This window comes from Balaenoptera acutorostrata, chromosome 17 (genome assembly GCF_949987535.1).
Source record: "Balaenoptera acutorostrata chromosome 17, mBalAcu1.1, whole genome shotgun sequence".
Classification (NCBI taxonomy): domain Eukaryota; kingdom Metazoa; phylum Chordata; class Mammalia; order Artiodactyla; family Balaenopteridae; genus Balaenoptera; species Balaenoptera acutorostrata.
Window position 1 is genome coordinate 65,852,828 of NC_080080.1, and position 144,179 is coordinate 65,997,006.

A 144,179-nucleotide genomic window follows, 5' to 3' on the forward strand; every position below is an offset into this window, starting at 1 on the left:
ATGCATTGCCAAACCTGGCAAGGTGCAGGTAAGGTCAAGGTTAAGTTCTCATAATCAAGTTTTGAATCACATTTTCAAAGGCAAACCTTGCAAATTCCTCTTCCATAATGAATGTCTTTGATATTCCCTCACCAGCACTATTGGTAGAACTGACTTTAAATGGTGATTTTCATAGCAGACATTTGGGATGAGATACAGGTCACATGGGATGATTTTGTAAAGAAATCTGTCATGACTGGGCAGTTGATACAGAGAGGCTGGGGCAATCTGAATACAAGAAAGTCCTATCCAGAGCTGCCATATAATTTTCTTCCATATAAACTCACCCTCCACTTCCTACACACTTACTATGATGAGAGAACCAGTTCTTACAATGGGATCACGAGTTTCATTTAAAAGCTTGATAAAAATTTTGACCATCTACTGGGTGCAATCATTGGAGAAGACAAAATCCTTGCTTTCAAGTAGCTGAGTGAGAAAACCAACCACTATAATTGCAAAAATAAGACATGCAAAAAGTCTGAGTAGGGTGATGTTGTCTAGCCTGGGAATTGAAAGAAGCCTTCTTAGAGGAAAGGCTGTCTGAGTTGCGCCTGAATAAGGAGAAAATAGCCAGGAAATGGGACATGTGTCTTGGGATGGGGATGGCAGACAAAAGTTCCAAGGGTGGGAGCCGAATGAATAAACCCTCAGAGGTTCAAAAAAAAAGAAGAGAAAGGCACTGAGGATTCCAGGGAGTTACAAGCAGTTGCAATCATGGCAGGGCAAAGCATGAGGCCAGACGGCTAAGAGTCAGGGCTGGTTAGCTGGTGGAGCAGGTCATGGAAACATTGCAAGACACAATGCAAGAGGCTTGGACTTGATCCTTAGGCGACTCGGGAGCCATCGGAGGGTGTTAAATGGAGAAGCTGTCTTTAAAAAGACATGGCTGTGTGGAGAAAGGATTTGAGGCAGACAAAATAAGGAAACCATTGAGAAGGCTGCTGCCCTGGGAGAGAGATGATGAAAGATTGAACAGGGCAGTAATCACAAAGATGGAGAAAAAGGAGATGGATTTGAGAATTATCAGGAGCTAAAATTAATAGAATGTGGTGATGGATTACATGGGAGACAGTGAAGGAGCTCCGTACCTGCCGTGGTAACTAATTGGCTGTAATATAGCCTATTCAAAGAGCCCACTTAGAAGAACGCAATTCAGTTTTGAGTATTTTGTTGGAGGCCCCCAAGTAGAGATATCCACTAGGCAGTTGGATATGTGCTAAGGGCCATAAGCCAGGTCAGGGCTGCTGATACAGATTAAAAAATCAACAGCAGAGAAATGGGAATTAAAGCCATGAGGTGAATGGGATAATTCGGGGAGAATGTGTAGAACACAGAGGTCAATGGGCAAAAGCAGCAAATGGATGGGAGGACCAAAGAGCAACAAAGAATCATCAGTATAAAGAGGTAGGAAGGCATGGGTTGGGGGTGCCAGTGGTGAGCTTTAGAAAGACCCAGAGGGATTCCTGGGCATATATCTGGAGACAACTCTAACTTGAAAAGGTACATGCACCCCAGTGTTCGTTGCAGCACTATTTACAATAGCCAAGACATGGAAGCAACCTAAATATCCACAGGTGAATGGATAAAGAAGATGTGGTACATTTATACAATGAAATATTACTCAGATATAAAAAAGAATGAAATAATGCCATTTGCAGCAACATGGATTGACCTAGAGATTATCATGCTAAGTGAAGTGAGTCAGACAGAGAAAGACAAATACCATATGATACCGCTTATATGTGGAGTCAAAAAAAAATGATACAAACGAATTCTTTACAAAACAGAAATAGACTCACAGACATAGAAAACAAACTTATGGTTACCAAAGGGGAAGCAGGGGGGAGGAATAAATTAGGAATTTGGGATTAATATATCTACACTGCTATATATAGAATAGATAACCAACAAGGACCTACTATATAGCACAGGGAACTGTACTCAATATTTTGTAATAACCTATAAGGGAAAAGAATCTGAAAAAGAATATATATCTCTGTATAACTGAATCACTGTGCTGTACCCCTGAAACTAACACAACATTGTGAATCAACTATACTTCAATTAAAAAAAAAATATTACAACAAAAAAAGTTTAATTCTGAGACGACATTTTCTGAGTAAATGCACTTAAAATAGTTGAGCAAGCTTTAACCTACAAAGTAACATTGATCAGTTGGATGTTAGGAGAAAAATTTTGACCCATTGACCAAGTTATTTGTACCATCTAGAACTAGAACTGCATTCTCCAGTATGGTAACTACTACCACAACTGGCTCTCTATGTTTACTTAATTCAAAGTAAATCCAATTAAAAATGGAGTCCCTCAGCAGCACTACCACACTTAGTAGTAGTGCTACGTGCTAGTAGTTCTAATTGCACTAGGACATCGAAGTGCCCATTAGCCACGTGTGGCTAGTGGCTACTGTTTTGGACAGCATAGGTATAACATTACCGCCATGGCAGAAAGTTCTACTGGATGGTACTGATCTAGAAATGACTACTTGGTCTCTTAATGCCCAAGGAAGGAGCCATGTGCTAATCAAAATGCCATTTACTAGTAGGAAAATTGCAGACGTGGTTACAGTGATTATGTAGTCCTTTGTTCACAATATAAAACATTATAGTATTAGGATTACAGACCTTTGAAGACTGAAATTACATGGAGCTAAATTTAGGAAAGTAGTATTTAGCAGTACTGAATAAGTGGAGGTGAATTCTTTTCCCTTTTGTGTTCCAATTCAATAAAATTTGGATATGCTGCCAGCATTTGGGTGATTAGGAAAACTGAACCAAGTCTAAGCAGTTGAAGTTGGCATTTCCTTTCTCAAAATCTGCCAAATGACGTAAAACAGTAGATGCCTTTTGTGTATCAAGGCTACTTTGCTTTTAGAAAAAAAAAAAAAATCTTTCACTATCCCTAATTCAAACCAATGACCTAAACTGTTTACATTGTTCAAAATTATAAAGTGAGAGGTCAGAGAGCCCCCAAATACTGTTCCACTTGGGGGGTGGGGGAAGTAGGTTAAAAATTAAAAATATCTTCTTCAATTTGTGTTTCTTTATAAATTATCCTTCGTATTGGAGAGTAGTAATGCTAGCTTCTGAGAAGCAAACATTAGTAATCACAATAAACAATTCAAATGAAATTAATATCTATTATGGTAATGGCTTAGAGGATGAAGGTAGGAATTCACTGAATAGCTTCTTTGCTATGGCATTGGTACTTCTTTTAATAATCAAACCATTACCCAGGAAATGTTGCCCAAGTTGAGGACGCTGGCTGGTCTGGATGACCCAAGCATGCGGCTGTGTGGTGCGCTGCCCATAGCGAGTTACTGCCTGATTAACAAACAGGGAACTATAAATATCTAATTGTGTTTTTGTGAGTGTGCGCGTGTGACTTTAAATAATGGGTCTTGCTGCTCAAGAAGTACAGAAGGAAAACACCGGGAAGAGCAGGCCGAAAAGCTGTTGTTCTGAAGGCGTCCAGCAGGTGGCAGCAGTGCTGCAGCTAAAGCGAGCATGCTCCTTATGACTCCGATTGAACCAGACTGATTTGTGATCAGCCTTAACTAACCATTTCTCTTTATGACACCAAGCCAGAAGCACAATCTAAATATCTATATCTTCAGAAGAAATCTGCTTTCATCCAGGGAGTGGCTGATTTTAAACATAATGCACAGAAAGCTTACATACAGCGCCAGCTTCAAAGGCTTGAGCACAGCGTAGGGGCACGGATGAATAAGCACCGTACAAACAGGAGATAAGTGGATGGACCACTTTCCACTCTAGGAGAGGCCGTCTGGGAAGAACAACTCTTTCTTTTCTAACTCCCCTTTTCCATCAGTTCCTTCTCCTCAGCATGTGAGAAGAGAAATATATTTCCGTTCCTAAAAAACAAAATCCTGTTGGAAACGCCTCATAGATTAACTGTGTGGTTTCCTTTACTCATAGAACTACCTGTTAGATCTGTGGGAAAGAACTACAAGACAGAGCTGCCAAGTAAACTATGAAAAACCTAACAAACTTTTTATCTTAGGTATTGGCATATCCCAATGATCTGTACTGTTCTAGGGTGTGATGGCTTAGGAGTGAATATGATTTGAACCTAATACATTTTTAGAGGGTGTCAAATTCAGAACCAGGCAGATCCATCGCCTGACCCTAAACATGGTCCTAAAGTAAATCGCTTGAGGAAATTGGATCCCAAAGATTACAGTTTATTACATTACAGGTTGCCTGGTTACTAAAGGAAGGGAGGCTGGCTTCAGAATTTTACATGAGCATCTCTGAAAATGGACCCTTACCTTTATATTTGTTATACAGGGCTGACTCACACGATAACTTCTTTTTGAAAGGGCTACTTTATCTTGAAGATTATGAGTTTGGAGGAACTAAGGTGATTGGCAGTGGAAAGAATCAGAACATGTGAAATTCCTTAAAAATTTACTGACTTAAATAACTTTGTGTTACACATAATTAAAAAAAACCCCTTACACTTTGTGCAGAAAAAAAAAAAAAAATCCTTCAAACCTTTTTGACCTTTGCTCCCACCAGCCACCATCCAATTTGCTTCTCTCCTTATAATCCCAAAACTTCTTGAAGCCACGATCAATACTTTCTAATCTCTAGAACCTGCTGTGTAGCACAGGGAACTCTACTCAGTACTCTGTAATAGCCTATATGGGAAAAGAATCTAATAAAAATAAAAAAGAGTAGATATATGTATAACTGATTCACTTTGTTGTACACAACATTGTAAATCAACTATACCCCAATAAAAATTTTTTTAACATCTTTATTGGAGTATAATTGCTTTACAATGGTGTGTTAGTTTCTGCTTTATAACAAAGTGAATCAGTTATACATATACATATGTTTCCATATCTTTTCCCTCCTGCATCTCCCTCCCTCCCACCCTCCCTATCCCACCCCTCTAGGTGGTCACAAAGCACTGAGCTGATCTCCCTGTGCTATGCGGCTGCTTCCCACTAGCTATCTATTTTACGTTTGGTAGTGTATATATGTCCATGCCACTCTCTCACCCAATAAAAATTTTTAAAAAATTTCTAATCTCTACTTTTTCGTCTCTCAGTCTCTCTTCAACTCCACCTCATCTGTTTCCCATGCTTGTGTCTCTCAAACACATCCTCCATACAGCCCGAAGGGAAATTTGCCCAACTTCAAATCTCCTTTGTGGTTAAACCTATTCACTTAGGATAGAGTTCAACTCCTGAGCAGGGCATCGGAGGGTTTCCTCTCTGCCTGACCTTATTTCTCACTAGCAGGTCCCAACGGCAGGCAATGGTTCCCAGCACACACAATGCCTTTTCTCATTTCTATGCTTTTGTTCCTTTTCTCTTCTCTCCCTGGAATGCCTTAACCCTTCCCCTTTCCCAGCTTTGCTTGAATTTCCTACACATTCTTTAGCACCAAGCTCAAATATCACTTTCCTCTAAGAGTGTTTCCCTGACTCCCCCAGTCCTAGATCTGAGTTTCTGTAATCCCCTCTGTATCTCTCTGGAACATACTTATTAGTGAATATGCTAATTATCCGTTATCTGTGTCATAGTTGTTTTTTTTTTTAAAGATTTATTGGTTGATTGATTGATTGATTGCTATGTTGGGTCTTCGTTTCTGTGCGAGGGCTTCCTCTAGCTGCGGCAAGCGGGGGCCACTCTTCATCGCGGTGCGCGGGCCTCTCACTGTCGCGGCCTCTCTTGTTGCGGAGCACAGGCTCCAGACGCGCAGGCTCAGTAGTTGTGGCTCACGGGCCCAGCTGGTCCGTGGCATGTGGGATCTTCCCAGACCAGGGCTCGAACCCTTGTCCCCTGCATTAGCAGGCAGATTCTCAACCACTGCGCCACCACGGAAGCTCTGTGTTATAGTTTTTTGTTTGTATGTCTCTCTTCCCTTTCAGACTGAGAATTGCTTTACAATAAAGAGGAGGTTTGAGAGTTTAATGATTCATTAGAGACTCCAAACAGAAACAATATTACGTAAAATACTTTGTCTTATACACATTATAGAAAACTTTCTTTAAACATCTGCTACTTATATAAATACAGACATTTATAGTTATTTCAGAAGAAGTACTGTAATGGAAAATTATGGGATTAATTAATCTAGGAGTCGAATATTTAGAAAATAATGAAATATGGTTCTTTGGGAGAAAAAGTAAACAAACTTTGGAAAATCTAACTAGAGGAGAAACAAATGGTAAAGCAAAGAGAACATGATAAATACATAAAGAAAGTTACTACTATTACAAAATACCAGGCCCAATGGTATGCAATACCAAACTGCTTCAGTATGAAGTATTTAATATGAATGGACTAATCACCAAGGATCAAATTTAAACACTTATCAAATAGTCTACATAAAATACTTCAGATTTTTACAAGTGAATTATTTAAATATTTCAAAGAAAATTTATGTACCATTAAATTGTTTCAGAATATAGCAAGTGGTATGATTCACAATTCAGCCTAACAAAGCAAACATAATACTTGAACCAAAAACCTATTCTTAGCCCCCAAACTAAAACCAAAACCAAAGACATATTTCAATTAAGAATGTACATATGGAAATCCCACGTAGAATATTGGCTAATAAATGCAACCATATATTTTAAATAATATGCCTTGATCACAAATGACTTATTTGAGAAAAACAGGGAAGATTCAATATCTGGAAAGTCATTAGTATGCAGTATCTCAAACTTGAAGGAAAAATTATACACATTTTTCAATTTTATAATAATGACGTTTGATTAAATTAAATGACCATTTGTAAGAAATTTTCTTTTAATAGAATAATGGCCCTTAAATATAATAAAAAGCTTCAAGTGTGGACTTTGATAAATTTATCATTTTTTCCATTTTTAGTGAAAGAGCCAACTGTTTCAACTTTGTATCCTGAAAAGAGAATGTGGTAAAATGTTTTGAAATCCAAGTTGTCTACAGTTATGTAGTAAAGACCCCATATGTGGCTTGCAGGATATTTATGCAAACAATTATTATGCCAGGTTGTGGTTCTTCCCCAGTAGGTCTAGATGAGTTCAAACTTTGTAATTCTTTTCCTGTAACCTATGTCTGTATGATTCTGGAACTAAGCAATATTTCTATAAAGGCATCCTTCTAAAATTTGGCAAATATTTTCCAGAACAGAAAAAAAAAAAGAAACTATATAAATACTGATGGAACAGAGTTTACTTAAAAATGATGAAAGAATTACAAATATGAATTTTCTTTTTGTCAGTTATCTCCCAGAAGTAATCCAAGAGCAGTTATGTTATCTTTGCTGCATGATACCATTAATAAAAGTTGAACTACTAAAATATCTTAGCAAAACCTGATGGGCAAACCCTCATCCTCCTACTGACCTTTATTCTTGGGGTTTGAGGGAGATAAATAAGCATTCCTGTATATGTGCCAGCCCCCCTGCCCCAAATCAAAGCCAACTGAGAAACAAAATGAACTAGTGGAGATGAAAAACATCAGTTTACATATTGATAAAGCTAGATGGGAGATGTAAGGCCGTATTAGGCTGCTGAATAATTTCCTCACAAGGTTGACTTTCCCTCGGTGACTATAATGTTCTCCTGCTATGGGCAGAGCCAACCACTGACCACTGGAGGAGCTGGGAGCAGCCTCTCCTGAAAAAGAGACCAATGAATGCTGTGTTCTTTCCCTAAACTCACCAGTAAGATCAGCTGTTTTCTTACCAAGGGAAAGAGTACGTGAGGTAGACCTCTCAATACTAGAGAAAAAAGGTATAAATTCCCAATTTGTAGAGTACAGTTGCTTTTACCAAATATAATATTTTCAGTAAGTTCTTTTTTTAAAAAATATTTTAATTTTACTGGATTACAGTTGATTTACAATGTTGAGTTCGTTTCAAGTGTACAGCAAAGTGCTTCAGTTATACATATACATATATTCACTCTTTTTTAGATTCTTTTTTCATGTAGGTTATCACAGAATATTAGGTGGAGTTCCCTATGCTATACAGTAGGTCCTTGTTGGTTATCTATCTTATATATAGTAGTGTGTGTGTGTGTGTTCATCCCAAGCTCCTGATTTATCCCTCCCCCCTACGATTCCCCTTTGGTAACCATCAGTTTGTTTCCTATGTCTCTGAGTCTGTTTCTGTTTCGTAAATAAGTTCATTTGTGTCATATTTTAAATTCCACATATAAGTGATATAGTATGATATTTGTCTTTCTCTTTCTACTTACTTCAGTTAACATGATAATCTCTAGGTCCATCCATGTGGCTGCAAATGGCATTATTTCATTCTTTTTTATGGCTGAATAATATTCCATTGTATATATGTAGCACATCTTCTTTATCCATTCATATCTCAATGGACATTTAGGTGGCTTCCATGTCTTGGCTATTGTAAATAGTGCTGCAAGGAACATTGGGGTGCATGTATCCTTTCAGATTATGGTTGGCTTTGGATATATGCCCAGGAGTGGGAGTGCTGGATCATATGGTAGTTCTATTTTTAGTTTTTTAAGGAACCCCCATACTGTTCTGCATAGTGACTGTACCCGTTAACATTCCCACCAACAGTGCAGGAGGGTTCCCTTTTCTCCACACCCTCTCCAGCATTTATTGTTTGTAGACTTTTTGATGATGGTCATTCTGACCAGTGTGAGGTGATACCTCATTGCAGTTTTGATTTGCATTTCTCTGATAATTAGTGATATTGAGCATCTTTTCATGTGCTTTTTGGCCATTGCTATATCTTCTTTGGAGAAATGTCTATTTAGATCTTCTGCCCATTTTATGATTGGGTTGTTTTTTTGACATAGAGCTGCATGAGCTGTTTGTATATTTTGGAGATTAATCTCTTGTTGGTTGCTCCATTGGCAAATATTTTCTCCCATTCTGAGGGTTGTCTTTGTGTTGTGTTTATGGTTTCCTTTGCTGTGCAAAAGCTTTTAAGTTTAATTAGATCCCGTTTGTTTATTTTTGTTTTTATTTTCATTACTCTAGGAGGTGGATCAAAAAAGATCTTGCTGCGATTTATGTCAGAGAGTGTTCTGCCTATGCTTTCCTCTAAGAGTTTAGTGTCCAGCCTTATATTTAGGTCATGGAAGCAACCAAAATGCCCATCAACAGAGGAATGGATAAAGAAGATGTGGTACATATATACCATGGAATATTACTCAGCCATAAAAAAGAACAAAATAATGCCATTTGCAGCAACATGGATGGACCTAGAGATTGTCATAGTGAGTGAAGTCAGACAGAGAAAGACAAATATCATATGATATTGCTTGTATTGGAATCTAAAAAAAAAAGGGTACAAATCAACTTATTTGCAAAACAGAAGTAGAGTCACAGATGTAGAAAACAAACTTATGGTTACAAGGGGATAAGGGGTGGGAGGGATAAATTGGGAGATTGGGACTGATATATACACACTACTATATATAAAATAGATAGCATAAGAACCTGCTGTATAGCACAGGGAACTCTATTCAATACTCGAATGGTCAGTTATATATATATAACTGACTCAGCTGTACACCTGAAACTAACACAACATTGTAAATCAACTATACTCCAATAAAAATTTTTAAAAACTCAGACTCTAATATGAGGTTTCATAAGAGCAGTTTTGGGTGATTTTAGTGACTTTTTAGTGTAGGGACAAATAGTCATATTTTTTGACAGAGTCTGTGGTAATGGCTATAACAAAATTCAGAACAAAAGTTTATTTTCATACTGATGAACATATTTTCAACAGAAGTTAAAGGTAAATAGCTTTTAAGGTAAGTAGCAAAACATAGATTTTAGTCAGGGAAAATATCATATCCAAAGGTTATTTATTTTCTGATTTATTTAAGCTTTACTGCTGATAGTGATAATGTTCAATCATCCAGAAATTCCACTCTTTAAATTGACTTCTCCCCCAAGGATTCTTGGTAACTAAAATTCTGCTGTTTAATGATTAACTTAGTGTGAGCTTAATAAATGCTATTATCTAAATGACTAATGAAAAATAAACTTCTATAATATCTAGCTAGTCTAACCTTTGGGGAAGAACATGAAATATGAGAAATTTTTAAAATTGTGACCGGGCCTTAAGTTGCATAGATAAAGGGAAACCCAATGACACTTTAACCTAGGTTTGTGAAATTTCCCAATTTCTCTATTTATCTTCATAATGACAAGCTGGCATTCCTGCTGTAGAGGGAATGAGAAACTTATTTTTGAATGTCTAAACCAAAGGGTAGTGCTCAACTTGGTGGTGTTATCAAACAGCATTCACGCAGAACGTGATAAAGTCCCCAGAGGCAGATCAGTGATGGTTCGCAGGATGCCTGTCAGATGTGTTTCTGGGCAGCGAAGGTGCCCTTCCAGTTCAATCTGGCAGTTACTTTCCTCCTGTGGCCACTGCCCACCACGACATCAGGCAGCAGAGCGGAGGACGACAGCAAGCAGGGCTCTCACACCTGACACTTAGCTGGTGGTGGACCCCCAGGCATCATGGCCGTCCTGGCTGAGCGGCACCCTCCTTCCCCCAGAGCCAGTGAAGGCTGCTCTTAAAACCTGGTCTTTGCCTGGCCCAAGAACTACCATTTGCAATAAAGTTTCTGATACAAAGTAGCAGCCATCCCAAGGCACTTTTACGCAAGACGAGACCAGTATGAGACAAACAGAGAAGGTCTAATGGGATCTGGGAAGCATAGGAAAGGTGAACAAAGACACTTTTCTTAAGCATCCCTGGTGTTATGGGTTGAATTGTGTTCCCCACCAAAAAGCCCCTCATATGTGGAAGTTCTGACCTCTAGTGCTTCAGAATGTGACCTTATTTGGAAATAGAGTCATTGCAGATGGAATTACATAGTTAAGATGAGGTCAGGCTAAAGTAGGGTGGGTCCCTAATTCAATGAGTGGTGTCCTTATCAAAAGAGGAAGTTTGGACCCAGAGGCAGATGCACACAGGGAGAACACCCTGTGACAAGGAAAGCAGAGATTGCGACAAGGCTTCAATAAGCCAAGGAACACCAAAGATCGCTAGCAAACCACCAGAAGCCAAGAGAGAAACATGGGACAATTCTCCCTCACAAACTTCAGAGGGAACCAACTCTGCCAAAAACTTAATCTTGGACTTCTAGCTTCCAGAATTGTGAGGCAATAAATTTCTGCTGTTTAAGTCACCTGTTTTGTGGCACTTTGTTATGGCAGCCCTAGCAAACTAATAGACCCATTGAGCCAGTTCCTTCGGAAGAATTAAAACTCACTACCAGAACACCACTGTATAGAATTTATAACGATTGTATTCCTAGAACAGATGGATAGATAGTTGGAGAGAAGGAAAAGGAATAGGTAGATAGGCTTTCATTAATTCTAATTGTTTTATTTCTACACACATATGCCTATCCATCTACCTAATCTCTCTCCATAATTTAGATAACTACATAGAAAACTGTCCATCAATCTTATTCCATGCATTGGGGTCAGTCACTCTCAGCTTCTTCTTGCTGTTGCTGTAGTATGTTCTAAACACTATTAGAGATATTTGCATTCAAGATTCTGTCGACTCAGGGGCTGGCCAATTAGATGGTGTGTCTCATGGAGAGACGCTTTAGCTACACTCCCGCTGGGGGTGCCACAGGTCAGAGCCAGGAAATTAAACAACTCTCTCTTGAGCAACTATTATGTACAAGGCTCAGTGAGAGGCATTTGGGGACAATACATACATTAATAATTAACTACTAAGCTTGACATTAACAGGAACACATATATCGTTTTTGAAGCTTTTCATTAATAATACGATGGATGGAAAAAAGACCCTGGATTGTAGAGCCAAATTACGGGACTCCTTTGAATTCAGGATGGGTTTTATGCCTCCAAGGTCTGGCAAAGCCCAACTACAGCACTTTAGTCCTCCTCCTCATAAAGAGGTCCATTCTCTAGGGTCCTTATTTCCTGGGCATTTGCACAGTGAAGCCCTGTCCCCTGGAAACCTAATGCACAATAAAGTCAAAGAAAATGTATTATTGTATGATTATAATAACTCATTTACCTATACCTCTTCCACTGATGAGGGGCAATTTCCTCAGAATCTCTAAAAGGTATACTACTTATCTCCATATGTATTGAGGAAGAATATTTATTCATGTATTTAGGGATAATTTTATTTTGAAATAGTCGATAATTTTTTTCCTATTTATTTGCTTCTGTTTTTTCAGTGACTTTCTGGAAGATGTTTTATGAAACACTTTGGATGCCATATCCACTCTCCTGGGTTCAGGAAGCACCCAGGTAATAAAACCTTCCTGTATGTCAGGGGTCCCCAACCCCTGGGTCTTGGACCGGTACCCGTTGGAGGCCTGTTAGGAACCGGGCCGCACAGCAGGAGGTGAGCGATGGTGAGCGAGCAAAGCTTCATCTGCCGCTTCCCATCGCTCGCATTACCTCCTGAACCATCCCCCACCCCCACCTCCCCACCCCGACCGTGGAAAAATTGTCTTCCACGAAACCGGTCCTTGGTGCCAGAAAGGTTGGGGACCGCTGCCATATGTGATACTTGGACCTTACCAGATGAAAGGGCTTCTCTCTCTGCCCCAGAACACATTATTTAACTACAGTTAGAAGGGGCTTCTGGACTTAAACGCCGGTGAAACTACTTCAGGAAATAATTTGCTTTATTGATGGGTAAGAAGAGATGCCAAATGCAATCACAGAGGCAGAGAGCAGATATTATTAAGATTCTGATGGAAAGAACATTATTCAGTTTGAATCCTTTCATTAGAATCCAGTATCTTGTTATGCATGGGTACCAAAAAATGTTTTCAAATTAACGAGAGCCCCCTTATTTGGATGTATCTGGAATCAGCTTTATAGAAACCGAACACATAACCTGTAGCACCCGGAAGTCCCAGTTCCACCTTTCTTAACAGGATCAAGCGAGTTTACTGGACATTCATGAAACGTGTTTGAGATGGACATGGAGTGGCTCATCTGAACACAGTGACTACTTGGGAGAAGGTAGAGAACCACTTGGAAACGTTTAAAATCATGAAAATGAGTGATGTTTAGCTGGTGAAGTTTTGGAAATAAAGTTTCATTATATTATCTACTTTGTTGGGAATACATTTTTACTGTATTATATGCTTTACTTCACTAATTTTCAAAAATTACATGGACCCTGGGACTTGAGTAGTTTCCCAGAAGCTATTTCATCTCTTTGTGTGTATTGCTTATGTTATAGGTTGAATTGTGTCCTCTTGAAAATGCATATGTTGAAGTCCTAACCCTCCCAACCCCCAGTACTTTATCATGTGAAAATAAGGTGGTTGCAGAAGTAACAAGATGAGGTCATACTGGTATAAGGTGGGCCCCTAAAATAATATGACTGGGGTCCTTATAAAAAGGGGACATTTGGACACAGGCATACACATAAGGAGGATGCCATGTAAAGACAAAGGCAGAGATCAGGAATGCCAAAGAGTGCCAGCAAACAACCAGAAAGAACCAACCCTGCCGACACATTGCTCTGGACTTCCAGCCTCCAGAACTATGAGACATTAAATTTCTGCTGTTTAAATCACCCAGTTTGTGGTACTTTGTTTCGGCAGACCTAGCAAATTAATATACTTACCCACTAAAGAGCTTTTAGGAGTAAATCCCATGTCCCAGCCAAGGCAACATTAATCATTCCCAGGGGTCTCAAAGGGTGTTGACAATCAAAATAAATGACCTGTTTGCATAGTCCCCCTGGACACTTTGGAGCAGAAGTGTCAAGTCATCTGGTTCTTTCCTTGTTATATGGTGTTACATAGATCTCCATAACTCTAGAGGCGCTAATACTAAAAAACAAACAAAAAAAAATTGTTCCCCACTTAAGATTTCCTTAATACTATAATCCATTTATTTCACTTCTTAAAAATTATGGTAATATACACATAACCTAATATTTACCATCTTAATCATTTTTAAGTTTACAGTTCAGTCCTGTTAAATACATTCACATTGCTGTGCAACCAATCTCCAGAACACGGTTCATCTTGCAAAACTGAAACTCTGTACCCATTAAAAATCAGGGCTTCCCTGGTGGCACAGTGATTAAGAATCCCCCTGCCAATGCAGGGGACACGGGTTAGAGCCCTGGTCGGGGAAGATCCCACATGCCACGGAGCCACTAAGCCCATCTGCCACAACTACTGAGGCTATGCCCTAGAGCCCGTGAGACACAACTACTGAGCCTGCGTGCCACAACTACTGAAGCCCTCATGCCTAGAACCTGTGCTCCACAACAAGAGAAGCCACTGCAATGAGAAGCCTGCGCACCGCAATGAAGAGTAGCCCCTGCTCTCTGCAACTAGAGAAAGCCCGTGCACAGCAACGAAGACCCAACGCAGCCAAAAATAAATAAATAAAATAAATAATTTTATTAAAAGAAAAATCAACTCCCCTCAGCCCCTGGCAATCACCTTTCTACTTTCTATCTTTATGAATTTGACGACTCTAGGTACCTGATAAATGTACAATTATACAGTATTTGTCTTTTTGTGACTGGCATATTTTACTTAGCATAGTGTCTTCAATGTTCCACCATATTGTTGCATGTGTCAGGATTTCTTTGCTTTCTAAGGTGGAATCATATTCCATTGTATGTGTACACCACATTTTTTTTATCCATTCATCCTTCGATGAACACTAGGGATGCTTCCACAATTTGGCTATTGTGGCTAATGCTGCTGTGAACAGGATCATGGGTGTACTATATAATCTTCATAAATCAGTGCTGCTTTTGTTCAGGCCCTTCCTCAAAGGTCTTCAAATTTCTTCCTGTTGGTGTTCTGTTGACATTTTCTCTCACTTCTCTGTTCTCTTCTCGCAATTTCTCTGTAGCCCTTCACTGTACTCATGGTCACAAGGAGGATAGCAAAGTCCACGAAGGCTCAGAAGTTAGCAGGTCAGCTAAGCCTCAAAGGGACTCATGTTCAGAGTAACCCAGGGTTCTCAGGATTAAGGGATTTGGTCCACAGAGATAAATTAAAATGATTTAAACTATTTCTTAGATACAGATTCATATGACCTATCCTAGAAACTTAACTACAACTCATATTAAATTTTCTGTAGGAATGTAGTGAATATATTTGGGGGATATAATTTGTATTGATCTGTATGCTAGGGCTACAACCTGTAAGTAATCTGTAAATTAGTGGCACTTATAGAAAAAGAAATTTAGAAATCGTTTTACCCATATAGTAACAAAATAATATGGGTGTAGAATTGAACACTGCCTACAGGTCTACAATTCAAGTCTATAAACATTTTTAAACAAATATGATATTTTAGACACTAGATATAATAAGAGCCCCTACCTGTTAACACATGCTTTAAATATTCTTCCATGCACAATAAAACTACGAGGTGAACATGATCACCCCAAATCCCCTGGTGGGGAGACCCTAAGCTTAGAGAAATTACGTAACCTACCAAAATCACAGATGATCTGTGTGAGAATCAAAACTGTCTGATTCTCATGTTGGTGCTCTGACTGCTGTGGTACAGAAGCAGAATTCAGCAAGAAGGCAAGAAAACTCTAGATGAAAAAAGGAGAGGTCTGGGCATTGCAGGACAGACAGGGAGCCTTTTCATAAAGGTTTTCATTTTAACCTTTGAGTTCATTAACTAGTATTAGAAAAATAAGTCTTTCAAAAAGAATCTTAAAATTCTTTCCGTGTGACAGCATCACCATAGTATAAGTTAGGTGTAGTCCATTTTCCAAGGGCGATAGAACACATTCCTGGTCTATGTGATGTATATCATTCCTTAGTTATTCAGCATGATGAAATGACCTCTTTATACAAGCAATAGTATAATATATGAAGATGAAAGATAATTGGAAGTCACAACAAAATATTTAATTCAGATTTTATAAAGATCCTTAATTACAACCTTTAAAATATAAACTTACCTCTTCAATTAAGATACTCATATTGTATTTGTCTTTTTCTGTCTGAATTATTTCACTTAGTATATTGCCTTCAAGGTTCATCTATTTTGTCCCAAATGGCAAGATTATCTTCATTATTCATGGCTGAATAATATTCCATTATACATATTACTGTTTCTTGATCCATTCATCTGTTGAAGGACACTTGGCTTCCATAGGTACACTATAGTGAATAGTGCTGCAAGAAACATGGGAGCCAGATATCTCTTCAAGATTCTGCTTTCATTTGGGGGATATATATATATATCCAGAAGTGGAATCTCTGAATCACAGGGTAGTTCTATTTTTAAGTTTTTGAAGAACTTCCATATTGTTTTTTCACATCAACTGTACAATTTACACTTCTGTCGACAATGTGCAAGGGTTCTACTTTCTCCAGTACATGTGATTACTTGTGTTCTTGATGATAGCTCTTCTAAGAGGTCTGAAGTAATATCTCATTGTGATTTTGATTTATATTTTCCTGATTAGTTATGGTGAGCATCTTTTCATGTATTCCTTGGCCATTTTGATGTCTTCTTTGGGAAAATGGCTATTCAGTTTCTCTGCCCCCTTTTAAAAAACTTGGATTCTTTGTTTTTTTATTAAGTTGTATGAGTTCTTGATATATTTCTAATATTAATCCCTTAGAGGCTGGGAGGTGGGGACATTGGGGATATGTTTTTAAGGATCCAAGCTTAGAACAAGTAGATAAAGAACACCTGGAGAGCTAATGCACAGCATAGTGATTATAGTCAACAATATTGTATTATAAACTACGAAGTTGGTAAGAGACTAGATTAATTGTTCCCATCACAAAAACAAAAAGAAGTGATAATTATGTGATGTGATAGATGTGTTAGCTAACACTATGGTGCTAGACTTTTTGAGATATATTAATGTATCAAATCAACACACTGTACACCTTAAACTTACACATTGTTATAAATCAATTATATTTCACTTGAAAATGTAAAATTAAAAAAAAAAGATACTCATAAATTCCAGATCCTGAAAATATATTTTTAACTTCTGCCCCCCCAAAAAACCTTTTATTCTCATTGCTTTCCAATATAACCTAATTTATGTGACTGAATGTCAAGATGAGGAGACTTTCCAACTAAAATTTGATAGAAATTGTACCTGAGAAAAGCTTAAATTGAGATTTCTGTAAAAAGTTGGACCTGAGATCAAGGTGGACTTAGAGAAAATTTTTTCTGATGGTTTAATTTCAGGAACTCAGCTGAGCTGATTCCCTTGTTACTGGGGCCACTCTCAGAGGAAAAGTGTGCAAATGATCGAATCCAAGGAAGCAGGGGGATGCTTTTGGAAAGCTAATGGGTTTTAAAAACCTTATCCGCACCAGAACCCTGATGGGTAGCATTAAGCCCTTTGAAGATGAAAAGTGCTCTCTGAGAGCATAGTTTTAATATTATTAAGCTTCTCACAGTGAATTGAAGTTTCTTGTTCAGAAAAGTGCTGAAGAAAACCTCAACCCTATTGACATGCTGAAGAGTAATAATGTAGAAACCTGGGGGGATGGGCCAGGGGAACAGCAACAGTAATTGGAAGCTGATGCAGCAGTGAAATATAAAGGGTTTTCCTCACAGAGTTCAACAGCAATGATGAAGGAGGAGAAGAGATTTCCCAAGGTCGGTTGAGATGAGAACAGATCCTCAGAAGTTATTTGATTCCGTTATACATATACATATACCCATTCTTTTTCAGATTATTTTCCTATATAGGTTATTGCAGAATATTGAGTAGAGTTCCCTGTGCTATACAGTAGGTCCTTGTTGATTACCTATTTTACATACAGTAGTGTGTGTATGTTAATCCCAACTTCCTAACTGAATCACTTGGCTGTACACCTGAAACTAACACAACTTTGTAAATCAGCTATACTCCAATATAAAATAAAAATTAAATTAAAAAAAGAAGTTATTTGGCAAATCCCAACTAATGGCAGTAATTGTGAGCCACTGTTGGTACATTTTGTCATTTGAGGCAAATCGAGTCTTGTAAGACACTAGAAGCAAAAGTCCCTTCTTGATATATTCAATCCTATTCCAATGCTTTAGAAGAAAGTATATTTACTTTTATAAAAAGCACTCCCAGTAAGTATTTTTAATGATGTAAGATGAAGACATTCCTTATCCAGATGACCTACAATTACCTTTGTAATCTGAAAATGCTAGAGCACCGGAGCATCTCTGTATGGGATGAGGCGGTCATAGGTACAGACCCCTCCTCCTAATCCCTGCTTTTTTAAACCCATCCCAAGAGAGCATCTCATGACTCCCAGGGTGGCCTGTGCTCTGCACCCTTAGTGATAACTCTCACGGATGGATGGATCCTTCAATGGTCCTGTGGCCAATCATTCATTAGGAAGATTTCTATTTTCCTAGTGTTGAATGAATCTTGCCTGTGGAATGTTTTCATGTCTGCCTCAAGGATGCTCATATGGGAATGGTGGACAGAGCTGGATTTCATAGAGCTTAAAGAATTTGTTATAATGAATGTCTATGGGTAGAATTTGGTCTGAGACTTTCTTGCATTATAAGTTGGTAAGAAGGTAGTGGAGGAGTGTCTACACCTTGGCAGTCTTTGTTATGACTACTGTTATCCACTGAAAAGGACCTAAGAGTCATGCAACACCAAACTGGCTTCAACCTGTCTGTAACATCACCTTGTTCTACCTTTGTATTTGCAATCCTAAGGAAGTTAAATAACTAGTTCAAGTAACTAGAAACCTTCATCTCACCTCTACTGACCTGTCAATCTGTTCCTCTAATCCAGCACTGCCTAATAGAAATATAATGAGAGCCACTGTTTGAAAAGTTAAAAGAAACGGGAAACATTTATTTTAATAATTCAATTTTTATTCCAACATATCCACAATATTATTGTCTCAACATATAATCAATGCAGTTAGTAAAAATACATTCTAATTAATTTTTTTCTAACTGAAACTTGTTGAAACTTGATTTTTTTTTACACTTATAGCACATTCAATTCAGATGGACACATTTCCAGTACTCCATAGCCCCATATGGTAATGGTATTGCATGGGCTGGTACAGCTCCAATCTTTCAAAGACAAACTTATTTGAACCCTCTCCAAAGCCTACAGCAATCTCTTCCTCCACCAAATTCCTGTAACAATACTTTAGTACCATTGCCCTGGGTTATTCGTTTCTTTTATTTACAAATCTTATTTCTTCAAATTGACTGTGAAATCCATAAGGTCAGGATTTGTCTTGAATAGTTCCAGGCTTTTCCTCAGTGAGTTTAGCAATGTGTTCTACATGATAAATAATTATGTATTTATTCACTTAACAATTATTTGCTGTTATTTGGAAGAGGCATTTGCATGATATTTTTAACAGGATAAATTATTTGTGCTGGAGTTGTAGTTGCACTGAAAGTGAATAATTATAAAAACTATGCAGGAAACTAGAAAGGGTTTCTGATACAGTTTTAAGTAAGAAAAACAGATACTATACTAAATTGAATCTATATTTCACTGCAATTATGTAAAAAAATATTGTTTAAGAACAAGCATGGAAAGGTAGGATTAAGGCAAATATATTTTGGATGACTTCATTCAATTCATTCAAACTCATTCATTCAATATTCTGGTGCAATCAATAAAAGTGAAAGAAAAGTTATAATAGTTAACATTTATTGACCATTTATCAGTATCTTTTTTTTTTTTAGAGTATTAGTCATTTTTTATTATTTATTTATTTATTTATGGCTGTGTTGGGTCTTCTTTTCTGTGCGAGGGCTTTCTCTAGTTGTGGCAAGCGGGGGTCACTCTTCATCGCGGTGCACGGGCCTCTCACTATCGCGGCCTCTCTTGCTGCGGAGCACAGGCTCCAGACTCACAGGCTCCAGACGCGTAGGCTCAGTAGTTGTGGCTCACGGGCCCAGTTACTCCGGGCATGTGGGATCTTCCCAGACCAGGGCTCGAACCCGTGTCCCCTGCATTGGCAGGCAGATTCTCAACCACTGCGCCACCAGGGAAGCCCCTTGACCGTTTATTATTTGAAGTACTAGGTTATCAGAAAGTTAATTTTCATTATAACGCAATGAGATAGGTACTATTATTTTATCCATTTTTTTCAGAAAGAGAACAGAATGATTAAGAAACTTGCCCACCATCCACAGCTAGGAAATGGCAGTTGTGGTTTATATCCAAGTATTTGGGCTTCAGAGACCACACTCATCACCTCTACACAATCTGCCTCACTATAATGCTATTCATCATATCATAGCGATGATGAAGATGAACTTAAGAAATTAATGTTCGGAGGAGGGAGAAGATGGCGGAAGAGTAAGACGCGGAGATCACCTTCCTTCCCACAGATACAGTAGAAATACATCTACACGTGGAACTGCTCCTACAGAACACCCACTGAACGCTGGCAGAAAACGTCCGACCTCCAAAAAGGCAAGAAACTCCCCCCGTACTTGGGTAGGGCAAAAGAAAAAAGAAATAACAGAGACAAAAGAATAGGGACGGCACCTGCACCAGTGGGAGGGAGCTGTGAAGGAGGAAAGGTTTCCACGCACTAGGAAGCCCCTTCGCGGGCGGAGACTGCGGGTGGTGGAGGGGGGAAGCTTTGGAGCCACGGAGGAGAGCGCAGCCACAGGGGTGCGGAGGGCAAAGCGGAGAGGTTCCCGCACGGAGGATCAGTGCCGACCAGCACTCACCAGCCTGAGAGGCTTGTCTGCTCACCCGCCGGGGCGGGCGGGGCTGGGAGCTGAGGCTCGGGCTTCGGTTGGATCGCAGGGAGAGGACTGGGACTGGCAGCGTGAACACAGCCTGAAGGGGTTAGCGCACCACAGCTAGCCGGGAGGGAGTCCGGGGAAAAAGTCTGCAGCTGCCGAAGAGGCAAGAGACTTTTTCTTCCCTCTGTGTTTCCTGGTGCGCGAGGAGAGGAGATTCAGAGCACCGCCTAAACGAACTCCAGAGACTGGCGCGAGCCGCAGCTATCAGCGCGGACCCCACAGCAACAGGGGCACAGAGGAAAAAACGGAGAGATTCCCGCACAGAGGCTCGGCGCCGAGTAGCACTCAGCAGCCCGAGAGGCTTGTCTGCTCACCCGCCGGGGCGGGCGGGGCTGGGAGCTGAGGCTCGGCTTCAGTCGGATCGCAGGGAGAGGACTGGGGCTGGCGGCGTGAACACAGCCTGAAGGGTTTAGTGCACCACAGGTAGCCGGGAGGGAGTCCGGGAAAAAGTCTGCAGCTGCCGAAGAGGCAAGAGACTTTTTCTTGCCTCTTTGTTTCGCGGCGGGCAAGGAGAGGGGATTCAGAGCGCCGCCTAAACGAACTCCAGAGAAGGGCACGAGCCGCGGCTATCAGCGCGGATCCCACAGCAACAGGGGCGCAGAGGGAAAAACGGAGAGACTCCCGCACAGAGGCTCCGCGCTGAGCAGCGCTCACCAGCCCGAGAGGCTTGTCTGCTCCCCCGCCGGGGCGGGCGGGGCTGGGAGCTGAGGCTCGGCTTCGGTCGGATCGCAGGGAGAGGACTGGGGCTGGCGGCGTGAACACAGCCTGAAGGGGTTGGCGCACCACGGCTAGCCGGGAGGGAGACCGGGAAAAGGTCTGCAGCTGCCGAAGACGCAAGAGACTTTTTCTTGCCTCTTTGTTTCACTGCGCGCAAGGAGAGGGGATTCAGAGCGCCGCCTAAACGAACTCCAGAGAAGCGCGCGAGCCGCGGCGATCAGTGCGGACCCCAGAGACGGGCGTGAGACGCTGGGGCTGCTGCTGCCGCCTCCAAAAAGCCTGTGTGTGAGCACAGGTCACTCTCCACACCGCCCCTCCCGGTGGCCTGTGCAGCCCGCCACTGCCAGGGTCCCGGGATCCGGGGACAACATCCCCGGGAGAACGCACTGCGCGCCTCAGGCTGGTGCAACGTCACGCCGGCCTCGGCCGCCGCAGGCTCGCCCCGCCTCCTCTGTACCCCTCCCTCCCCGCGGCCTGGGTGAGCCAGAGCCCCCGAGGCAGCTGCTCCTTTAACCCCGTCCTGTCTGGGTGGGGAACAGACGCCCTCAGGCGACCTACACACAGAGGCGGGTCCAAATCCAAAGCTGAACCCCGGGAGCTGTGCGAACAGGGAAGAGAAGGGGAAATCTCTCCCAGCAGCCTCAGAAGCAGCGGATTAAAACTCCACAAACAACTTGATGTACCTGCATCTGCTGAATACCTGAATAGACAACGAATCATCCCAAATTCAGGAGGTGGACTCTGGGAGCAGGAGATATTAATTTTTCCCCTTTTCCTTTTTTTTGTGAGTGTATATGTATATGCTTCTGGGTGAGATTTTGTCTGTATAGCTTTGCTTTACAATAGCTTTATTTTACTTCACTATATTATAGCCTCTTTCTTTCTTTCTTTCTATTTTTTCTCCCTTTTACTCTGAGCTGTGTGGACGAAAGGCTCTTGGTGCTCCAGCCAGGCATCAGGGCCGTGCCTCTGAGGTGGGAGAGCCAACTTCAGAACACTAGTCCACAAGAGACCTCCCAGCTCCACGTAATACCAAACGGCAAAAATCTCCCAGAGATCTCCATCTCAACATCAAGACCCAGCTTCACCCAACGACCAGCAAGCTACAGTCCTGGACACCCTATGCCAAACAACTAGCTAGACAGGAACACAACCCCATCCATTAGCAGAGAGGCTGCCTAAAATCATAATAAGGCCACAGACACCCCAAAATACACCACCAGACGTGGACGTGCCCACCAGAAAGACAAGATCTAGCCTCATCCACCAGAACTCAGGCACTAGTTCCCTCCACCAGGAAGCCTACACAACCCACTGAACCAACCTTAGCCACTGGGGACAGATACCAAAAACAACGGGAACTACGAACCTGCAGCCTGTGAAAAGGAGACCCCAAACACAGTAAGATAGGCAAAATGAGATGACAGAAAAACACACAGCAGATGAAGGAGCAGGCTCAAAACACACTGGACTTAACAAATGAAGAGGAAATAGGTAGTCTACCTGAAAAAGAATTCAGAATAATGATAGTAAGGATGATCCAAAATCTTGGAAATAGAATAGACAAAATGCAAGAAACATTTAACAAGGATGTAGAAGAACTAAAGAGGAACCAAGCAATGATGAAGAACACAATAAATGAAATTAAAAATACTCTAGATGGGATCAATAGTAGAATAACTGAGGCAGAAGAAAGGATAAGTGACCTGGAGTATAAAATGGTGGAAATAACTACTACAGAGCAGGATAAAGAAAAAAGAATGAAAAGAACTGAGGACAGTCTCAGGGACCTCTGGGACAACATTAAACGCTCCAACATTCGAATTATAGGGGTACCAGAGGAAGAAGAGAAAAAGAAAGGGACTGAGAAAATTTTTGAAGAGATTATAGTTGAAAACTTCCCTAATATGGGAAAGGAAGTAGTTAATCAAGTCCTGGAAGCACAGAGAGTCCCATACAGGATAAACCCAAGGAGGAACACGCCAAGACACATATTAATCAAACTGTCAAAAATTAAATATAAGGAAAACATATTAAAGGCAGCAAGGGAAAAAAAACAAATAACACACAAGGAAATCCCCATAAGGTTAACATCTGATCTATCAGCAGAAACTCTGCAAGCCAGAAGGGAGTGGCAGGATATACTTAAAGTCATGAAGGAGAAAAACCTACAACCAAGATTACTCTACCCAGCAAGGATCTCATTCAGATTCGATGGAGAAATTAAAACCTTTACAGACAAGCAAAAGCTGAGAGAGTTCAGCACCACCAAACCAGCTTTACAACAAATGCTAAAGGAACTTCTCTAGGCAAGAAACACAAGAGAAGGAAAACACCTACAATAACAAACCCAATACATTTAAGAAAATGGGAATAGGAACATACATATCAATAATTACCTTGAATGTAAATGGATTAAATGCTCCCACCAAAAGACACAGGCTGGCTGAATGGATACAAAAACAAGACCCATATATATGCTGTCTACAAGAGACCCACTTCAGACCTAGAGACACATACAGATTGAAAGTGAGGGGATGGAAAAAGGTATTCCATGCAAATGGAAATCAAAAGAAAGCTGGAGTAGCAATTCTCATATCAGACAAAATAGACTTTAAAATAAAGACTATTACAAGAGACAAAGAAGGACACTATATAATGATCAAGGGATCGATCCAAGAGGAAGCTATAACAATTGTAAATATTTATGCACCCAACATAGGAGCACCTCAATACATAAGGCAAATACTAACAGCCATAAAAGGGGAAATTGACAGCAACACAATCATAGTAGGGGACTTTAACACCCCACTTTCACCAATGGACAGATCATCCAAAATGAAAATAAATAAGGAAACACAATCTTTAAATGATACATTAAACAATATGGACTTAATTGATATTTATAGGACATTCCACCCAAAAACAACAGAATACACATTCTTCTCAAGTGCTCATGGAACATTCTCCAGGATAGATCATATCTTGGGTCACAAATCAAGCCTTGGTAAATTTAAGAAAATTGAAATCGTATCAAGTATCTTTTCCGACCACAACGCTATGAGACTAGATATCAATTAGAGGAAAAGATCTGTAAAAAATACAAACACATGGAGGCTACACAATACATTACTTAATAACGAAGTGATTACTGAAGAAATCAAAGGGGAAATCAAAAAATACCTAGAAACAAATGACAACGGAGACACGACGACCCAAAACCTATGGGACGCAGCAAAAGCAGTGCTAAGAGGGAAGTTTATAGCAATACAAGCCTACCTCAAGAAACAGGAAACATCTCGAATAAACAACCTAACCTTGCACCTAAAGCAATTAGAGAAAGAAGAACAAAAAAACCCCAAAGCCAGCAGAAGGAAAGAAATTATAAAGATCAGGTCAGAAATAAATGAAAAAGAAATGAAGGAAACAATAGCAAAAATCAATGAAACTAAAAGCTGGTTCTTTGAGAAGATAAACAAAATTGATAAACCATTAGCCAGACTCATCAAGAAAAAAAGGGAGAAGACTCAGATCAATAGAATTAGAAATGAAAAAGGAGAAGTAACCACTGACACTGCAGAAATACAAACGATCATGAGAGATTACTACAAGCAACTCTATGCCAATAAAATGGACAACCTGGAAGAAATGGACAGATTCTTAGAAATGCACAAACTGCCGAGACTGAACCAGGAAGAAATAGAAAATATGAACAGACCAATCACAAGCACTGAAATTGAAACTGTGATTAAAAACCTTCCAACAAACAAAAGCCCAGGACCAGATGGCTTCACAGGTGAATTCTATCAAACATTTAGAGAAGAGCTAACACCTATCCTTCTCAAACTCTTCCAAAATATTGCAGAGGGAGGAACACTCCCAAACTCATTCTACGAGGCCACCATCACCCTGATACCAAAACCAGACAAAGATGTCACAAAGAAAGAAAACTACAGGCCAATATCACTGATGAACATAGATGCAAAAATCCTCAACAAAATACTAGCAAACAGAATCCAACAGCACATTAAAAGGATCATACACCATGATCAAGTGGGGTTTATCCCAGGAATGCAAGGATTCTTCAATATACGCAAATCAATCAATGTGATACACCATATTAACAAATTGAAGGAGAAAAACCATATGATCATCTCAATAGATGCAGAGAAAGCTTTCGACAAAATTCAACACCCATTTATGATAAAAGCCCTGCAGAAAGTAGGCATAGAGGGAACTTTCCTCAACATAATAAAGGCCATATATGACAAACCCACAGCCAACATTGTCCTCAATGGTGAAAAACTGAAACCATTTCCACTAAGATCAGGAACAAGACAAGGTTGCCCACTCTCACCACTATTATTCAACATAGTTCTGGAAGTCCTAGCCACAGCAATCAGAGAAGACAAAGAAATAAAAGGAATCCAAATCGGAAAAGAAGAAGTAAAGCTGTCACTATTTGCAGATGACATGATACTATACATAGAGAATCCTAAAGATGCTACCAGAAAACTCCTAGAGCTAATCAATGAATTTGGTAAAGTAGCAGGATACAAAATTAATGCACAGAAATCTCTTGCATTTCTATACACTAATGACGAAAAATCTGAAAGTGAAATTAAGAAAACACTCCCATTTACCATTGCAACAAAAAGAATAAAATATCTAGGAATAAACCTACCTAAGGAGACAAAAGACCTGTATGCAGAAAATTATAAGACACTGATGAAAGAAATTAAAGATGATACAAATAGATGGAGAGATAGACCATGTTCCTGGATTGGAAGAATCAACATTGTGAAAATGACTCTACTTCCCAAAGCAATCTACAGATTCAATGCAATCCCTATCAAACTACCACTGGCATTTTTCACAGAACTAGAACAAAAAATTTCACAATTTGTATGGAAACACAAAAGACCCCGAATAGCCAAAGCCATCTTGAGAACGAAAAATGGAGCTGGGGGAATCAGGCTCCCTGACTTCAGACTATATTACAAAGCTTCAGTAATCAAGACAGTTTGGTACTGGCACAAAAACAGAAATATAGATCAATGGAACAGGATAGAAAGCCCAGAGATAAACCCACACACATATGGTCAACTTATCTTTGATAAAGGAGGCAAGCATATACAGTGGAGAAAAGACAGCCTCTTCAATAAGTGGTGCTGGGAAAATTGGACAGGAACATGTAAAAGTATGAAATTAGAACACTCCCTGACACCATGCTCAAAAATAAACTCAAAATGGATTAAAGACCTAAGTGTAAGGGCAGACACTATCAAACTCTTAGAGGAAAACATAGGCAGAACACTCTATGACATACATCACAGCAAGATTCTTTTTGACCCAGCTCTCAGAGAAATGGAAATAAGAACACAAATAAACAAATGGGACCTAATGAAACTGAAAAGCTTTTGCACAGCAAAGGAAACCATAAACAAGACCAAAAGACAACCCTCAGAATGGGAGAAAATATTTGCAAATGAAGCAACTGACAAAGGATTAATCTCCAAGATTTACAAGCAGCTCATGCAGCTCAATAACAAAAAAACGAACAACCCAATCCAAAAATGGGCAGAAGATCTAAATAGACATTTCTCCAAAGAAGATATACAGATGGCCTACAGACACATGAAAGAATGCTCAACATCATTAATCATTAGAGAAATGCAAATCAAAACTACAATGAGATATCATCTCACACCGGTCAGAATGGCCATCATCAAAAAATCTAGAAACAATAAATGCTGGAGAGGGTGTGGAGGAAAGGGAACACTCTTGCACTGTTGGTGGGAATGTAAATTGATACAGCCACTATGGAGAACAGTATGGAGGTTCCTTAAAAAACTACAAATAGAACTACCATACGACCCAGCAATCCCACTACTGGGCATATACCCTGAGAAAACCATAGGTCAAAAAGAGTCATGTACCAAAATGTTCATTGCAGCTCTATTTACAATAGCCAGGACATGGAAGCAACCTAAGTGTCCATCAACAGATGAATGGATGAAGAAGATGTGGCACATATATACAATGGAATATTACTCAGCCATAAAAAGAAACGAAATGGAGGTATTTGTAATGAGGTGGATGGAGTTAGAGTCTGTCATACAGAGTGAAGTAAGTCAGAAAGAGAAAAACAAATACAGTATGCTAACACATATATACGGAATCTAAGGGGAAAAAAAAAAAAAAAAGGCCATGAAGAACCTAGTGGCAAGACGGGAATAAAGACAAAGACCTACTAGAGAATGGACTTGAGGATATGGGGAGGAGGTGGGGTGAGATGTGACAGGGTAAGAGAGTGTCATGGACATATATACACTACCAAATGTAAAATAGATAACTAGTGGGAAGCAGCCGCACAGCACAGGGAGATCAGCTCGGTGCTTTGTGACCACCTAGAGGGGTGGGATGGGGAGGGTGGGAGGGAGGGAGATGCAAGAGGGAAGAGAAATGGGAACATATTGTATATGTATAACTGATTCACTTTGTTATAAAGCAGAAGCTAACACACTATTGTAAGGCAATTATACTTCAATAAAGATGTTTAAAAAAAAAAGAAAAGAAAAGAAATTAATGTTCTCAGAAACTGTAAGACCATGGACCAATGTCAAATGATTTCTCTGCCTCCTGTCTCTCTTCCTACTTCTTTTTTAAATGATGAAAATAATCATGGTAGGGGCACTGTCGTAATTGCATACCACTGTATCCCCAACATCCAGCAAAGCGCCTAACACAGAATTGACCCAAATGATGTTGGTTAAATGAATGAATGAATGATGATGGTATATTCTTTATACATTCCGTTATCTGTCCCCTCTAATTAAACTGCTCATAATTTTTCAAGAGCCATAGAGTAACAATTAGGTTGAAACAATTTGCCAAAGACAAGCAGTTGATTCAGTGACCAAGATAATAAAAATGAAATCTGTTCCCATTTTGTAAGATGCAGAAATAACTCAGATCAATAAAGATTCAGATTTTTTAAAAAAGCAAACTGATGTTTGTTTTAGGACACACTTGGATTGGAAGTGAAGCGGAACTAGAGAGTCAGTGGGATCCTGAGTCTCTTGGGAGATGAGAGACCCTCTTGCAACATCCTGGGCTGACCAGCAAGTTCTTACAATGTGCCTTGCGTCTCTCTCAGCATCTACTCCATTCTCTAGCACCCTGTGAGCAATGACACGTATGATACTTTTCTCTGTATTTCTCTTCTCCACCTCGATGGTATTCAATGTGTTCTTTGTAATGTCATACGTTTCCCTTGCTGCCCTGCGGGGGCTGCCATAGTGAGTTGGAAGCTGTTTAAAAAGGGTTTGAGGTCCCGTACCCTGGATTCAAGCAGTGTAGTTTTATCTTTCCCCACTGTGTAGACTGGGATTCTGGGCAAACTCTTCTTAGAAAGATGATTTTTGCTGGAAAAAAAAAAAAAAGTTTGAAAACATTTGAGCAGCCTCTGCTTATGCATAGTTTCTATTTTCTTATCTCTTTGTTTTTCAGTAGCCTCACTCAGCTAAATAAATCCTTTACCCATTGAGATGACCTCTCAGATTTCACCTCAGGATTTTACTGTAAACATATATTTGATTTAAAAATCCGCTGCTCAAAATCTCATGCTCTTGGTATTAATTCACATTTTGAAAGAACTAATGTGATGGGCACAGTCATTTTTCCCCTTTCAATGTATTATTTCATTGCTCTTAAATTTTTTTCTCTAGTCCCATAAGCTGTAATTGCAAAGGATATACACAGGGCAAACCTTGGCTTCCTTTCTTCCTCCCTCCCTCTCTCTCCCTTTCTTTTTCCTTTATTTCTTGAAGTATAGTTGATTCACAGTGTCGTGTTAGTTTCAGGTGTACAACAAAGTGATTCATTTATACATACATATATATCTAAAACGTTGGCTGTCTTGAAAGTGCCCCAGGTGTGGCAGACATCTTGATTTCTGTGTCATGTGTGTACTTTTAAAAGCTAAATCATAACTTTAATATGTGAGCAGTGTATTTGACAACTATTTTCTCCTAATGCAATACATTATATTTGGGGGGAAAAAGCAAAACAATGTGTACCAAAAAGTGTCTAACATGGTTAAAATAATAATATTACAGAAATGTTGGAAGGGGAGAGATTTTTTCATTCAGAAATCTTACTGATACACTCAAATGAGTGATGGTGCAACTATCAGCTGAGTTTCGTTATTTCCTAAGAGTGTTACAAGCTTTCTTATATTTATTTTTCTTGGAAACAATTAATAACTAAATAAAATCAGGCATTTTTAATTCTGAAAATTTTAGAATATTACCGCAGCTAGATAGTTTATACACTAATGTGAATGGGATGCATTCCTCCACATAGTAAAAATAGAATTGTTTTTAGAGAAAAAAAGATAATCTGAAGTCCCTAAGAGATAATTTAATACAACACATATTATTACAGGAATCAAAGATCCTGAATAAATTATTTGTGAAAGATCGTAGTTACCTCATTCCCGTTATTATACAACTTGAAGAGTTATGGCCCCATAGATTCATGAGACGATAGTGGATTTCAGGGAGTCTGGGAACCACCTAAAATGGTATGATTTATTCATGTATTTACATATAGTATTTTCCTAGGTAAATAGTGTGTAGTTTTTATCAGAATCGCAAGGGAGTCCATGACAGGTGAAATTCAAAATAACCACTTTAGCAATTGTACAGTTGTTTCTTTGGTATATTTTGAGGTGGACGTTTGTGATTGGCTTTCCCACCATCCACCTTCCCCGAAATTTTTCAGAAAGAGCCACAATTTTCATTTGAGGATTCATTTTCCACTATTCTTGGTCTATGCCTGAAACTGGTTTCACTTTGGCTCGAACCAATATACTGCCTTTTTAAGAGAATTTAGGTTGTAGTCTGTAACTTGCAATCAAGACCTTCCAAAGACTTACCATATATTCTTTTCCCTCAATTATTTGGCTTTGCTTTTTGCAGACAAGATCAAAGATTGGTTGCAGGCAAAACCAAAGCTTGACCAATAGAATTTGCTCTTTCATTTGCTGGAACAGATTATATATAGGGAAACACCAGTCTTGTGCTAGCATTAAGTCCCCATCAGTCGATTTTGTTATTACCAACATTTTGCCTTTTTTTGCTCCCTTTATAATGTTTCCTCAATGGCTGCAGTTGCTTACTTGCCATTGAGACTTAAAGTTACTTCTTCCTGGATAGTGAGAGATCACTTTTTGCCTTCCTTTTCTGGTGCATTCTTCTGGATACCATCAATTTTTTTCCCCTGGCTTCTTGCCCTAAGAAGGAAAGATTCTTAAACAAGGATTGTGAAATTCAACTTCTGTTCTACAGACTGATGCTTCATTAATGCTTTTAGGGAGAGACAGAGGTCATTGCGGGTAACCATATGGATGAAGCACTGAATATTACCCCTCAAACACATTATTTATTCCTTCTTGATGAGAACACTTCAATCCTGTAGGACTTAGCCCAACTGTTCTGTAAAGACTTTTTTCTTTCTACACTTCATTGTGGGAAATTTTATACGTTCTGAAAAGTAGCTGGAATAGGCATATGGTTAGCATGAAGTAACAGCAGACTAACCCTCCTACTGAAACAACTAGAAAAAGTCAGATGAAAAATGCAAACCAGATTTTGAAAGGTATCATTGAGCTGTGGAAGTAACATAGATAAAATCAATTGAAATTATGGAGAGATGAGACCCTTCCAAAGTATGCTGATGAGGGTCAGGTATTTTTCCCTCTGGGAGTATTTAAAAATTCTGAACATGGGCAGAAGGTAGAGGTTAGAATACCCAGAGGAGATTTATAGGAGGAAAGAGAGACCTGTAAGGCTTTTACTGGTTACATGGGGCTAGAGTAATACATTGGAGATGGAAGGGGTTCTACTGAATGGTAAATTTCCCCATGAGCCATTTTCTGAGTTCTAGGTCTATACAGGAGGCTGAGGAGAAATCCAAAAGCACTTCTAAAAGGCAGAGTGGGATCCTGGGTAGTTTCACTGTCTAAAAACAACAGCCAGTATTCTTCAAGATTCTTGACAAAATGTAAATCTGTGTGGGGTGAGGATCTAAAAAGATCACCTGAGAACCTCTGAAGGCAGAAATAAATCTCCTACAATGTTTCAAGACTAAGGAGGCAAGCACCAAAAAAAATCTCAATTAATATCCCAGAAAGGACATGCCTTTAAAATCGATGTGAATAAGAATGAGTCTTATTAAATGCAACCCAGGCCTGACTCAGCACAATCGTTGACTGAATTGAAATATTCATCTGTTCTCTCTCTTTTCCTGAGAAAGGAAATATGGAAATCTCTTTGATGGGAAAGTACTTCAACTAGAGCCTTTATGGTCTTTTAACATTAGAGCCTATATAGTTCTTTATTGTTCATTTTATCTCATACGTGATCAACAATTACTAGACAGAGAGCTGATCCATGATATTGGGCTTAACAGACAAGGATATTAAAATTCCATCAACAGTATTAAGACAAAATATTGTGCAAAAGTATAAGCATGTTGAATGGGAGGACTGAATAGAGAATCCAGAAATAAACCTATAGATATTTAGGCAGCTGCTTTATGGCAAAGCTGACCTAGCAGTGCACTAGACAAAAGCAGCTTTGAAATAACAGTGCTGGGTTCAGTTGTACCCTTTTTTTCAGATTCCACATATCTACAAAACAAAAAATAGAGTTACAGATGTAGAAAACAAACTTATGGTTACCAGGGGGTAAGGGGTAGGAGGGATAAATTGGGAGATTGGAATGGACATACAGACACTACTATATATAAAACAGATAACTAATAAGGACCTACTGTATAGCACAGGGAACTCTAATCAATACTCTCTAATGGCCTATATGGGAAAAGAATTTTAAAAAGAGTGGATATATGTATATGTATAACTGACTCACTTTGCTGTATACCTGAAACTAACACAACATTGGAAACCAATTAGACTCCAATGAAAATTTTAAAAAGACAAAAACTGTGCTGGGTTAATCAGATGTTTGTATGAGGGACCAGTGAACTTTGACTCCCATATCACACCATATATAAAAATCAAGTTCATATAGATTATTATAGATCTACATGTGACACGGAAAGTGTCAAACCTTTTAGAAAAAAGTCATCTTTGTGACTTGGATTGTTTAAAATAGTACACAAAAAGCATTAAAGATAAAGGAAAAAGTTGATCAAGTGGATTATGTTAAAATTAAGAACTTCTGTGTATCAAAAGACACCTCTAAGAGAGTATAACAACAGCCCACACAGTGGAGGACAATACTCTCTTACATATACCTGAAAAAAGACCTTTATCCACGACATACAAAGAACTCTTACCAATCAATAAGAAAAACATAGACATACCAAAAATATTGATAAAATATTTTAACATATACATCACAAATGAGGATATCCAAAGAGCCAGTAAACCTATAATAAAACGCTCAAGGAGCGTTTCAAGGAATCGCAAATTCAACCACAATGTATCACAATACTCCTGCCAGAAATAAAAAATGAAAAAGATAAAAAAATATCAAGTGTAGGCAAAGATGTGGATAAACTGGAACACTTAGACAATGCAGGTGTGAATATAAATTGGTATAAGCCCTTGGGAAGGTAGTTTAGTGTTATTTGTTACAACTGAACGATACGCACCCTATGACCCAATTATTCTCAACAACAACAAATATGCTCAACAACAAAAATATGAACATATGTTCATCAGAGGACATGAAATAGAATTATCATAGTGGCACTAATTTGTAACAGTAAAAAACCTGAAAATTCCAAATGTCAGTCAATAGTAGAATGGATCAGTAAATGGTGGTATATTCACACATTGGAATATATGTAGCAATGAGAGTGAATGATTTACAACTACCTAAACAATTCCCAAATATCTCATCCTAATATTGAATGAAAAACCAAGGCACACAGGAGTGTTCCATTTACATAAATTACATAAGTTAGCAAAGATATGCTGCAAGAAGCCAGGATAATGATCAGCCTTGGGAAAGTGGTGGTGGGGATTCATGTGGGGTCTTCTGAGGTTCTGGTAATATTGCCTTTCTTCATCTGGATGCCAGTTACTCAGGTGTGTTCACTTCATGGATATTGAGATTTCCCTTACAAATTTTTTAAAAAGTAGGCAAAACAGTAAAATGAGCCATCATGTATCCATGTAATCTTACTCAGCTACAATGATCAGCTTATGACTAATTTTGTTTCAAAGATACTCCCACTTCTCACTTCCCATATTGCTTTGAAGCAAATTCCAGACATTATATCATTCATTTCAGCTGTAAATATTTTAGTTAATATCTCTAGATCATAAGGATTCTTTTAAAAACATAGCTACAGTAACATTATCAGACTGAAAAATAGACAATAATTCCTTGATATTATAAAAAATACATCAGCATTCAAGTTTCCAAACAGAGCATATATACAGTTTTTTTGTTTGTTTTTTTTGTTTGTTTTTAATAGCTAGAGAAGTTCGTTCTACTTGAAATCATTCTTATTGAATGAAGTCCATTCCATGTGGGATCTGATTCCCACATGTTTTCCTGACATTTTTTTCATCTGTTAGTTCAACCGTACCAACATCTATACACATATAAGAAGGTTTAGTTTGTTACTAATGGTTTGTTTAATGAATAAATGACAATGTTTCCTGAATGTTAGACACACACACACACACACACACACACACACATTCAAACTCTATGTTTAAAATGACCCCCTTTCCTATGGCTCTCTAAGATAATAGTTTTCTAGTTTTGTTAAAAGTCTTTTACAATATTCTATTTTCAGAATGATGTGTGTGAACAAATATATTAGATGAAATTGCTTTTTAAAAATCAATATTTGACTTTACAATTATAAGAAGGCTCAGAAGATAATTAAGGCACAAAGTGGAAATTTTGCTTTCTATAGCAAATTATAGCTTTGTGGATTCAAGTGACATATAATAATACACAGGGCATGTTTATTGCTGTGCTTTGGACATTTGTATAAAGGAATTATGGTGCTTCTTGAGCACAGGATGTTTACACCAATGATACTCTCCTTTATATTACCATGACCTATATTTACTCAACATGTCTTGATGTTGGGATCCTTGAGTCATCATTAAGGAAGTTGGCCTAAGCCCTTGAAATACAATGATGTTTTCCTGAATAATTTTTCAATGAATAAACTTTTATGGTGACAAAAGCAGAGGAGTACTTTGGCAAAGTTATCAGTACTGATTCTTCCCTTACTGTAATTGGCTTCTGCAAAAGATAAGCAGGCCATGGAAGAAACTCCTGCTAGCAGATTTTGTTCTTCTTTTGTGTGTGTTTGTTTTTTTCTTTTTTTCAGCTGCGCCACGCGGCATGTAGGACCTTAGTTCCCCGACCAGAGATCAAACCCCTGCCCCCTGCATTGGGAGTGCAGTCTTAACCACTGGACCACCATGGAAGTCCCTAGTTGATTTTATTCTTGATAATATAGGTAACGAGTTCTCCAGCCCCCAATAAAAAGTAAAGCCAAAATTTTGGAGCTAATCTCTTTTTGATTTTAATTGGTTTCCTCTTCCAGCAACCAAGAGACATCTTCCAAATTTGTGCTATTTTTAATAAAGGGGAAAGGGTAATGATAAGGGCTTTTTGATGTTGTTTTGTTTTTAGAATGAGTAGTTTTAGAATGACTCTTCCTGTGTCATTAGTGAGAAATTGGGAGAGGCTATGTATTAGAAGGTGTGATATTGTGATTTATAATAAAAAATGTATATATTTGGTCTTTGTCCCCTTTTCTGGAACAGAGCTTCTAAAACCATTGGAATTTCCTAAATGGTGAGCGCTATAGAGGTATATTTTGTATTGTTAATGTGATTTCTGGAAAGCAGGTAGATAAGGATGGGGGTTGGTTGTCAGATCACCACGTCATTAGACGGTTAAAACTTTCAGTCCCACCCCACAACCCTCAGGGAGAGGAGAGGAGATTGGGGTCAATTGCCAATGGCCAATGATTTAATCTATCATGTTTATGTAATGGAGCCTCCATTAAAACCCAAAAGGAGAGGGTTTGGAGAGCTTCCAGGTTGGTGAACATGTGGAGATTTGTGGAAAGTCTGAAGAGGGCACAGAAGCTCCACACCCTTTCCCCATAACCTTGGCTTATGCATGCCTTCATCCAGATGTTCCTGAGTTATATCCTTTTATAATAAGTCAGTAATCTAGTAAGTAAAATGTATCTCTGAGTTCTGTGAGCTGCTCTAGCAAATTAATAGAACCCTAGGAGGGGGTAGTAGGAACCTCTGATTGATAGCCAGTTAGAAGTACAGGTAACAACCTGGACTTATGACTGTCATCTGAAGTCCAACAAGGGGGTCATTGGAACCTCCAATCCGTAGCCTGTGGGTCAGAAGCACAAGTGACAACCTGGGCTTGCTACTGGCATCTGAAATGGGGGGGGGCAGTATTGTGGGATTGAGCCCCTAACCTGTGGAATCTGATGCTATCTCCAGGTAGACAGTGACAAAATTGAGTTGAATTGTAGGACACCCTGGTGGTGTCTGGAGAATTGCTGGTGTGCAGAAACCTCTTCTGCCAAACACTGAAACTGGATCCAAGAATCTAAAGAGAAGTACTGTTGTTAACTTCAAAGAAAAAAGTCTTTATTGTTATATTAACAAAAAGTACAGAGTAGAGCAATTCCAAGATTGGTTCAGTAGCTCAATGATATTGTCACAGACACAGATTCTGTTCATCCTTTAGTACCATTCTTAGCATGCCAGTTTCCATTCTCATGCAGTTTGCCTCATGTCACAAAATAATTGCCACAGCTCCAACATTAAATCCTCATATGACAATGTCCAAAGCTAAAGAAAGGAGGGAGGCAGAAAGAAAAGTGCCTGTCATAGGGTCCTCTCCTTCAATCAAGGAGTTAAATTATTCTCAGAAGCCCACCACCCTCCCAGCCAACCTTCTCATGTCTCAAGTTCTAGTTGTTCATACCCAAACCAATCACTGGCAAAGTGGAATGGGATTACCACAATTAGTTTAGACATATTATGGTTTAGTCCCTGGGCTTATCAAATAAAACTCAGTATTATCAAAGAAAAAGATGGAGTGGAATTCATCTCTCCTGGGTTGCATCGTGGTTGTCTGCCATGCACCATTTTGAACAAAGTCCTCACGTGTGTTTTCCAACCTTGCATTCATCAACATGTGTTATATGCCAGATGTAAGACAACAGAAATCAACATGGAAAGCAAGAAAAACAAATAAAAACAACTTATTTATTAACACTTTTAGTGCACAGACATAACAATATACTCTATCTATCTATCTGTTTTGTGGAAGGCTCATAAGTCATGTCACTTTAGTAAACTTGTTCTAGATAAATGCATTAGTTGAGATAAGGATAACATTTGAGCAGACATTTTCAATCCTACAATACTACAAAGAATGGGTAGAAAGGAGTGCTAACAGTGCAATTTCATCACAACCATAAAAAATAATTAAAGTCATATTTACCTCTGATGATATTTCATCTTTATACACCAGTTCACCGAGTAATTTTCTGGAACTCTAAATAAAATAACTCTGTAAAAATGTAGCAAAGAACTCCAAAAGATAGCACGAAAGTCCACTGAAAGAAGGAAAAATCAACAAATGGAGACTTTATCGTGATGACTATTCTGGAACAAACACATCTGAGTTTATCTTCTCCCCAAATATTTACTTCATTTGCTAAGATAGCTTTCCTGATGTTTTAAACTTTTCATATGACTAGACACCCTTGTGACTAGGCAGCAACACTGTGAAATTGTGATGAGGCAACTTTAAGGATAATCGGGCAACATTTGGTAATATAAACGCCTGCTCTATTAATCCTAATGGAAGATTAACATCTGCACAGAAAGAAAATTAGCAGTTCAAACAGCGTTCACCAAAGTCTGAGGTGTGCAGTGCATCCTTGGTATCCTTGTACCTGAAGCTGGCCAAATTGGCCAGCATCTTCTGGAAGTGTGGTCTATAAGGGGAGCAGATTTTTACTGTTTGAACAGATGGTTGGAATTGGATCAGATTATTCCCATGAATGTGACTGGAATCCTCATTAAAGGATGCTCACCCAAGAGAAAAAACATAAATCTAGAAATGCAGGGTGCAGGAGAAAAAGTGAAAGGAAGATAGTGCTGGGAAGCAATAGGAGGATAAGAAGAGATAAACAGAGGATGCCAATGCATTTCTACTGCCCCCAATCATAGTCGTACCATCACCTGCCTGTTAGGACCACCTAACTGGTCCCCCATCTTTGGTTTTTGTGCCATCCAACCCATTCCTCACGTGAGCAGCTTGATTTTTCTAAGAAGCAAATTGGGTTGCTCCACCTTTTTGGTGTCTCACACAATCTACAAGGTGAGAGATAAAGCCCTTGACAATCTCACTGCTACTTACCTATGTAGACACTCACTGCTCAGTTTTATGCTCCAAGATCATTGAAAAACTTATATCTGACTTTCAGGTTCTCAAGCCTTTATCCATACTGTTTCTTTGCCCTCAAACAGCTTCTCCACCATCCGTTGACTTCTGTTAACACACCAACTGCTTTTCCCTCTAGGAGAAGGTCTTCAGGCCAGAAACCATGTCTTTCTTTCTTGTGTCTCCAGTATCTAGCCCAGAGGGTCTTTAGCAAATGTTAATTGAATGAATGCATCATTTAAAATGGGAGATTAATGTTTAGCCATATATTCATTCCAATACTTTATTTCAATTTGTACACTGAGATTTATTTTAAATGCTGTTAGATGTAAAAAGAAAACTGTGGTATTTATCTTGGTTTTTCCAATAGTAGTGAAGGGATTTTTTTTTTAATTGAAGTGTAGTTGATTTACAGTGTTGTATTAGTTTCTGGTGTACAGCAAAGTGATTCCATTACATATGGGTATTCTTTTCCAGATTCTTTTCCATTATGGGTTATTTTAAGATATTGAATATAGTTCCCTGTGCTATACAGTAGGATCTTGTTGTTTATCTATGAAGTGATGTTTAAGGAAAGAGGGTAATGATGTTCAGCTTGACTCTCAATTTGGCCTTTATTAGAGATTAACTGGTTATCTCCCTTGGATCTCTGCTTGGAATCTCCCAACGAGGGTGAGACACAATTTGTCCAATATTAACCCTAATTTGGATTGATTCTGTGCCTTCCTGAGCAAGAACGTAATTTTACTTTGTTTCTTTTTCTGAAACCACAACACAGGAAATTTATATCTGGAAGGGTTTGCTCTTGGGCAGGCAATTTGTCTGGAAGTATTTATTGAGCACAGTCAGGCTGAATCAGACTACCGAGTCTCAGCGTTTACAGATGAAAATAACAATTACATGAGTAGAGAGATGGAGGGAGTAGGTGAGGCAACTTGTTGATGTGTGGAGATTATTAAATGTTAGAGTTGGCAGCCAAAGATGTTAGGGAATCTTTATCCCTAACAGTCCTTAAAAGTCACATATGTTGACTTTGGGAAAGTCAGTCTACTACACTATGCCTAAGCTTCCTCATTTGTAAAAAGGGGAAAATCAAGGACCTACTTTCATAAACTGTCATGAGAATTCAATGAGATAATAAACCTAAAGCACTGAAATGAGATAATAAGTATGAAACTCTACTTCCACTCATCTCACCCTCAAATTGTCCTCCAGCTTCCATAGTGTCTATGTCCCAGAGGTCTAATAAATCCTAACCCCCTCTTTATTTCTACGGCCATGGTTCAGGGTTTCTTCCTCTCTGACTTTCTGACCACCACGCCATCCGTATCGATTTTATTGACCCCACTCTGGCTTGCTTGCTTCATCCCCTACAATATTGTTAGAGATATCCCCCCAAACACCTGGAGTTTAAAGCCCTACAATATGGACAACCCTATTACCAAAGCATCCATGGTCCTTCACGCTCTCCTTTCCTTCTACGCCCTCATGAGAACCCATGTGCTTGCAATGCCTTCATTTCACCATCCTTTCTCACTTCTGTGATTTGCACCTGCTCCTCCTTCTGTCCGCACTGATCTTGCTCCCATGCATCTTCCTTCCTCACCCCAATTTTCTCCTCGTTAGCCGCTACTCATCAAATAAGAAGGGCTTTGCTTCCTTCAGAGAGCCTTCCCTGAGCAACCTCCCACCCATAGCTGTGGTCCCACAGCACCTGCGGAAGGACTAACAGCAAGCACATTTCTTCCTCCTCTTAGGAACTACATCTCCCAGACTCCCTTGCAGTTATTATGGTCATGTGGCCACAATGGGTCTGGCCCAAAGCAGTGCCCTAGAGTTGGACCATGCTTTCTCTTCTTCCATGGCTTCATACAAATAAACAAGGCAACAAGGGAAGCCACTAGATGATTATAGCAGGATCCCTGGTCTGTGAACCACGACTTGAAGAGAAGTTTCTGGCTGATTGGGAATACCTGTTTTGGACTTTGCGTGATTGAGGTACCAACTCTGATTCCCGCAGTTAGCCTATGCTAAAACTGTACACTCTGGTGCAAATATCTACTTCTCTTTCTTTCACATTAAACTCGCAGCTCCTTAGGACATCCTAATATATTACCTAGTATATAATTACTGCTCAATAAATGTTTCTGAATTAATAATTGAATGAGTGAATAAAAATGTATTAGGGACAGAAAACAGAACACATCAAATGGAGCATCTCCAGTCAAGTTGTCATATTTGATGTCTGCAGCTAGCTTAACTTAAAAGACATTACAGCTCTCACAATTATCTTGTTAATTACTCTCTTTAGAAGTTTATTTTTCTTCAAATCATATCTATGGTAGACCCAGATATATGCTTATGGTTTGAGGCTTTTGTCGTTTTATTTTGGATAGTTTTCTCTTGGATAATTCAGTTTTGTCCCCAATTTACTGGTATATTACACATTTTAATAGGTAAATGACAATGTTGCAATCCTTTATATACTTTTCTTGGTGTTCTGTCTTTTATTCAGTAGAAGGATGGTAATTAGTTTCCCGCAGAAGCTAGATAATTCTCCTAAGGCTACCACTTTTAACTAATTTGATTTGTGATATTATAAGAGGCCATGGTAGGTGAGATAAACTTACAAGCAATAATTAAATTAGGTGACTCCTTTTCAGTGGGCAGAAATCAAATTTCAAAACTCAAATTATGAAAACTTAGTGTTCAGTCATCATTTATATAAGGTAATCTAATAAAAAGGCATAATATTGACTCCTAGAATGAACCACCCCTTGTATAATTATATGGGACTATAAAAGTGGGTGTAACCTATTGACTGTGTGGGAAAAGGAACAGCTCTCTACTTGGATGTCTAAGCCTGGGTAACATTAGAAACAGTATGTCAATTTCCATGAATAAAGGTAAGCATAATTTTTATTCAATATCTTGTAACTTTCATATTTTTAAAGGATAATGCATGTATTTCAGCTCTTAGGTGAGTCAAGGTTTCTGACATAAGAAATTAATATAATAATAATACTAATTATGTATCTGAAAGGCTAGTTTGTGTTTCAACTGTAAGGAATATAAGTTCTCATTTTATATTTGATGTTACTTAGTTCCAATTTGGCCTAGTTCCCATCATGAATTGGATGAAATTAAATCTTTATTTTTACATATAATTTTATTTGAATTGTTTGAGCTATGGTTGTCCAGAATTCACTGAGAGGTTTAATTAAGACCTGGAAACCTAAAAAGTTTTTCTCTTCACAGACTGGGATAAGTTAATACATCCTTGAAACAATAAAACAAGAATAACTCTATATACTGAAGACAGACTTGGAACTACAGATATTATTTGTGTTAACTACTTAAGATAAATTCAATAAAACATTTTCATATATTAATTTAAAATATCCTTGTGTTCAAAAGGTTCCGTATATAATAAAGTTATTAAGGTAAATAGTAGAGGTGCTTTCTTTTGTACTTTTACTGCCCCAGTCAACAATGATCTTGGTATAAATTAATTAGTGGATAGCAGGTAAAGTTGCACCATAGAAGCTTTTTATAATCAGCAGGGAGCTTCACTGTACTTTCAAATCCTATAAAGTATAATACTGCTACTACGAGAAATCCACCATTATCTCATTTTTTGGCAGATATCATGGAAATGTATTTTAAATTTTGACTGTTGCTTCAGGTTAAATAGTTAGAAATAAAAATTCACAACATAAAGATTAATTCCACCATCTGATAAAGTTATGGAATACAATTTATAGGAATAGAATACAAGTAAAATAAATTTATATATCTTGCTTTATTCTAAAATTTGAAATACTATTTGCCATGACACAAGGGACTCTTAGCAAGGTTTTCTTTGTCTAGGGAGCCAACTTAATTAGCTTTTTTTAATATCTCACATTTGAAATAATCTTATCGGATTCACATTTTTATTAATTGCTCCAATAATCTCTCTAGTCCACAGTTGCCAAGGGCCCTGGAATGGTGCTGGTTTGGATAATCTGTGTCTATCAGTTGGTCTTCTGGGAGGTATAGACAGGGCAGAATCTGCTTGGGTTTCTCTGTATCAAAGTAGACTGAATTTCTCTGATTCCTGGTAGAAAAGAACATTTCATAGGTGTCCACAGTAATATGCGTATATGTGTGTGTGTCTTTGTGCATGCATGCACGTGTGTGTATAACTTATCTATTTAACTGTATTAAGCAGAATTTTCCACCTGGGACTCCACTGTCACCAAACTAACAACATGGCCTAGGGAGTAGTAGAATCTCATGAACATTCATTTCTTCCCTTCCTCCCAGACCCAATTCCTTCTAATGTAACTTAATTATTTCAAGATGTGCTATACAAAAAAATTTCTCTTTTCCACACAAGTTGGCGTAAACAGGATAGAATTTTTTAAAATTACAGAGAAAATAAGAGAAAGCGATGGATTCAGATAGTTGTCTAAGCACACGTCTACCTTCTTTCCCAACTGAAAACCTATGAAATAACAACAATGTGTTTTTAATAAAGAGTAAATCCAAACCAAGGTAGGAAAACAAAAAAAAGAATGCATCCAACAATTTAGACATCTTAAAGAATTCTGGAAAGATGGGAGGGCAAAGGTATGTCATGAAATTTTGTAGAGCTGGTATAAAATTCAGTGATTGTACCGATGGTCATGAACTTGGAAGAGTGCAAGCCTTCAAATAATTAGAGGAATTTCTCTTTCTTGATTAGAAAAGAGATAGAAGGAAAGAGAAATACCTTTCATAACATTGATTCCCAGATCAATCTGTGTCTTACACTAGTACTACATTATCACAGGTCTTTTTAGTTCTATGAGCCAGTCAATTCCACTGTTGGTTCCAGTTTTGGTTGTGTCATTCTGCTTTCTGCCATGAAAAGATACCTAACCTTGTGGATATAAATGATGATATTGAATAAAATGGAAGACAATTTCGCAGAGCCAAAGAAAATCATTAGATTAGAAGTAACCACAGAGTTCAGAACAAGGCAAACAACAGAAATCCTTCACTGCGTTGCATATTGGTGAAATTTTCATAACACCTAGAATAAGATAAAAATCCTAAAAGGTTTTGGAGAGAAAATAAAATAAATTACCAAGAAATGAATGAGAAACAGATTGATATAATTTATCTGTAAAAATGGATGGTGAAAGGGAAAAATAAAGTCTTCAAATTTCAGAGGGAAAATGACTTTGAAAGAGTTTTATATCTATTTAAACTATCACCCAATAGGAAGCCAAAATAAGGACAGTTTTGGACACTCAACAGCCTAGAACTTTTTACCACCAACTTCTCTTCAACAAATTCTTCTTCTCTAGAAGAATTACTTATATATGGAATCCAGAAAATTCATATGACTCTAAGAAAAAGAATGATAAAGATTGTGAGAAACAGTAATATAAAATATAATAATACAATTCACAATTGTCTAAATATTTTTATAAAGTTTAATTTTTAAAAATCTGAAACTAAACACTGGATATATTAATATGGATGACAGGGACAATCAGGAAGAAATAAATGTAAGCATGCTAAGCTTATTATATTATAAATGGGAAGATATAGACAATCATTAACTTTTGAGGTTGACAAAAATCTCAAGTGAGGAACAACAATAAGATATTTTGATGATTTCCCATCAGAAACAATGGAGGTCAGAAGGCAGTGTAATAAAATTCAAAGTGCTTTAAAAACCTGTTGAATAAAAGTTCTACATCCAGCGAAAGCATCCCTTAATAATTTTTTTCAAGCAGAATTGCCTTACAAGAAATTCTTCAGATTGAAAGGAAATGATACCAGACAATAACTCAAATCTACAGGAAGAAATGAAGAGCACTGAATATGGTAAATATTATAACACTTTATTTTGAAGTGTATAACATACATAGATATAGTATATATCCATAAACGTATTACATATGACAGTGATAGTATGAAGGTGGGAGAGAAAATGGAGGTGTATTGGAGCAAAGTTGTTATAGTTTACTGGAATTAAATAAGTATTAACCTCAAGTAGATTGTGATAAGTTGAAGATGAACACTGTAATCACTACACAAAGAAAATAACTTATTAAAACAATCTACCAATGAATTAAAATGGTCTGCTAAAAGAATTGTTGAACACAAAAGAAGTCAGTAATGGAGGAATATAATGGGAGAAAAATATATGAGACATAGAAAACAAATATCAAAATGGCAGTACTATAGCAAAAATTACATTAAATGTCAATGATTAAGCATTGCAATTAAAAGGTAGAGACTGTGGAGTTGAATAAAAGAGCAAGATCTAACTCTATGCTATGTATAAGAAATACTTTAAAGATACACATAGGTTAGAAGTAAAAGGATGGAAAAAGAGCTACCATGTAGACAATAAACATAGGTGATCTGGAGTAGCTATCTCAGACAAAACAGACTTTAACACAAGAAATATTACTGAAGACAAAGAAAGAAATTTCATAATAATAAAAGGGAAAATATAACAAAATAGCAATAATTACAAATATGCATACATTTAAGAACACACAGCTACCCAAAATGAAGTAAATCCTGAACAAAACTGAGAGAATAAATCAACAATTTAACAGTTACAATTGGAGATTTTAATACTCTTCTCTTAGCAACTGATAGAAGAATAGACAGGAAATCACTAAGAATATAGAAGACTTGAACAACACTATTAACTAAATGGACTTTAAAACATTCAGAAACTTTACCAAATGACAGTGGAATACATATTCTTTTGAAGTGTACATGAAATAATTTCCAGGAGCAACCACATGCCATCCCTAAAACAAGACTCAGTAAGTCTACATTTGAATTTAGATGCATTGAAATCATACAAAGTATATTCTCTGACCACAACCAGATTGTCAAAAACAACAAAAAGAAATTTGGGGAAACCCCAAATACTTGGAAATTAAACACACACTTCCAAAAAAGAACTTGTGAATTAAAGAAGAAACCACAAATATAAACACAACAAAGCAAAGTTTATGGGACGCAGCTAACACAGTGCTTAGATTAGCTTTAAATAATCTTTAAATGCTTATATTAGAAAGACCTAAAATCAAAAACCTCAAGGTTACATATCAAGGAAGTAACAAATCAAATCCAAAGTGATTAGAAAGAAAGATAAATCAAAAGAAAAAATATTGAGAACAGTGAAACCAAAAGTAGTAAAACAATAGAGAAAAGTCAATAGAATCAAAAGTTGGTTTTTTGAAATGATCAAGAAAATTGATAAACTATTTGCTAGACAAGACAGATGACACAAATTACCAAAATCAGGAAGGAAAGAGGGGATGTTATTACAGACCCTGAAAGAATTAAAAGGACTGTAAGAGAATTTTATGAACAACTTTATGGCAAGAAATAGGCAACTTAGATGGACAAATTTCTCTAAAGACACAATTCACCAAAGTTTACTCAAGCAAAAATATTTTAAAAATCTATAAAAGATAATAAAAGTAAATTGGTAATTAAATATATTCCCAGAAAGAAAAGAGAAAACCCAGACAGACCCAAACAGCTTCAGAGGTGAATTCTATCAAACATGAAAGAAATAATACGAATATTATACAACCACTTAGAAAATAGAAGGGCACATTTCTGAACTCCTTCAGAGACGCCACTATTATACTGATACCAAAGCCACACAGAGACATCAGAAAATAAGAAAACTATACACCGATATTCTTTGTAAACATAAACAAAGAATCTTTAACAAAATATTAGCAAATTAAATCCAGCAACATATAAAAGTTTGATTTAATATTAAAAACTCAACTAATATAAGATAATAGAATAAGTAAGGAGAAGCACAGGATCATCTCCATAGTTATAGAGAAAGTATCAGACAAAATTTAACACTCATTAATGATAAAAATCTCTCTTAACAAAGTAAGCATAGAGGAGACGTTCCTCAACCTGATAATATGCAACTGTGAAAATCCTACTATTAACATCATACTCAGCGGTGGAAGAGAATATTTTCCCCCTAAGATTGGGAACAAGGCAAGGATGTCCACTCTCTGGACTTGCTATTCAACAATGTCCTGGAGCTTCTAACCAGTGCACTGAAATGGAAAAATAGAAGTTAAAGGCATACAGTTGGGAAAGGAAGAAGCAAACTGTCTTTATAGCTTAAGACATGATCATATACATATAGTTTTCTAAGGAATCTAGAAAAAAACTATTAAAGTTAGTGAGCAAGATTAGCAAGTTTGTGGGAATAAAAGCAATATGAAAAATCAATTGTATTTCTATATATTAACAACAGATAATCTGAAAGTGAAATTAATAAAACAATTCCGGTTCTGAAGAACCTAGGGTCAGGACAGTAATAAAGACGCAGCCATAGAGAATGGACTTGAGGACACAGGGAGGGGGAAGGGTAAGCTGGGACAAAGTGAGAGAGTGGCATGGACATATATACACTACCAAATGTAAAATAGATAGCTAGTGGGAAGCAGCCACATAGCACAGGGAGATCAGCTCGGTGCTTTGTGTCCACCTAGAGGGGTGGGATAGGGAGGGTGGGAGAGAGATGCAAGAGGGAGGAGATATGGGGATATATGTATACGTATACCTGATTCACTTTGTTATACAGCAGAAACTAACACACCATTGTAAAGAAATTATACTCCAATAAGGATGTTAAAAAAAAAACAATTCCATTCAAAGTATCTTTTTTTACATTTATTTATTATTTATTTAATTTTTTAAAAAATTTTTTGGCTGCATTGCGTCTTTGTTGTTGTGCGTGGGCTTTCTCTAGTTGCAGCGAGCGGGGGCTACTCTTCGCTGTGGTGTGCAGGATTCTCATTGTCGTGGCTTCTCTTGTTGTGGAGCACGGGCTCTAGGCACGCGGGCTTCAGTAGTTGTGGCACATGGGCTCTAGAGCGCACGCTCAGTAGTTGTGGTGCACAGGCTTAGTTGCTCTGTGGCATGTGGGATCTTCCTGGACCAGGGCTCGAACCTGTGTCCCCTGCATTGGCAGGCAGATTCTCAACCACTGCGCCACAAGGGAAGCCCCAAAATATCTTAAAACTAATAAAATCCTTAGGAGTACATTTAACAAGAAAGGTGTATGACCTGTACATGGAAAACTGTAAAACACTGCTGACAGTAATCAAGAAAGATTATGTAAATGGAGAAAAATACCATGTTTATGGATTAGAAGACAATATTAAGATGGCATGTCTCACCAAACTGATCTATAGACTCAGTGAAATTCCTGTCAAAATGCTAGCAAGCTTTTCCATGGAAATTGACAAGACGATCCTAAAATTTATAGTGCAAAGGACTTAGAATAGCCAAAACAATTTAGAAAAAAAAAGAACAAAATTTGGAGGACTTACACAATCTGAGTTCAAAATTGACCATGAAGCTAAAAAATCAAAACTGTATGGTACTGGCTTAAACACAAATATATCTATCAATGGAATAGAATAGGGAGTCCAGAAACAAACGCATATATTTATGGTCAATTAATTTTTGACAATGGTTACAAGGCAAATCTATGAAGAAAATACAGGTTTTTTCAACAAATGGAAATAATTGGATATCTGTGTGAAATAAAAAGAAACTCAGAACTCTACCTCTCACCATACACAAAAATTAACTCAAAATGAATCTTTGTAAAAGCGGAAACCATAAACCTTCTAGAAGAAAATACTGACGAGAATCTTTTTAATTTGGCAGGGAAAAATTTCTACATATGACAGAGCACAATCCATAAAATGGACAAATTAGATTTTAATCAAAATTTTATAAATTTGCTTTTCTAGTGACAGCATTAAGAAAATACAAAGTAGCCACAAAGTCTAAGACAATATTTGCAAATAACTTATCTGGTAAAAGTCTCGTATCCAGAATAAAGAACTCTATAGCTCAATAATAAGACAAACAATTCAATTAAAAAAGAGGCAAAGAATTTAATAAGCATTTCATTAAAAAGTCATATGACTGGCTAATAAGGCATGAAAACATAGACAATATCATTAACCAGTAGGGAAATGGTAATTAAAAGCACAATGAGATACCAACAAATACCCACTCGAATGACTGTAATCAAAAGATTGCTGATAGTAAGTTTTGGTGAGGATATGGGGAAACTGGAACTCTCATACAGTGTTGATGGGCATGTAAAATGGTACAGCCACTTTTGAAAACAGTTTGGAGGTTTCATACAAAGCTAAATACATGCTTACCACATGACTCAGCAATTTACTACTAAGTATTTAACCAAGAGAAATGAAAATATGTGTCCACAAAAAGATGTGTATGAAAAAGTTCATAGCTGCATTATTTACGATAGGCGAAAACTAGAAATCTGGGATTGGTTGAATCCAGGGATGCTGAACGCGTGGATATGGAGGGCTGTAAATTCATACAACAGAATACTGAGCAATAAAAAGGAATCAACTATTAATACACACTCCAACATGGATTATTCTCAAAGTGCATTATGCTAAGCAAAGGAAGCCAGATACAAAAGACTATACAGTGTATGACTCCATGTATCTTAAATTTCTAGAAAAGGCCAAACAACAAAGACAGAAAACAGATCAAAGGTTGTTTAGGGCGGAGGGTGGGAGAGGGGACTGACTGCTTTTAGGGCACAAGGAAATTTTTTGAATTGATGGAAGTAGTATAAAACTGGATTGTGGAAATAGTTGTAAAAGTGTATAAATACACTAAAAATCATCAAGCTGTACACTTAGCATGAGTGAATTTTATGAAAAGTTTTTAAAAAGATGCAAGACAACTTTTCTGTTCCTTAGTGGGTTTACTGGACCCCTTTTCATCATATTATTGAGTTAAGGCACTTAAGGTAAGGTAACCAAACAGTTTTACCTTTAGTTATAGGTTCTACTAATAATATATTTGGATTAATGATATTTTTTTAAAAATAAATAATTTTGTAATTAATTTGTGAACAAATAAACAGAAACAATTTTTAAATGTAAGGAAAAATGACTAAAGATAATTTTTGATAATCTAGATTGTTTTGTAAAAAGTTACTGAGCTGATATATGTATACAACTATATTTTCCCTGAGAATTTAAATAAATTCCTCTTTATTATAATTTTTCATTTTCTTAAAGTCCTGTGTAATATCAAAAAGTAATTTGATAATAAAAATTACCTCCTGGAAATTTCTACAAAAGTTTATTTTTTCTAATGACCATCCCTATTTTGAAATTAAAATTGGTGTAAAAATATTGCATTTCATTACTAAACAACAGTAATTAAACTTCAAAGGGAATGAGATCTTAATTGTAAGTGGCTAGATACCATCTTGTTCCTGTCTACATTATGCATTTTAAAACCACGATTTGTAAAATCTTTAAAAAGGAAGCCCTGCCTGAGAAAAGGATGTTATTGTTGGGGAGGAAATAATTTAACTATTATTAAGAAACACTGATGGGAATGAGAGGTCTTGAGAGGACACTGCCTAAAAAGTGCCTGAAATGAACAAGTCCGGCCAAAGATAAAAGGAAAAATTAAATAATATTTCAATCTTTGTTTTCACAAGCAGAAAGCAGGGAGAAAAAATCAGATCTCTTAACACCAGCCATCTTTATTTTTCAGTGTTAAAACACTAGAGGACTAATTAAAAGAATACATGATTTGGGGGATAAAAATGGGGCACAGAAGCAAGAATGCAGAGATGCTGAGCTGGCAGCTTAAGCCAGTGACTTTTTTTTTTTTTTTTTTTAATATGGAGCTCAAATACCTCTGGAATCCCATTTTATCTTCCTGTATGGTTGGCTGGGGCGATTTCAGTGTCCCTTTCAACCCAAGGTCAGAATGGACCCGGATGTCGCGGGTGAGGTGGAGGTTTTAACAGAAAAGGCGTTCCCTGGAGCTCAGAGGACTGGATCTCGCCCTGGCTCTGCCACCTCCAGCTGTGTGGCCCTGGACAAGTGCTGTCACCTTTCTGAGTTACTCTGTATGTGCTCTAAGCTCCCTGCTTGCTCTAGCTTCCAGCTTTCAGTCTAAAGCTACTGGTGGCCATTGGCTCAGCTCGGTGGCTGGGACGTGGATGAAGTCTTCTGACCATGCACACTGAGCTGACTCCCGTCTCCCATGCAGCTCCGGGACCCCACCTCTGCTCCCACACCCCCAGGGTTTGAACCCCTGCTTTTTGCTCTGAATGCTGGCGTGGCTTCCTCTCCAGGTCTCAGTACTCCAGGCAGCTGTGTTACTGAGAGGATCCAGCTCCTGTTCCCAGCTCCGTGGGAGCCAGAATCTACCCTGGGATGTCTCCAGATTCCTCTCACACTGCATTGCCACTCAAGTCCACAGTGTCCAACATTTCAATGTGTTTCTCAGTAGAAGAGGGACTCATCTTCTCCCGGGTCTCTCTCAAGAGCCATGGTTCAGGACCAAGATTAAGGCCATAATCCAGGAAGGTCTTCTGGGTGCTTGGAGTAGGGAATCGGCGGGCGCCGGGCTTCCAAACAGACAGCAAGAGCCAAGAGCTGGGCACAGGGTTAAGGATGGAGAGCCGGCAGGTGGAGCAAGGGCCAGGCAACTATAGTTTTCCCCCTGGCATCAGAGGGGTCTGTCCCAGAAGCTGGAAGACTTGCCTACGATGGGCAGCGCGGTGCAGGGGGGCGAGGAGAGCATGCCGTGGGGGGAGGCGGCGGGGCGGGTAAGGGGGAGTGTTAGCCTCCTGTGACCCTCCTGCCAGCACCTCCACTGATGCTGGAGTTCCCTGGGCCCACATGCCTCTCTAAGGCCAGCTCAGCCGGCTGACGCTTACCACCACGACATGCCCTCTGCCCAGCTTCCAAAATGACCCCAAAACACCCTGCTTTTAATTCTCTTTTTGTCTTAGTGATCCCTTTCAGCTAAGAGTAAGGAGAAAAGCAATTGATCAACATAATTGACTATCACAAACAAAAAGTCTTAATATTCCTATGAGGCATTTCCTTTTAAAAATGAGGGCTTCATGTATGTAAAACGTCAGGCAGACAACAGTGACTCAAGGTTATTCTCTTTCCCCGTTCCTCTGATTCTTTATTGGTTTTCCCAAATACATTACCACCTTCAACTAAATGACAGTAAGGTATGCAGCCGATCCCAGTTCTGTACTCCCTGAACACAGATGCTGATGGGAAAACTGTGCAGGTGGTGAAGTTGAATGCTGTATCCTTCACCAGTCTTTCAAAAGTCCACATTCACGGGTCAATGACCAGTGATAACTTCTTCAATATTACCCTTCCAAGGAATTCCATTCAAAGGGTGGAATTGATGGCAACCTGCCATCACTACTGGAAGATATGGGGGGGAACCTTTCCATAGTTCCACAATATCATCATGCTACTTCACCTGCCCTTAAGTTCAGCCCAGTGTAACCCATAGAGCAGGCAGTCCACAAACCTTTATTTAGTGCCTGATCTCTGCCAGGTCGTGGATCCACAGGTTCTTATGTCAGATGCTGGAGATTACAGGTTATTATGACAATCCAGAGCCTTAAAAGAGCACACAGACGGTCAAAAGACTGTCACAGCTAAATTCCAGCCTATGCAGAGTAATCAGCTTCAGAATGAAGGTTTTTTTTTTATTTTTAAATTTAATTTATTTTTTTATACAGCAGGTTCTTATTAGTCATCCATTTTATACACAACAGAATGAAGTTTTTTAAGCTTTCTAACCTTGTGGCAGAAACACAGTGGCAAAAGTCACGGAGGCTCTATTATCTGTAGGTAGATGTGGATGGAACTAGCCACTCTCAGAGAGCAGACGCCTTCCACTCCACAATTACACTAATGCTGTGGATTAATAAACTCAGCACTGGCCCATGAAGACAAGCCTTTCAAACAGAGCCGAGGGTAAACAAGCAGACACCAGTCATGACTTTTTGTTTAATCTAAGAGTCATTTTATTAGCCATGCTGAAACACCAATCCCTGAGGGGATTAGTATTGTTATGCACAGGAAATGGGACCAGAGGTTCAAAGGGGCTTCATCTAATCTCTCAACCCGGTGCTAAGATTTAATCACTCCCCTTTTCTTTTGGAAAGATAAGTTTTTCTAAAAACCTTAGCTCCAAATCCAAGAGCCTTCTACAATGATGCGGAAACGGGAAACTGAGGCCCAGTGGCTTTTAGCTGGAAAAAGAATTTTTTTAAATAAAAATCTTCCCAGCGTACCCCGTCATTCTCTCCCTTGTTCCCGTGCCCGGCGCCTTTCTTTCTCTCTGACTGCGCGACAGGACGGGGGCTCTTAGGGTTTTTATCATAAAAGATTCCAGATTCGCGCGACCCACCCTGACCTGATCCCTAGACTCAGGGGACTCAAGGGTGCGCTCCGCAGCTGCAGCCTGGACGGGCAAGTCGCGCTGTCCGCCCAAAGCTGCGGGTCCCAGGACACACGTGGCGCGGCCGCCCGGTGGCCGCGCGTGGACACGATGGCCGCGTCTTCACCCCTCCCTGCCCCGCTCCTGCTTCCCGCCCTACAAGCAGCCTGAGCCGGACAACGCCTGCCAGAAGTTCTCTCGGCCTCACGCACAGCAAACCTCTTTGCTCCCGGGGACCGCCGGGCGCAAAAGAGCTCGGAGCTCGGGCGCTTACCCGGGTCGGGACCCGTACTCGACCCCGGCGGCGCGCGCGCGCGACCCCACGGCCGCCTCCGCGCCCGGCGCCCGCTCACTGCTCCCGCGCTCTCTCGCCCCAGGTGCCGGCGCCCGTGGGGAGCAGCTGCCGCAGGGGGCGTCCGGGGTGTGGTCAGTGAGGCGCAGCCTGAGGAAGATGCTGCGCCCGGGGGAGAAGAAGGAGCGCCGGGGCGTCGTCTACCTGGGCGTGGAGGACCACATGGACGACTCCAAGGACTTTAAGGTACCCGGGCCGTCGGCGGTCGGGACGCGAAGTCCGGGCGGGGGTCGGCTTTTCCTAACTTTGCCCTCCTCGACTCGAAGTTTCCTAGCCCGCAGCCCCAGGATGGGAGGACCGGGCGAGGTAAGGGCTGCCTGCTTCGGGGTGTGCGTGCCTTCCAAGACAGGACCTTCTCAGGAAGGGGGCGGGGGGGGCGATGGACCGAGTTATTAAAAGGCGCCCGCCCGGTGCCTGCTTTGTCCTTTCTGTTTGCTTGTTCACCCTGCTCTTGCTCGTAATGGGCAGCTGCATTCTGGGGAGACCTACCCCCAAAGTATCCTTAGCATTCGGCAGAATCAGGCAGTTGCCTAAAATCAGGACAATTTTGGAGCGTGTGCTGTTCCGCTTGACCTTTTTATAGATTTTATTTAGAACCAAACAGCTAGATGGTTGTATCTGGCAGTCGGAGAGCCAGCTATTCACGGGGTGTTTGGGGGTTCAGAAGCATATGCTTGTCTCGTGGAGTGAAACAGAGAAACGAGCACTTACCAGTGAAGTGCTGCAGGGAATGGCAGGACCCGCGGGCTCCTCCAGGGGTGGGGCAGTCGGAAGGGGCTTTGGGGGAGGAGACCCTTCGAAACTGGGTAGGTGGTCTTCCGGAGGTCCCAAGGGCTAGGATGGGGCTTCTGTTTCTTTTGCGATTTCCGGCCGCTCTGCCCAAAAGGCGGCACCAGCGCCCCCTGCCGCCTGATGGCGCGATCCGAGGGCGGAGGCTGTGGACACTGAGAACACTCGCGCCTGGATTTCCTCACGTTGTCAGCAGGAGGAAGAATCTCTTTTTAAACGTTAAAATAGAATTAAAAGTTCTCTCTAACCCCCAGCACAAATCCCTCTGCACGGTGGAACCCTGTTAACATGTCCTTATGTACTTTCCAGGAGGGATAAAAGGCTCATACAGATACACACACGTTGATATCTCTTTTTTATTTACAAAGTATGAAGCCACAGAAATTTGCACTTTGATTTACTCATGGAATATATTTCAGAATACTTTTAAAATCAGCACCTGGAGATGTACCTCACGCTTTTTAGCAGCTTTATAATATTCCCTTGTATGAATGTGTCATGCTTTATTTTACCAGTCCTGCACGTGTAAACTTAGGTGGTGTTTGTTTTGTTTTGCTATTACACATGTGGTTGAGCGTCAGTGAGTGTAGATGTGGCTTCCTCTGTCTGTCGACAGTACCTTAGTGAACATGTTAAAGTCCTAGTAAGATCAAGAGTTATGTACAGCTTTAATTTTGGTAGAAATCGCCACATTGCCCTCTAAATAGGTTACATGAATTGACAGTGTTTTTAATCATGTGTGAGCAGGCATGTGTAGTAAATCACATAAAGCAACAAACCAGGCCTCCCAAGGTGAGTCTATTTGCACGTCCAGATTAAACACTGACTTTTTTTCCTCCTCCTTAGTATTAGTCTATTAACTATGGTCTTTTGGCTTAATAAAAAGAACTGAGGTTACAAGTGAATATCAAACACTAGGAGAGTGTCTTTGGAATTAATATTAAGGGACAGGAAGAAATTTTTAAATTTTGAAAATCACGCTGGAAATACTTTCTTTGCTTACCGATGTGGGTTTTGTTTTCTGGAGATATTAGTGAAGGAATTCTGCAACACAAAGTCTCAAACTTATTTTTCATCATGTTTTTGTTTGTCTTTATTTAGTTTTCTTGCCTAAGTCCAGTCGAGGCATTTACGTTATTTAAGGCTTTTAGAAACCACAGTCGAGCTTGTAGATTGAGGGATTTATATATATTATTTTATTACCTAACTCCAGATCATCCTGTAGAAATCTCAGCTGTGAGACTAGTTACAAATCAATACATATAACACTCTGGAGAGTTCTGAACTCTAAGGATTTCCTCATTAAGAAGAAATTATCATATTTTCCCCAGTACACACACTATCTCAGGAATACTGGCAAAATCAAAGGATGGCAGAAACCTGACAGGATTAGAAATGTGGAAAATGAACCATCTGACTGATGCCTATAAGCTTTTCCAATGACTTTCTTTCAAGGGAGTTAACACTTTAGCATTTGGTCTTTCATTTGTTATAATTTCTCATAGTTATAATCTCTCATTTGTTAAAATCTCTCATTGTAATATATAGTTTCCCTCCTTTTTGCCGTTAACCCATTATACGTATTTCATTAAAGCAACCTAAAACAGATGTATTTGAGATCTCCAATTTAAAGGACTCAGAATTAGCTTCTGTAAACGCGATCTGGTCTGTTATGTTCTATATCTAGTCATATAGTTCAGAATCCGAAAGAATCTGAAGTGACCTTATGACAGTAGAAAACTATATTGACTGAATAGATAACCTGTCTACATGGCATCCTTGACTTACTTTCAGAACTTTCTTTAAAGAAATCTCTTCAAAGCCTAGCTTAACATGTCATGAGGGCTTCCCTGGCGGCGCGGTGGTTAAGAATCCGCCTGTCAATTCCGGGGGCACGGGTTCGAGCCCTGGTCCGGGAAGATCCCACATGCCGTGTAGCAACTAAGCCCGTGAGCCACAACTGCTGAGCCCGCGTGCCACAACTACTGAAGCCCGCGTGCCTAGAGCCTGTGCTCCTCAACAAGAGAAGCCACCGCAATGAGAAGCCCGCGCACCGCAACCAAGAGTAGCCCCGCTCGCCGCAACTAGAGAAAGCCCGCGCGCAGCAACAAAGACCCAGTGCAGCCAAAAATAAAATAAATAAATTTAAAAAAAAAATGAACTGAATTCAGACTGCTTAGCACACCTGATGAGCTTGTATAGAATATTTAGATGCTCTGCTGTCATTGTGAACTCAGCAGTGCCTTGTGAGCCTCTGAACCCAGTCCTTGCCGTCAAGAGCGTGTAACTGGGTTTGTGTTGACAGCACATCACTGAGCAGACCCGTAAATTGCTCTTTCTGGCACTGTCGGGTAGACGATAGAATCCCTTTATTGTCACTGGAAGAACACATCAAATTCAGGTGCTACAATACTTCCAAATGGATTTAGGTAAGCACTTCCTTTGATAGGGTGAGAAGCTCTTTCTGTGAGAAGCTCATTTTAAATTTATTACTGAATATGCGTAAATTTGGAAATGGTTGGAAACACACTGTTATAACCTGTATTCGCTAAAGCTGTATGTAGCTTATACAGAATTTTGTGGTTGAAAAGTGACACATCTCTATGTAAGGGACTATCACTGAAGAGTGATTTCTTAGGTACTATTCTGTGATAACAGAGCAAAATCCAATGTTCAGAATTGTAAGAGAGTTTGTTTTATTTCAACCTGATATTTACTGAATGAATTCTAATATGCTCAATATTTTATTAGCTATTTGAAAATACATTAAGTACTTTAAGACTTCATTTTATTTCATGATAGCTTTTTAATTTTAATAGTGAGAAACATTCCTGTTATCTTTAAAATAACAAATTAGGGTTTTGGACACATATATTATCATGTATCAAATGTGACCAGTCCCAGTCAAAGGCAGAATTAAAGCAAGAACTTGGATCATTTGTTTGGGGGAAGTTTTCACATTTTCAGAAAGTAGTCATTTTCCAGTGGGTTCTATGAAAAGCTACTGTCTTGTAGAACATTTTGCTTTTGGCCTATGTGATGAGCTATTTGCTTAAGAAATAGCTTTGGAAAAAATTCAGACAAATGTATTATTTGGTCACATATTTGTAAAGCTGAAAGGAATATTGAGAAATAATTTTAGTGTATATATTAATGAAGTTCCCTTAATTTTTCCCATTGATTTTTAAATAAGTAGTTCAGGAAAGTTCTAGTGTGTTGCCAATATCGCCTCAACTGCTGTTGTGTAAGAGCTCTGGGTTCCCATTCCTTCCTTCCTTCCTTCCTTCTCTCTTTCTGGAAAATTTATTTACATATATGAAAGTATCATGTAGAATAAGCATATAAATGTCTAGTACACATCTAGTATAGACAGTGTGAGGAAAATACTAGAGATAGTTTCTCAGACCTTTTTTGGTCTCAGAACCCCTTTTAACAAACAATCTTGAGGATCCCAAACACTCCTTGTCTTTGGGTTAGAGCTGCCGATATTTGCCATATTAGAAATCAAAGTGGGGAAAGTGTTTTAAACATGGGACTACATGGCACTTATCCCAGTGACTGTCAGAGGTGTGATGTCACCACACATCTTGTGGCCTCTGGAAAACTCTGCTCTGCACCAGTGAGAGAGTGCAGGGCTGGGGTACAGGATGGCATGAGTTGCTCTCTGAAGGCCTGGAGGAGGAGGGAGGGTTGAGGGGGGCTGTAGGTCGTTGGGAAGCAAGGAAAGGGAGATGGATGCTCTTCATTCAGGTGGAAGCCTGGAGAAGCTCAGGCTAAGCCCGATAGGAACCCGCAGCACAGCCTGGTGCTGGGAGAGCTGGACACTGGTGTGCAATTCGGGGACAGGCCCGAGTTTGGCTTCAGCCTCAGTTAGCGGCCAAAATCTGCAATTCGCTTTGCCTTCAGCAACCAAATATCAAAATACCGAATTTGATGCCATTTCTGGCATCTCTGAACTGGCATGTGATCAATGATACCATTATATCTAAACAATGTAAATATATTGGCAAAAAAATAAAGTCTGTCATTTATATTTATTGCTAATAGCTAAATATTCACTTTCAAATATAGGCAGGACTTCTATAAGCAACTTTGAATAAGAATCGTGTCAGTCAATTGAAGTATAATTAAATGTGACTATAATTAATGATTTTGAAAATTCTTAATTTTCTATGTAAAACAGACATTTAAAATTTTCAAGTAGTTGAATAGGGAACTAGATTGTCAATTAATATAGTTATTAAGAGAGGATGCATTGTTAATTTTAGGAGGAACAGAACACAATTTTTGATCCAAAGCATTTATAAAAGTGTAATAATAATGCAAGGCAAGATAATAGAAGCAAGTTTTTGACATTAAGGCTTTTATGAAATTTTTTTTGCTATAGTAACATTAATAACATTAAATAAAATGGTGTTTAGAGAGTTATTTGAGTTTTGGTAAGTTTATTCTGTTTAGGCAATGAGCTTTTCAAGAAAAAGTCCTGTTTGGGAAGGTGTCACGTCTTGTGAGGATGAATCAAAAACAGAATGTCAGCACCTCGGAATTTCACAAGGAAGAAATGTAATGTCACCCATGATTAATCATGTTCAGTGCAGTTATACTAAAGAATATAAAGAGCATGAAGAAAAAAATCTTAGAGAAAAATAAGATGTTCTAGAAATTTCTTGCTTCTCCCCTGACATCAGTGGAAGTGAGCATCTGTTGGGAATTACACTGCTACAGGCCAGTGACAACAGCCAACAACGCCCAAAAGTTATGAAGCCTGCTCTGCAAAGTCCATTCTTATGCTCTGGAACCTTATTCTATCACACAGTTCATTCTAGGATGGGGTTTTGCCTTCAGCTTCAGTTTCTACTGTATGTGGGGTTTTTGGCGTTCATCAGTCAGCCAAGATATGTATTCCGAGCACCTCCCGTTCAAATTCTGACCTTTCCCCTTACTGTGTGCCTTTGGGCAAACAGTGTTACCTCTCAGTGTCCTGATCTCTGGCTCTGAGTAAGTACACAGTAATGCTAGCCCTTCCTGCATGCAGAGAACAATGAGGAATGAACCTGGTGCAAAGAGGAGTGGTCAAAAGAGGAGGGATCGTTCATTCCTGGAGGAGAGTGGGCAGCTATTCTAGATCACTGACCAAGTGACCTAACGTGATGATTCATTAATATGATTCTAGCTCTGTTATCTAAGGACACGTGGGATGGGAATCGACTGTCAGCACGAAGGCCAAAGAGAGGACAGTAATTTAACTTCCTGCACTTAATCCTTGAATTCAAGAAAATCTTTTTGTCTAACCAGAATCCCTCATGCTGCAGTTTTAGTACATTTCTCATCTGGCAGAGAAAATGCCTCTATGTTTTCACTCTACTGATTTTTTTCTCAGCTCGCATCCCTTACACTTACTTCCAAACTCTTCTTGAGGCCTTTATTTCTACAACATATACAGGTATAGGATCAGAAAAATTGAATTATTTATTTAATGTACTTACCAATGAGCATTTGCTGTCACTTTCTATATGCCTAAGCATTTTGTGTTCTCCAGAAAAAAATATTGACTTTATCATAAGCATGAGAAATAGTTTTGGATGATAGTCTTTTTCGTTTGTTTGTTTTTTGGTTTTTTTAAATTTTTATTTTATATTGGAGTATAGTTGATTTACAATGCTGTGTTAGTTTCAGGTGTACAGCAAAGTGATTCAGTTATACATATACATGTATCTATTCTTTTTCAAATTCTTTTCCCATTTAGGTTATTGCAGAATATGGAGCAGAGTTTCCTGTACCGTACAGTAGGTTGGATGATAATCTTTTAACGATTAACTTATATTAAGTTTTACATATGCTTATTTAAGGTAACAATTTTGTATATACTTCCAGGTGGTTTTTGAGGGAAGTGCGTGCGGTTTACAAAACTCTGTAAAGAAACAAAAGAGATTAAAAAACTGTGATGATGTGAATGCCTCCCCTTTGCACCATGCTGCAGAAGAAGGTCAAGTGGGTCTGATGGAGATGATCGTCAATGAATCCTCTTGTGAAGGTAGCAGAACGTTACAACGAGTACTCCGTAAATCCATCATCCCGTTAGACTCATTAGCAAGAGCGGAATAAAGTGATTCTGGAGGATAGGTTAGTTCCAGATTATAAAGGGCCTGAATATGTCACTCAGGAGTGCGCTGTTCCCTCCAGGCCAGTGCCCCTCAATCTTTTCCACTGAAATTCTGCAGAGGATAGTGCAGAGATCGGGGACAGCCCCCTGCAGGTGCAGATTTTCTTTGCATTTTGATGATAGATCATAAAAATTCATGTACGTTTCATGTATTCTTGTATACCATTTTCACTGAGGTCATTGTATACTTAAATTGCTTATCGTGGAATAAAATTGAGACTCCAAGGAGACGTAACATCCTCCCCAGCCTCGTACGCCCAGCCTTGTTTGAGAAACTCAACTGTGCTTGATAAGGAAGGGGGATGCCACAGAGATTTAAGCAGTGAGGTGGTGTGATAAGACCTTTATTGTTTTAGGTAATTCTGTCAATATTATGGAAGATAGATTAGAAGTGCAAGCTCAGTTAAAAAGCTATTTTAGTAGTAAAGAGAAGATGAGCATCCACCAGGGTTTTGAGATTAGAATAAGGAGAAAGGGAGAGATTCAGGAGCTATTTTGCGTGTAGAGTAGACAGTGCTTGGTAAAGACGGAATATGAGGAGTAAGTGGCCAGGAGTTGGACTGACTTTGAGATTCTTAATTTAGGAATTAGGTTAACAGTCTAGCCATCCAGAAGAGAAGGCATATAAGAAAACAGAAGAAAAGTGAGTGTAAGAGTGTGAGGTGTTAATGGTTTGGGTCATACTGAGTTTAAAAGTCCCAGGGGACATCCCCTTGGAAACATTCAGTAGACTTGGAGCCTAGTATCTTGTGTCTAGTAGACTAGAAATACAGGAGGAAAGGAATAACCCCCGCAGGGCCCTCATTGCATAGGAAGTAGCTCAAGTGGTGGAAATGCATGACAAGCCTTTAGGAGACCATAAGATTGCCAACAAAGGTGGCTAGAGGTAGAACACCAACGTTCAGGGTCAGAGGGCAGAGGAAAAGCCAGCAAAATTATGGTGAAGACTGTGATGGAGAAGAGATTGATGACACATGAGCCAAGGGAGAGCTGAGTTAGAAGGACCAGGTGCCACAAAGAGGTCACATAGGAAGAAGATCACAACAACCTTGCTGTTTAGAAGGCCTACCCAACCCTTGTAAAAATGATTTCTGAAAAGTGATGGAGGTAAAAGACAAATTCAAGTTATTTAATTGGTGAATGGGACTTCGTAAGTTTAGGCCCCAGGTTAATTAAGTTTGGTGCTGAATGAAATGCTGAGTGGAGTGCTTTGTCTTGATCAGACCAAATGGTCAAGAGATGTGTGTATGTCAGTGTGTGTGTGTGTGTGTGTGTGTGTGTGTGTGTGTGTGGGGTTGAGAATGAGGCACTAGGATGAATGAAAGAAGATAGTGGGGAGAGAAATTTTAAAAAGGAGAGAAATGGGAAACGTGGTTGCAGCATGGTTCCAGGTATTGCACAATAGATGGTCCCCAAGTCATATTTATGAATGAGCACTTTTCCCCCTTCTTCAGACATAAAAATATCCTACCACCAATTACAATGGTTGATAAAGCAGTCTATTTTAGAACAGATATAGAAAAAACCCTAAAGTATCAAAGGGCATGCTGAGCTCACAGGGTAAATAGTACAATGTATTGTATTGTAGAAATATGTGGAAACCATGTGTGGCATCAAGGGGCTCAAACTCTAATTCCAGTCTTGTGTTTATTTGTGGTGTGTCTTTTTTCTCATTAACATTTTTTGAACCATTGCCTATGGGCAGAACACTCCACTAAGATCTTTAAGGACATGATTTGATATTCTTCTTCCAAGAACATTGCAAGGTATACATATCTTTTTCCCGTCCTCCCTCCCTCCCCCCTCCTTCCTTCCTTCCTTCCTTCCTTCCTTCCATCCTTCCTTTCTTTCACCAAATTTGAATATGAGAAAACTGAGTTTCTAAGAGGTCAGTCAGCTTACAGAGCTCCTTACTAGCTGTGTAACGTTGGCAGGATTGTGAACCTCTCTAGGCTTCATCTTTCTGAAAAACAGTCACAGTTCCTTGTGGGCTGTTGGAGGGTTGAATAAAATAATGGTTGTGTGGAACTTAGTACAGTGCCTGGCGTAGAGGTATTGCTTTTATATAAGCTCATTGCTTTATAACCATTCCCAAATTCATACCAAAGATAAAAACACGTGATAGGAAGACCTATTTCTTATGGAGTCTATAGATCGACAGCTAACTCACTTGACAAAGTCAGTGCCATATGTAGGTGCATTCCCAAAGGTGTCCGTTAGATGTTTTTGAGAACTGAAGCTATCTTTTTATTTTTCCTAAAGAAGGAGCAGCCTGCTACAATGGCACTTGGCCCTGAGCTTTGCAGTGAATAGGCGTGCAGTAGGCAGTGAGTACGGTCCAAGCAAAATCTAACCCACGTTTTCGTGTCTTTTTCTAGTACTGAATGTGATGGATGATTATGGAAATACCCCTCTGCACTGGGCTGCAGAAAAAAACCAGGTGGAAAGTGTTAAGTTTCTTCTTCGCAAAGGAGCCAATCCAAACCTCCGAAACTGCGACATGATGGCCCCCCTGCACGTGGCTGTGCAGGGTTTATATAACAACGTGATGAAGGTAAGGCTGCAGGCGGCTACCCAGGTACCGACCATCGTAGCGTGGGCCGGGACCCACGTCCAGCTGTGTCTGCCTGCTCCAGAAGGCCAACCTCAGCTGCCAGGGCCAACGGAATGTATTGATTTTAACGTTGGCTTTTCTTCTGACCAACTGACGATAGTGGTGCTGATGATGATGACGATGAGAATAATAACAACAACAGTCTTCATTGACCAGTTCTTATGTATCAGCTACCAGAGTTTTTCTGTGTTTAAGAGCTTTCCGTGTTTTAGTTTTTTAAATCCTCCTCATTTAAAAAAAATCTATAAAGTAAGACTATTATTACCCCCATTTCACAGCTGAGGAAACTGAGGTAGAGAGAGAATTAAATAACTTGCCTAATTAGCGCATAAGAGTTAGGTGGTGAAAGCAAGAATTAGGAATTTTTTTCTCATCTTTATGTTTTGCAAGTCAAGGCTTTACTGCTTTTACCTGGCCAATTGAATGATTAAAAGGAAGAAGGTGATGGGTGCCTCAGTGAAGACAGAAAGCATCATTATGAGTTACTGTTTTTGTGAAAGTGAATGGCATGCCTTAGTGGATGGCATGTCTTTGCAGAAGACAATAATACTATTGGGAAATTTCTTCTTATTTTTTTCAAGAGAGTGGGTTTGGTCAAATAGAGGAAACCTTGGTAAATGCCTAAAGGGTATGGTTTAGGTCATGGCTTTTAAACTACATCTCAGGGTCTCAGACACACTAGAAAACACACATGCTGACTTAAAGAGGAATGCAATTTACAAGCAGATCTTGTTCCAGAAATTCATTTCTTAGGTAGGCAATTTGGACCTTACAGTAAGTTTTCCTATAGAAGCAATGTTGCGAATGATGACTTGGCTGTGGTGCTTGTGACCTGTCTTAGTCAGTTCGGGCTGCTATCACAGAGAACTGGAGACTGGGTGTCTTAAACAACAGTCATTTCTCACAGTTGTGGAAGCTGCATTGTCCAAGATCAAGGCACTGGCAGATCTGGTGTCTGGTGAGGGCTTGATTCCTGGTTCATAGATGGCCTTTGTCTCTCTGTGTCCTCACGTCGTGGAAGGGGCAAGAGAACTTTCTGGGGTTTCTTTTACAAGGGCACTGATCCCATTTGTGAGGGCTCCGCTCTCATGACCTAATCACCTCCCAAATGCCCCATCTCTTAGTACCACATGGGGGATTAGGATTTCAATATATGAATTTTGAAGGACAAAAATATTCGGTTGATCACACCACACCAGTGAGATCTCAGGGGTGTCCATGAGCTCCATGCTCCCTTAGCCCAGACACCTTCCTCTCAGCCCCCTGAGTCCTTGGCTCCTTTAAGCCAGACACAGAGGGTGTGAGGGGAGCCCCCTTTCCTCTCTCCCCTTGTGCCTTGTATTTAGCATTGCCGTAATTCTTAGTACAGGGTATGGTAATCAAATGTTCACATGCTTTTCCCCCCTTCTGGCTGGGTATCCTGGAAGGAAGGACTGTGTGTGATTAATCTAACATCTCCAGTCCTCAGCACTGCTGATAAATGCTGGCTCTTGAATGAATAAATGAGTAACTAGGCGTTTTGGCTGAAGGAGAAGGGGAGAGCTTAGGTATCAGTGCCTAAGAAGATGAGTCAGGGCAGCCCCTTGCAGAGGTTACTGGAAAGGCCTTTGTCAACAGGCTCTCTGTTTTTGCCAATGGCTACATTATTCATGAGCCAGATGCTACTTAAGTGTCGTCTGTGTTGGGCCACTAGTGACTGCAGGGACCCCCAGAGATGCTGCTTGTTTCCCCAGTGAACTCTTGTGCTTCCTCTGAGGCTCTTTTCAGAAACAAATGCCCACTGACTTAATTAATCTTGGCTCCAAAAGTGTGATTTGGGAATTCAAAGGCAGGTAACAGTTGAAAGACTGTTGTTAATTAGAAATCAGAAATCTTCAGGCTAACAAATACAGAAAGATAGGTATCACATCGAAATAGAGAAGAAAGTCTAGAAATAAGCCCATAACTGATTTATAATCTAGATGGTGGATATAACAGGTTTTCCTGGGTGACACCAGAACAGGAAAAAAAATAGGGTTATAAGGGAATTGAAATTAGTTGTCTCTCCTTTTCTTGGTCTTACCAACCATCACTTCATTGAAAAGTATTTTCAAGCCCTTCTGCTTCACCCGAGAAGAAGGAGGAGGAATTTAGGAGTGTCTCTCTGTGTGCTTGCAAACAGCAGTCCTGGGGGCCTGACTCTCCCAGTTACACCCAGGGGTCAGGCCTGTACCTCCACCAGCTCTTGCCAATTTCAATCTCCATTGTCCAGCCTTCCTCCAAACCTTCCACTGCCGCCTTGTGGTTATAAAGTAAAAAATTGCTACCCATGTGTGACCTCAATTTCTTACACAGATACCAGTGGTGTATATAGTGTTCCCTGGGGCACACTGGACCGCGGGTTAGGGGCTGGCCTTGCTTCTCAGTAGCCTGCAGGCCTCAGTTCTTGGGGCTTAAGCTCAAAGTATCCAGTTCGAGCCTCCCATGGGACTTCCTGGATTCTCATCAGGGGACTTCCAGAGGCCACACCTGCCAGCCTCCAGACTTGCCTGGTCATGACTGAACTTGAAGTGGGCACACAGTTTAGTTGCTCTCTCTGGGCTCCCTGCCACATACAACTTAACACAGCTTTAGGAAAGATCGTGCTAACGGCAGTGAGCAGAAACACCCTAATAGATGCTCCAAATCTATGATCCAAGATTCTAAGAGGGCAAAGATATAAAAACCTCTCCGTATAGACTTGGGTGGATTATTTCACAGGTGAATCCAGAGTTCGTTAAGAACAGAATGCGATGCTTCAAGTCCATAGACTGAACCGTGTGTTCTCATTTTCCTTCATCAGCAATCTCCCTGTGTATTCCTGTGGCCTAAAATTTCAGTGTAATTTTCCTTAATGGGCAGAGCTAATTAGTCAGCCTAATTCATTTGCTGACACTCACATCAGGACACATTCTATTAACAAGGGGCTCTGTGTGCCTTTTTTTTGGTAAGTCAAGGTGTTTTGGAAACAGCATGTTTAATAAATTCTTTCTTAAACAGCTTAAGTGCAAGCACATGTTATAGTTTTATCAGAGACTTGCTGCAAAAGAGAAGGCCTCTAGTAGGCCAATTCAAAGATTTCTCTTTTGAGAGAGACATTTATGTAAGATAGTTTTTGTTAGATTTAATATAAAATGAAGACTGATTCAAGATCTATAGATTCTTGGCCAATAATCAGCCTGAAGTCAACCAGGTGAGGGGGTAACAGGTCTTCAATTAAATTCCATCAGAAAAATCGCTTAACCATTTTATCAGGAATGCTCGTTTTTACATTAGAGACAAAGTTTCTGTTCCAGACTGTGTGAATTGATTGAGTTAAGCTATACCTGTGTTACATGAGACTCTTCTTTTCTCTACTGGAGAGAATGGAGTTTTAATGGACATTTCCCAAAATACTTGCAATCTGGGTAAAAGAAAAATGACTAGATGGGAAAAGGAAACCATTCCCTCCCCTCTTCGCCTCTCCCTCCCTCCCTCTCTTCTTTCTCTCTCTCTCCTCTTTCTTTACGTCCGTCACTCCTCTACCACCTGCACGTTCCAAATGGCTCCACCAATTTAGTTTTGGTAGATATTAGTTAATATAGCTCACTTAATACAAGTGAGAGGTATTCAGTGAGCAATGTTAACTAGTATCTACAATTCTTAGTCTATTTCCTGTTCTACAGCTCCATGTTGCCTTAATTGACATGCTGTAGAAATTGCCATTATTTCATCTATTTGAGAAATTTACATAGTACCCACTATGTACAAGGTTTCATGCCAGATTCCATGGGAGAGTGATGAAAAAGATGACTAAGGACATGGTCCCTGGCATCCTAGAGCTTAAAATCCAGTGGAAGACAAATACCCTATTGGGAAACGTCCATGTTAACTTTTTAACAATTATTCCCCTCTTTTATGTAGGTCTTGATTGAGCATCGCACTACTGATGTTAATCTGGAAGGAGAAAATGGAAACACAGCTCTGATAATCGCATGTTTCACAGATAATAGTGAAGCAGTGCAGCTTTTGGTTTGTACTTTAATCACATTTTTTTCTGTTTTCTTTATCCTTTAGTACAACATGAATTTTTGTTATTTACAACAACTTTCAGTTTCTCTTCTTAGCAAAATATAAAATGTAGACACTAGGTCAGAAAAAAATAGTTCTATGTGTTTGGGTATATGTACACACCCCTTCAATCTTAAATGAGTCTGAGATTGCTTATCGAAGACGAATAGGAAAGCATTACAGAAAATGTGAGAAGATCGAAGTGAAAAGAAAATATCAACAGGAAAATTTAAGGTGAAGCTGGTGGTCAGGCTAGAATACAAAATACAAAGCATAATGGCCTGTATGTTCATAAAGGTAGATCATACTTTTGACTCTGAGCTTCTGAATAGTAAAAGGAAAGATGAATATAGTCATTTGCAAACTTATTGTTGGGCCCTGAGATAAAGGCTAAGGGAAACACAGCCATACCTGTTCCCAAGATGAGAAGAAATTGCTGCCATGGGTTCTCAGAAAGGGAACCTTGAATGGTATAACGACTAAGGTCTTTAGCCACAGCCCTAAAAGCAGAGCCAGGCTTCTCTCCCGTGAGATTTCTTGGGGCCGGTCCAGTCAAACTCTGGAGATACCCGTCACCATGGCTGCGTCCTGCTCCACGGAGTAACCCTTCTGAGTGTGGGACAGAGTTCCATCAAATAGCTTTCTTTTAAATATTCCTCAATCACTCATACATTATTCAGGCCAGGTTCTATATTTTTAGCACTTGATTTTCCCTCTCCACCATCCCAGAGAGTAAATAAAATGAAATAAAAGAATTTCAGAGTATCTGTGGGATATTTCAATTTACAAATGTGTTCTAACCTATTTACTAGGTATACTTGGACAAAAATATATATTCTTATAAGCTGTCATGATTGGACCAAAAAGAGAATAAAAAATAAAGTAACTAATACTCAAATAAAGAATTTAGAAAACGGGCCCCAAATAAACCAAAAGAAAAATGGAATAAAGGAATAATAAAGTTGAAAACAGAAAGTAATAATTTTGGAATTATTCAATAAATCGAGTTATTTTCTCCAAAAAAGATAATAAAACAGACATAGTATTGGCAAGTCTAACCACAATGGAAAAAGCTAAAGCACAAATCAACAAAATTAGAAATAGCAAAGGGATTTAACTGAATATGATGGGGAATTTTAAAATGGCAAAAGATCAGTATGCAATCCTATCCTAAAAATTTGAAAATGCTTTTCTTAAGGGATAAATAACTGAAAGTAAAGTGACTAAAATTTAAAGATCTGTAGGGAACCATTAAAAGTATTTTAAAAAAGCATTATTAAAGCTCTGGAACCAGCTAATATTACATGCTTTTATAGATTTTACAAGTTCTTTCAAACTTTCAAGGAAAAAGTTTCCATTTCAGATAACCTTCCTATAGCACAAGAGTGAAACCATGCAGATTAATTATATGAAGCAGACATAATAGTAATTCCAAACTTGAGAGCTCCCCCGACCAAAAAAATGTAGATCAATTTCACATACAAATATAGATGCAATCTTAAACATACTAGCAATTAATTCATTGAAATAATTAAAAGTAACACGTAATACCATGTTGGCCTTACCAGGGAATGTATGGAGAGTTCAGTATTAGGTTAGATTATAACCCATCGATTGACTCGAGTCAACAAAGCGTATGATTATATCGAGCTATTTATCTTTAAATGGTTATAAAATTATCTGTATTCTTACAGATCTATAAGGAAAAGACAGTGCTCCACAGAAAATTGGCAAGGGACACATAGAGTTTATTTAATTTCTCTAGTAATCAAAGAGAAACATGTTAAAACAGTGAGATATCATTTTTTTTAATCTCTTAAATTAGAAGGATGAAAAATCCTTACTGACTTACAGTGTTAGAGAAATTTTAATGAGTCGGGGAATTTCATTCACTGTTGCTGCGAATACTTTTTGACTCACCAATTCCAATTCTTGGAATACATCTCAAGGGGATAATTAAAGGTATCACTGATATTAACACCAGTGTTATATATAGCAGAGAAAACTGAGAAAAAATGGAAATTTAATAATAGGGATTCATTATATAAAGTTTTGTGTACCCCCAAATGGAATATGTACTTGATAAAATCATATAATTTAAGAATATTAAGTAAAATACGTTTTAAACAGTGCGATCATATAGTATACACATAAACATTACTTTTGCAAAGAAGACAAAAGAATATTGTCTTCTAAAGTGTAAAACAATTCTCTCCCTAAAAGTGAGATTATAGGTGGTATTTGCTTCTTCACACTTTTTTGCTTTTTCAAAACCTCTTGTTTTGTGATAATGAAAGGTACTTAAAACAAAACTGAAATCCAGTGATCTGTAGAAAATGATTGTTGAAAATGGTTGATTCAGAGGTCAAGGTAATATACCATTCAGTTCTTTTAACAACGTTTTAGTAGAGAACTTTCATTAGTAAAATGTCTAATTTTCATAATTTAACATGAGTACTGGTCTAATCATTTGTTAATTGCACAAATGAAAGGAAAATAATCTGGGAAATATCACTTTATTTGTATAAGGAATTGAGAATGGTTGTAGGAGGAATCATGATAATGTCTTAAAAAATCTCTTTAATTTCATTGAAAAATGTGTTCACTTTAGTTTGGTGGGGGATCACGTTGATATTTTTGTGTCTATGTTGTTACTTCATCGTTAGAAAATATAAAGTGTCTGTAGTTCAGAATCTTAGCCTAGTTCCAAAATTACCTTCTTGCCTAGATTTCATATTATATGAAGCTTTTCTGTGTAGTTTTACATAGGCACGGAGTAGTGAAAAGGTCTGGGAGACGCGTATTCTTGCCCATTCTTGTGATCTGGGCTTTAACTTGTGTCATTTGACTTCTATTGTTCTTTCTTTTCTTCCAGTTAAATAAAGGAGCTAAACCATGTAAATCAAATAAATGGGGATGCTTCCCTATTCACCAGGCTGCATTTTCAGGTGCCAAAAAATGCATGGAAATAATATTAAAGTTTGGTGAGTAAAGACTTTCCTCCATTATGTAGTGTAAAGAAACCTATTCTGGTGGATGCTATTAATTTGAGAAATATTTAATATAATTTATACCTGGGCTTTTCTGTAAGTCTGAAAGTCCTTTCTTTTTTAAAAAAAAATCCTTTTATTTCTTTATAATATTTGTTATCTTGAATTTTATTTTCTCCTAAAGGTGAGGAACACGGGCATAGCAGACTGTCTCACATTAACTTTTTGAACAATGGGAAAGCTAGCCCTCTGCACATGGCAGTTCAAAGTGGTGACTTGGAAATGATTAAAATGTGCCTGGACAGCGGTGCAGAGTTGGACCTGATGGAGGTAGTTGTTCAAATTCCACCTGATACTTTTATTGTAGAATTGTCGTGAATTATTTGCCAAAGTGCTTTACAGCTCTTTTACGATTAAATTAGATAGATATTATTTCCTGCTATTCATGTAGAAGCCAAACAAGAAACTCTCCCAAATTTTAATCTATCTAAAGAATTTTGAGAGCTACCAAAAGCAGTTGCAAACACAAATACAGATACAGTAGAGATACACTGATGATAGGAGTACTGTCAGAGCTGTCAAGAACTGTTGGATTGCAAGGAAATAAAATTGCTAGCTAGGATTTTTCTATTGATGCTTTTCAATAGATGAAACCAATTACTATTCACCATCTGAAATTCCATATTCCTTGATTTTGTTGGCCTGGGGAGAAAAAAAAAACAAGTGAATTTAGGTTTTATCCTTAAATTGGGATGAAATATTGATTGACTCTAATATCAAAACTCTCTACAGAAAGGGAAGTGCACAGCCCTTCATTTTGCTGCTACCCAGGGAGCCACTGAGATTGTTAAACTGATGATATCTTCCTACTCTGGCAGCAGTGATATTGTTAATCAGGTGGATGGAAATCACGAGACACTGCTTCACAGGCAAGTTTCCTACCTATGATTCTGCATACAGATTTCTATTCATATGTTTAACTATACCCTGCAAGACAAAGTTAGCACTTATGGTAGCAGAGATTCTATAGTTCGAAAGAAAAGAGCAGAGATAACAAAGGTCCTGTGGTTCAACTGGAATCTCTATGTTCCTCTGGAATCAAAGTAGAAAGTTAAATAGATTTTCATAGCATAAAAGCTCCAGTGGAATATTCTGGATCAATTCTTAGTCCAGTGGCTATAGGCTCAAGATTCATTTCCTATATGCTCAGGAGGTCAACATACATGGCTTTTCAAGCCCTGTCTAATCTGTTTCAGTTCCTCACGTGTGTCTCATCCTCTTTCTCAGTGGAGGTAATGGAGCAGATACATATGGATGGTCCACTTTTCCCACCCTGTTTCCCTTTCCACTTAGCCCCACAATTACACATAAATGCTCTCAAAACATACATGTAGGGCTTCCCTGGTGGCGCAGTGGTTGAGAATCTGCCTGCTAATGCAGGGGACACGGGTTCGAGCCCTGGTCTGGGAAGATCCCACATGCCACGGAGCAGCTGGGCCCGTGAGCCACAATTGCTGAGCCTGCGCGTCTGGAGCCTGTGCCCCTCAACGGGAGGGGCCGCGATGGAGAAAGGCCCGCGCACCGCGATGAAGAGCGGTCCCCGCACCGCGATGAAGAGTGGCCCCCGCTTGCCGCAACTGGAGAAAGCCCTCGCACGAACCGAAGACCCAATACAGACAAAAATAAATAAATTAATTTAAAAAAAAAAAAAAAAAAAAAAAAAAAAAAAACATACATGTAGTTTTAGGGAACGATTGCCAAGCTCAAAAGAAGATAAATATTTCTGTTGAGTTTAACAGAAGTACAAATCAGAGAAAAGCATCTGAAGCTATAGGCTTACTAGCTGCTAGGACAGGAAACAGGCAGTGTAGACGGAGAGTTCAATTCCTTGGGAAGACAAGGACTGAATGCACCCTGTGTGAGAGAAGGAGGTGACTGAGATGAGCCTTTGCTGTCTCTCTGTCTCTGTCTCTATCACTGTCTCTCTGTGTCTCTCTCTCTCTCTCTCTCTCTCACACACACACACACACACACACACACACACACACACACACACACACACGCAGAGCTGGAAGCCTGGAATGGCAGAAAAAAACTGCGATATTCTCAATAGGTAACTGAACCAAGAAATCTACAATATCCCACAGGGAAAAAGAAACTCTAGCTACCAACATAAGATCTGGTTCTAACCTGGGAAATGGGGGGGGTGGTGGTGGTGAATGTACATATTAGCAAAACCACCAGCCACAATGGACTATGCATGAATAGAAGGGAACTCCAAGGAACTTCCACGTAGGATGAGTTTGCAAATTAAAATTTCGTAGCATAAAGGAAAACATAAAATTATGACAATGAAATCAACAAAAGGATAATTTACTTCCAAAGAAATGGAATAATTGGGCAATTTACAAATAATTTTAAAATAAGGATATTTAAAACTTTCAGAAATTTAAAGGAAGGAATGGTCAGTTATGTAAAAGTAGGTATATTAAGATAATGGATTATGGAAAACAAATTGGCATTTATGAATCAAAGATTGGTGATGAGAAAAAGATCCAGTTGGAAACCCAAGAAATGCAAAAAACAAATATTGAAATAAAACAAAGACTCAGTAGACAGATTAACCTCTACACCAGAGATTTCTCAAACTACTGCACATTGGAATCATGTGAGGAGTGTATAAAATCCCAGTGTCAGTTCATGTGCCAGATTACATCATAATTCCTGAGGAGGGGTCTCAGGAATTTTTAAAAACTCTTTGTGATTCCAGTGTTTAACCAATTTGGAAACCTAGTGATCCGGGTATAGTTAAAATATGTACATTTAGAATAGAGCTTTAATATACAAATATGCATAAGAATGAATTATTTTAGGATAATAGACCCATCTCCCTGACCAAAAACTGTACTTAGCCTGGTGACTAGCTAGACACATTCAACTTGGATTGGCTGAAGATTTCTTGGACCAGTTCAGTCCAATTCTGAGGAACCTAATATTGATGTATGATCCTGGAATGTCTTTCTGATAGACAGTGACCTTTGGAGTTTATCTTGAGGTTCAAAGGAAAGCTTGCTCTTTGGGCTACAGTTCCTTTTACTAGTGTAGTGCAAAGATGTCAGTGGTCTGCAGGCCACACTTTGAGTAACAAATCTCTAGACTGGAAAGATTTAGAACAAATTGAATGGGACCTTAATGTTATTATTTATTTCCTAAAATTACTAAATACCTCTAGTATCATTTATAATGCAACTTGTTGTGAATTTGGGGTAAAAATTGGCAAGCTGATTCTAAGATTCATACACAGGCATAGAGGGAACTTTCTTCAACATAATAAAGGCCATATATGACAAACCCACAGCCAACATCGTCCTCAATGGTGAAAAACTGAAACCATTTCCACTAAGATCAGGAACAAGACAAGGTTACCCACTCTCAACACTATTATTCAACATAGTTTTGGAAGTTTTAGCCACAGTAATTAGAGAAGAAAAAGAAATAAAAGGAATCCAAATTGGAAAAGAAGAAGTAAAGCTGAGGGTTAAGAATAGCTGAGAAAATGTTGTGAAGGAACAAAGAAATAAGATTTGCATTAGGAAACAGAGACTTTTCTTTTCTTTTATTTTTTTAAACATCTTTATTAGAGTATAATTGCTTTACAATGGTGTGTTAGTTTCTGCTTTATAACAAAGTAAATCAGTTATACATATACATATGTCCCCATATCTCTTCCCTCTTGCATCTCCCTCCCTACCACCCTCCCTATCCAACCCCTCTAGGTGGTCACAAAGCACAGAGCTGATCTCCCTCTGCCATGCAGGTGCTTCCCACTAGCTATCTCTTTTACGTTTGGTAGTGTATATATGTCCATGCCACTCTCTCACTTTGTCCCAGCTTACCCTTCCCCCTCCCCATGTCCTCAAGTCCATTCTCTAGTAGGTCTGCATCTTTATTCCCTTCTTGCCCCTAGGTTCTTCTGACCATTTACTTTTTCTTTTTTTTTAGATTCTATATATATGTGTTAGCATATGGTATTTGTTTTTCTCTTTGACTTACTTCGCTCTGTATGACAGTCTCTAGGTCCATCCACCTCACTACAAATAACTCAGTTTCGTTCCATTTTATGGCTGAGTAATATTCCATTGTATATATGTGCCACATCTTCTTTATCCATTCATCTGTTGATGGACATTTAGGTTGCTTCCATGTCCTGGCTATTGTAAATACAGCTGCAATGAACATTTTCGTACATGACTCTTTTCGAATTATGGTTTTCTCAGGGTATATGCCCAGCAGTGGGATTGCTTGGTCATATGGTAGTTCTATTTTTATTTTTTTAAGGAACCTCCATACTGTTCTCCATAGTGGCTGTATCAATTTACATTCCCACCAACAGTGCAAGAGTGTTCCCTTTTCTCCACACCCTCTCCAGCATTTATTGTTTGTAGATTTTTTGATGATGGCCATTCTGACCGGTGTGAGATGATATCTCACTGTAGTTTTGATTTGCATTTCTCTAATGATTAATGATGTTGAGCATTCTTTCATGTGTTTGTTGGCAATCTGTATATATTCTTTGGAAAAATGTCTATTTAGGTCTTCTGCCCATTTTTGGATTGGGTTGTTTGTTTTTTTGATATTGAGCTGCATGAGTTGCTTGTATGTTTTGGAGATTAATCCTTTGTCAGTTGCTTCATTTGCAAATATTTTCTCCCATTCTGAGGGTTGTCTTTTCGTCTTGTTTATGGTTTCCTTTGCTCTGCAAAAGCTTTTAAGTTTCATTAGGTCCCATTTGTTTATTTTTGTTTTTATTTCCATTTCTCTAGGAGGTGGGTCAAAAAGGATCTTGCTGTGATTTATGTCAGAGAGTGTTCTGCCTATGTTTTCCTCTAAGAGTTTGATGGTGTCTAGCCTTACATTTAGATCTTTACTCCATTTTGAGTTTATTTTTGTGTATGGTGTTTGGGAGTGTTCTAATTTCATTCTTTTACATGTAGCTGTCCACTTTTCCCAGCCCCACTTATTGAAGAGGCTGTCTTTTCTCCACTGTATATTCTTGCCTCCTTTATCAAAGATAAGGTGACCATATGTGCGTGGGATTATCTCTGGGCTTTCTATCTTGTTCCATTGGTCTATGTTTCTGTTTTTGTGCCAGTACCATACTGTCTTGATTACTGTAGCTTTGTAGTGTAGTCTGAAGTCAGGGAGCCTGATTCCTCCTGCTCCGTTTTTCTTTCTCAAGATTGCTTTCGCTATTTCGGGTCTCATGTGTTTCCATACAAATTGTGAAATTTTTTGTTCTAGTTCTGTGAAAAATGCCAGTGGTAGTTTGATAGGGATTGCATTGAATCTGTAGATTGCTTTGTGTAGTAGAGTCATTTTCACAATGTTGATTCTTCCAATCCAAGAACATGGTATATCTCTTCATCTATTTGTATCATCTTTAATTTCTTTCATCAGTGTCTTATAATTTTCTGCATACAGGTCTTTTGTCTCCTTAGGTAGGTTTATTCCTAGATATTTTATTCTTTTTGTTGCAATGGTAAATGAGAGTGTTTTCTTAATTCCACTTTCAGATTTTTCATCATTAGTGTATAGGAATGCAAGAGATTTCTGTGCATTAATTTTGTATCCTACTACTTTACCAATTCATTGATTAGCTCTAGTAGTTTTCTGGTAGCATCTTTAGGATTCTCTATGTATAGTATCATGTCATCTGCAAACAGTGACAGCTTTACTTCTTCTTTTCCAGTTTGGATTCCTTTTATTTCTTTTTCTTCTCTAATTACTGTGGCTAAAACTTCCAAAACTATGTTGAATAATAGCGGGTGAGAGTGGGCAACCTTGTCTTGTTCCTGATCTTAGTGGAAATGGTTTCAGTTTTTCACCATTGAGGACGATGTTGGCTGTGGGTTTGTCATATATGGCCTTTATTATGTTGAGGAAAATTCCCTCTATGCCTACTTTCTGGAGGGTTTTTATCATAAATGGGTGTTGAATTTTGTCAAAACCTTTCTCTGCATCTATTGAGATGATCATATGGTTTTTCTCCTTCAATTTGTTAATACGGTGTATCACGTTGATTGCTTTGCATATATTGAAGAATCCTTGCATTCCTGGGATAAACCCCACTTGATCATAGTGTATGATCCTTTTAATGTGCTGTTGGATTCTGTTTGCTAGTATTTTGTTGAGGATTTTTGCATCTATGTTCATCAGTGATATTAGCCTTTAGTTTTCTTTCTTTGTGACATCTTTGTCTGGTTTTGGTATCAGAGTGATGGTGGCCTCATAGAATGAGTTTGGGAATGTTCCTCCCTCTGCTATATTTTGGAAGAGTTTGAGAAGGATGGGTGTTAGCTCTTCTTTAAATGTTTGATAGAATTTGCCTGTGAAGCCATTAAGTCCTGGGCTTTTGTTTGTTGGAAGATTTTTAATCACAGTTTCAATTTCAGTGCTTGTGATTGGTCTGTTCATATTTTCTATTTCTTCCTGGTTCAGTCTCGGTAGGTTGTACATTTCTAAGAATTTGTCCATTTCTTCCAGGTTGTCCATTTTATTGGCATACAGTTGCTTGTAGTAATCTCTCATGATCCTTTGTATTTCTGCAGTGTCAGTTGTTACTTCTCCTCTTTCATTTCTGATTCTATTGATTTGAGTCTTCTCAGTTTTTTTCTTGATAAGTCTGGCTAATGGTTTATCAATTTTGTTTATCTTCTCAAAGAGCCAGCTTTTAGTTTTATTGATCTTTGCTATCGTTTCCTTCATTTCTTTTTCATTTATTTCTGATCTGATCTTTATGATTTCTTTCCTTCTGCTAACTTTGGGGTTTTTTTGTTCTTCTTTCTCTAATTGCTTTAGGTGTAAGGTTAGGTTGTTTATTTGAGATGTTTCTTGTTTCTTAAGGTAGGCTTGTAAAGCTATCAACTTCCATCTTAGAACTGCTTTTGCTGCATCCCATAGGTTTTGGGTCGTTGTGTTTTCATTGTCATTTGTTTCTAGGTATTTTTTGATTTCCTCTTTGATTTCTTCAGTGATCTCTTGGTTATTAAGTAGTGTGTTGTTTAGACTCCATGTGTTTGTATTTCTTACAGATTTTTTCCTGTAATTGATATCTAGTCTCATAGCATTGTGGTCAGAAAAGATACTTGATATGATTTCAATTTTTTTAAATTTACCATGGCTTGATTTGTGACCCATGATATGCTCTATCCTGGAGAATGTTCCATGAGCACCTGAGAAGAATGTGTACTCTGTTGTTTTTGGATGGAATGTCCTATAAATATCAATTAAGTCCATCTTGTTTAATGTATCATTTAAAGCTTGTGTGTCCTTATTTATTTTCATTTTGGATGATCTGTCCATTGGTGAAAGTGGGGTGTTAAAGTCCCCTACTATGATTTTGTTACTGTCAATTTCCCCTTTTATGGCTGTTAGCCTTTGCCTTATGTACTGAGGTGCTCCTATGTTGGGTGCATAAATATTTACAATTGTTATATCTTCTTCTTGGACTGATCCCTTGATCATTATGTAGTGTCCTTCTTTGTCTCTTGTAATAGTCTTTGTTTTAAAGTCTATTTTGTCTGATATGAGAATTGCTACTCCAGCTTTCTTTTGATTTCCATTTGCATGTAATATCTTTCTCCATCCCCTCACTTTCAGTCTGTATGTGTCCCTAGGTCTGAAGTGGGTCTCTTGTAGACAGCATATATACGGGTCTTGTTTTTGTATCCATTCAGCCAGTCTGTGTCTTTTGGTCGGAGCATTTAATCCATTTACATTTAAGGTAATTATCAATATGTATGTTCCTGTTACCATTTTCTTAATTGTTTTAGGTTTATTTTTGTAGGTCTTTTCCTTCTCTTGTGTTTCTTGCCTAGAGAAGTTCCTTTAGCATTTGTTGTAAAGCTGGTTTGGTGGTGCTGAATTCTCTTAGCTTTTGCTTGTCTGTAAAGCTTTTAATTTCTCTGTCGAATCTGAATGAGATCTTTGCTGGGTAGAGTAATCTTGGTTGTAGGTTTTTCTCCTTCATCACTTTAATATGTCCTGCCACTCCCTTCTGGCTTGCGGAGTTTCTGCTGAAAGATCAGCTGTTAACCTTATGGTGATTCCCTTATGTGTTATTTGTTGTTTTTCCCTTGCTGCTTTTAATATTTTTTCTTTGTATTTAATTTTTGATAGTTTGATAAATATGTGTCTTGGCGTGTTTCTCCTTGGATTTATCCTGTATGGGACTCTCTGTGCTTCCTGGACTTGATTAACTATTTCCTTTCCCATATTAGGGAAGTTTTCAACTATAATCTCTTCAAATATTTTCTCAGTCCCTTTCTTTTTCTCTTCTTCTTCTGTGACCCCTATAATTCCCATGTTGGTGCGTTTAATGTTGTCCCAGAGGTCTCTGAGACTGTCCTCAATTGTTTTCATTCTTTTTTCTTTATTCTGCTTTGCAGTAGTTATTTACACTATTTTATCTTCCAGGTTACTTACCCGTTCTTCTGCCTCAGTTATTCTGCTATTGATCCCTTCTAGAGAATTTTTAATTTCATTTATTGTGTTGTTCATCACTGTTTGTTTGCTCTTTAGTTCTTCTAGGTCCTTGTTAAATGTTTCTTGTATTTTCTCCATTCTATTTCCAAGATTTTAGATCATCTTTACTATCATTATTCTGAATTCTTTTTCAGGTAGACTACCTATTTCCTCTTCATTTGTTAGGTCTGGTGGGTTTTTGCCTTGCTCCTTCATCTGCTGTGTGTTTCTCTGTCTTCTCATTTTGCTTAACTTACTGTGTTTGGGGTCTCCTTTTCGCAGGCTGCAGGTTCGTAGTTTCCGTTGCTTTTGGTGTCTGTCCGCAGTGGCTAAGGTTTGCTCAGTGGGTTGTGTAGGCTTCCTGGTGGAGGGGACTGGTGCCTGTGTTCTGGTGGATGAGGGTGGATCTTGTCTTTCTGGTGGGCAGGTCCACGTCTGGTGGTGTGTTTTGGGGTGTCTGTGGCCTTATTATGATTTTAGGCAGCGTCTCTGCTAATGGATGGGGTTGTGTTTCTGTCTTGCTAGTTGTTTGGCATAGGATGTCCAGCACTGTACCTTGCTGGTCGCTGAGTGGAGCTGGGTCTTGGCGTTGAGATGGAGATCTATGGGAGATTTTCACCGTTTGATATTACGTGGAGCTGGGAGGTCTCTTGTGGACCAGTGTCCTGAACTTGGCTCTCCCACCTCAGTGGCACAGCTCTGATGCCTGGCTGAAGCACCAAGAGCCTGTCCTCCATACGGCTCAGAATAAAAGGGAGGAAAAAAAGAAAGAAACAATGAAGAATATAAAATAAAATAAAATAAAGTAAAGTAAAATAAAATAAAGTTTTAAAATAAAAAACAATTATAAGGAAAAAAAAATTTTTTTTAAGTACAAAAAAACCCAAAAACGGACAGACAGAACCCTAGGACAAATGGTAACAGCAAAGCTATATAGACAAAATCACACACAGAAGCATAAACATACACACTCAGAAAAAGAGGAAAAGGGGAAAAAAATATATGTATCGTTGCTCCCAAAGTCCACCTCCTCAATTTGGGATGATTCGTTGTCTATTCAGGTAGTCCACAGATGCAGGTACATCAAGTTGATTGTGGAGCTTTAATCTGCTGCTCCTGAGGCTGCTGGGAGAGATTTCCCTTTCTCTTCTTTGTTCGCACAGCTCCCGGGGTTCAGCTTTGCATTTGGCCCCGCCTCTGCGTGTAGGTCGCCTGCGGGCATCTGTTCTTCACTCACACAGGACAGGGTTAAAGGAGCAGCTGCTTCGGGGGCTCTGGCTCACTCAGGCTGGGGAGGGAGGGGTACGGAGGAGGCGGGGCGAGCCTGCGGCGGCAGAGGCCTGCGTGACGTTGCACCAGCCTGAGGCGCGCCGTGCGTTCTCCCGGGGAAGTTGTCCCTGGATCACGGGACCCTGGCCGTGGTGGGCTGCACAGGCTCCCGGGAAGGGAGGTGTGGAGAGTGACCTGTGCTTGCACACAGGCTTCTTGGTGGCGGCAGCAGCAGCCTTAGCGTCTCATGCCCGTCTCTGGGGTCCGCGCTGATAGCCGCGGCTCGCGCCCATCTCTGGAGCTCGTTTAGGTGGTGCTCTGAATCCCCTCTCCTTGCGCGCCGCGAAACAAAGAGGCAAGACAAAGTCTCTTGCCTCTTCGGCAGCTGCAGACTTTTTCCCGGACTCCCTCCTGGCTAGCTGTGGCGCACTAGCCCCTTCAGGCTGTGTTTACGCCGCCAGCCCCAGTCCTCTCCCTGGGATCCAACCGAAGCCCGAGCCTCAGCTCCCAGCCCCACCCGCCCCGGCAGGTGAGCAGACAAGCCTCTCGGGCTGGTGAGTGCTGGTCGGCGCCGATCCTCTGTGCGGGAATCTCTCCGCTTTGCCCTCGGCACCCCTGTGGCTGCGCTCTCCTCCGTGGCTCCGAAGCTTCCCCCCTCCACCACCCGCAGTCTCTGCCCGCGAAGGGTCTTCCTAGTGTGTGGAAACCTTTCCTCCTTCACGGCTCCCTCCCACTGGTGCAGGGCCCGTCCCTATTCTTTTGTCTCTGTTTTTTCTTTTTTCTTTTGCCCTACCCAGGTACGTGGGGAGTTTCTTGCCTTTTGGGAGGTCTGAGGTCTTCTGCCGGCATTCATTAGGTGTTCTGTAAGAGTTGTTCCACATGTAGATGTATTTCTGATGTATTTGTGGGGAGGAAGGTCATCTCTGCGTCTTACTCTTCCGCCATCTCGAAGCTCCTCCAGAAACATAGACTTTTAAATCATTAGTATTAACATTTGTTCTGATGATGCTTTAATATAGATTAAAATTTTGTATTTGCTTTATTAATGAACATTATCCTTATGGCTGGTTGTGAGATGATACCAAATGACTTCAATTCTACCCATCATTTTTTTGGCTTCATAAAACTTTAGGAAAGCTAACGCTGCCTTGTTAACTTTTGCCAAAGAGGGGGCATTTTGAACCCTGCAGATAAAGTTTAGGTGTACCTTGCATGCAACTGTTGTTATTCCTCATGGTCACAGTGGTTATAGCCAGTTCCTCTGTCTTTTATTTTAAATTCTTGGACGGATTTTACTATTCACTTCAGAACATCTTCATGATGGTTTTACAAGGAGAAAATAGGTTTACAGAAAGATGAGGAAGAAAATCTTGTGATGTATTTGATCTTTCTCTATTACACTTACTTTGAAAAGTTACCCTAATCAGAATCCAATTATAGATTTGGAAGGGTTATTAACTCTCTAGCATTTTATCATGTTATTAAATGATCCTTTAAATTCACTTTCTGAATATAGTAGCTTTATTTTATATATTTATATCAATAGTTCCTTAATATGCTTATAATTCTTTTTGCAGAGCCTCATTATTTGATCACCATGAACTAGCAGACTACTTAATTTCAGTGGTAAGTATTACATTAACAGGTTTATTTTTTATTATTATTAACAGTTGAAAGGTCATATAATTACATACTATGAATCTTCAAAAATAAACCAAATTTTGATTTCTTTCCTATCAGCAAAAAAGTTTACAAAAAGATGATTGATACATTGGCAAAAAATTTTGAAATTTTTTTTCTATTTCTTAAATTTTGTATCTCTAAGATGGATGTTCATTAAACTTATTGTGATAATCATTACGTGATGTCTGTAAGTCAAATATTGATGCCGTACACCTTAAACTTACACAGTGCTGTATGTCAATTATATCTCAATAAAACTGGAAGAAAAGAAAAGGATGCTTGATACATTCACAAATAGAGTACATTGTGTATGAATGCATAATGGCCAAACCTCATTGCCAGGAAGCTAGAAGTACCAGAGTGTACTTTTGACACCCGTATCAGTGCTTTTAGTGTGGGGAGTTGGTAGGTCTATGGCAGGGAAAGCTCTTCTGTGAACCTGGGAGAGTGTCAGGCTTGGTGACTCTGTTGACCCTTCTTGAGCACAAGTGACTTTGAGGTGGAGGCAGGACAGGAAGCGCATGTGACCTTCACCTTCCATTGTAATCTTCTACCCCAGCTGCCTCAGTGCCAGCTTTCAAACAATGAGAAAGTGAAGAATTAAAAATATTGTCCAAGGTTTGTTACAAGTGAAAGCACAAGATCTTTTTCACTCTAAGAAGTGGAATCAGTCAGCTTTTGAGTTAAATTTTAGTAAGCCCTTTGAGTCTGTGATGTATTTATTTAAGCCCCACCATATCAGTAATGAGTGTAGTCCCGCTTGTAATATTTAACAGGTGTTTGTTGTCAGTAGCAACTACTGAAATTGTGATATTTACATAGAAGAATCCCGGGAAGACTCGTTATATACCATCGTTTTGTCATGCACGGTTTCCTGCAAATGCAGCCATCTCTTCACCTGCCAAGACTGTTGCAGGACCTCACTGATCACTATCATGCTTTCAAGGGGATACTGCTGCCATGGTCATCTGTATTCAGTGGGTCCCAAAAGAAAAGAGTCATATCCCCACTTGGAGTTTAAGCTCTTTTTATTACCCTGGGCGAAAGATAGAATTCTTTCCATGAACTTTTAAAAAGCTCTTGTTTCTTGTCACATCAGATATTATAACCATAACATGTAATGGTAAATATTGACTTATTCATTTAAAATATATATATACGAAATGCAATTTTGAAATGCACATTTTCTCAAATACGTGACTAAAATTTTACTTGAGGATTTGAATGATTTCAATTCAGTTATTTCAGTTCATCTATTTCAGATGAAGTAGAGTTTTTAAAAAGTGAACAACTGTTTTTTTCTTGAGTTATAATTGACATATAACATTATGTTAGTTTCAGGTGTACAGCGTAATGATTCAATATTTGTATACATTGAAAAGTGACCACCACAGCAAGTCCAGCTACCATCTGTCACCATACAAAGTTTCAAAAATTTTTTCCTGTGATGACCGCTCCCAGGATCCACTCTCTTGGCAATAAAAGTGAATAATTTCTTGTGAATGCTTTTAAAATCACAAATGCAATAAACTTATAATTTTTTTCTTATGGACATTTAACAATCTTTTCTTACAGTGGGAACTAAACTAGCACTGTAGGTCAAAATTTTACGATTTCGGCAGGAGGAAGGATCTATTGCCAGATGTCAGTCAAAAGATTAACACGTGAGGAGAATTTTCGTTGTTGAAGTTATAAAAGAATGCCTTGATTTTCCCTATAATTCATACAACATTGGAATTATAGGGAAATATCAAGCAGTCATATGCATGAGTGCTAGCCATATTTTGGACACTCTATCCCGATGAATGAACATTATTTACAGAATGCAACGTAAGCTGATTTGTCTGTTCATAAGCTCTTTGTTGAATGACTTGTTTTATTTTAGGGAGCAGATATTGATATCACCGATTCTGAAGGACGTTCTCCACTTATATTAGCAACTGCTTCCGCATCCTGGAATACCGTAAATTTGCTCCTCTCTAAAGGTACTAAGAGGGACTGAGGCAAGCCTTTAGAATTACTACTCAGTTTGGTTAAACATTTAGTATCCATTTATTGTGTGCCAGGCTTTGGGCTAGGTGCTATGTACACAAAGATAAATGAGATACTTCCCATGTCTAGAATAATTTTCAGTCCAGTAGGGAGCAATACTTGAAAAGATAATTTAAGAACAATAATTGATAACCTTTATAAGGGAATTATTACATCCCAGGCGTTTTGCTGAACACTTTCTCTGCATTCTCTCAGTGAATCAATCCTATGTGATGTAGGTACTATAACTGTTCCCATTTTAGATACTAACCGATTAAGATAACAAAGAAAAGAGATACCTTCCCCTCTTCTCTCTTGATCTCTAATCTGTCTATATTTCTATTTTATGTTTTAAAAGGTGAGACCTTATATATTAATATAATAAATCACATATTCTCTACCCCCTTGTACAAACACACGCACACTATAAGGTAAACACATTTTAAACCATGTTTAGTTTTCTTAGCTAAATAAAGTTTTCTGTAACTTAAATGTTGGCAAAGTTTTAAGTCAAAAATCTTTTATTTTCTTACACTGAAAATCCACCATAGGCCATGCTTTAAATAAATGAGTAGGAGTTATATTTATATTGTGCTTTTTAGGTGCCCGTGTAGACATAAAAGATAATCTTGGACGTAATTTTTTGCATTTGACTGTGCAGCAACCTTATGGATTAAAAAATTTGCCACCTGAGTTTTTGCAGGTAATACATATATATGGATTTCCATAAACTGACTTGGGTTCAACAAAGAGTAAAGTGATTTTATTTATTATGATTTTTATTACTTTGAAGGCTGGTGCTAGAATTTAAATTTTATTTCTAAATAAAGATGTCATATTTGAATATTTATTTACAACACAGTAGTGATTATTATGATAATGATAATAAATTACACTGGGATTGTTTTCCAAGCTATGGAGGGTTTCCATATAGCCTCATCTATAATACATTGACTTTCCTTCACTCTTTGACCATTATGAATTGCATATCAATGGAAAAGTCAAGGACATGAGTGAATTAGCAACACTTCATCATCAATGAAGAAAAACTGCTCAACGTGCTTGTTGACAGGTTGAAAACCTTATCTCCATATTTATGTTCACCAACTGATACTTACTGAGTGACTATTAGGTGCATTTGAAGTGCATCATATTTTTGTAATAAAGAGATTTTAATATAGTCAGTGTCTTTTTTTTTTTTAATTAATTAATTAATTTATTTATGGCTGTGTTGGGTCTTCGTTTCTGTGTGAGGGCTTTCTCTAGTTGTGGCAAGTGGGGACCACTCTTCATCGCAGTGCGCAGGCCTCTCACTATCGTGGCCTCTCGTTGCGGAGCACAGGCTCCAGATGCGCAGGCTCAGTAATTGTGGCTCACGGGCCCAGTTGCTCCGCGGCATATGGGATCTTCCCAGACCAGGGCTCGAACCCGTGTCCCCTGCATTGGCAGGCAGATTCTCAACCACTGCGCCACCAGGGAAGCCCAGTCAGTGTCTTAAATAACCAAAAATATATATTTGAACATTTAAAAAAATAAAATGTTTATGGATCTATTTAAGCTGCTCGTTTGCTTTTTATTTAATATACATATAAAAGATAGTGACGCTAACATCGCATCCCTTTTGCCTAACAGAACACATTAGCATTAAGCTGTTAAGTGCTATTGGGGGGGCATTTTGGGGGGGAGTGAAGGGAGAGTTGAGAGGGGTGGTTCATGGTCAAATACATTTGGAAGATGCGGGTTGAAAATGTTAAATACATTTCCTACCCTCAGGATTTTTCAGCGCCTTTAATATGGTAATGTACGTTATAGGAAGACACAGCATGCATCATCATCTACATTTATTTTACTCTAGTACCCTTAAGGGTATTTATATTTTTGCCCTCAAGGTGTACATACTGGCCCTTGCTGGAAAATACTATCCTACAGAATAGGTTAACATAACAGAAAAACACTATGTTAGCATCATAGCAGAGTTATATTTAGAATATCAGTTCTTTTTCCCATAGATGCACCATATTAAAGAGCTGGTGATGGACGAAGACAACGATGGGTGTACTCCTCTACACTATGCATGTAGACAGGGGGTCCCTGTCTCTGTAAATAACCTACTTGACTTTAATGTGTCCATTCATTCCAAAAGCAAAGATAAAAAATCACCCCTGCATTTTGCAGCCAGGTAAGGGTCACTTTAAGTGACATATGAGCATGTCTTCTTTCTGTTTAATATTTGCTTTGAAAATGTCAAACTTTTTTTTTTTCAAGTTACGGGCGTATCAATACCTGTCAGAGGCTCCTCCAAGACATGAGTGACACAAGGCTTTTGAATGAAGGTGACCTTCATGGAATGACTCCTCTCCACCTGGCTGCAAAAAATGGGCATGATAAAGTCGTTCAGCTCCTTCTGAAAAAAGGTGCATTATTTCTCAGGTGAGGTTATATGATTGGAATATTTAAATGTTCTTTTTAATTGGCTCTTGCACCTAAAACAGTTGCTCACTGACCCTGAAATTAAATTTTGTCAGGATCTCACCCTTTTTTTCTGTGTCTAATTTGGAAAAAAAAGGCAAGCCTTCATTGTGTTCGCATCTTGAATTTCTGCGAGAAAGGACAGACATTTCCCAAAGGGATCAAGTAAGCATCTTTGAGAGCACAAGAGGAAAGATCTCTTCAGATCCAAACTCTTAGAAAAATAAGTGGCATAAGTTAAGCATCTTCTAGCCAGGTTCTGTAAGATGATATTATTATTATTAGTCATAACTAGTGGCCACAAAGACATACCACCATCATGGAAATTTTTTGATAACGATATTCAATGAAAGAATAAAGCAAGATTTAAAATAATCTGTATAAGTACATTACAGCCTTGAAAAAGAAATATGTATGACACAGACATGCTGACTATAGTTTCAGCCACCCCAAATATTTGATAATGTGTTTATATACTTTTATTTATTTATTTTCCTTCCAATTTTATTGAGATATAATTGACACCATATAATTTTAATGTGTACAGCATATTTACTGGACTTACATGCATCTGAAATGACTACCACAGTAAGTTTAGTGAACACCCTTAATCTCAGACAGATACCAAAAAAAGGAAAAAAATTTTTTTCCTTGTGATCAGAACTGTTAAGATTTAATCTGTTAACAACTTTAGTTTATAACATATGGCAGTGTTAATTATATTTATCACGTTGTACATTACATCCCTAGTATTTATTTATCTTATAACTAAGAGTTTGTACCTTTTAACTACCTTCATCCAACTAGGCTTGCAATTAGCTCATTTTTTAATAGATACGTAATACATATTTAGTTGCTAGAACTCAGGTACCTCAGATGTGCTTTGTTGATCATCAGACCCACCTTCAAACGGGCAGCATCCCTTCCCACCTTTCATCTGTAAAGTAAATGCACACGTTTTTTCTTACCTCTTTAACAGTGACCACAATGGCTGGACTGCTTTGCATCACGCTTCCTTGGGAGGGTACACGCAGACCATGAAGGTCATTCTTGACACTAACATGAAGTGCACAGATCGGCTAGATGAAGAGGGGGTACGTACTGTGTTTCTCATACCTACCCCAAATCTTGGCATAGAAGAAACTTCCAACACTGCAAGAGACCTTCTTAGCTACCCTCTTCCCTTCCTTACCCTATTTGTAGCCTTGTATTGAGTTCTTACTATGCAGACCCTTAGTGAGGAAAGAGTCAAAGGGGAACAGAATAAGGAGACAATACCAAGGGATGGGTGCTAGTTGAGGACACCTGGTAAGTCTCGCAGAGGCCTGCCCATGGCCCGTGTGGATCATTGATAAAATTTCACCATTCCCTGGTGAACCGAGGGAAATGAAGAGGCCAGGGGTAGGTTTTCCCTCAAACTAAGTGTATTTGATTTGAAAGACTGTCCTTTATTCCACTATGATGTTCTTTCTCCTTTTTTGGAGAGTGTGTATTGAAATGTACATTCTTTCACAAAATGACAGAGCTAGAGGAATGTCATTGCTTTTTAAAATGTCTTTATGTGGCAAAACTAAAGACTGGCAACCTTGTATCAATCTCTGATTTAAAAAAAAAACTTTTACAAGCCTGTGAAAACCTAAAATCTGGAAACCACTGCTCTACTAGATGATAAATCTCCCTGAAGTATTTTCTTCTGTGTTCAATATCCATATTCTGAAAGCTTGTCCTCTGTCCTTGTGGAATCATCCCACTGCAAAAAAGAAGCAAAACAAACTGCTTGGAATTCACATATGCACACACACACTCCCACCCTCACCCTAGACACACACACACACACACACACACACACACACACACACACACACAATTTGTACTATGAACTCATTATTTTGAAGCTTGATTCTGAAGGCCAGTTTTAAATTTTGTGTATTTGGTATTAAATAGTTAGTTTTGTTAATAATTTCTTTCGAGCAATTCAACAATGAAACAAAGCAATAAAACAGCCAAAGGCTGAGTAGCCACTGTCACCAGATATTCCATGTTCTGTTTTCTCTGAAAGAATACCGCGCTTCACTTTGCGGCAAGGGAGGGCCACGCCAAAGCCGTCGCGCTGCTCTTGAGGTACGATGCCGACATCGTCCTGAACAAGCAGCAGGCCTCCTTCCTGCACACTGCTATTCACAATAAGAGAAAGGAGGTGGTTCTCACGACCGTCAGGAACAAAAGGTATGCGGCCGATCTGTCCACCATTGTTTAGTGTCCTCTGGCTTCATGGATTATTCTCAATACGCGAGGAAGCAGAAGGAGAAAAAGAATAAAAGTTTCAGCTGTCTATCAACATTTTTATTTATTTATTTTTCCTTTTTTCTTTTTTTTAATTGAGGTATAGTTGATATACAATATTACATAAGTTTCAGGTGTACAACATAGTGATTCACAATTTTTAAATGTTATATTCCATTTATAGTTATTATAAAATATTGGCTTTATTCCCTGTGTTGTATGATATATCCTTGTAGCTTATTTATTTGATACACAGTAGTTTGTATCTCTTAATCCCCTACCCTTATCTTGCCCCTCCCCCCTTCCCTCTCCTCACTGGCAACCACTAGTTTATTCTCTATATCTGTCAGTCTCTTTCTTTTTTGTTATAGTCACTAATTTGTTTTATTTTTTAGATTCCACATATAAGTGGTATCATACAGTATTTGTCTTTCTCTGTCTGACTTATTTCACTTATCATAATACCTTCCAAGTCCATCCATGTTGTTGCATATGGCAAAGTTTCATTCTTTTTTATGGCTGAGTAGTATTCCATTGTGTGTGTGTGTGTGTGTGTGTGTGTGTGTGTGTGTGTGCGCGCATGCCACATCTTTTTATCCATTCATCTGGTGATGGACACTTAGGTTGCTTCCATATCTTAGCAACTGTAAATAATACTGCTGTGAACATTGGGGTGCATGTATCTTTTTGAGTTAGCGTTTTTGTTTTCTTGGGATATATACCCAGGAGTGGAATTGCTGGATCATATTGTAGTTCTATTTTTAGTTTTTTAAGGAACCTCCACACTGTTTTCCATAGTAGCTGCACCAATTTACATTCCCACCAACAGTGTACAAGATTCCCTTTTCTCCACATCCTCGCCAGTATTTGTTATTTGTGTTCTTTTTGATGGTAGTCATTCTGATAGGTGTGAGGTGATATCTCAGTGTGGTTTTGATTTGCAGTTCTCTGATGATTAGCGATGTTAAGCATCTTTTCATGTGCCTGTTGGCCATCTGTATGTCTTCTTTGGAAAAATGTATATTCAGGTCTTCTGCCCATTTTTAACTAGGTTGTTTATTTTCTTATGTTGAGTTATATGAACTGTTAATGTCTTTTGGGTATTAACCCCGTATCAGTCATATCATTTGCAAATATTTTCTCCCATTCAGTAGGTTGTCTTTTAGTTTTGTCAGTGGTTTCTTTTGCTGTGCAAATGCTTTTAACTTTAATTAGGTCCTATTTGTTTATGTTTGCTTTTATTTCCTTCGCTTTAGGAGACAGACCCAAAAAGTCAATCAACATCTTAAAATGTCAGTTGCTTACATACAAATTTTAGTGAACTCTGGGTAACAACAGATATGTTGCTTAACCTCTCTGATCTTCAGTTTCCATTTCTAAGTCATGGGAGCATAGACCACCTTCACAGCACTCTTGTGAGGCTCACAGGGTTCAGGTGTGTGTAGTGTGTGGCATCATGGTTGTTGCCAGGCAGACTCTGCCCTGCCCCACCTGAACTTGCCTGATGCTCTCCTGCCAACGGAAACCCCAAAAGTGGACACTGGTGAAAATATTCTCCACGCTAAATGTGTGTTGTTACCAGTGCCATCAAAAGGAATTTCCTTTAACCCATGATCATTTGTGGTTGTGGGTTTTTAAACCATACTCTAAGGAGTTTTAACGATGAAGGTGGAGAGTAGTTTGTCCCATGTCTTGAACATAAACCATTCTATATAATCACAGATGGATATGCACCAGGGCCCAGTGTCACGCAGTAGTGGAGGCAGAGGTGAATAATCTCATATTCAAGGCAGACCGAGCCTGTGTTTTGGAGTGCGGGCAGTCTCCAGATCCCCTGGTCGATCCTTCCTTTGAAACACTAGTCAATGCAAGTGGGCAACCCGAAGTTTCTGTTGATTATACAGATATCCTATATGGATTTTACCAGTAGGGTTAACAGAAAATTTGTCTGGGTCATTTTTAGAACTAGCCTCCTATTACAAAGATAGAATCTTAAAGATAAATGGGCTCTTTTTACTTCCTGTTATAGATTTATTTCATTTTTGGTATCATAAACATCTTATCCTGTCCAACTGGATGGCAATAAAGAAATGGGCAAAGCTGCAGTGTTCTGACAGAACCCCTGTTTATTAATGTACTTGATACATGTTATTTTGTAGTTTAGTTTAATTCAATACATGATGTATACCTGGATTAAATGTAAAGTATCACATGCTATGTTGCTGTTGTATGTATGTACATGTGGGTACCTCTATCTGGCATGACCAGCTCTGAAAGTACATACCATTTCATGACTTCAGGAGGAAAACAAGGTAAAAACTCGCCTTCTTGAGAAGGCATTTGGGTAAAGAGACAGAACAGTGATTATAACGGCCATCCCAGAATTTGCCCACATTTCATTTCCATTAACTGACAAGGACTCTATTGGATTGATCTTGGTTCACATATTGATTCCATTGGAACCAATTCAGTTTCTCCTAAAGATAATAATCTTGAATTTCAACTGGTAGCTTTGTTGTTGCACACAACAGGAGGATTCAGAATTGTGTTTGTTTTATTATTAATTTTTTACAGATGGGAAGAATGTCTTAAGGTTTTTAGTCATTATTCTCCAAGCAATAGATGTCCAATCCTGGAAATGGTAGAATACCTCCCTGAATGCATGAAAGTAAGTTCTCAAAACAAAACTCCTTCTGGGTATATGCTTGGCAAATAATAAAATGTGAGGATTTATTGTTGTAATCACAACCTAAACATAGTAATTTCCATCTTTAAAGTAAGGTTTCTAGTTTTATATATGCTATAAGGGAATCTAGCCAACGAGTATTTGAGAAGGACCTACTTGGATTAAAAAATCCTATTAGTGGTTATGTGCAATATAGGAAAATATGTTAAACAGATTTTTTATTCAAACAATCCAAGTCTAGAGCAGAGACCACTAGTGCTGGTTACTGGCTGAATAATGCCTCTAGATGTGTGGGCTTTTGGCATGCGTGTTATTGTTTCAAATTTGCATTCATTAGTTGCGAACATGTAAAACCAGTATTCTTCCCTTAAAGATCCAGGTATCTAGCTTTCTATAAAAATCAGAAGATCTGATGATTGAGCCTACCTCCTCACGAGGCAGGAATCACGGGGCTGAGTATCAGCGGCTTCCTTTAGCTGGGCACGAGCTCTCCCATTTGACAGACCGCACCTCTTCCTTTTGGATACTCGGCTCTCATGCCTAGTGTTGGTTACCATATATTCCCATTCTTGTGCAATTGCTTTCTTCATAGTAGAGGGAGATTTCTCTATGAATGCCCCTACCCAAACTGTGAAGATAAAAGCCGGTACAAGGAGAGCCAACATTTCAAGAACAAAGGGAGAGAGCTCTTAGGCTGGTACAGTTCATTCATTTACACTATTGGCCTGGCCTCTGTGGGCCTCTGAATGTGTGACTCTATGCTAGATTAAACACATACCCAGCACATGACTTGAAACCAACTACAAGTCAAATACGCATGAGCTCTCAGGCACGTGAAGGATGCAGATAAAAGACCTCCTGGGAAAGTTGGGATTTGAGGATTGGGACAGATATAGAATAATCAAGAAAAAAGGTATGACTTCAATGACTTTCCCTTCACTTAGAGGGAAAAATATATTCAAATACTGGAAGAGGCAGTGAAACAAAGGGACACGGGACAGAGGGCCAGATTTGGAGCCTGGTGGCCCTGGGATTTAGTCCTGGCTCTGCCTGTTGCTCTGTTGCTTTAGGTGGGTCATTTCACTTCTCTGAGCTTTCTGAGCTTCATTTTTTATTTTCTTTATCTCTAAAACAGTGATGCTGATAATGATCTTGCAAAGTGATTACAAAAATTAGAGATAAAATGTAAAAACTGTTCAGGATAGCAACTGGCACATATGATATATCTTACTATTTTTCTACTGCTTATGTGGTTATTAGTACTACTACTACTACTAACACTATTTTTGTTTATTCAGTAAGCACTTAGAATGTGCTAAGTGCTTCATGTGCATTTCTTCTTTAGGATGTCTAATGGAAATTGGAGCCAGTTCAGTTCATAGATTAGCATTTTAGGTGCATAAATCTCATCAAGGGCACATAAATATTCAGGATTGAAAATGATCTCAGACTTTCTCACTCAGTAATTCCAGTTGTTGGAATCTGTCCTCATGAATAATCAGACGTATAAACAGATTTATGTGCAATGATGTTTCCTGCAACATCATGAAGAATAGTAAAAAAATATGTTAGAAATATTCACATATGGAAAACATAGAAATTATACCAAAATGCCAAAATGTTAATAAGAGTTATCACAACTGTGATTATGATTTGGTTTTTCTTTTCTTCTTCATGTTGCTGTATATTCTCTAGTTAGTGTTCTATAATGACTTGGTATGATTTTAGGATGAGGAATATATTCTTTTAACTAGGGGAAATGAAGAGTCTTCTAGCTCAGCATCACATCACACATTTGAATAATGTGCACAATCCCTCCCCCACTCCCCTCCCCTCCCCCAGCAGCCCAGCCTTCACTTTGCCTGTGCTGGTTATCACAAAGCTCACCGGCTGTAACAGCCAGGCCCACCTCCGGTTCTGCCTTGCACAGTACTACTGATTGGTCTTGCCTTTCTTTGCCATGACGTCTATTATGACCCCCAGTACTGCTGCCTGGTCACCAACAGAGAGAGACTTCCTGGAGATTTTTAAGTTGACCTGGTGCTTGAGACCAGCCAGGATAGAGGTACCCTTCCAGTGGGGCCTGGGTCCCTGTGTCTCCCCTTCAAGGTGCTAACTCTAGCCCTTGTGTCCTGTAGGTGGGGTCAACCAGATGCCCCAGGAGCAAGGGACACGCTGATGGGGTCACCTGGGGCCTTGAGTCCACATCCGGTTCCAGGAGGGTAGTCTGACTGGGCAGAATTTCTTTCTCAGGAGCGTGATTTGGGTGCCACCAGAAAGGTCCCAGCACACCGATTTGGGGTGACTCAATTTGTTTATGTAGTAGACAGGGACCCCGCAAAATATTTGTCCCTACACTTCCTAGGGGTGGATCTAATGCTGAACTCCTAAGTGTTTTCTCCCTTAATTGAGCATCTAGAGGGCCTTCAACTGTTTCTCGTTATAATACCGATGCCCCACTGCCCTGTCCACGCCACTCTGGATGTGTGCTTTGTCAGGGTTGCTCAGTAAGCCAGGTGCAGAAGCAGACACAGTACTACAGGCTCCAGCGATACAGAGGAGGGGACCTAGACCGTGGGAAGACCCCAGTGCTTGGCTAAAGGTCTCGACTGGGACAGTAAGTTATCAGAAGATGCTGAGCAAAGGTGTCCTCAGTCATCTATATATTTTCTAGAAACCCAGAAAAACATCTCGTCTTAGGCAAAACCGATGGCATATTCCTTACATAAATTTTAGTAAATGCAATTTCATTCTCAAGTGCATGATATTTTTCTGAATCACTCGGTATTTCTGAGGCAGCAGTGGTACATGTAACACTTTATGTTTTAGACCTTGTTCCTGAGTGACTTAGATTATAGTTTATCTTTGAGGTGCAAGAAGCAAAAGACAGGGAAGGGAATATCTTGGGTATTCTTTTAGAAGTGGGATCAAATTCCATCTCGTATCTAGCCTCCTACCCAATATCGTAGCCGGTTTTTCTCTCTCAAAGGTACTTTTAGATTTCTGCATGATGCCCTCCACAGAAGACAAGTCCTCCCAAGACTACCACGTAAGTTTATTTTATTACAGTAACTTAAAGTTTATTCTATTATAGTTGTTTAAGGAATATTAAAAATAATGTTACTAGAGTTCCAGAATCTCAAAAGATGGTAATTGTCTTCATTTCTCATATTATTATATCATCTACTTATGAGAGAATTTTTTCCTTAGATCTCCAGTTTTCTCCCAGTATTTTAATTGTTTCTAATAGCATTATTTAGGAGTGTTTCTAGTCTTTATATTTTCTTGGGTAATATTGCCTGAGGAACGAAATTCTAAAAGATCTAAGTGGTTTTTCGAGAAGTCATCTTTTTCCATGACTGTGAGTTAGAAAGCAATCAAATAGCCTGCCAGGACATTTATTTTTTGAAACTAATACAGAATGACTTAATTTACGTTTCTTCAGGTGAAATGACTCAACTTTATTTGAATCACTTAATTTTCAGCAGAATTATAGGCTTGCATAGTTGATGTGTTAAGAACTACTTTGGGGGCCTATGCTAGACTGTAATTTTTAAAAATTGTATCTTCTACAGATCGAGTATAATTTCAGATATCTTCAATGTCCATTAGAATTCACTGAAAAAGTAGCACCTGTACAGGATGTTACATACGAGCCTCTTTCAACCCTCAATGTAAGTCCAGTGTTTTCCTTATCCATGTAGGTTATACACGGGTTCTGTAATGCTTTGGTATGATAGTTCCAGGAAGGAGCCTGGAGAGAATTCCAGATTTATAGTTTGATGTCTATGTCTGCCATGTGACCTAACTCTTTATTTTTTTACTAGAAAAAGCAGTCATTTTCTACAGTTGCTATAATTTGGTGCCCTTAAAGTTCCACACTCTTGATCACTTTAGTCCTAATGGTCATGTTAAACCTGCCCAACCCAGAATCCAGTAAACCGTGGACAGCACAGGCTGACCATCAGCATTGGCTCCCAGCTCCTTCCATCTCAATATAGACATACATATTTAAGAGTTTCCAACAGTCTAAACCACAGGAAAATGCAGGGGGTGACATTTACAGTCATAGATTCCAAATTCAGCCAACCACTGGGCTCCAGGGTAAACTCTGACCTCTCAGAAGCTCTTAGATCCTTCTGGAAGAGTGAACCCAACCTGAAAGTGAGCCCTAAACACACAGTTTGGACCCAGATTTCCCAAGAGACTGGCTGCAAACCAGCTCTTATTCTAACGAGTGCTTTTACATTCCTGGCAGATGAAGCAATGAAAGCCGTGTAGATGACCTACGTCAGTGTACACCAGGGGCCTCAAACTCAGATAACTGCAGAGGAAACGGGTACCAGATGAGTGGGCTCCTGGTCTAAAAGCACAGCAGCTACTAGTTTCAACAAGTTTTTGCCATGTGGAATGGCAGCCCAGGCTTGTGTAAATATCAGCAACATGTAAACGCATGTGCACGCAACAGAAAACATTTGAAGGTTGGATTGGCAAATTGTGATAAGGGGATCAAGGATATAGATCTGTTCCCTCTAATATAGCAACGGGGCCACATGCGACTACTTCAAGTAAAATTAATTAAAATTGAAGTTAAAAATTCATTTCTTCAGTTGCAGTAGCCACACTTGAAGCACTCAGGAGCCTATGTGGTTTGTAGCTCTCATGCTGAACAGCACAGATATAGACATTTCCATCACTGCAGCAAGTTCTATCGGACAGCATTGGTCTAGACGAATTAGGAACTTTCGTTCAGTTTAAATTTGTTCATCTCGCTACATGGAAGCCTTTGGTATAGACCATGGTACCAGCCGTCACCTAAAGTGAAATCGAGAAGGCTTACTGGGGACTTGGAGTGTGAAGGAAGCAGAGGCATGTGGATTTTATGCCCATAAGGCTGGTGATGGCAACTGACGCTCACATTTGTTCTATGCAAAGCATTTTAGCATCTGTATAAAATGGTCCTCTCTAGCTCGTTTTTTTTTTTTTTGAAGAAATATATTCTTGATATACTTTTTGATCTTCCACATTTTCTAAAATAAGCAAGTGTTGTTTTGATGTACCAAAATAAAATTATAAAACCAGCAAACAAAAAAGCTGAGTATATACTCAAGAGTTTAACGTGACTGTGTTTTTATTGATCTTTCCTCATTTCTCAGGCAATGGTACAACATAACCGCATAGAGCTTCTCAATCACCCTGTGTGTAAAGAATATTTACTTATGAAGTGGTGCGTATTAAGTAGTGTTTCTTTTTAATGAAGCCCTCATGAAATTTATTAAAGGTCTTCTAAATAATTATCTTTAATGGTATCTTAATATTTTATATTTTATTACTTTAATGTTTTACATCTTGAAAAAGAAATATGTCAAAGGCAAATTTTGGTATTAAAAATGTTGATATTATTTATCTTTGGCATTAAATGAAATAGTTGGGGGGTGGATCATTATATAAAACATGAAGAAGCATGCCTGGGCCCTGCAGTTTAGCAGACAGTGAAGTAACAAGTGTGTTCCTGGGAAGAGCATTCAATTTGGAGTCAGAAGATATGAGCTGAAGTTCCTTCCATTAGTTGGTGAGAGATTTTAAGAAAGTCATGATTTCCTAGGAAGCTGTGATTCCTTTTCTGAAAATGAAAAAGGTGAGTTCCAAGATCTTCTTGGTTTTAAAGTTCAGTGAATTTATCAGATACATTTCCAGGAGAGACTATAACTACTCTTTCTGCAGGCATCTTAAGTAAATATTTGGCGTTGAAATTACTCAATTATGGTTTGTTTATGTTTTGTAGGTTGGCTTATGGGTTTAGAGCCCATGTTATGAACCTAGGATCTTACTGTCTTGGTCTCCTGCCTATGACCTTTCTTGTTGTCAGTATCAGACCAGGTATGGCTTTCAACTCAACTGGAATCATCAATGAAACTAGTGACCATTCAGAAATATTAGACACCAAGGTATTTTCAATTGGTTTTTATATTTCAACTTTTTAAAATAAAGGATTTTCAAAAGTGTGGCCTTTTTTCTTTAGAAATACTAACCTCATAATAAATCTGAAATAGCAAGACTTTGCTTAATACAAATAGCTTATAGAATTCATATATGTAGCAATTCCTCCTAAAATCCTGTGTAGAATGAGAGGGAATATAAATAAAAAGGTCAGTAAATGAGCTCGTAAACTAACTTAAAGGGAATTGACATGTATGAGAGGCTAGCTTGGATGCTGAAGTATAAAGCTTTAAAATAGGTATACAAGAAAGCAGATTTCTGGCTGCCAGGTATTGTGGGAAGAGAGGAGTGATGCTTAGATGGGGATAGGGTTTCCATTTGGAGGTGATGAAACAGTTATGGAACTACGTAATAGTGAGAGTTGCATAACATTGTGAATGTACTTAATGCCACAGAATTGTACATTTTAAAATGTAAATGTGTAAAATGTAAAATTTTTTAAATGGCAAATTTTTTGTTATGTGTATTTTATCACAGTTAAAATTATATAGATCTACAGATTTGTATTCCTTTAGAATTCAATTGGCAACCTCTCTTAATAAAGACATTATGAAATGAGTGTGTTGTCTTTATATTGGCATCACGATGATTTTCTGTTTAAAGCAAAAATGGACAGCTTGTAGAAATGAAATCGAAGAAAAACAAATATTTAATAGTGAAAATTATGAAGAAAAGTGTTTTATTTTAGATCCTTCATAACTGTTTGTCTTTCACCCTTTTTTGTTTCAGAATTCCTATACTATAAATACCTGTATGATTTTAGTCTTGTTATCAAGTATATTTGGATATTGCAAGGAAGTGGCCCAAATTTTCCAACAGGTACACTATACGTTTTATATCTCTAAAGTTGCAAATATTTTAATGTGCAGAACATAAATTAATTGCTAAACTATTATTGAAACAGTATATGTCAGAATAAAACCACACAGCTTGATGAATGTAAAGACCGGAAATACCAAGCATAAACTTCTCTCCAGCTGCAATGCCAGAAAAATTTTGTTACTGGTTACATATATATAACCATCCATAAGATGCCAGGTCTTAGTCTCTACATGTGGTAATTCTTCATTCTTTTCAACCCCAGAAAAGGAATTACTTTTTGGATAATAACAATGCAGTTGAATGGATTATCTACACAACAAGCATCATTTTTGTGTCACCCTTGTTCGTCAGTATACCAGCTTATGTGCAGTGGCAATGTGGAGCAATTGCTATATACCTCTATTGGATGAACTTCTTATTGTATCTTCAGAGGTAAAACCAGCTTGAATGACTTGTACATCCTTTAGGCAGGTTTAATATCAAAACAAGAACTATTATAAGTATCATGAGTTTATCACTGGCTTATTTCTTTTCCAATTGTTTTAGACTGTGAAGATATCTTTTGTATACTATTAAGGAAAAGGGGAGGAAGGTTTGGAGTTCAGAGGGTAGACCAGGGTTTCTCAACCTCGGCACTATTGAAATTTGGGGCCAGATAATTCTTTGTTGTGGGAGGCTGTCCCGTGCACTGCAGAATGTTTAGTAGCGTCCCTGGCCTTTACCCCCTAGACACCGGTAGCAACCCCCTCTCCCCAGTGTGACAGCAAAAAATGTCTCCACGGATATTACCAAACATCCTCTGGGCCACAGAATCACCCTGGATCAAGAACCACTGGTCTAGACAAATGTAGATGAAATGTGGGAAGGAAATGGGAGTAAAAGTATTGGTTATTCTTATTTTACCTGGTAGTTTGGTGAGCATTTATCTCAGATAAAACAATCAAAATGAAGTGACAGGTATGGGGAGTAATAATGACATAAGAGAAAAAGTAAGCCCAACAAATCTAATCCTGGAGGGGAAATAAGGGCTAAGCTCCACTACCTCCTGCAATCGCTAAATTGAGTTCAATACGTTATTTCACATAACCTTTATGATACAAGGGGTAAATATTATTACTCGCAGTGTTTCAGAGAAGCTGAAGCACTGAGATAAGTGACTGGCTGGAGAGCTCAGCTAGTTAAGTCAGGATGCAGAAATTTCCCCTCAGTCCTTCCATCTCCAGGAACATGCTTTTCCCACCGTGTGGTCTGCACTGCTGCGTCATGAGCACGCTGCTCTGGGGATGTAGGAGAGGACACGGGATGGGGGGAGAAGCAATGGCCTGGAGGGCAAGAGGCTTCAAGATGGGTTCAGGTACTGCCACCCCCCGGGCTTTGTCACCATCAGTGACTTTAGTGAGTTGCTAGACATCTCTGGGACATCTTCGAGTTTCTGAGAGCTCTAACGTCCTTTTCAGCTTTAAAATCTTGTGAGTCCCCCTTATAACAAGATGTCTTTGCTGAAGGAAAAGTACATGTTAGTGGCAGGTGACACACCTGTTATCTACCCGAAAGTCTCACAGTGTTGGTAGCTGGGGGAGAGAAGAGAAACCTCAGAAAGTGGTGGGGATGGTGAACGTAGGCCTGTGCCCAGGAATAGGTGCCCTCGGGGACGTGAGCTCATTGAATCCATCTCCCCTGGATGCATCAGACAACGCCTCTCTCTACTCCATCAAGCGTTTAGTAGCATTACTTGATATTGGAACGCTCTGATTTTTCTCTCCTACTTTGGCTGAAGTAATGTCCAGTGGTCAAGTGGACAAACAATTCAAGATAAACATTAGAAAGACGGAAAAAAAAAAAGAAACAAAGCAGTTTGACAGTTCGAAAATAAAGACTTGACTATTCATAAATTCTCATGTCTCTTTTTGAAAGTTACCGGCCTTGATTATTTCATCTGTGAAACCTAGTACCTGGTGCCTGATAACTAATGACACTGAGTGAAATACAGTCTGAGCAGGAAAGTGAATAAATACTGTAATTGTTAAAATGTCCCTAGATTTGAAAATTGTGGAATTTTTATCGTGATGTTGGAGGTGATCATGAAAACGCTGTTGAAATCTACAGTTGTGTTTGTCTTCCTTCTTGTGGCTTTTGGACTCAGCTTTTACGTCCTCCTGAGTATACAGGTGAGGTATTTGCATGAGCCATTGATTTTGTTGCTGTGAATATTGGGGATACATATTTATACTTAAATCTTAATGGTGTAGAAAATTCATAATACCCTAACAATATTCGAATATTTTTTTATCTGATATAATAGCATTCACATGATTTTCATTACAGGAAAAAGTATGTTCTTACTCAATGACTCTTTTTCCATTGTCAAAAAAGTTTATGTCTAGTGCATGATGATTTGTTATATGTGCAGAAAAGATGTTTTTGATGACTTTACCTCCAGTTTATTAGTAGTTCTTATCACTGTATTTCAGTAGCTATATTCTTATGACTTAAAAAAAAAGTATTTTAAATGTGATTTTTATCATTTCACTCTCCAGGAAACATTTTTTTCATTATATGCATTTTGCATTTCATTTTCACCTTACTTTCTTTTCTCAGGATGCTTTCAGCTCTCCGTTGCTTTCTATAATGCAGACCTTCAGCATGATGCTAGGAGACATCAATTATCACGATGCCTTCTTAGAACCGTATTTGAGAAATGAATTGGCGTATCCACTTCTGTCCTTTGCACACCTTATTGTGTTCACCATGTTCGTTCCAATTGTCCTCATGAATTTACTTGTGAGTAATTTATCCTTGTATTTTCTGTTGGCTGATCATTTGGGACGTTTAATAATGATAATGATTTATAGCCTCTTTAGTCTCCCTTCATGAAGGGGAAGAGGGGACTACTATAAAATTCATTCATTCAACATTCATTTAGTGCCTGGGGCATGCCCGGTAGTGTGAGGTCAGCGGATGCAAAGATGCATTCACTTGGCAAGTATTTACCGAGAACCTACTAAATGCCAGACACTGATCCAGGTGCAACAGTGATGAACAAAACAGACCAACGCCCAGTCCTGACATGATTATAAACTAGTCATGAAGTTGAGTAGTAAACCAATAAATATGTAGCATGATGTCATGGGGGTGTTAAATGCCATGAAGAAGTACGAAGTAGAATAAGGACATAATGATGAATGGTGTGTGCCGCTTTGGGGTTGGGCTGGGGGTCACAGTTTAGGCCGAGACCTTCATGGAGTGAAGGATTAAGACCTCATCTCTGCCCTCGAATTTCTCATTGAAATTCGGAGATTCAAGTGGGGAAGAGTCGCTCACGCAGAGGGCATCTGCAGCCTTTAGCTGCCACCTCTGAGCCAGTCAGAGGCTGGATGCCTTCAGGAGACACAAGCATTCCCTTCCACAGAGAGCCTGCTCCGGCCACGGGCATCTTGGCTGATGCAGGCAGAAGTACATCCTAACACCAGGTCCATGGGGAGACTTTCCCGGCAAAAATGTGCTGAATGTGTGCCTGTCCATGTAAATACATATTTATAGATAGATAAACAAACAAATATTTAAATGGACAAGCACACGTTCAGTACATTTTTTGTGAATCTGACTGCAGCAGAGACTTTGCTAGGCAGTGCTGACGGAAAGAAAAAAAAATACAGACTACTTAATGTTTTGATTCACATACTTGATACAACTTCAGAGTTTTCTTTTGGTGACCTAGAAAGATAAAGGATGGCCCTAAGACTAATAAAGAATGATATAAAGCCCACTTCCTCTCTTATGTTTGGGGAGATGATTATCTAGAAGAGAATTAGGCCCAGCGGAAGTACAGGTTGGTGCCAAACTCAAGCCGCTAAACCCAGCGCCCGTGGAGCAGCTCTACCTGTATCTCCCAGAGGAAAATCCAACCCAGCAGAGCCGAGACTGACAGTGTTCTTCCTTCAAACTCTGCTACTGCCTCTCAGTAGCAACTCCCAGTCTTCTGACTCAAATCATTGGAAGATGTTCTAAATCATCCCACCCCCGCCCCCTTTCCTCAGTTCTTTCAATAAAAGTTGCCTCTCACACCTACTTTTATGGGCCTGCACCCTCCTGGCTCCTCATCCGAGTTGCTGCAGGACAGAAGATTCTTTCTATCTCCTCTCACTTCTCTGTCTGTTCCTTCCTGCAAATTGTCGCCAGAGTGATGTTCTCGTAATGAAAAGCTGGGTTTATCAGTGTCTCTTCCAAGAATTTTTTCTATGATTCTCCAAAAACTTCAATCCAGTCTAAACCCATTATCATAGCATGCACAGGTTCTCGTAATCTGGATCTTACCCAGATCTTACCCAACTCTCCCCGCTTTGAGCAGGATTTACCCAGACGTGCACATTCACTGAGGGTGCAAGGCTTTCCTTCCTGCCTCCTGGGGTCCGGATGGGCTGTCCATTTCCCTGGAGAGCCCGCCCACCTTGGGTTAACTCTAAGCTCTCACCACTGAGCTCAAGCATCATCTCCCCTGGGCAGACTTTCTTAACCAACTCCCTCCGCCCTCCAGCACCCTTAGTCTGAATCGAGTGCCCCTTCCTTGTGTTTTCATAGTTTTGAGGACACAAATCAGAGAAAGATAGCAATAAAACCTACTTCCGAGGTTGTTGTGAGGATGAAATGAGCTAAAACAAAGCACCTAGAACAGCACTTGGCACATGAAAAGCATCTAGTAAATGTTAACTACGATCCAACATTAATAACTGACTCATGGGCTCAGATATCCTCTGAGCCCAGGCAAGTTATCTTAAATGTGTGAAGCAGCAGTTATGAGACAGCTGGTTCTGATGGGGGCCGATATAAACTAGAGAGAATGCCCATCTAAAGGCTTGCAAATTAATAATTTAAAACAACCGTTATCCTGCCAAATAAAACCTACTTGCTGACTATCTAAATGGTTCTCAGTGCTAGTGTGCATGCCCTGGAATATACTCTTTCACTGGTCATTCACTCAGCGGTGAATTTGTGTACCTACCATGTGCCCTGCTCTGTTCTAAGCACTGGGCATATGGTGGTGACCTGGGCAGACAGAGCCCTTCTCTCGGGGCGTTTATTTGACTTTGAGCTCCTTGAGCAGGGACTGGCTTTTGCTCTCCGACTGCAGCATGCAGGAGGCTGGTTCAGCATAGACAGGTACTAAGTTGCTAACAAGTGATGAGAGAATGAGTGAACATAGCTGATTTAATTCGGATTCAGTAGAACTGAGCTGACAGCTTGCCTCCACCTAATTCTACCTAGCCATGGATTTCTAGAGGGAGACTTTACCAGAGCTTCACCTACCCTGAAAGGGTACCTGTTCCTCCCAAACAAATGGAAGATATACATTCCTTCCATTCCCTCAGGTTAATGTTTTAGCTTTTCCATGTTGTCAAGTCACTCTTGTTTACCTTGGGTGCTAAACTCCTGGAGTTTGCAACCATGTTTCATGGCTACACCAATCCTAGTTGATATCACATCACCCCTGTCCTCTCCAAAAATAACTTCATTTTAAGATAAGATGAAGTGCAGATTAATTTGTGTGCCTTCACTTTTCATGATAATACTTATGATTACTGGACCCACTGATGTGACGCAGTTTTCTGTAAGGTGTGTAAGCACAGTGTTTTGAGGCCACTGCTGGTGAACGTCATGCCCACTCCCTGACTGTAGCCAGAGAGACTACAAGTGTATTTTGAGGTGAGCCATTAAACCAAGAGTGATTCACTGCCGTGTTGTCCTTCAGATTGGTTTGGCAGTTGGTGACATTGCTGAGGTCCAGAAGCATGCATTGTTGAAGAGGATTGCCATGCAGGTAGGTGTTATATTTAATTATCACTTGCTGAAATTAGCACCACCCTAATTATTCAAATATATCACTGCTGGTTTCTGAGAACACAGTTATTGAATACGGGTGCTGTCTTAGTCCTGAGAAGCACCGCAGTGTGCAGGTCATGCATGTTCTCTGATGTCCCTGCTGGGGTCAGAGAATCAACCGTCATGAAGAAGATTTCCCACAGCAATCTCGGCAGAGAAATTGGGAAATTGCCTGAGCCTCTTTTTATGTCAGCATGTGGCCAACCAGGTAGTTAGAGGCCGGACCAAGAACATCACAGGTGAAGCATTCTGTCTCCTGACAGCCAAACTGTTCAAAGGAGCGCTTGATATTCTGGGCACAGAATTACAGGGTCCTCCCAGCGTGTGCTATATTGAAGTGTTAACTGCATACATGAGATTGTGTTCCCTAGAAATCGTCTTTCTAGACAATTTGATGTAAAATTCCCTAGAGTCAAGGTTCCTGGATAGATCTTTGGCTACTGAATTTTGTGAGGTAGTTTCCTGTTACAGGACAGAAAGCTATTTCTGTGCTCTTATTGCATTGCCTTTCAATTTCAAATCTGAATGGGAATATTTGATGTTTCAGAAATATCTGACAACCAGTTGAATATATACATTTAGGAACTTAGGCCAGTTCAAAAGGAAAAAAAATTCATGCTAAGATATAACTTTCTCCTCAGTCTTCACTTTTCTTGGTCACACTGCTCTCTTCTGTTACTTATTCAGCTATATGTTAGCAAATATTTACCTTAAAAAATTGCTCCAGTACATGGGATGTACAAAGCACAGTGCAACTTAGCATGAGAACCCAGAGGAATTAAAGGGATGTGATCTTTGACTTTAATAAGCAAAACAATCTAATTAGCACACCAACTAAACATTCAGAGTATAAAATATCAAAGTCAACTTAGAACCATCCTTAAACTCTAAACTCTGTGACTAAGCTGTATATCATGCAGAGAGCTTAGAACATTAAAGAACATGAATTAAATGGTTAGAATGTCAGGTACAGAAAATCAGCGTAAAAATAACTAAGGAAATGCTGCGTGGAAGAATTGGGATGTGAGCTGGGCATTGAAAGATAGTGGGATTTAGAAGGGCTGCGAGGCCGGTCCAGAAAGGGGGCACCCAGCAGGAGCAAAGGGCCGAAGGCAAAACAGGGGAAATGGCTAAGGAGGTGTGATGGGGCCTCCTGGCTTGGAGGGATGGCTCCTTAGAGGGGGATAAGGCTGCTCCAGATGATAGAGGGGGCTTTACTCAAAAACAGCGAACAAAGAAGAACCTTAGCTTGGAAAGAAAGGGCAGTAAATGATGAAGTGCTTCAAGTTATTTTGTTAGTGACTAGAAAGTTATTATCAGCCCTTCCAAAGAATGGGAACAGAATGAAAGTGGCATTTAAGAGGACCTGTTACTCTCTTGGTTTAGTGGGGAAAGACTGCAGGAAGGAAGAGCTACGGACTGGTTATCGCCGTAACAAAGATGGAGTGCAGGACTCCAGGTAGGCGGACAGGAGAGGAGAAGGGATGTTTAAGCTCTCGGCTGGCATGTCAGCAGCATTTCATAACTGATGACTCCTGAAAATACCAGGGGAAATAAATAAAAAGAACAGTATGAGCAAGGGCACTAGATAAACTGCCTGGAGGAAGCATGCTGAGGTGCAGCGTCAGTGCCGTTGATTTGGAAAGCACCGTCCCATATGAGATTTGATAATGCTCCCCGAAACCAAACAGCGCAGAGACCGCCAAGGGAAGCAGGCAAAGCAAGTACCTCCATGTTATCTGTTTCTTGTTTTGGGTCAATAATAGTATTGACTAGAAAACCAGGAAGCCATTCTCCTTTCTTCCCTGAGTTGCTTTTTAAGCAACTCTCTATCCATGTACAACTCTCTACATCAGACTTAACAACCGAAGTTTGAGCCCACGTCAGAACCGGTGGCATAAGACGATGGGCAGCAGTGCATTTCCTACAGGGAGATTTAGTCTTCCCACAAAATCATCTCAAACACAAGTGAGGCCAGAAAGGTCCCTGAGACAGTGCTGCTGGGAGATGCATTCACGAAGTGAAGTGTCAGTTCCTCAAGTACAGGAGTTGTGAGTATCTTGAGGGGCTTGGAGCTGTTTGGTTAGTTTTTAACACTAGTTTCCCCATTTCCCAGAGCAGGCTGGCAGCCGTAGACATCCACAAACATTTAAATACATGCTGCATATTACGAAAGGAAACCCACGGAGTGCTTCTTACCCTTCAACATGGAAGACCCACCAGGTAGTAGAGGTGAAGATGCTCCCTTCCAGAGGAGCTATGCTGGGCGCATCCCACTGGACCCACCACGATTAGACTTTGGGCTCTGCCTGCCATCCTCGCTAGGACCGTATTTGAGAGAGGTAGTCTGGCAGCTCCTATGTAGAGAACGAACAAGGTTAAGACACACCATGTGCTTTATCTGTCGGCAAACACGAGGGTTGAATAAATCCTTCTCAGTCGAGCTGGAGTAAGTGCATGTGACCTCTGAAAATGTGTATGGCAAGGGGAAGGAATATTGCCCTAAAGACCCAGGGGAAGAGGAACCCCTGAAGATTATATTACTCAAAACATCTAATTGGAACTGTTAATAAGATATAAGAAAATATAGCTTTTCTTGAAACTGGAACTAACATAATGTTAAGTGGCGATAGTGCTATAAAAATACCAGGGAAGCAAGTTAGGGAGTGTGCTATGTGGGAGGGGGGCTGCAGTTTTATACAGTGTGGTCAGGACAGTTCTTACCATCACACCATTTAGGAATATCAACCACTTAGATGCCCATATATTAAAAAAGCCTATGGTCTTAGAAAGAAAAATCTCACTTATACAGTCATTATATTAAACGTAGCTAAACAACGGACACAAAGGGCTCTAAGAAGAGAATCAAAGATAAATTTGGCAAATGCAAACAAAAAGAAAAGTGGAAAATATGAGAATTAAATTCAATAATAAGTCAAGGTGAAAACATTAAACAAAAGTTTGTATCTCTGAAACCAGAAATTATCCTCAAGGTGCGTCATGGATAAACCGTTTGGCACCTGATAGCACAGCGTGAAAGGTTTATCAGGTCCTCTTGGATGTGCTTAGACTCTCCTTCTTTCCCTGCCGACCTCTGTATCCCTCCACTTCAGCACTTCCCCCTCTGCCCTGTCGTCGGTGCACATCGTTCCACCCACACCTTGCGGTTGTGCGCGTTGTGGAGTGTGGCGCCCCGAGGGTGTGGCTTCAGTCTTCTTCTGCTTGACACGCCCAGTGTTGGTCACGGTCCCCGAACAGTAAACGTCTGCGACTTAAATGGAATCCCTTCTTTAAACAGCTGGCCCCCGATGGCAGACGGCTGCCCCTGTCTTGTCGGTGGAGGAAGTGAGAGGTGGGGGCAGGTGACAGCAAGCTCGAGCTCAGGGTGAAGGAAACTGGGCCGGCCCGGCTGCCTGTGCACAGGCTGGGACACGGGATTCAGTCTCCAGTGCGCTGTGCCGACGACTGCTTCCCTGCCGTGTACGGGTTCCAGGGGCTTATCAATGATTCCTTTCAATAAATCCCCAATGCACTTTAGGTGGAACTTCATACCAGCCTGGAAAAGAAGCTGCCGCTCTGGTTCCTACACAAAGTCGATCAGAAATCCACCGTCGTGTATCCCAACAGACCCAGATATGGTGAAGGGCTGTTAGTAAGTACATGTGACAAAGATCGACATAAATAATGTGATGGAGCTTAACATTCATTCATCGTGTTATCCCCAAGGGTGCCTGGTAATGATCAATGGGAAGGAGACATGTAGTCCTGTCTTCCACGTGGCTCGTCCACAGCCTCTTTGTTAAATATATACCACACCACTGTGAGAGCAGATGGGGGGGTGGGCCAGCCATACCCTTAGGGATCTTTTCTTACAGTGTAGGTATACTTCACTTGCGTTTCCTAGTCACATGTCACTGACATGTGTGCAGATGTGTATGTGTACGTATCTAGAACACACATGTACATATACACAGGTACATATATACACACAAAAGGAGAGTATACATTATAGAGGACATACAAAGACTAAGCAAGGTCATTGCATTATAATGGAAAAGGGAGTATACTAAGAGTTGAAAGTACTGGATGCTAATTCTTTCTGAGTTCTTCATAGGTTAATTTTCCATTGTGTAGTCATAAAATGATAAAGTCGATCTCAGTATGAACCTAGGCTTTCTTCTGCTCTAAACTATTTCCCTATTTGATTTCACTCGTACCCACCGTTGCAGTCACTACTGAAACACAGAAAGCTCAGCAGTTGATTCTCCTGCCTAGAGCTCCTTGAGTTTCAGGCCCCTGTATCCAACTGTCTACTTGACATCTTCCCTGGTACGTCTTCAATGTACCTCAGATTCCACGTGTTCAAAACATACTCATGCAAAACACACTCATGAGCTCCGCCCCTCCTGTTTCACTTCCTCCCGACATCCCCTACAGGGGGAGAGTGAAACAGCGCCGTCCTTCTCCAGACTGTCTTATTTCATTGACGGTCACCTCCATTCATCTGCCTGTGCAAGACGTCGTCCTTGTCGTCTCCTTTCCCTTTTCTCCCCCCTCACACCCAGGCAGTCCCACATTTGGTCCATTTGACTTACCAGGTGGCCTGTGCAAGTGGCCATCTTCTCTTGCCTGGATGGCTGGAACTTCCTCATTCCTAGTCATTTCACACCTGCCCTTGACCCTCTCCAGTCCGCTGATGGTTTAAAAGACACTAAATTAAAAAAAATATATTGAAATTGCATTTCAGAAATGTCCCCATGTGAAATTCAGTTGTGTTGGATAATGGTGCAGAGCAGTTTTAGAGAACTAACAACTAATCCTGTGTGGAATACCACCACTCATGATGGACGTTTTTCATGAGAAAATATAAAATGGTTCTGTTACACCTTTTCCTAAACAACCCCCCATTCCAGTTTTACTCCCCTATATTATTTATATGTCTTGTACTTTCCTCTAGTATAACATACATGACTTCATTTTATAGCTCTTTGCATTTGTCTATTTCTCTTAAGAGACTGTGAGCTCCTTGAGGGCCATGGCTGTGTCTGAATATTTGTGCTAGCATGCCAGCCTCAGTAGCTGAATCACGGCACACGTTCAAGAAGTAGTTCCTGAACTGAGTTCTACCTGCGTAACTATTAATCTTTTATCCCATAGCGTGGTGTATTTCATTATTTCTTTTGCACCCAAGAAGTGAGACAAGAAATACCAAATGTTGATACATCTTTAGAAACAGAAATAATGAAGCAAAAGTACCGGTATGTATGCTTCCTTTCATCTGTATTTGAAAAATTTAAAACTCTTAACAATGACGCATAGTATAAGTTTATATTGTATATTTGTGTTTATTTATCTATATTGTCAGGCTTTAATTGACTGATGTGGCTAGTATATTGAGAATCTTTTTTTTAGACCCAATAACTGATTTGCTGCTATTGACAAATCAGTTTGCCAATCAGTATCCTAAACTGCATTCTTCATCAGCCATCTGAATTCTTACATCAAAACTCTGGAAGCTTTGAGGATCCCTGGAGAAGCTATGTAGTGTACAGTGGTCAAGCCTGAGGGCTTTAGGGTTCATTTACCTGCATTCAAAGACCTACTCAACTGTTTACTAACTGTATGACCCTGGGCAAGCTGCTGAACTTTTCTGTGCAACAGTGTTTTACTCTTTAAAATGGGAACAAAGATTAACTAGCCATGAATGAACAGTGTAAGCTTGGGAAAAATCACTTAAACTTTAAAAGTATGTATTTCTTAGGATCATGATTACCAGGAGGCTCCAACCTGGGCACAGTTAATCCGACCTAGAACACCTGAGTACACAGGCCTTCCCGCACTCGAGGGCTGAAAGGATGATTGAAAAGAAACTCATGAAATGTATGTCCTTTTAGGCTGAAGGATCTCAGTTCTCTTCTGGAAAAACAGCATGAGCTTATTAAACTCATCACTCAGAAGATGGAAATCGTCTCTGAGACAGAGGATGAAGATTACCACAGTTCTTTTCAAGACAGGTTTAAGAAACAGCAGTTAGAACAAAGGAATAGCAAATGGAATTCTGTACGGAGAGCAGTAAAGGCAAAACCACACAGCCCTTAGCATTAGTTATCCCAGCCTGCAACGGGGTTTCCGACGGGGGGCGGGGGTTACATGACTTACTGAGTCTAAATTCCAATTTGGCAAGAGTGAGGAAAAAGCAGAAATATGATTCTGATTCCACTATATGTGAAATCATGGTTCCTGTATTCTATAGGAAAGGTAGACTCTCTTTTTCTATCTCTCTTCATATTTTTTACCAGTCACTACGTACAGGGAATATCCTTGCTAATAAGTTCAGGTTGGACTTTACCTCACATTATTTGAATGGGTAGAAAACTAATTTGCTAGAACACACATTTGTAATGATAAGGAGTAATACATGTAACTATTAAGCTAGAATACAAATGTCAATACTGGATTCCTGCTTAATAATTATACAGTAGGGAAATGCATTAGACAATGAAGTATCGTATTAGGTCCTACCACTTGGTATATTTTGTGTTGGACGACTCTGTGGGTGGAACCCTGTGTGCTCTGTTCCCACCAGAATAAATCCCCCCACCTTCCTGCTGCTCCTGACACACCTGATGTCACTTTGAGATGAGGCCCAAATGAATAGACCTTATGCATGAATTTTACTATATGTAGCGTCTGTTTTTTCTGTATTTTTTGTTTGCCGATGATGGTAATAAATGTAAAATCGATACAGTCACCCCAGTGACTATCATGTGAGCGTTTTATTACATTTATTTTTGAGATTTGCAAAAATGCTTCCATCATATATGTCCTTTTTCTTTTGATGTCCAGTACAACGTGTGAATCAATTAAATGCCTCATCATGGATCTTTCCAAGGTCCCTCTCCTGTTTTATTTTCCTCTTCACCCCAAGTCTCATGTTATTACCCCCAGGAAGCACCCTGTCTAAGGAATGTCTTTGGCCATGAATGTATTTTTGTGTTTTGTTGAACAGTATTGTTTGGGTATGTTTTTATTTACATAGGTGTGTGTGTTGCTATGCTATGGCTCTTGTTCTCTTTCTTACTTCTTTCCACTGAACGTCATGTCTGCAGGGTACAACTGAGGTGTCCCCTGTCCAGTTAGTAAGAACCTCTGATGGCTGCTCCCTGTCACTGTGTGCACCTGCGCATTGGACTCTTGTCTGCTCCAAAGATGGACCCGTCGGTGGCCTCCCCTCCCGCTGTCACACATCCTCAAACACACTCACTCAGGCACAGTGCTGAGTGACAATATGTAATATGAAAAAACCAGACATTTTTACATCTGTGGTCCAACAGAACTGATGGCCTAGAAGCTATGTTATATGTGCCTTAATCTTTGATATGAAAACGAAGAGCTTTGGCCTTTGTTTTCCTAAAAAAGAGAGACTGGAAGTTCACAGTACAGGAGCAATAACCAGGGATGTCCCGATCATGAAAACAAATGGTCCTTTCACAGTCTTCACACTTCTCAAACTTTGTGTATCTTGAGCAATACACATCTTCATTCAACGTTTATTGAACACCAATGTGTGACACACTGTACCACACCCGTTGTGGGAGATACTGAAATAAATATGTTATCGCACTTGCTCTTAAAAGGTTTACAATTTAATGAGTATCCTTTACTTTCCAAAATTCTCTCCTCTTTTGACCCCCAAACACTGCATTCTCCTGCCTCTTCCATTATTTTTCTGACCGCTTCTCCTCTTACTGGCTTCTCTCTCCTGCCTGCTAACTAGATGTTTACACCCCTGAGGTCTGTCCTTGACTCTCTTCCCTCACACACTCCTTTGCAATCACCATAGCACAACTTCACTTAGGTCTGTATCTGACAAATTGATGTATCTTCTGCCCCTTCTCCCAAAGTCCAGTTCTGTATTTCCATAGTTCTTTAAATTAAATACATATAAATATGAATGGGGGACAGTAAACCAGTTCCTCCTGGTTTCCAATTTTCTGTCAATGGTACCACCATTCTCTCACGCTCCTAGACTTGAAACTAATATACTATGTTGGTTAATCTTCCTAAAGTACAGCTCTAAGCCTTTACATCCATGCTAAAAAGCTTTAGAGACTTTCCTTTTCCTTCATAAGCAACCTAATCTATTAACCTATCGCCTCAATCTAATTTAGTTTTGTCTTCCAGTATTCCACACTTGCTCCAAATCAAAAGATCACTATTCCATCAAAACACTTCATGGTGTCCCATCTCCATACCTACTGTCTCTCTCCCACCCACGACGTCCTCTCTCCAACTCTTTTCAAGCTCAGTTGAAATGGCACCTCCACCCTGGGGTCTTTCCTAATTTGATTCTTTCCTAATTTGCAAAGGTGACGCTCCCTGCCCCCTCCGAACTGCAGCCTCTGCATTTCTCCTTCGCCACTTCTGCCTGCTATGCTGACCAAGACTTCCTCTCCCACTAGGGGGTAGACTTTTGAGGTCCATGATTCACCATCATCAATAGTCTCAAACAATCCAAAGAACTCCACCCTGTTTCTTTTTTTTTTTTTTTTTCAACGTGTGTAGCTCCTGGCACAGGGCCTTGCATAATAGATAATAATAGATGTTCAATGCAAATACATAAATCAAATAATTAAAAAATCAGGGAAAATAATGCATACTATAAGCCTGAAAGATATTGCCAGAAAACTGGCCCAGCCTGCCTCAGAAAAGCAGTTGAGTGTCCCTATTCTGTTGACCCTTGTCTCAGAGAAGTTGAATGATTTTCCTCTAACTGGTGGAAGAGACACTGAAACACCACTTTTCTGCCTTTTTTCACTGCTTCAATATGTTTGTTTGTTTTACGGTTTTTAACTATGGTTAGCATGGGCAATAGAACGTGTGCTTAGCAATAAGACAACTTGAATGTTAATACTGATCCTAACTCTTCTTGGCTGAATGACTGGATGTTTCCACATCTCTTAAAATGGTGATAAGAACATATATCCCTGTGGTGTTCAAGGGGTGGGCGATATCGTGCATGCAGAGTGCCTACTTCAATAAATGCTATTGCAGTGAGTGTAAGAGAACTGATTTACCTGAGGTAAAGGGGTCATAGAACACTGCAGTCTTCATACTGTACCAATTTCATATCATGGCATTTACTCAGAAGTTACTAATTGGCAACCTGATACAAGCTGAAGCTCCCAGGAACTTCTGAATCTCACTAGCCAAACAAATCCTGAAATGTATGAACTACAATAGAAACCTCACATTTAGTGAAAACTGATTAACTATTATAGCACTTTTTCTTATCTTTATTTTTGCCTCAGATTCAAATCACTAAACATCGAGACAGCCCCACTCTCTGCTAGAATAAATCACTGTTGGATGGACCTAGAGATTATCATACCAAGTGAAGTAAGTCAGAAAGACAAAGACAGCTACATATGATATCACTTATATGTGGAATCTTAAAAAATGATACAAATGAACTTATTTACAAGACAGAAGTAGACTCACAAGACATAGAAAACAAACGGTTACCAAAGGGGAAAGGAGTTGGGGAGGGAGAAATTAGGAGTTTGGAATTAACAGATACGCACACTACTATGTATAAAATAGGTAAACAACAAGGACCTACTGCATGGCACAGGGAACTGTATTCAATATCTTGTAATAACCTATAATGGAAAAGAATCCGAAAAAGAATATATATGTGTGTGTATATTTATATACACACATATATAACTGAATCACTTTGCTGTACACCTGAAACTAACACAACATCGTAAATCAACTAGACTACAATTTTTAAAAAAAATCACTGTCGTGTATTTTTAAACCATTGTGGACATTTTGATAGGAATAGATAAAATAAAGAAAAAAGGCTTATAAAGTATTTCTCTGTTTCAGGCACTGCTCCAAGTATTATCTTACTTGATTCTCAAAACAACCATATGTGGTAGGTACTGTTATCATCACCATCCTTGTTTTATGAAAGAAATCATGACACTTCTAGATGGAGTAACTTGTTTAAAGACACACTGCTGAGATGTGAACTCAGTGTCTGCTTTCTGATCCTGTATTCTTATCATGACGCTATACTGTCTCAAATGAAAATCAGAGAAAAGATAATTTTTTCCTCAGTGGCTTTATACCTGAAAGATTACTGAGTGGATATTTGCAATGTTAGCAGTCACAGGCAAGTGCATTTAAAGGTTGGGAGACAGAGGACACCAGAGACAGCATGAAAAGAAAAGTGTGAAGGCTGAGCATTCAGGCTGCTCGAGGCATTTCCGAGTCAAACTATTGATACTTCCTAGCTGTGTGATCCTGAATAAGACACGTACTTAAACTCGCTGTGAAAGGGGGATATTAAGAGCACACACCTCAGAGATTGTGCTGAGGATTAAATGAGTGAATGCAAGTGAAATGCTTGGAATGGAGAATTGGCAATATTCTCAGTATTAGCACTCAAGATACTAGCCATTATGGAAGAGTAAGTCATTTACAAAGACCTGGCAGAACAACCTTTTATTTAAAGCATTTTTTCCTTTATATTCAAACTGAGAAATGTAAGAACTATATATGCACTGTTAAAAATTCAGCTATTATATCATATTTCAGATATTTTTCCCAGTTTGTTTCCAAAATTTCTCAAATACAATTTAATTCATGTGCTTGATGTGACTTCGCTATCTTACCAGATCACAAGTGATATTCTATAAGTTGTAAAAACCCAAATGCGCAAACTCCTTCTTTTAATGTGACTAAAATAGACAATGGATACCTAAATAGTCCTTTCACTAGTCTGGAATCTATTTCACGTGATGGTGACTTATAAGATGATGGTGAAAATGAAATGTATCACTTGAAGACTAGATATAAACATCAGTACATATTAGAATTTTCCAGGCTCTTTTTCTATCTGCTAAATGTGTTTAGGCTGCAGATTTATTTTAAAGGCTGATTTTTGAAGGGTGCTGAGATTTAAAAGGCAGCCTGGAAATAAGTTGCATCCTTCCAAAACAAATATCATTGACTATAGTAGGAACAGACTTTTTTTAAACCTGTCAAAATAGAGTTGACCCTTGAACAACGCAGCTTTGAACTGCAAGGGTCCATTTATATGTGGGTCTTTTTCAAGAGTAAATACTATAGTACTGCACCATCCGAGACTGATAGAATCCGAGAATGCAGAACCACAGATGTGGAGGGACCGCTGCACATGGAGGGCCAACTAGGCATTATACCGGGATTTTGGACTGCAGGTCCCTAATTCCGCCCCCTCCCCATGTTGCTCAAAGGTGAACTGTACATCTAAGAGACGTTTAACTTTAAAAATCACTTAGCTTAGATGTGGAATCTAAAAAATAAAACAAACGAATGAATATAACTAAACAGAAAAATACTCATAGGGATAGAGAACAAACTAGTGGTTACCAGTGGGGAGAGGGAAGGGGGAGGGGCACGATAGGGGTAGGGGACTCAGAAATACAAACTATTAATATATATAAAATAAATAAGCAACAAAGATATATTTACAGCACAGCGAAATACAGTCATATTTAAATGGAGTATAATCTATAAAAATGTTGAATCACTATGTTGTACACTTGAAACTAATATAATATTGTAAATTAGCTATATCTCAATTAAAAATAAATCCCTTAGCCAGTATATGCAGGACATGCGGGCCAGGTCTGAGAGAGGGGCCAGTAACCCAGGAGCCCAGGTGTCAAGCCAGCCACCTACTTGGCTGCAAGATGCGGAGTACCATTAAGGGGAAATTGCAGGAATCGGGAGCTGGGAAACCTCCTGATGACCTTATGGAAATAATGCCTAAAAAGCAATCAGAGCCAGCTGACAGAGGATCTGCCTCTGATTCTAGGGATTGTCACAGTTCCTTTTACTGTGTGGCTTCCTGATGGCTAAACTTAGTCTGAAGTCTCTGCCACCAACATCTTTGGTACTCACATGCCTTCAAACAACAGCAGTTTCAGAGGGGAGACGAGGGAAGACAGGAAGCTGTGGTCTACCCCTTGCAATTTCCAACTGTACGCTCCCCAAAGAAGGGGATTCGAGCATTTCCACAAGTTCTCAGAGTGCAAAAGGAGACTTAAGCTGAGCTGCAACTCCACCAAGTCAACAATGAAACTAGCGCCCTCTAGAGGTGAGATGGCTGCTGAGCCGGAACAGAAGACTTCCTTGATGGAGACCCCCATTTCGTGCAGGAGGATGCTTTAGCTCAGGAGAATCTACGGTGGTTCTGCTCATTCTTTGTTGAAATTTATTGGTCACTTGCAAGGGTAAAGGTGGTATTAATGTAAAGAGGTCTCAGCTGCAATTGCAACATTACAGTAGTTAGGCTTCTGATAAATAGATACGCAGAACAACCAGGTGTATAAAATGGTGCTTTCAAGTGAATCAAAAGTACTTAGCAGCTTAGAGGACATATAATCCCCTCTGTAGAACCAAAATTGGAAAAAATGAGTATTGAGGAAGAAAACTCTCAGAAGAGAACGTTCAGCGGTAACTTGAGTTGTTGTTCAGTTGTTTTTAAAAATTGATGGAGAAGGGAAGGAGGAGGGGGGGTGATTATGGCTCCTGGGCAGGAAGGGCAGTATGTCAGTACCAGCAAAACCCGAAGGGAGGGTCTCACTAGCACCTTCTAAACAAGCTGGCAAAAATCTAATTTTGAAGCAATACTGAAACTCAGGAATCTGTGAGAATAACAACCAACTCTCCTATAGCCCCACAGACACAGTTGTTCCCGGAACTCAAATTCCTCATCTTCCTGCCGCAGACGTGGTCCAGGGGCAAAGCAGGATCCTCAGTTTAATCCCCACTTAAGGACTTAGAACAAAAAGCGGAAAATTTGGGGGGGGGGGGGGGGGAGAATCAAGTGGCTCAAAGGCAGTTGTTTTCCTGCCTACAAATCGACTCAGTAAAGGCAAAAAACCCTGAGGCTCAAGTCAAGAACCACATTCTGTGCAGACAGAGGGTTGATTCTGAAGAAGCTGAAGTTGCCTGAGGAAACCGTAGTGGAAACAAACCCGGAGCTGGGGCTGAAGAGTTCAGACATCTTTACTTTCAGAGCAACTTAGGCAGACACAAAAGCTTTTACAACCAGATAGACCTGCAAGTCCCAAATTTACTGTGACGCTGAGTGGTGTCCCCAGCCACTGAGATACAGGTTAGGTCCTGTGAAGGCAGGAAACCAGTAAGCCAACGGCAGTCTTCAACTAGGGGCTCAAAGTCTCTTCCACCCCAGCAGAGACAGCTGGTCCTCAGCCTTTCAAAGGCTGATTGTGCCACAGAAACCAGGGAAGTCCTGAGAACTACAGCACTGAACTGCCTGTAAAAATGTGTGCAATTCCCACCATGCAGTGTCACTTTGAAAACTTTACGAAATATAAATTTGCTAAAAAAATGTGTATTCTTCCAGATTTAAATAAGATGGGAAATGTGCTAATCCAAATTGTCCCTCTACTCACTTGAGGAGAAACCCAGTTCTGCAGCAGTTAGAGCGCTGCCTGGCATCTCGTAGTCAACCCTGCCCTTCCTTCTCAGTTCTCGAGGAATGAAGGGGCCCTTTTCATCCAAATCACTGTGGTCTTACCACTCAGTACACATTCCCTGTTTGCACATTTTACCTTCCTGCAATTGCTGTGCTGCCACAGCACGCTTTGAAATGGATTTGACCTAAGCTGGTAAATGACACTGCCAAAAAAATGGCAGAAGAACAGGGATTTTGAAAGTTTCCATAAACTGGTGAATGACGATCCACAGAACTTGGAAATGTGGAATATGTTAATTTCATAACATGACGTGTAGAAGTGTACTGCCTATGTGACAGGTCTAATTTTTCAAAACGCTACGTTTTTTAAGTAGTTTCAATTTAAGTAGTTTTTAAGGCAGTATTTTTTTTTTAATCTGAAGAAAAGCCAGTGAGAGAAAAAGCTAAATTCTGTGAAAGTATTTTGACGTATGTTTGATACTGCCATTTTAAGTCCTAGCATTTATAATAAGAAACATCAAAACGCGGCAACTTCCTTGTTATGAATATAATACCCAGGGCTTAGAAAAACAAATATTGTATATTAACGCATATATGTGGAATCTAGAAAAATGTTAACAGATGACCCGGTTTGCAAGGCAGAAATAGAGACACAGATGTAGAGAACAAACGTATGGACACCAAGGGGGGAAAAGGGGGGTGGGATGAAACGGGAGATTGGGATTGACATATATACACTAATATGTATAAAATAGGTAACTAATGAGAACCTACTGTAGAGCACAGGGAACTCCACTTTGCTGTACAGTAGAAACTAACACAACATTGTAAAACAACTATACCCCAATAAAAATAAATAAATAAATTTTTAATAAAAGAAAAAATAATAATAATACCCAGGGCTTCATTGATGTTCTCTGCATATGGAGATTCAGCAAGAGAAATATCTGTGAAAAGCTTAATTGCTGCTTCTGGTTTTCCCCAAGATTGGTACACAACTACCAAAACCCACTTTGAAACAGAATAAAATAAGGCCAAAAAAGCACTGAGTTGCGTAAAGAGACATTCTGTTCTATTTTTAGTTTTTAAGGTTGTTCGTAATTTGAAAAGTATGTAACTAGAGCAAAAGACGTGGGGAAGGCCTTTCTGGTTGGGTACAGCTCTGCTGCTCGGGTAAAATGTTTCCTAAGATTCAGTTCCTTACCTGCTGGGAAACGATGAGTAGGAAAAAGCGGGGAAAAAGTCAGTATGGGTGTTTTGATTAAACCATCTATTTAGAATGGCAGTTGCAAAAATAAGTACAATTTTAAATGTTTTTGTTTATTGTTAACATTTTCTTTTCAATAAATATTTTAAGAAACTATTATCATAGAAAAATATTACATGTATATACACACAGAGTATCAGAAAAAGTAATTGGCTGCAGAATTCAAGCTCACATGGATATATACACACATCTTCATATTTTGAAAAATGACATTCTAATAAGAACCATTCACAAGTGAATACATTGAGTTCCTACTGAAGATAATTTTTGAAATGTAAGATCAGACTTAAACAGTACATTTCAAATGATACAGATCAAATGGGTAAACAGCAAATTACCACTCTACATTGGGGCTCTTGTGTTAATATGTAAAATTTTATGTGTGTAACAAAACTTTTTATTAAGAGGAGAAGTATCAGATGCTTTTGAATTAAACAAAGAATGTATCACTGATAACAAAATAGCTATTTAGTCATTTAGCAGCTAGCATAACCTTCAAAGAAGAAGGTTTAAGGCAACACAAATGAAAATACACTTCCAGCTTAACCTTACCATGTAAATATTCTAGAGTCAGCCCCAGACAGGGGCTTCAACTCCACACAGCTAATGACACTTGTGACCCACAGAATTCCCAGCTGGATTTAGCCTGTCTGCACTGCACTTTAAAAACAAGTCAGAAAGAGGCAAACTCTCTGTTCTTCTGATGCCGTCTGTATATATTTTGGCTATTTCAGGATATAAGGTAATGGAAAACAAGCACCTTTTGTTTCATTTTTCAAGGTAATGAGGAGCACATTTGACATGTGCGACAATTTCACTAGGTAAGACAGGAACAATAAAACACAGGGCTGAAACACCAAGAAAGAATGTTTCCTAAGGTCCTACTGGGCACTGCATAGTTATTTTATGATGTTTTAAAGCTCATTTTTAACTGACCAGGCCTGAGTCCAAACTCTGGAACAAGGGACACCTATGAACTCTCACTAATCAACAAATGTTCCAAGAGATCAGGAACACCATAGCACGGATGTATATGACACAGGACACAGATGTTTACGGGCGGAAAATAAACAAAACAAACAATATAAGAAAAGCTTTATAAAAAAAGGAAAACATCAAGACCCACAAAAATCCAAAATCATAAACAAGAGAAAAAAAAAATAAAACCTATCAATTCTGACAACAAATATAAACATCAGTAAAAGGGAAAAATACTCTCCATTTGGGTCAAGAAATTTAATTACTAGAGAATTATCTAAACTAGCATTATAGAAAGAAGAGCAAAGGTAGGTGTAAAAATGTAAACAACAGGAGTGACAAAATGAACTTAGCACAAAGAACTCAAGGGAAAAATTGTAAAATTAGAAAAAAAAATATTGCTTTACACTGATAACGGTTTTGATCTATTAGGAAGTCATGAGTTATAAACCTTTTTGTTTCAAGGAAGTTATCAAAATGTGTCAGGCTGTAACTGGTAGTAATGAATCATTGGTAGAAATTTTGTGGGAGAATCTTATCACAAATCCATTAGGCTAATCCCAGCTCTACGTTTATGAATTGTGTGACCCACAAAGGTTATTACAACATAGTTGCCAAGGAAGCAGTAGAAAAGAGTCTGCTAGACCACAGCAGAGAGTAGCAGCTGCTGCGGTAACGCAGGTGCCAAAATTAGGTTCCCAGACTAGAACAGGACCTGCTCAGAAAGATGGGTCTTTGGAGACAGGAGGCTTTAGGAAGCCTTTAAGTATCTGATTATATTTTTAGTGTCACCTCCCTACCTGACCCAAGGTTAACCTCTTTTGATCCCAGCCTACTTTTTCCCCCTCCAATTGCTGACATTAAAATCCCATGTTTAATAATAAAGAGTTTAAACAAATTCATAACCCATGGAACTTGAAGTTGAGAAAAATTATAGAGACAGAAAATAATAGCTAAATCTGAACCATTATTGGGTCTGGCTTTCTTCCCCTCTTACCTGATTTTTATTGACAAAAATGAAGCTGTTTTAGTCCATATGCCAATTGAGAGGGTATTAAACCCTCCCTGTGTCTCTTCCCCAATTAATTTACCACCTGAACTTTAGCCGAATGAGACCTGCCCTACTTACGCTACTTAAATTCAGTCTTGTCCTCTGCTCCCTCCAAAACTTTCACTTCATGTGGGTTTGTCCCATATTCCCTCATCCCCTCTGAATAGGATACTTGTTTCAACAGGTGGTTCCCATGGTGACTAGGATACGCTTCAGGGCTGTCATCTACCCTTTCACTGAGATGCCAAATGACTCTTTATTTATATATATATCTTTAATGGAGTATAATTGCTTTACAATGTTGTGTTAGTTTCTGCTGTACAACAAAGTGAATCTGCTATGTGTATACATATATCCCCATATCCCCACCCTCTTGCGTCTCCCTCCCACCCTCCCTATCCCACCCCTCTAGGTCGTTACAATTTATCAAGCTGATCTCCCTGTGCTTTGCAGCTGCTTCCCACTAGCCATCCATTTTACATTTGGAAGTGTATATATGTCGATGCTCCTCTCTCACTTCGTCCCAGCTTCCCCTTCACCCCGTGTCCTCAAGTCCGTTCTCTACGTCTGCGTCTTCATTCCTGCCCTGACACTAGGTTCATCAGTACCGTTTTTTTAGATTCCATGTATATGCGTTAGCATACGGTATTTGTTTTTCTCTTTCTGACTTACTTCACTCTGCATGACAGACTCTACGTCCATCCGCCTCATTACAAATAACTCAATTTCATTTCTTTTTATGGCTGAGTAATATTCCATTGGATATATGTGCCACATCTTCTTTATCCATTCATCTGTCGATGGACATTTAGGTTGCTTCCATGTCCTGGCTATTGTAAATAGTGCTGCAGTGAACATTGTGGTACATGTATCTTTCTGAATTATGTTTTTCTCAGGGTATATGCCCAGCAGTGGGATTGCTGGGTCACATGGTAGTTCTATTTTTAGTTTCTTAAGGAACCTCCATACTGTTTTCCATAGTGGCTGTATCAATTTACATTCCCACCAATAGTGCAGGAGGTTTCCCTTTTCTCCACACCTTCTCCAGCATTTATTGTTTCTAGATTTTTTGATTATGGCCATTCTGACCGGTGTGAGGTGATACTCATTGTGGTTTTGATTTGCATTTCTCTAATGATTCGTGATGTTGAGCATCTTCTCATTTGTTTGTTGGCCATTTGTATGTCTTCTTTGGAGAAATGTCTATTTAGGTCTTCCACCCATTTTTGGATTAGGTTGTTTTTTTGATATTGAGCTACATGAGCTGCTTGTATATTTTGGAGATTAATCCTTTGTCAGTTGCTTCATTTGCAAATCCAAATGACTCTTGATTCTGGCATGTTCTAGTACCTTGCTGTTAAAAGTGTGGCCTGTGGACCAGCAGCATGGGCATCCCCTGGGAGCTTGTTAGAAATGCAGAATCTCAGGTACCACCTTAGACCCACTGAATCACAGTCTGCATTTTAACAAGGTCCCTGATGATTCAGATTACTGAGAAGCACTGCTCTAGTGATTGTTTCACACTAATATCACTGGATACATGATTTTAAAAACCTACAGTCGGGCTTCCCTGGTGGCGCAGTGGTTGAGAATCTGCCTGCCAATGCAGGGGACACGGGTTCGAGCCCTGGTCTGGGAAGATCCCACATGCCGCGGAGCAACTGGGCCCGTGAGCCACAATTACTGAGCCTGCGCATCTGGAGCCTGTGCTCCGCAACAAGAGAGGCCGCGATAGTGAGAGGCCCGCGCACCGTGATGAAGAGTGGCCCCCACTTGCCACAACTGAAGAAAGCCCTCGCACAGAAATGAAGACCTAACACAGCCATAAATTAATAAATAAATTAAAAAAAAAAAACCTACAGTCAAATATGGGAAATGATCATATTTTAACCGACCCCCCCGCCCCAGGTTCACAATGCATATTGACTTAATAAAGGCTCTGATAAAACCTGTAGTGAATAAACCAATATATTTTGTTTTTACTCCATAATAAGTTTGAAACTTACTACCCATGGGTCCCCTGTCACATGATAACTGTTAAACATCCTTAAGAATTCACAATCTATAGGACATATTTTGGGAGATGCTGAGCTAATGGACATAATGTGATGAAAGAAAGCAAATCACCAATTAGGCACTTCTTTGGATTTCAGTTTTCTCACCTATGCAATGGAGATAAATCTTGACTTATTGATGGCCAAGAAAAAGATGAAATAGATGTGACAGCCCTTTGAAATTTAATTAATTAATTGATTCATTTAACAAATATTTATGAGTGCCTTCTCTGTTAGTAGGTGTGGAGGCTACAGCAATGAGAAAAGCAGACATAGTTCCTACTTTCATGGAGCCAAAAATCAGTTTCAAGTGAATTGAGGATTAAGCTCTGTAGACCACAAATGTATGTATGCAATGATTCCCCTGAGGTAATCAACTGCTAAAGGAATCCCATAAGTGTTAGTTTAACTCAAAATTATTTATTTAATTAGCAGAATGCCTTCTCAAACCCACAAGGGAGTAGGAGTACCTACTGGGTAATAATAAAGATATTAACATTTATAAAGAACTTTCTAATACATACTTTTTAATCAGTGGCATGCTGGCAAGCCAGCCCCTGATGTATAGCATTTGCCAGTTTCCATGGTGTAAATACTCTCACCAAGGCCAGTTAATTGCAAGCTACTAATATGACATCACTGAATATGGGGATGGGAAGATTTGCAGATTCAGAAAAGTTGTACACTATCAGTCCTTGTGAGCCAGTACAAACCAGTTGCAGCACATCATGGCATGGACCGTTCTAAGTAGTTCACATAAAATAAATCATAACCACTCTGTAGGAAAATAACTATTCTATTCCCCCATTTTACAGATGGGAAAACTGAGGCATAGAAAGATTGCATAACTTTCCCAAGATCATGCAACTAGTAAACGGAAGAGCTGGGATTTGAATCCAGGGGCATATGATTCCAGATGCCTTACCTTTAGACAATATAGCCAGTGCTTAGTGGAAAGTCCTGATGTAACTCCTTCCATTAGTGTCAGTCAACTCCACCTCATTCATTCATGTATTCATTCTACCAGGAGTGGTCAGTGATGGGGAATATACTTTGGCTGAGACGCTGATAGCTGCTCCACTGGAATGAAAGTATTCTATGTGGGGGCTAAAATAAACCACCATTTGAGTGTGGCTAACACACCTGGTGATAGAGTTGCACTTTCATGGGACAGCCACCGGATTCCCTTGGTTTGGCATTCCAGATAAACTGACATTTGGCCAAAACTGTTCTTCAGTAACTGTGCTGAGAGATGATGATAGAAGTTCAGGTGGGCACGCAGATAGTGTAGTTCTTGTTATCTGAAAGGTAAGACTATTGTCCTGGATTAAGCTAAGGTTATTCTATCCAGACTTTAATTGGTTAGGATAGTGTATTAGATTGCTAGGGCTCCCATAACAAAGTACCACATACTGGGTGGCTTCAACAAGAGAAAGTTATTCTCTCAGAGTTTTGGAGGCTAGAAGTCCAAGATCAAGGTGTCGGCAGCATTGTTCTCTGAGGGCTGTGAGAGAGGATCTGTTACTCGCCTTTCGCCTAGCTGCTGGTGATTGGCATTCTTTGGCTTGTAGAAGCATCACCCTGATCTGTTTCTTCATCTTCACATGGCATTCTCCCTGTGTACATGTCTGTGTCCAAATTTCCCCTTTTTATAAGGACACCTGTCATATTGAATTGGAGCCCACCTTAATGACCTCATCTTAACTAATTACATCTGAATGACCCTATTTCCAAATAAGGTCACATTTGGAGGTACTGGGGGTTAGTACTTCAACATATGACTTTCAGAGGGGATATAATTCAGCCCATAACAGACAGATCTGTTTACAAGAGCAAAGCTCAAAATAACATGGCTATAAATGAAAAATTTAAAGTTAAAATGATATAAACTAAAAGTTTATTTCTCTGTGACATCATAAAGTCTAGAGGTAAGGAGTACAGGATAATATGGCAACCCTGCTTCACAGAATCCTTTACTCACCATCCAAGCATGCGCCCTTATCTTCAAGGTCCAAAATGTTGGCATCCAAGGTCCTAGGCTGTGGATTAGAGGAAGGGACAGGAAAAAGGACTGCACCAATTGCTTCTTAAAGAAAGTTCCTAGATCTGTACATATTACTTTGCATATATGCTATTATATTTGTATTTAGTAAAATGACTACATTTTGCTTTAAGAGAGGTTGAGAAATATAGTTCTTATTCCATGAAGCTGTGTGCTCAGTGAAACGTCCTATTATCTGAAAGAATGGACCAATAGACGTCAGAAGTCAACCAGCAATCTCTACCACAGATTATAAGAGAAAATAACGAAAATTCCACCACCTGTTAGGAGGGGACAGGCTCTTAAAGTGTTGAACCATTTCTAATGCCAGTTACCTCTCGTGGGGAAGACATGAATCTTAGAACAGAAGCATTCTCTGGGAGGCTGAGTCTTAGCTAAGAGGCAGAGAGGACTTTGCTCAATCAGGCCTTTGAAATGGCACAAGGGTGTGCAAAAGGTTAGGTGTTAAACAGAAAAGCAGTCTTAAGGATGTACGTTAGAAACTAGTTAATATGACATTCCAGGAAAGGCCTTCTTTTTCTTTCTGGAGGTCTATGGGAGATGGGGTAATAGCTGAAAGCCCCTGGTGAGCAGCACTTATTTTGCAAGCCAGATTTATTTAGTTTTATGACACTCTCTGTGTTTTTTTCTCTTTTTTACTCAAGAATTTACTATAGCTTATTTTTGATCATTTCATTCCTGTTTCAGCTGCGAGCCAGTTATTGAGTCAAGGGATTCTGCTCACGCTTAGGTCAGAATGTTGAAATGATGGAGTGGAGCCCACCTAGGGCCCTATGGTAGAGGTAGTAGCAATTTCTCTGATTGCAGATGTGTTACCGGCGTGGTCCATCACCCCGTCCTTTCCTACTAGCAGAACTTTCTCTAGAGCAAACTTTGGAAGTTTGGAGTGTGTGTTTTATTAAAGAAGCCTACTTTACCTCACTCCAAGTTAAGATCTTCCACAGTCTAGTGCATCCATGCCCAGAGCTCTCTCTCCTTTTCTCCCCTAAGCTAACTGATTCTCTGCTTATTCCCTGCGTTCAGTACCTGCTGGTCCATGGCCACCAATATGCTGAACCAAAAGAGGACTAGTTAGTAACTTTCTTCCTGCTCTGATAACCTCAGGAATCAACAGCAAGGGGGAAAAAAAAGAGAGAGATTTGTAAAATTCCTGAAAATTTGACCCTGGGCTCTCATGCTGGTATGGAAAGGTCTAATAAATCACTGACTCTTGAACTAATGGATGACATTCCAAAAAAGAGTTACTCCAGATTTGAGAAGTTGCATCAAAATCCGTCTCAAGGGGCTACAGCCAAAACAGCTTTATGAATATCAGAAGAATGAAGAATAGCTTAAGGGAGCCATAAAAGAGAGTTCTGATGAAAGTCTCCATCTTCAGGAAAGCATAAATCTGCTTTACCGAAAGGAAACTTAAATAGGGAAGAAGAGAGTAAATAAACTAAGTGAACAGAACAAGGGATTTTCCTGTTCCAACACATCTTCGGTTCACAATGTAAAATGTTTCCATGAAACGCTGAGTTTGTTTTCCTATCCCTCAGCACAGAAGTTAATCCTCAGCACAGAAGTTAATTCAACCTTCAGATAAGCTTACTTCTGAAGATTCAGGAACACAGCAATAATTTTTTTCTCTTATAAAATGTGATTTTGAATTTTCTATACTTTAGTTTTATTACTATTTAGGGATTATGCACATTACTCAAAAGGAAGCTTGATAGAATCATAATTCTTAAGATAGTGTTTTATAAATACAGATGATTTAAATTTGAATATTATGAGTGAATTATTTTCTTTTTACTCTATCTCTAAATAATCAAAGTTTAGTATTTCGTCGATTTTGTTGTTTAAATGAGTTCACTAAAAAAACTATAATAGGAATTTCATTTGAACAATTGGAGATGATTTGAAATAAACTGGGGGCATTTGAACAAAGTAATTGAAGACAGTTGAAAAAAAGGCCATTTCTGTTTATGCCCAGAGATGTATTTACTATAGTTATAAGACAAATATGAGAGCAACTTGATGTTCACTTAAATTACTTTTAGTCAGTTTTTAGAAAATATTTCAGAGCCTTTGGAACTCAAACATTTAATAAAGTTAAGAGGCTTCTCTTGATTTGGAGTTTTATTAAAGTGAACGTTTAAACTTACTTGCAAAAATGGAGAAGTACTTTTCTTAGTCATCTTCCCAATTTATTTGTGAGTTACAGACTTTGTCTTTCTGCTACAAATGTTCTGCCCAGCAATTAATGCATCTAGTCCTATGAAATTATGGCGTCTGAAGGAAAAATCCATGGAAAGAGGCTGGAACCAATGACGGAGGTCCTGGGAAGATTAACAGAAAATAAGCTGAGCCTCTGAGCCACAGGGGATGCCTGGTAGGGGCAGGGGGGAAACACAGGGGTTTTTAGGACACAGACATCACAGCATAAGACTAGATGTTCAGGAGAGATGGTTTGCACTCTCCACTTGAATCTGAATACTTAGGGCTGGGAAAGGAATTTAGGAAAAAGAATATGGAAAAAAATTCATTCATCTGGTTAACACTAGATGGCAGTGAATGATAGTACTTATTAAAAACTAGGAATCGGGTGTCAATAATGGTATTATGAACATATTTGGACTGTCTTCAGTCTTGACATAGAACAACAATAACAACAACAACAAAAATCACCTGATCACTCTTGCCTTGTTTCCTGTTCTAGCTATAATCCAAATGATGTATAAAAGACATTATTTTTTTTCCCTTGTCCAAGGGCAACTATAGTTTTGTCTCAATCTTCTGTCATTACACCCGTTTCTCTAGTCTTCATTTTCGTGCTGCTTTGTGTTGTGATCTTTTACATTTATACGCCTTAATGTAAATATCTTTTTTTTTTTCTTTCAAAAAAGAGCTTCTATATGAAAAGAACTCTTTGCAAACAGGGGCACAGTTCATCCTTTGATTGTTGTCATCCATTCCTAGTCAAATGCTTTAAATGCTTTGCACTTGGAGGGCTCTTAATAAATACTGAATCTTTTAAATATACAACATATTTTATTAGCTTTTGTTTTGCCATATGTGAAACAAGCCTGTGGCATTTCTTTTCTACTTGTTAGTCTTGTAAGTGTACAATATTCCTAAAGGAAGAGATTGTATTATATTTTCATATCCTCAGGAAGTAGAATATTAGCATCTTGGACCATCAGAGCTGAAAAGGACCTTAATAGTCACATGGTCCAACTCCATCCGTTTCCAGAAGAAGTAACTAAGGTTCAGAGCAGTTTAGTAACTTGCCTGGGGTCACTGAGCAGCCCTTTAGAGAGGCGTTAGAAACAGAACCAAGGTATCTTGGCCTGTAGAGTTTCTTCATTAGTACTTTTTAAGTTCCCAGGCCGAGGTGCTGAAGGAAAGTAGGTTCTCTCCAGGCTGGGGTCCCGGGCTGGGGGAAACGTCCTGCCCACGGTCGCTTCTCTCAGCCGGCTTCCGAGGCTTTGAAGTTCGGGGAGATGGCACAGGAGTCCCGCGCAGGCTCTGCACGACGGGCAGACAGATGGGATACAAGGCCAGTTGTCCTTTAAGCCACTGAAGCAATCCCCCTCGGTCCCCAAAGGGTGAGTGCAGGTGTCTGAAGCTCTCTGCCTCCAAGAGGAGAGAAGTGTTCCCAATCCTAAACTTAAAGGGGAAGAGAAATTCGGAACTCGGTCGGTGAAGCTTCGCACACCCCCAGCCTGTCACCACCCACGTCCAGGGGCGACTATGGCAGCGCAGGCGGCCTCGCAGGTGGCCCGGGTGACAGCGCTGGGGGCCAAGCGTCCCGCGCCCACGCCCTCCGCCCGCCTGCGCTGCGCCCGGGCCGCGCGCCACCTCCGGGTCCCCGCCTGACGCCGGTCCAGCGCTCCCTCCGGAGCAGGATGCACGCCCCGCCGCGCCGGCCCATGCCAGCTGCCCCGACTCCGCGCTGGTAGCGCAGGCAGGAATGTCCCCAACTGTCAGCGGGGCAGGGCCGCCAATCCGGACTCCCCTGACTCTCCGAGACAACTTGTAAGAGCGGAGAGCTCACAGGACAGTAAGCAGGCGGGTCGGCTGGGTGGCTTGCGGCTGCGCTTACTGGCGAGAGCGCTGGGCTGCGGAAGACCGGAGCCCTTGCACCAGGGGAGGCTTGACTTGGTTCGCCCTGATTCTACGTCCTTGCAGCCCCAGCTAATCTCGGGCTTACAGGAGTGTACACTCGCCCTCTGAAACTGTGGGGCCCCCCTGGTCTGTTGCCCAAAGAAAAAGAATTTTTAAAAAAGTTAAAAAACAAAAACTTTCCTGAGCTTAAGAAATCTGCCAAATCTTACCCAATTCGAGATCTCTTCAAGGGTTTTCCTGACAGATAGCCATCAATCACCAGCACACGTGAAATCTTAGATGGTTCATATTTTACTTCATACTTGCTTCCTCTAACCCCTGCCCTGGCTAGCCTTCTTGGTTAGCATATAACTTTTCCTTTTTAATTTTATAAATTGAAAGATGAGTACTGTGGGTTCTAGTTTTCCATTCTTTCCCCTTCTCTTTATATACAGGCTCATTTCCCCCAATATTGTTAAATGAAATATTCTATCTAGACCAATCCACACCCTGGTTGTCTTCCTATGGCTATAGTCTCACTTATTACTGTGTCCTTTAAAAGGCTTGGATGCAGCAGGAGCTTTGTGGCTGTTCCCCCACTGCATCTAGAGAAGAGAGTGGCCAGTGATACATTTTATCACTGTAGGATGCAAGAGGAAGACATGCATGAAAATGTGAGAAGCAAGAACTTAATACCCAGGAAAGTCAACTGTTTACAGGAGAGGAGGCCAAGAGAGGCTGAACCTGACACAGCCTGCAGGTCTTCTGTGAACAGGAGCCAATATTTTTCTTCTTTGGGGCATTTTACCTTCCTATTGAATGTCTGTTCCATTTCAAGATTGGAAACTTAAATGCAGAATGTATGTTGTTTTCATTTAGTTTGAAGACATCAAAGATGGGAATATGCCTGTTACAGTCTTGAGTACTTGGTAAATAATGGGCTGAAAAGCAATTTTAAGTCTGACCAACTCTTCGCCTATTGGTGAAAACCTTCCAGTCACTTTTAGGTAATAAAAAGTTCCGTCTGAAAACAAAAGGTTATCACCGAATTTCACATGCTTCCTCTGTCCTAGCCTGGCTTGCCTTAGAAGCCTGCAGTGTGGAGAGGTTGTGTCATCTCGGCCCCTTCTCTCTTTCCTCATTGGTCCCTCCTTCCACATTCAGTATGCTGCCTCTGTCTCTTACAGGAAGGGGAAAAGGAGGAGAAGTCTTCATTGATCAGTGCAGCTCTAATCTAACATTGAACCCCTTGGGTATGGCAGGCATCCAAAGTGAACTCTCATAAGATGCTACTGTGAGTTCTTCAGTCTTTTGCTGGGGACCTCTAACTGCAGCTCCCTGGTGTGGGTTCTCTCTGTTAGTCCCTTTTGCCTTCTCACTCCTTACCTTTTATATTCCATGTCATATATCCAGCCTTTTTTGGCTTAGGTTCTTCATCCCTGGCTGGAAGCCCTCTAGGGAAGGGTCCTTTATGAGATGGGGAGTGGCTGACTCCTTTCTATAGGGTCTGTGTGTGGCCCATAGGAAGTACATACCTTTACCCACTTCATGGAGATGCAGCTTGCTGTGACTTTAGAAGTATAGGATTACAGCAGTGGTACTCAAAGGGGGGCAGAGAATGGGAGACAGGGACATTTTGGTTGTCAAAATTGGGGTGGGGGAATGCTACTTGCATCTAATAAGTATGTCACTGAATGTCCTACAATGTACAGGAAAGCTCCCACAACAAAGAATTAGACCCAAAATTCCATAGCTCAAGGTTGGTAAACACTGGATTAGAAGAGCAACTTCCGGGCACTGTAAAAGTGTATAATACCCTGCAAGAGTTAAAACTGAAACAGAACAGAGACAGAAACTGAGAAGAGTCATCACTTAACTGTTCTTTAGAATTTCCAGAAGATTTGGCCTATTTATCCCCTATCACTGTGCATGGGCTCATGTGTAGGTCTAGTTATAAGATAATAAAATACTCTCAAAATGTGTTCTAGCTACCCAAGTGGATGTCCCTCGATGCTGGATCAATTTCTCATTAAGAGACTTTTGCTAATTCTTAAACTACCTCCTTACTTTGCATTTCTGTAAATCCACTCAGCACCACATCTGAAAATAGTAAGATTAGTCAGCATTGCATCTGAAAATAGGAATCTTTGTCAGAAACCAAAAATGAGCATTTCTTAGGTACTTGCTTTGAAGGCTTAATCACTATCACAGTTGCATTCTGAAAGGCATTATAGCAAGAAGAAGGGCAGCATTGCAGGGGCCCCTAACTGGCCCCTAGTAATGATGAAGGTACTAAGGACAAGCAAAGCTCAGCCTCACTGGACAAGGTGCTCACCCTTCAGCTGGGGAGACCGCCTTTTCTTTCAATTTAACTAAACTTAGGTATGATGGAATGAATAGCATTTCATAAAGTTGGGGCTACAGAGAACTGCCCTGTTTATTTTAGAAATCGAATCACTGTCAACTTCATGTTTATTTCAGATGTTACTAGGTAATCAACAGGCAACAAACAGCAGGAGAGTAGATCTGGCAGTGCCACAAGGTAGCAGTTGCCGCAAGTGACATAGGAGGAAAAGGTGTTACATTATAGTGGAAAGAAATCACAACGTGTGCAGCTGCTATCACAGGGTTTTGGAAGAAATATGTAAATAGAGCAATGGAGCATAAACATAACGAGGAAATGGGCAGGTCTAAACCCTGTAGAACTTAAACACAGCTTGTTTAGAAAACAGAGATGGTTCTGGTAACTGCAGCTCTCAGAGGTGCAAATGGCTTATGTCTGATTCCAGTCTGTGGTAGCAAGACCCCTCTTTACCTTGAATAAACAGGAAATTACAACCAAAGAACGCACGGTAAGACAGAGTAATGCGATCTGTATCACTCTGCACACTAGATTGCCCTGCTCCTGGATTTATATATAAACACTTCAGAGCTTTCAATGGTAAAAGGCTAGATCTGTTTATCTCTGCATTGTGTACTTGGGAATTAAGAGAAAATTAAGGGAAAAACCTACTGTAACAGTAAAAGCCCCTAGTGTAATGTTTAGAATATAAAATTCCTTTCCTTAGAAAATGTGGCGAACTATGTTGCAGGAACTTTTAAAATAGCACATAGAACAGAACGTTCTTCCACAGATGAAAAATTAAGTGCACCCTGTCCTTCCCCATACCTGTCTATGGCTTGGTAATGTGTCAAGCAAGCCAACTGAAAGTGAAGGGGAGAACCTTCTCTAAGGCTCTCCATGCCTGGATTTTATCAGAGATTCACTCTTTGTCCCTCATGAAGAATTTGCCTTGATTCAGAAGTGGGCTCATCCAACGCCTGCCCTGCAACGCACCTCTGTGCCGAGCCTTTGTTCTGGAAGCTATAGACCTCCTCATTAGAGAATGCCTGGGGCGCTGTCCTTCAGAGGCAAAAGCTAGAAGTGATGCCAAAGAGATCCTGAGATTGGCTCAGGGCTGAGCAGACAGCAAGTGACCAGGGCAGCACAAGCACCTTGGGCTTCTGATTCTAGGTCAATGTTGTGTCTGTTCCTCCTGAAAATGCTTGTGGTCCCAGACGTCTGTACAGCTGGGCTCACAGACCCTCATCAGTCTGCCGGGTTCTCTCCAGTCAACTGAAACCTATTTGCATGTGGAAACCAAGCCTAAGGATAGTTGACCTAAAGGAAAGAATGAAAGACACTCCACATGTACTCATTTTTCTGGAAGCCTCAGAGAGCTGGCCCAAGTTCTCCCAAATGTACCCTTCAAAGCAGCTGAATCTCACTTTAGCATATAGTATTTGAATACCTTGTACAAAGAAAATATGTTGCTTGTTATAGAAGCACAAACAGCACTAAGACCAACTAAAGTATATTTTTAAAAAACCCTAAAGTCGTCCTATGTTTGCATTTAGCTTTTCCATTGACTATCAGTGTAACTTCAGGCTGTTGTTTCACCTTTATGTGACTCAGTTACTTCTTCTGTGAGAGGGATAAAAATAGCCCCTTCCTTACTGGAATGCTGAGTCCCACCCTTTGGGGTTCCAGCAGTTGGGGATGTGGCCCAGGAACTTGCATTTTTGGAAAAGCTCCTTACGTGACTCTGATGAACAGCTAGACATAGGAACCACTGGTTGCAATAATTCCAAGAAAACAAAACTATTGTCTCAGGAAAATAAAAGACATTTATTTATGTATTTTTTGGCCGCACTGTGAGGCATGTGGGATTATTAGTTCCCCGACTAGGGATCGAACCCGTGCTCCCCTGCAGTGGAAGCACGGAGTCTTAACCACTGGACCGCCAGGGAAGTCCAAAAGACATTTATATTTGATGTTAACCTAAACCAGGCATTAACCTGGGAGAATGCTATTCTAGTTCACGAAATATTTAAATTCAGCATGTATAATTTTATAGACAGATTAAGAGGGGAAAGAAAAGCAGCTAGCTCTTTGGTTGCTGGCAGGATTTTCTCAGCTAATCTGTATAAAGTACTTAGAACAGTGCTGGGTATATAGTGAATGCTCAAAAGATGTTAGCAATTATTTTCAGTATTGAGTAGAAATGTTATTGTTTAGTTTAGGAAAATTGTAAGTAATCTTTAAAGAGGTGAGTAACCAGCTCTCTAAGTGAGCAAAGTGTCTTTTAGAAATTACATATAAATATCCATGCACATTAAAACTTTATCTAACATGTTAACTTCTTACATTTTCCCACCAAGCAGTTTTGGATAGTTCTCTTCTTGCTCTCACTTCACGTTTTCCGTTTTAAAACTGATATTGATAATCTTTTTAGCCTTCTGAAAAGCACATACCAAAAATTACCTGGAAAAGGCATAATGTTCTCATTCAAAGAAACTGGAGCTGGAATCATTCTTTAGTCCATCACTGGGACAAATGTTAAAGAGTATTTTGAAATGCATACCAACTAAACACATATATCTAAAACAAAATTCCAGAAACTTTTCCTGCCTTGTATGTGTTTATAGTACAAGATGTATCTGAAACAGACGTGATGGTTTGAAGGTATAAGATGTTTGGGTTTGGTCGATTCATTTCCCCATCTGAGCTTCAGAAGTGTCCTCATCCTTCCTTCACAAGCCTCTTGCACCTTGCAGACATCAGCCCACTTGTTCCTTGTTCTTGGGACAGGGTGACACTTCTTAGCAGATACAAAATGACTAAGTAACTTTTAGTAACGTCAATTGTGTGCTGGGTCATTAATGCAAGACCACTTTGTGACCCTGTTCAATTCTTTTAACCCTTTCTTCTCTCCAAGGTGTCCCTTAGCTGGAGCACCAGCCACTATTAAAACATGATCATAAATCATGGTTATTTGTCCACTGACCCTTCTTACGATACCAAAAAAAAAAAAAAAAAAGAAAAGAAAAGAAAAGACAAAAAAGAAGCTCAGGCCTCACTTAGACAGCGTCTCTGCTCTTGATGAATCTTTATGGAACCTTATCTTATATTTTTAACAGCAAAGCTCAGGCTCTGTTTTACTGAAGCTGTTTATATATCTAATCAGAGTGGATCAGGAAATGTGGTTGACAGCATAGGGCTGCCTGAGAAACCTATTTGCTGGCCAGCATTAAGGCCACTTTTCATCTTGAAGGCGTGATCAATGGAGTGTGTCTGAGGCTCTGTTTAGATTAGGGGAAATAACGCACTGGTGGCCACATGCATCCCAAGCAAATCATTTTCCCTCACGCGGGCTGCGGTGAAAAGCTTTCCAAGAAAGCGATGGCAGGATTAAACACAACCAGCCCCTCACGCACCCCTCCTGTGGTGGTTGGCTGCAGGCTGGGAGGACCCCGGGCTCCAGCCTGACTGGGGGGATGGCGCTGCCAGAGGCAGCAGCTCGCACTCTGCCCTACCGCTACCTAGCTGGGTGTCCCACGGCCAGCGATTGGATCTGTCTGAGGCTTTGTTTCATCACCTTCGAAATGGAGATGTACGAGTCAGGGTTCTCCAGACAACGCTCTCGCTCTATCTAGATCTACAAATATATCATACACATATATATGTATGTAATTACATACATACATACATGTATATATACCCCTGACTGGGGCGAGGGAGGAGGTACAGACGAGCCGAGGCACAGAACGACGCCTCGTCTTCAGCCTTCCTTCGCCTTGAGTCCTGGGTCAAGGTAAAACTGGAAGACAGCGGTGTTCTCCAGAGGACTGCCCACTGGCTCCAGCGGGAAACTGAGTCAGGGGCAAATGCTTCTGACCCTGGGGCTACAGACGGGAAATGGAACTGAAGAAGAGGGGAAAAAGAACTACAATCCCCAAAAGACCATAAAGGCGTCCACTTTACGCATGCGTGGACCCCGCCCCAATTCAGGGGCTGCCCAGCAGCTCTTTTCGCGCATGCGCTCTCCGATCAGTCTGCTTCCAACCCCTTGTGTTCCCCGGCCGGAGTTGGTACCCGGACCTCCTGGGACCTTCATCTCGGGTTGCGATGTTGCCCTTCTCTTTGCTCTGGGCGACTCGGCCTCTGCAGAGATCTGGTCAGCTGGTCAGGATGGCCATACGGTGCCTGCACAGCGAGGCGGCCCAGATCCAGACAGGAGAAGCAACCAAGGGCTGGTCAGGCCAGGAGAGTCTATCAGACAGTGACCCTGAGATGTGGGAGCTGCTACGGAGAGAGGACAGGCAGTGTCGTGGCCTGGAAGCTCACTGATCCAGAGAACTTCTGCAGCCGAGCTGCGCTGGAGGCCCTGGGGTCCCGTCTGAACAAGTACTCGGAGGGTTATCCGGGCAAGAGGTACTATGGAGGAGCAGAGGCAGTGGATGAAATCGAGCTGCTGTGTCAGCGCTGGGCCTTGGAGGCCTTTGACCTGGATCCTGCTCAGCGGGGAGTCAATGTCCAGCCCTACTCGGGGTCCCCAGCCAACCTGGCTTCCTACACAGCCCTGCTGCAGCCTCATGACCAAATCATGGGGCTGACCCGCCCGATGGGGGCCGTCTCACCCACGGCTACATGTCTGATGTCAAGCGGGTCTCAGCCACATCCAGCTTCTTCAAGTCTGTGCCCTGTAAGCTGAATCCCAAAACCGGCCTGACTATGACCAGCTGGCACTCACTGCTCGGCTCTTCCGACCTCGACCCATCATAGCTGGTACCGGTGCCCATGCTCGCCTCATCGACTACGCCCGCGTGAGAGAGGTGTGTGACGAGGTCAAGGCACGCCTGCTGGCGGACATGGCCCACATCAGTGGCCTGGGGGCTGCCAAGGTGATCCCCTCACCTTTCAAGCATGCGGATGTTGTCACCACTACCGCTCACAAGACCCTTCGAGGGGCCAGGGCAGGACTCCTCTTCTACCGGAAGTGGGTGCGGGCTGTGGATCCCAAGACTGGCCGGGATATCCTTACACGTTTGAGGACCGAATCAACTTTGCTGTGTTCCCATCCCTGCAGGGGGTGCCCCCAGAACCATGCCATTGCTGCAGTGTCTGTGGCCCTAAAGCAAGCCTGCACCCGTTCCGGGAGTGCTCGCTGCAGGTTCTGAAGAACGCTTGGGCCATGGCTGATGCCCTGCTAGCGCGAGGCTACTCGCTGGTGTCTGGTAGCACTGACAACCGCCTAGTGCTGGTAGCCCTGCGGCCCGAGGGCCTGGATGGAGCTCGAGCTGAACGGGTGTGGGAACTCGTATATCCATCACGGCCAACAAGAGCACCTGTCCTGGAGATCGAAGTGCCATCACACCTGGCGGCCTGCGGCTGGGGACCCCAGCTTTGACTTCTCGACAGTTCCGTGAGGAGGACTTCTGGAAAGTTGTGGGCTTTACATCGGCTTGGAGGTGAAGAGCAAGACCGCCAGACTCCAGGATTTCAAATCCTTCCTGCTCGAAGGCCCAGAAACAAGTCATTGGCTGGCTGACCTCAGGCAACGGGTGGAGCAGTTTGGCAGGGCCTGCCCCATGCCTGGTTTTGATGAGCACTGAAGGCACCTAAGAAATGAAGCCCACAGACTGACGTTTATTCCTCTTCCCCCAACCTGGACAAGTTAGGGGTGGGGGTAACTGCCTATCCTCCAATTTTTTGCTGGAGGAGGGGAAGGCCGCCCACTTAGGGGCAAAGGCAGGTATAGTTCCCCTTCCCAGAATTTGTAGCTGAGAAGGTTGCTTCTTGACACAAGACTTAGAAGGAAGAGGCTTGGGGCTTTCTGCCCTAATCTCTCTCATTGTCTCAGTGTTATAGACTCCCTGCCCTCTCTTGGGGAGGGGGAGAGTTCCCCTTGTGAGCCAGAGGAAGGAGTGGGTAGGCACCCTTCTTTCATTTTTATCTAATAAAATGCTAACCTGCAAAAAAAACTAAAAAACAAAAAAATGTATATACATATATACATACATATATATGTATATATTTGTAGATCTAGATACATATGTACATATATACACACATACATATAATGTAATAGATACACATACGCATATAATATCTACCCACTTATTTATGTGGAGATTTATTTTAAGGAATTGGTGCATTTGGTTGTGGGGGGCTGGTGAGTGTGACGTCCGCAGGGCAGGCCTGGGGGCTGGAGACCCACGCAAGGGCTGATGCTGCAGCTTGAATCTAAAAGCAGTCTGGAGGCAGAATTCCCTCTTCCTCAAGGGAATTCAGTTGTATTTTCTTAAGGCCTTTGACTGATTAGAAGAGCTCGCTCACATTATAGAAGGTAAACTGTGTCACTCAAAGTCTTTGGATGTAAATGTTAATCTCATCTAAAACATACCTTCGCAGCAGCATCTAGACTGGTGTTTGGCCAAAAACTGGGTATCACGGGTACCACAGTCAAGCCGGTTGACACATAAAATTAACCATCACAGGGGATCGTAATAATACTTTGTTCAGAGGGGCTTGGGGAAAGTTAAGTGTTAATGCCTAAAAAACACTTTGCAATGGACTCTGTGTCCCAAAATTTTCAGGCAAATTTGACTCATGCTTTAAGACTAAGTTTTAAAACATTCAAGAAATGTGCGTTACGATCGGGTAGAATTCAGCATGACCACGTGACAGCGTCTGCTTCAGACTCCTTTTCAGCCACACGGATGAGCCTCCAGCAACAAGCTTCAGAGTCCCCAGAAATTGAGGGGTGACACATTTGCAGCAAAGACATGTTTATAGGCTCATTGAATTTTTAAAATCTTACCTTCTGCTCTTGAAAAACAATCAAGAACCTTTGTGGTACAGTCAGTCAGCTTTTCGTGGGTGTCTTCATACCTTGTGGCCCCAATAATTTGGAACGTGGAGTAGTAAGTTAAGGGTTCATTTAACACTGTCTTACCCAGTGCTTGCCTCAGAGTTGGAAAAGGGCACTTATAAGAATGTGGCTTCTATGTACGTCTGTCTCTCTGTGGTATGAAATATGGCCTCAAAGAAAACATCGTTGTTTCCATTTCAAGGTCCTTTTGGGAGCGGAGAAACTGGGCCGTTACTGGTGGAATGCTACCTTTCCAAGATTTATGAGGAGTCGTGGAGGGCTCAGTAAACTCGGAAGGTAGCTTTTGTATCTTGCAGCACTCAAGACTGATTTAATTTCAGGTCAGTCCTGGAACGGCAACCACTATACGAACTGCAGGTTTATAAATTGCTCCTCGGAGCAGCTGACCTTGCAGGTGCGGGAGTCAAATGGAGCGGAAAAGCAGAGGAAGCTGGCAGATTGAGAATCTTGGTACACCGAGTGAGCAACCATTTCACCAAAACTGGAGTTCTCATCTGCCCCCCATTTTCACCCCCAAACCCCTTCTTTCCCTTGAGTTTGTCTCCTGCCTAAAATACTCATTTTTTTTCCCCCCCGTAAGATGTCAGATGGGCTAGTGAGGGAGAAACTGGATTATGCGACCATGGTATACAGGGTCTTCTGGATTTTCAAAGATCATTTCATGAAAATTCTGCTCCTGAGCTACTCAGAATAAGTAATATAAAGCCTAATTTACATCTCCTCTCACAGTAGAATCCCTGACGGGGATGTTAAAACAAACTGATGTCACTAAGAAAACAAAGCTAATATTCAGAAGCACTGGATTCTTACAGGAGCTAAAAATATGGTTTGGAGTCATAGCATTGATTAAGTCAGGCCTTAAAATCATCAAGCAACACACAATGCTATTTGAAGAAAAGCACACATATCAGGATAAATCTCCCAACAATTTTTAGTCCCACTGCAGTGGAGCATTGTTTATGTGGGTGGTGGCAGCCTCTTTTCCCTTTTGTCACTTGGAATTATGCTGGACCAAACATTTGTGGACTGTGGGGGGACAGCCTCACCTTGGCGACAGGATGGTCACAGTAGTTTCAGAGGTATTTCCATGCTCTCAGAATGCATATCTGCAGTTAATTCTAAAAAAAAAAAAAAATTAAAAGAATACATTTCTTATAGCAGACATGTAATCTAAAATGCAGCTGTGTCAGTGACCCAGACAAGTTAAGAAGTCATCCCTGCTCTCAGGAAGCTTAGTTTAGTGGGTGGGAGGCTGTAGTTAAAAATAAGTTATACAGGGCTTCCCTGGTGGCGCAGTGGTTAAGAATCCACCTGCCAATGCAGGGGACACGGGTTCAAGCCCTGGTCTGGGAAGATCCCACATGCCGCGGAGCAACTAAGCCCATGCGCCACAACTACTGAAGCCTGCGCACCTAGAGCCCATGCTCTGCAACAAGAGAAGCCACTGCAGTGCGAAGCCCACGCACCGCAACGAAGAGAAGCCCCCGCTCACCGCAACTAGAGAAAGCCGACGCTCAGCAACGAAGACCCAATGCAGCCAAAAGTAATAAATAAAATAATAAATTTATTTAAAAAAACTGTTGTACTACAATATGCTATGTGCTGTAAAAGATATGCTGTTGTAGCCCAGAAGAGTCAGTCAGGGAAGGCTTCAAGGAGGTGGTGGCATTTGAGATGAATATTGACTGGTGAGTAGTTTCTGGTTTTTGGCTTTTTGTTTTTTCGTCTAAGCAGAGTTAAAATAGAGCCAGGGACTTCCCTGGCGGTCCAGTGGTTAAGAGTCCACGCTTCCACTGCTGGGAGCACGGGATCGATCCCTAGTAGGGGAACTAAGATCCCCCATGTCGTGCCGAGTGGCCAAATAAAATAAAATAGAGCCAGGAGGAGAAAGTCACAGAGTAGTGAAAGGTCCAGAAATGTTCCAGGAAAGGTGAGAACTTAATGTGTCTGAAGCAAAAGACATGTGATCAGTGACTCAGGAGATGAAAGAGAGAGAGCTTAGGAACAGCCTTGTAACAGCCTAAAAATGGAAATGTGGTCCTCGGAGAGTTCAGGAAACAGCTGTAAGAAGGAGAAGGACAGAATATGGGGGGCATTTGTGATCAGTGGAGTGTGGAGGCTGTGGGTGTGAGAGAGGGCTAAGGATACACAAATTTCTAGCTAGGAAGTCTAGTTGGGAGGTCACCCTGCTGAACTAAGTCATTGCTAAAGTAATGGGAAAGATCTGCAAGAGCAGAGCCGGTTGCTGTGGCAACTTGAATGGGAGACAGATGGGCGGTGGGAGGGTGGAAAGCTTTCCCTGAGACCGTTTAAAATCTCCTTTCAAATTAACGACAAGCGTGCCAGTTCAAGAAGTCACTCCAACAACATGGAAAAGAATTTGTGTCAAACTCCACAAGCTGAGTTAATTTTGAAAGAGACCCTTGATAATAGTTACACACTATTTTCCATATTCAATTACACAATTTGCATTTAAATTACACAATACGTTTCGATCTTTGACCCAAAGTAAGCTCATCTTCAAATAAACTTTAAAATATGCAATTTCATTTTAGACTGATGAAGACTTATTTTATCTGACAAGGACCTAAGAAAAGACTAATCTGTTCAAGTTAAAAATAGCACAGAACATTCATCTAAGAAATTCTTTATAGGAGGTACTACAACTTTTTTCTGGAATACTTTCCCTTTATCAGAGCTAATGGATCATATATGCAATAAATTACTTCTTTCAAAGTGAAATTCCATCTAGGCCAAGTTACACTCATTCTGTGTGTGCACATGTCTACCTGTGCAAACACCCAGCCATTTCCACAGCCAATACCTGATATATCGTCAGCATCATAAACCTTATTGTCACTAATTTTACACAGCAAGAGGCAAATTTCATACAAAGTCACTTTCATCTGGCTTTTCTTTTTTGCTATATTTTAGTAATATTTCTATTGTAAGAATCTCATTTTCAAAGTGGGGAGAAAAGCAATAGTACTGCATAGAACCACAAATGAACCAAATCTAACTTAATGTGGTTGATATGAACTAACTTAAATGCCTTTATTTGTGTGAACTATGCAACAAATAATCCCATTTAAGGATAGTATTTAGAAAAATATACTAGTTGTGAAAATAACCAAATGAAAATATTTGCATGTATTGGCACTTGAAAAATCAACCTGAATATTATAAAAATTAGGAAATTCCTTATAATAATATTGAGAAAAAGAAATCTCTCCTATTGTAAATGCAATTGTAAGTTTAAGGCATTTAATCATACTGTATTTTAAGTAGTCATTAATAAAATTAATGTTGCTAAGGTGGTTCCTAAACAGCAAGGATAGGATCAATATTTAAGTATAACCTGCTAAGTTAAAGTCAGAACATTTGGACATTTGAAAACAGATTTGAAATATTCCCCAATTTCCAGTTATACATTGTTCTTACCTATGCATAATATATTGAAAGGGAAAGTATAACACTGGCAAAATTCCAGTCTAACAAATGAAGTAGGTTGGAAACTCAGTTTTGATGTTTTAGGAAGTCAGTATGTCTAAACAAAAGTTAAATTTCATTATTTTAGATTACTTAGGTGACCTTCTTGTAAATGAAAAGGAAGAAGAATAGAGTGCCCAGTGTAGAATGCAAATCAAATAAAAAATTTTCATATACCCATCAGATGTGTTGGAATTCTACTCACAGAATCTAGGGTTAAATACATAAAATAAGACAGAATAATAATTCCAGAAAATATATTTGGAAAGGATCTGAATCATCTTGCATCGAAGCCTTCCAGAAAAAGAGCTTTCATAGTTTTTTGGTAACAAGTTAGACATGAACTTTCTTGCAATCATGTTTTTTGGATTTATTGAACAGTTTCAGATAATATACTTTCCCCAAAATATGTTATTTTTAAGGTCTGAAGGTTAACTTTGAAAATATATTAATGTACTAATAAAGAATAAAAACTTTAATTCTGTAAATGTCATAACAAATCACTAATCAAATATTTCTTAAAGTGTCACTTTTTTTTATTCAAACAGAAAGTCACAAAAATTATAATCATCCTCATCAGTTCACTCAGTCCCATGTAATTAATTTTTTTTTTCATCTTGATCTTTTGTTAGCACTTTTATGAATTCATCAGTTTTCCATTAGAGTTCTGAAAATGCTTATTCATTCAGTTCAGCAGTATAGTCAGTTACCAGAAACCTGTACTTGTCAGAGTCTTTTCCATGAATTCCTTGAAGATGAAACCCTTTTATAGGAACATTTTTGTGAAAGCATCAGAGTACACCCAGAACTGTCTGTAAATGACAAAAGACTTAAAAATGACCATGGTTAAAGATTTGATGAAAGTTCGTAATAATGCAATTGACCAGGAAATTTAGTTATTTCTGAGATATACATTTTAAAGTAATAACTAGAATTATGACTTATAACATTATACCAGAACATATGAGAATTTTAGAAATTTCATGTAATGTCTGAAACATTTATATTTTATATAATAAGCACATATTATGTTGTTTATTATATAAAAGTTGGAAGCTTATATCAGGTGCTATCCAATACCAGAAACCAACTAAAAGTAAGGTTTCATTGTTACAGTAATATATAAATTCAATGTGTGTGTAGATAAGTTTTAAAAATTCTATGAGCATTTATTGAGTTTTCCTTATATGCCTACTGGGATAGAGGGAAAGAAAAACTACCTTTAATTGAGCTTCCTTTATATTCCATACTCTGTGTTAGGACTTTATGTCTATTTTCTCATTTAAAGATGAAAAAAGATATGAGGTAGCTATTTTTACTCTCTCAATCACGTAGCTGTTAAGTAGAGATATTATCTTTAAAAATAAGATCTGCTAAACATTTAAAGAAGAATTAATGCCAAGCTTTCTCTAACTCTTCTAAAAAATTGAAGAGGAAAGGACATTTCAAACTCTTGAGGCCAGCATTACTGTGATAACAAAACCAGACAAAAGCACCAGAAGAAGAGAAAACTACTACAGACCAATATCCTTGATGAATGTAGATGCAAAAATCCTTAAGAAAATGCTAGCAAACTGAATTCAACAGCACAACATTAAAAGAATTATACACCATGACCAAGTGGGATTTATCCCTGGGATGCAAGGATGATTCAACATACAAAAATCAATTAATGAGATACATGATATTAACAAAATAAAAGATAAAAGTCACATGATCATCTCAATACACACAGAAAAAGCATTCATCAAAATTCTAAACCCTTTAATGATAAAAAACTAAGAATAGAAGGAAGAACTCAACAAAATAAAGGTATTTATGAAAAGCCCAGAGCTAACTTCATACTCAGCGGTGAAAAACTGAAAGCTTCCCTCTAAAACCAGGAACAAAGCAAGGACACACACTCTTGCTACTTGTATTCAAGATAGTACTGGAAGTCCTAAGCAGAGCAATTAGGCAAGAAAAAGAAATAAAAGGCGTCCAAATTGGAAAGGAAGAAGTAAAACTGTCCCTGCTTGAGATGACATGCTCTTACATACAAGGAATCCTAAAGACTTCATGAAAAACTGTTATAACTAATTTTAAAAATTCCATAAAGCTTTAGGATACAAAATTAACATGCAAAAATCAGTTGCATTTCTATATACTAACAACAAATTATTTGAAAAAGAAATTAGGAAAGGAATCCCATTTATAATAGCACCAAAAAGAAAGAAAAAAACTTTGGAATAAACTTAAGAGATGAAAGACTTGTACACTGGAAACTATAAAACATTAATGAAAGAAATTAAAGAAGATAAAAACAAATGGAAAGAAAGCCATGTTAGTAGATTGGAAGACTTAATATTTTCAAACTGTCGTACTACCCAAAGTAATCTACAAACGTAATGCAATCCATATCAAAATTCCAATGTGTGTTTTACAGAAATAGAAAAAAGCAATTCTAAAATCCACATGGAACCACAAAAGAATATGAATAGTCAAATCAATCATGAGAAAGAAGAACAAAGGTGGAGGCATCACACTAATTTTAGAGTCTATTACAAAGCTACAGTAATTAAAACAGTATGATAATACTGGCATAAAGAAAGACATACAGAGCAATGGAACAGAATCAAGAGCCTAGAAATAAATCCATGCATATTCAGACAATTGACTTTTGACAAGTGTGCTAAGAATGCACAATGGAGAAAGCATATTCTCTTCAACAAATGATGTTGAGAAAACTGATGTCCACATGCAAATAATGAAATTGGACCCTTATCATATGCCATATGCAAAAATCAACTCAGAATGGATAGAAGATTTAAATGTAAGACTTGAAACTGTAAAACTTCTAGAAGAAAATGTAGAAGAAAATCTTCATGACATTGGTCTTGGCAGTGTTTTTATGGATTTGACATGAAAGCACCGGCATCCAAAGCAAAAATAGACATGTGGGACCACATCAAACTAAAAAGCTTCTGCACAGCAAAGGAAACAATCGACAGACAAAAAGGGAACCTACAGAATGGGAGAAAATATTTGCAAACCACATATCTGATAAGGGGTTAATTTCTAAAATATGTAAGGAAATCCTATAACTTAATAGTAAAAAAAACCTAATAACCCAATTTTAAAAATGGGCTGCAGAATTGAATAGACATTTCTCCAAAGAAGACATGCAAATGACCAACAGGTATATGTAAAGGTGCTCAATGTCACTAATTATCGGGGGAATACAAATCAAAAACACAATGGGATATTACCTCACACCTGTTGGGATGTCAATTATTAAAAACAAAACAAAACAATAACAAAAAAACAAAAAACAAAAAAGCACAACTCGTGTTGGTGAGGATGTGGAGAAGTTGGAATCCTTGTACACTGTTGGTAGGAATGTAAAATGGTACAGCCACTATGGAAAACTGAATGGAGGTTAGAATGGAATGGTTGTGGCCAGGGGCTGCAGAGGGGAGGAAATGGGGGGTGATAAACCAAAGTTCTAGAGATCGGCTC

The 144,179-nt window shown here is 39.7% G+C and overlaps 1 protein-coding gene, 1 non-coding gene and 1 pseudogene across 2 annotated transcripts; all 3 read left to right on the forward strand.

The window, feature by feature from the left end:
* The first annotated feature begins 3,914 nt into the window (after positions 1 to 3,914).
* On the forward strand, positions 3,915 to 4,039 carry LOC114238268 (small nucleolar RNA SNORA18). The gene has a single exon (XR_003623666.1). It is a non-coding gene; the product is annotated as a small nucleolar RNA SNORA18 (small nucleolar RNA).
* A 45,821-nt stretch (positions 4,040 to 49,860) lies between these two features.
* TRPA1 (transient receptor potential cation channel subfamily A member 1) lies at positions 49,861 to 109,074 on the forward strand. The gene is made up of 28 exons (XM_007185124.2): positions 49,861 to 50,002; positions 52,344 to 52,894; positions 59,372 to 59,531; positions 62,039 to 62,214; positions 66,196 to 66,303; positions 69,218 to 69,326; positions 69,517 to 69,662; positions 70,125 to 70,261; positions 80,702 to 80,750; positions 82,693 to 82,792; positions 83,441 to 83,541; positions 84,848 to 85,017; positions 85,104 to 85,268; positions 86,287 to 86,401; positions 87,367 to 87,533; positions 90,165 to 90,258; positions 93,266 to 93,325; positions 93,852 to 93,950; positions 95,433 to 95,503; positions 96,062 to 96,224; positions 97,006 to 97,095; positions 97,361 to 97,530; positions 99,137 to 99,266; positions 99,697 to 99,879; positions 102,845 to 102,913; positions 106,514 to 106,627; positions 108,133 to 108,233; positions 108,870 to 109,074. The coding sequence occupies exons 1-28, from the start codon at positions 49,861 to 49,863 to the stop codon at positions 109,072 to 109,074; spliced, it is 3,945 nt and encodes a 1,314-aa protein (XP_007185186.2).
* Positions 109,075 to 134,425: 25,351 nt separating this feature from the next.
* LOC103014021 (serine hydroxymethyltransferase, mitochondrial-like) lies at positions 134,426 to 135,912 on the forward strand (annotated as a pseudogene).
* The last annotated feature ends 8,267 nt before the right edge of the window (positions 135,913 to 144,179 follow it).

Bases quoted from the DNA above. Each gene is read 5' to 3' on its own strand.
- TRPA1 (XM_007185124.2), top strand. From the start codon at position 49,861: ATGGACCCGGATGTCGCGGGTGAGGTGGAGGTTTTAACAGAAAAGGCG. The intron at 62,215-66,195 runs GTAAGGCTGCAG...TCTTTTATGTAG, and splicing joins TATATAACAACGTGATGAAG to GTCTTGATTGAGCATCGCAC. The intron at 86,402-87,366 runs GTACGTACTGTG...TTTCTCTGAAAG, and splicing joins ATCGGCTAGATGAAGAGGGG to AATACCGCGCTTCACTTTGC.